This window comes from Petromyzon marinus, chromosome 13 (assembly GCF_048934315.1).
Source record: "Petromyzon marinus isolate PM22_M1 ecotype Great Lakes invasive population chromosome 13, UKy_Petmar_22M1.pri1.0, whole genome shotgun sequence".
NCBI classification, from domain to species: Eukaryota; Metazoa; Chordata; class Hyperoartia; order Petromyzontiformes; family Petromyzontidae; genus Petromyzon; species Petromyzon marinus.
In genome coordinates, this window is record NC_133679.1 from 14,308,213 (window position 1) to 14,452,391 (window position 144,179).

The following is a 144,179-nucleotide window of genomic DNA, read 5'->3' on the forward strand; positions in this document are numbered from 1 at the left end:
AACCCACTCTGTTTTATTACTGCATTTCCCCCCTTGCCTCTGTCCTTTTGCTCCCTCTCTCACCAACTTCTCTCGGCTCTCTACTACGCTCTTTCCCTCAACCCCTTCCTCCCACCCTCTCTCATTTTTTTTACGATCAGAGGAAACAAAAAGATGATCGGTGTAGTCGGCACTTTGCTTTGTTCATCATTTCTGGGTTTTTTTCAATGCTTTGCTTCATGTGCCCCCCCCCACCCCGTTTAAATGAAAGATTTCACAAACGATGTCACGCTCTGCTCTCCTCCTTCTTACCCCTTCCCTCTCTCTCTACTCCCTCTCTCCCTACTCTATGTCTATGTTCCCCCTGTTTTCTATGGAATATTTTTTTATGTTTTTTTTTTACGATAAGTGCTGCTTCTGCACCCAGCCCTCCTCGCAGTCCTACGGCCTCCGATGGGTAGCTCAGATCTGCATGCAGAGCTCTCCGTCATCTGCCACCGAGCACACGGCCTCCTCAAGCGCCCACAGCTCCTTGAAGGCCGGCACGGCGTGGGTCAGCCACGCATGCCGGAACTCCAGCCACACCCTGGCTCCGACCAGAGCACGGAAGGTGCCAAGGCTGCTAGCCGGACGTTTCCGCTCCACGGCCACCTTCCTCTCCCTGTATATGGCGAGCTTGGCATAGCTGATGAGTACGTTGACCAGCCCCTGAAGATGTTGGGATCAATCGCCCTTCGGGTATCCAAAGATGACTATTGGGGAGAAGTGGAGGCTGAACCTTAGGAGGATGTTTCTCAGGACCTTGAACAGCGAGTCCAAGCTCTTGCACTCCACGTATTGGTGCGCCACCTTCTCCACTTTACCGCAGAACCGGCACTCCGGGGACGCGTCGGTGAAGCGCGCCAGGGAGGCGTTGGTGGTGACGGTGCCGTGGGCGATGCTCCAGCTGAGGTCGCCGATGCGGTTGTACGTCGGGCTGGAGTAGAGTTGCCTCCAGCGAGGCCTCTCCGGGGAGACGCAGGGCAGGGCTCTCCTCCAGGCATGGTCCTTGTGGCTCCTCAGGGTGTCCTGTTGGTGGAACCGGACCATGTAGGAGTAGAGCACCTTCCTCTTTACATTTGTGAAGGCCACCTCCGGTAGGTCTTCCAGCCAGCACAGGTTGTGATCCGCCTTCATTTTTCGGCATCGGCGATGCAGTGGCACGACGGAGAGCTCCGGTGAAGGGGGACCGAGAGGGGCCTCGTCATCCCCAAGGCCAATGGGGAGCGCTCTCCCCGCTCTCTCTCCTTTGCTCCACTCCTCTCCCTTCTCCTGTCTCTACTCTCTCTTACTCTCTCCCTCCTCTTTGCCTCTCTCTCATCGTCGTGTTTTATCTCTCCCGCCATTGTTGAACCTCCTCCTCTGCTCGCTCTCTCGACCCAATCCCCCTTTCTCTCCCACTCACTCGCCCTCTCTCATCTATTCCCTCTCTCCTGTTCTCTCTCCCTCTCTCTCTACTGGGTTGTGGGTTGTGCGGCTGTGTGCAAGTGAGTGTGTACGAGTGTGTGTATGTGTGGGTGAGTGTTTGCGTGCGGGTGTGTGTGTGCGAGTGAGTGAGTGTGTGTGTGGAAGCTACCTGGTCTATCACTCCACACGAAGCTTCAGGTCTTCTCGGTCACAGTCATTCCCTCCCTTCTCTACGTTTGCGAAACGTGGACACCCCTAATGGAACATCTTCGCCGGTTAGAAACATTTAGGCTGGCCTGCCTACGATCCATCCTGGGTTTAACCAGGCTGGATTGTGTGAGGAGCTCACAAATTCTTGAAAGATGTAGACAAAGTCCCATCGGTGAGCTCCTCCAGCAGGCAAGGCTGCGTTGGCTGGGTCATGTAGCCCGCATGCCCAGCCACCGCATGCCCAGCCACCGCATGCCTAAAAATCTTTTTTTGGCTGGATCGAGGGGGCTAAATGGGCGCGGCATGGGCTAGAGAAGAGATGGAGTGATGTGGTACAGGAGGACGTGGAGCTGAGTGGACTTGCCGATGACTGGTACCAGCGGTGTCAGGATCAGCCTCTGTGGAGGAGGCTCGTGAAGGCCGCTACTGGGCAGTTGGAGGCAGTCGCCCTCCAACAACAACGGAGGGGTGAGGAGCGACGCTCACAACAACAAGCGGAGTGCTGGGTGGCTAAAGAACAGCAAGTTGGTACAGTAGGGGGAACAGGTGGTGCATCAGCACCACCTGTTCGTCTCAGTCAGTCGACCTGTGGCATCTGGGTCTGCCCCGTGACCTCCTGCCGGCGGGCGTTCGACACTTCACGTGGCTTCAAGGTGCACATAGCTTGGCACAAGCGTCACCGCCACTTAGTGGCGAATGGTGGTTGTTGTGTGTGTGCGAGTTAGTGTGTGTGGTTGAGTGTGTCCGTGCAGTTGTGTGCGTGCGGGTGAGTGTGTGCGTGCAGTTGTGTGCGTGCGGGTGAGTGTGTGCGAGTGAGTTTGTGTGTGCGAGTTCGTGTGTGCGGGTGAGTGTGTGCGTGCAGTTGTGTGCGTGCGGGTGAGTGTGTGCGAGTGAGTTTGTGTGTGCGAGTTCGTGTGTGCGGGTGAGTGTGTGTGTCCGAAAGCGGGGAGCCGTGGCGAAGTGGTTTGCACACTGCACTACGAACCCGGCCACCCAAGTTCGATTCCCCCTCAGCCATAAACGAGCACTTTGCGCGGCGCATGGAGACATCACCACTGGGAGACGAAGGTGGCCGTGCGTGGTGCAGTCCACTCACCAAGCCGCTCGCCTGCCACCGTCTCAGCCTTAATAGCTGCTCGCTAACAGCACCTGAGCCCTACCCAACAGTGTATTAGCGTATACACGGAAACCTGCATTCTTGTGATACGCTCTCTCCTATCTCTCTCGCCTCCACCTCTCTCATCGCTCTCTCTCTCTCTGATGTCTCTCCCTTAATTTTGCCGACCAGACAAAACTTTGGCTGAGTGGTTTTTTTTTTAATTTTGAAACTCCGGCTCGTTTTTTTTTGTTTAACTCGGGTCCGTTCATCATCGCTTTCATTTCTCACTTCCCTGCACCGCGAGACACGCGGAGCGGACCCGTGGCGAGCTTGAGATGCGATCTCTCCCTCGCCCGGCACGCAGGAGCCCCTAGGTTCGATCCCGGACCCCAACGATACGAAACTATTTTTATTTTATTTTATCAGGTAATGACAAAATCACGTCATTAATGACATGCAATATCCTGGAGTTTACAAACTGAGTTGTACCTGCTGCAGCAGTTACATCGAGGAAACAAAACAACATGTCTCGGACCGTGTCCGCGAACACAAGGCAGATCTGAAACACAGCAGAACCAATACCTCTGCCATAGCTGACCATTGTTATAATGCTGTGGGCTCGCATGATAGTTTTTTTTTAGACCAAGGTACTCTGCAAACCTTCGGGCTACTATCAAAGGTTTGTTCATGAAGCCATCCAGACATATATAAAGACATAACGTCAACCGAGAAGATGGATACGAATTTAGCAATCATTGGAAGGATGTTATGAACCAGGTAAAACCCTAACTGCTTTATAGTGGTTGTTGTCTACCATATCTGCTGGGTACTAGTCTATTTTTTCGAGTTAACTCCACCCCCCCCCGCATCCCCAGCTCTCTCGGCCTCCCACTTCCAGCCCCGTCCCCTTCCCCCCCCAGCCTCACTTCCCTCTCCTCGCGTCCACGCAACGCTCCCCCTACCCCCCTCCCTCTCCCCCCTTTCTTACCTATATAACCTCTTACTCTCTCTGCCACTTCAGCAAAAAAATCTCACTGTGGTTTTCCCACCTGATGATTGCTTGTCTTGCAATCGAAACGTCGTGATTTATTTTATTTTATACCTACGTGACTTTACTGAAAGAACCAAAAAACTCAATTTAGTAGCAGCAGCAGCAGCAGGACCCTTCTGAAAAAGAGGCATAAGACTCAGAGTGGTTCTCCTGAAAAAATACATAATTACTATTACTACTACATTATCTCATCTCTCCCTTCTCTCATGCTCAGTCACCAACCCCAATTCTGTGCCGCTCTCCACTCCTCTCTCACACCCCCACCCACCCACATTCTCTGTTGCTCTCCTCTTTCCTGTCCCTCTCTCTCTCATCACGCCCTCCTGTCTACCCCCCCTCCTCTTTCTCTCCGCTCTCCTCCCAACCCCCCCTCTTCTCTTTCCATCCTCCCTGGAGCCGTCCCCCTCTCCGTCGCTCCACCTCTCCTCTCTCTCCCTTGCCCTACCCCTCCCCCCTCTCTCTCTCTCTCATCTCTCCCCCTCTCTCTCTCTCATCTCTCCCTGTCTCCCCCACCCTCTCCTTCCCCCCCCCCCCCTCTCTCTCTCATCTCCTCCTCCTCTCTCCGCCCTCTCTGCCCCTGTATGTGTGTGGTGCCGGGCTCTGTGTGCAAACAGCGTGTGAAGGCGCGTGTGTGTGTGTGTGTGTCAGGGTGTGGGCCTACCCTAGGTCGCCTGAGCCTCAAATGAATAACTGATGCAGTGTGTAAACATCGCCACTGGGGAGACAAAGGCGGCCGGGCGTGGTGCCGGCCAGCCACAGCCTCGTGCGCCGTGCCGGCCTTCATAGGTGCTACTCGCTAACAGCACTTGCCCCAACAGTCTATTAAGGCTACACGGGGGATCTTTGTCTTGTGTGGGCAGCGGTGGTGTAGCGGTTAGCCCACGGCGCTGCGAGCATGGCGACCCGAGATGGATTCCCGCTCACGGTCAACATCAGCGACGAATACCTTGTACCCGATCCTCGGCCTTTAAATGCGGTGTGTAACCATCGCTACCGAGGAGACAAAGACGGCCGGGCCGCAGTGCGTTGGCCACCCACCCCCTCGTGTGCCGTGCCGGTCTTCATAGGCGCTCGCTAGCAGCACTTGCCCCAACATCCTGTTAAGGCTACACGGGGCGTTTTTAGTTATATGAAGAATCTGTGTGTGTGTGTACCGAACTCACATAAATATATAATGTACCTCCCCATTCCGTGTAGGTTGTTTTGACCATACTTCACCACGCTGGTCAATGGGGGGGGGGGCGGTGGAGGAGATGGGGAGCTTCATACAGGGAAAGCTCAGGAGCGTTTCAGATATCAATCGCCACTGATGTTAGCCGTGGCCGCGAATTGACAACCAGTGCATCCCCGGTACAATCCGACTGACACCCACGTGTACAGACAAAGACAAAGGTGTCCCGGATAGGCCACGCGGACTGTCGGTGGGGTGGGGGGGGCGAGCACTTCGATGAGCGACGTCGTGGTCCGTGGCACGACACTTGGAGCGGTGGCACGGACGCGATCCGTGGTGGTGGGGGGTGGGAGAGAATGGAACGGGAAGAGGGAGGAAGATAAATAAATAAATAATGGGAAGAAGAGAAGCAATGGGAAATGGGAGCGAGAGGATGTTCGTGTGTACGTGCGCACACACATACACGTGGAACACGCGTGTGTGTACATGCACACACACACACACATGGAACACGCGTGTGTGTGTACGTGCACACTCACACACGTGGAACACGCGTGTGTGTACATGCACACACACACACACACACGTGGAACACGCGTGTGTGTACGTGCACACTCACACACGTGGAACACGTGTGTGTGTACGTGCGCACACACACACATACACGTGGAACACGCGTGTGTGTACATGCACACACACGCACACACGTGGAACACGCGTGCAAATACAACGGTCCCCCGTATAGCCTTAACAGGCTCTAGGGGAAAGTGCGGCTAGCGGGCACCTATGAAGGCCGGCACAGCACACGAGGGGGTGGGTGGCCAGCACCACGCCCGAACGCCTTTGTCTCCCCAGTGGCGATTTTTGCTCACCGAACCAGGTACTCACTTGAGGCCGAGTCGACCTAAGGAGAAATCCTGGACCGGTTCAGATAATCGTCACCGGCGGTGGCCCGTGGGCGGGAATCGAACTCGGGTTGCCAGGCTCGTAAATGCAGCGCGCTAACCGCTGCGCCACCGCTCCCCGCAAAACGTGAAGGCACCACGCACACCGAGGTCGCAATCTGAATTTTAATCGGCCCTGTTAACGCAGTCGGCGTTAATTGCTTAGCGCGTCACGTGGGACGTGTGTAACAATCATCGGGCGCGTGCAGCGTGGAGCGTGTTCATTTGAATGTGGAGCAGTAAATTGGCAAACGCAAATTTACTGCTCCCCATTCAAATGGAAGCCGGCAGTGGGGCGGTGGAGGGCCACGAGGACTGAGGCGTGGGAAACCCTTGCTTAGGAGTTCATGGACACGTGCTTGTTAGCGAGCACCTATTAAGGCCGGCACGGTGATAACAACGCCCTGCTGCCTTTGTCACCCAAGTGCCGAGCTTCATGAACACCGCACCAGGTACTCCTTTAAGGCTGAGTTGACCTTCGCGAGGCCCGGCTCCAGATGCCAGATATTCGCTGTCACTGATGTTGGCCGCTGATCGGGACTCCAACTCGGGTAGCCGTCGTCTTCGTAGCGCAGTGCGCTAACCACTGCGCCACCGCTCCCCGTGTGACACACAAAGACAAAGATCCCCCGTGTAGCCTTAACAGACTGTTGGGGCAAGTGCTGTCAGTGAATAGCAACGATGAAGGCCGACACGGCACACGAGGGGGGTGGGTGGCCAACACCACAGACACACACACACACACGCAGACGCTGGCACGTGTGCAATGAGTACGCGTGGCTTTGTGGAGCAGTGCAGCTCATTAGGAGGAGGTAGATCACAGACGCGCGCTGGCAGAGAGACCTTGTGTTAAGCTGCGCTCCGCGGATTCACATTTCAACTCGGCTGTGATGAAGCGATTACACCCACAGCACGTGTACACACACAGACACCACGTGTACCAGGTACACACACACCACGTGTTCCAGGCACACACACCACTTGTACACACACCACGTGTTCCAGGCACACACACCACGTGTGCAAACGTGACAAAGACGTGGGTTCTTTTCTCTCCGCATGTGTATATGTTAGGCAAATCGGTAATCGATTTGAAGCGATTTTTTTGTTTCTCATGCGGTTACCGGTTAATGAATAACCACACTTGTAACATCGCCAGTGCTGATGAATGCATGACTTTTACTCCGTTTGCGGATCCAGCAAAGCCTCTCTGAGGCCCAGGACTCTTTTTCAGGAGGGTCTTGCCAGGTGTTTTGCCATTGAGGGGGCGGGATGCATAGGGATCTACGGATTAAATGCGCCTAACAAATGTTAAATATTGGTATTATAGTTACTCGTGCGAGTATGATTACAATGAAACATTATTTATTGTTATTATTATTGCCCGTGTGAGTATGATTCCAATAATATCAATACTCATTGCTATTATTGTTGCTCGTGTGGGTATGATTCCAACTATATAAATAATTATTGTTATTGCAGTGACATCGCAGGATGTCACTGTGCAGTGCCGGCCGTAGAGAGGCACGGCGTGCTGTGTAGCGACATCGCGGTCACCACTAATGGTGTGGGTGTAGTACCGGCCCTACAGGGGCCCGGTGAGCTCTGAGTGATAGCGCTGGGTGGCACCGCGCTCGGCGTGCAGTACCAGCCCCTACAGGACAGGGTGTGTGGGTGCCGGCCGTAGGAATGAGGTTAATAAAGGCCATGGCACTCTGGTTGACCCGAGAGGACACGTGACCAGTTAAGTCGACCAAGGGGCCCCAAGTGGGGGGCTAGGGGTGGTCACGTGGTTGGGACCCACATCCTTCTCGAGGATTCTGGAAGGTGGTCGTGGCCAAGGGCGGAGCCAGCCACGCCGGAAAGAATAAAAGTCGGGTCACGAGAGGGACCAGGGTTGTTGTTGTTGTTCATCCTGAAGAAACCTTCGTCTACGTTCTACATTCAACGAATCCCCAACACGTGGACCAGGACCCGAGCTGTGGTCCCGGTCCGTAGTAGCAGTTACATTGTAACTAGTGTAGCTAGCCTGGTGGTCACCACCTGGCTAACTACACCAGTCATGTGGTAACTAGTGTAGCTAGCCTGGTGATCACCACCTGGCTAACTACACCAGTCACGTGGTAACTGGTGTAGCTAGCCTGGTGGTCACCACCTGGCTAGCTACACCAGTCACGTGGTAACTAGTGTAGCTAGCCTGGTGGTCACCACCTGGCTAACTACACCAGTCACGTGGTAACTAGTGTAGCTAGCCTGGTGGTCACCACCTGGCTAACTACACCAGTCACGTGGTAACTAGTGTAGCTAGCCTGGTGATCACCACCTGGCTAACTACACCAGTCACGTGGTAACTAGTGTAGCTAGCCTGGTGATCACCACCTGGCTAACTACACCAGTCACGTGGTAACTAGTGTAGCTAGCCTGGTGATCACCACCTGGCTAACTACACCAGTCACGTGGTAACTAGTGTAGTTAGCCTGGTGGTCACCACCTGGCTAGCTACACCAGTAACGTGGTAACTAGTGTAGTTAGCCTGGTGGTCACCACCTGGCTAACTACACAGTTACGTGGTAACTAGTCACCACCATAGGTTGTTATTATGTTAAGGGGAAAGTTACCCAGTGTGTTTGAGTTTAATAAATGTGTTGCCTCCAAGTATACGTCTGCGACTCAGTTGAACTACCTATATGATGATTGTTGCTCGTGTGCGTATGATTTCAATTATATAAATAATTATTGTTGCTCGTGTGCGTGCGACATCAATTATATAAATAATTATTGCTATTATTGTTGCTCGTGTGCGTATGATTCCAAATATGTAATTTGCGGTGTACTATTTAGATATTTTATTTGCCAAAGTTGGACTCTGAAGGCCGGCACACTGTGAACAACTCTTGTGAATGACGTCAAAGCATCCAATGCATTATGAGGAATATATTCAAACCGCGATGCAAATCAGACATCTATCTACACGAAGCGTGTGCCATGAAGAAGGGCCATAATCTGAAACGTCGTCTAATATATATGCGTCTCATTGTAAGGCCACATACACACGTGTGTGTGTGTGTTAATTGTTATTGACTCACGTGTTGTTTGTGCTTATACACCACTGCCAACGCAACAGTAGTAGCAGCAGGATCGGCACCGCACAATGCGTTCTGTTGGAATACGTTAAGGGCATCGGCGCTTCTGCTCGAACAGACCACCGTCTGTTTTCACAGGGGGTGGCGATATTGGAGGGGTACAGAGTGGGGGGCATCACACGGAAGTCACTCGCTTTACGGGAGGCTTGAGTCGATATATAAGATATATAAACATATATACAATACATATGTACAGTAGAGGTGCTACGGGAGGGTGACACGCGGTTGTAGGGCGGTGGCCACAAACACGTCCGCTACGGCCACCACCCTGGGGGGCTGTGGGGGATGCTGTGATCACTCCCAGCCCCGCCCCTCAGTGAGGGACAGTATAAAAGGTGGGACCCGGAGAGCTGAGAGGCAGTTCGACTCAAGCAAGATGAAGAGCCAGTGAAGAAAGAAGATCGACTAGCTAGACCCTGGAACTCCTTTGGCCCGCTGTCCTTCTGAGGGCCGGGCAAAGCAAGCCAGGGGTGCGACGCCAGAGCCGCGAGGGCCGATGTCCTTCTGAGAGCCAGACTCGTGTGGCTGGTGATCGGGACCTGCGCCGAAGCTGGGCCAGGTCAGATAGCCTCCTGAGAGAGGACCAGGATAGAGGGAACCAGGGAGCTAGCTTGGGCTAAAGCTCGGGGAACGTTCCCTCTGTGGGGTACGGGTGAAGAGGCCGTTACCTCTTCAAGTAGCAGATTCGCCACTGTAATTGAAGCGTCTGTAATAAATACGTGTTGCCTCAAGTGAACAGTCTCCGACGTCAATAAGGCCACTACAACTGGGGTCAGAAGTGGGTTTTACCTGCACGAGATGGACACGAGGAACACAGTTCGTGTGCACGAACCAGGCCAAGTTGACGACCCTGCAGAGACGGGTCCGCGGGAGTCGGAGACGGAGTCTGGGGCGATGCCGGCGCTTCAACAACCATCGCAGCCGCCGGGCACGCCGCCACAGTCGGGGGGTGGGCTTCGGGATGCTCACTCCCGCCTCGCCGAATTAATGCTCGCCGCCGCCTCCATACTAGAAGAAATTACCCAAACGGGAGGAGCGGGAGCGGGAGAGAGGGGGGAAAATTGGCGCCAAACGACTGTTCCCGCCATTAACACGGTGCCACAAATTGAAATTGCCGCCATTTCCGGGGTGGCGGGAGCCGGGCGCACCACGTGGGAGGTGGCACCCAAACACCGCTCGCCACGTCATCCCCAAGTGACGGGCACAGCCGTAGCCAACCAGAAATCTCCGCGCCAGAAGCGCTGCGACAAAACGGAGGGGGCCGCCATTGCACTGTACTACAGTGCTGTACGGGACCATCATCGGCAAGCGATGGAGCAGACGTTCCAGCAGCGACTGCCCGTTTTAACCGCGTTCACAGCTGAAGGTGGCGACTGGGGAGCTTTCCAACGACGCTTCCTCGCCCACCAAGAGATGTCGGGCTGGTCCGACGATGAGGCGCTGCGCGCCCTCCCGGCGACTATGGACGACGACGCTCTGGCCACCCTGGTGTCAGCCCCGAGATCACGTCGCTCTACACTGCAGGCAGTGCTTCGGTTGATGGCCACTGTCTACTGGCCACCATCTGTGAGTCGCCACCATTTCCACGACCGGCGGAAGGGCGCGAAGGAAATGCCTCTCGCGTACCGCACAGCTCTTCTGGCCCTCGCTAAGGCAGCTTTTCCGCGGATGGACTGCGAAGGCATCGATGCCATGGTGACGGAGAAGCTCCTAGCGTTGGCCCAGGAGCTGGGCATCGTCGTCCTGGTGGCAGACGAGACGGATATATGCGAGTTGCGAGTTGCCACAAACATTCATGCCCACGAGGTCCTGAAGCGGAACCGGCCTCTCATCGCCGCCGCCTCCACCTCGGAGTGCAGCGAGCCCCAAGACGCCCAGCCATCGGAGGAGGTCTTCGCTGCGACTCGTTCGGGGGATTGGAGGTCGGGTGGCCGACCGCCTCAGCATCCGCGCGCAAGCTGGAGCAACCGAGACCATCGTCAGCCCTCGTCACCTGCTACAACTGTGGCCTCCGAGGCCATGTTGAACCAGGGTGCCGGGCTCCACCGCAGCGTGCACCAGGACCTCGGCCGGACGACGCCCAGGCTCTATTAAACTATCTGGGCCAGTCTTGGTTTCATCCTCTCTCGCAGTCCCATGTTTGTTGGGAACGGATTTTTTGGCTAAAATGCCGATTAAGATCCTCTGATCAGGGCTGTATTGAACTTCCTTTGGGCCGCCGCAGAGCGTTTTTGGTTTCCCCCAGCGGTATATGCACAACCGCTGCGACTGTACAAGCAATGGTCACCCAGACGGTACGCGTACCGCCTGGGTCGCAAATGTTGGTCCCCCTCCGGCTGAGAAAACATCTCGGCATAGGGGTAGCACCGCATGGGGTCCTCTTGGGTCCGTCAAACGGAGCATTGAAGGCGCTGGAGTTGTTGGTGGCTCAGACGATAGTGCAAGCAGACGGGGATCCCTTCGTCATGGTTCTAAATGCGGGTTCTCAGACGGCTGTGGTCCCACAGGGGACCGTGCTCACTCACGCAACGTCGGCACCAATGGGAGAGCCGGTGATTGGGCATGTGCATACCGGTCCCGCTCCACATCCAGAACTAAGCCGGGATCAGGGGTGGTTGGATTCACTTTGTTCTGAATCCAGTGACCTGTCCGGTTCGCAACTTGCTGCACTGCGCGCCCTGTTGCTTGAATTTTCCAACGTTTTGAGCAACCACAAATATGATATCGGTTGCACCGACTTGCTACGTCACCATATTGACACGGGTGACGCCGCCCCCATCCGGCAAAATCCTTTCCGGCTAAGCCCCGCCGAGAAGGAGCATGTCAAATCGGCTGTTAATGACATGCTGTCGGCAGACATAATTTCCCCTTCCACCAGTCCATGGGGGGCCCCCATCGTGCTCGTCAAAAAGCACGATGGGTCTCTGAGGTTTTGCTTAGAATTTCGTCGCCTGAATAAGATCTCTGTGGCCGACGCATATCCACTCCCCAGAATGGACGAATCATTGGACGCCTTAGCGGGGGCACAATATTTCTCCACGTTAGACCTGCTATCGAGATTTTGGCAACTTCCCCTGGATGAGGAGTCAAAACCCAAGACCGCTTTTAGAACACCCGTGGGCCTATTCCAGTGTAATCGGTTGCCCATGGTCACTCCACTCAGCTCCCGTGACATTCCAACGCTTAATGGAATTGGTTTTGGCCTGTCTCCAATGGGATACCTGTTCAATTTACCTGGACGATGTCATTGTGTTCAGTCGGACGTTCGAGGAACACCTCGAACGTCTGCGGGCAGTATTCCTGAAAATGCGGTCCGCTAAATTAAAGTTTAAGCCACAGAAGTGCCACCTCCTCCGGGAATCTGTGCGGTATGTGGGGCACAGTGAGTCGTTCAGGTATCTCCACTGATCCCGCTAAAACTCAGTGCGACTACTCCTGGCACACGCCCACTTCGGTCAGTGAGGTCCGTAGCTTCATAGGGTTTGCCTCATACTATCGGCGGTTCGTCGCACAATTTGCCACCATAGCCAAGCCCCTCCACGCTCTGACGGCAAAGGGCGTAGGAGGAGGCCGCCTTCTGCTCCCTCAGGGACACCCTCGTGAGTGCTCCGTGTTACCCTGATTTCACCGCACCCTTTCTGCTCGACACGGATGCCAGTAACACTGGCATTGGCGGAGTGCTCTCGCAGGTCGTTGGAGGAGTCGAACGCGTCGTCGCCTACGGTAGCAGGGTTTTATCGCCGGCAGAACAGCGATATTGTGTTACCCGTCGCAAACTATTGGCTATCGTATTTTTTATCCAACAGTATCGGCCGTATCTCTACGGGCGGCACTTCACTGTCCGTACGGCCCACGCGGCATTACAATACGCACTCCGTGTTGACCAGCCATCGGGACAACTGTCTCGATGGTTGGAAGTCCTGCAGGACTACCAATTCACGACCACTTACCGGAAGGGTGTTCGCCATACAAACGCTGATGCCCTGTCGCGGCTGCCCGTCAGCGGGGATTGTGCATGTTTCCTTGGATCGGGACGTTGCAAACCGAAATGTGTTGTCCCATCCACTGTTTTGGCCGCCGCCGCTAACGCACCAGCTCTGGGTAGCAACACGTAATGACACGTATGCGCACATTTAAAATCCAGAACTTATAACGTGTATATAAATCTAATAAATCATTTTAGGGATCGTCCGGGATTTGAACCCGGGACCTCCCACACCATAGGGGCCATCCATTTAGTAGGTACGCAAAAATCTGTCAAAACTCTACCTCCCCCCCCCCCCCCGAATCCTATAGGAATGGCCGATATTTAATCCACGCAGAAACGATTAAGGATGAATAATATTGTGTTTAAGCAAACAGATAGTCCACCGCCGGACTAACTCATTTTACGGCCAATGTAGATAAATTATTATCGAGGTTTCACCGCCGCCGTTTCCTATGCGTACGTACATTGTCAGTAGACCCCCCCCCCCCCCATACGCAAGCATACGCATTTGGGTTACCCCCCTCCACCGTACGTACGAAATGGATGGCTCCATAAAAGAGAATCATACCCCGAGACCAATGAGTGTGTGGGTGCGTGGGCGCGTGGGCGTGAGTGCGTGGGTGCGTGGGTGCATGGGCATGTGAGTGCGTGGGCACGCGGGCGCGCGGGTGCGTGAGTGAGTGTGTGTGGGTGTGTGAGTGCGCGGGTGTGTGTGTGGGTGAGTGTGTGAGTGTGTGTGTGAGTGTGTGTGTGAGTGCGTGAGTGTGTGGGTGGGAGTGTGTGTGTGAGTGCGTGGGTGCGTGAGTGTGCAGGTGGGTGAGTGTGTGAGTGTGTGGGTGTGTGAGTGCGTGAGTGTGTGGGTGGGTGTGTGAGTGTGTGGGTGTGTGAGTGTGTGGGGAGCGGTAGTGCAGCAGTTAGCGCGTGAACCCGGCCACCCGAGATTGATTCCCGCTCATGGTCAATACCAGTGGCCATTATCTGAACCGTTCTTGGGCCTCCCCTAGATCCACTCAGTCTGAAATGAATACCTGGTGCGGTGTAAAAACATCGCCACTAAGGAGACAAAGCTGGCTATGTTGGTCACCCACTCTATCGTGCGCCGTCCCGGCCTTCATAGGTGCTCGTTAACAGCACGTGCCCCCAACATTCTGTCTTTGCCTTGGAGAAATCCCTCCGAGAGCGTTCCTCCGCCGATTGCTGCTCCTTGGCCTCGGGGCTCCCTTAGTGGCAGCTGTCCCTATGTGGCACAAATGAGATCATCACGGATTAAGGTTCTGCTGCCGTGCGCTCGCTTCACAGTAGCGGGCGATGTTGCTGCTGCTGCTGCTGTGTGATCCAAATTGAGCGATGACCTCCACCAACAATGGAGGGCAGAGGATTGACGCTCACAACAACGAGCAAAGCACCGGGCGGTGAAAACACAGCAAGTTGGCAAAATAGGGGGGGGGGGGGGGGGGCACAGCAGTTTGCATGGGCCAGTCATCTTCGTCAACCCGCGGCACCTGGGTCTGTCCTGTGACTTTCCGTCAGCGGACGTTCGACACTTTGCGTGGCCTTAAAGGGCAAATAGCCTGGCACAAGCGCCGTGGTGACGTTGGCGTTTGCTGCTGCTGCTGCTGTTGGTGTAGCGGCGTGATTCTTCGAATGTGGCCATTTTGGGCCGCGACGCCGGCACAACGATGGCCGACTCGTCTCGTGTGACGTCACGTGACCAGTCCGAGTGAAGCAGGGGACGCACGGTTGGGAGTGGTTGTGCGGTGAATCCTGCACACACCGCCACCGCTGGGAGCAGAATCTTTATTTAGACTGCATGAGGAGGAATCCGATGAGCCGTGAAGCTCTTTTTCACAGATGTCCAGTAAGGGGCGGGTCAGCAAGTAACAACAAACATGTCAAAAACACGGAAGGAGTGCGAGGTTTCAATAATAAATATATAAAGCTGCAAGAATTGCATAAGTGCATACATCCTCACCGATTTTTCATTTTCAACACTAAACGGAAGCTTGGGAAAGGCAGCAAAACACCAACAACAAACCAGTCCCCTGACTATACCAATTGCAAATTAAAATGTTAGCGATCGACTCTACACGGGTATAACCGGGGCGGCCCACCAGACTCGAACCGCGACCTTCACTTCTCTTGCAACCAACGGCGAGTCCACTGCACCGCTGGGCCACCCAACGGCCCCCCACACTGTCCATCTCTATTCATGAGGGAGACAAGGGGGGCAATGTGTGGAACCAGTGCCCTCTGCGCTGGCGAAATCTCAGACATGAAAGCGCTTGTTGTGAGCCTGGGTTTAGTGGTGGCGAGGATTTTTTTTATATATTTGGGAACAAAGACAAAGGATCCTCCCCACCCCACAAAGCGTAGGGGGCAAGTGCTGTTTGCGAGCAGTACCTTATCAAGGCCGGCAAAAGGCACAAGCCCGGACCGCTTTGTCTCTCTCGTCGCGCGGTTGGCTAACGTACGATGCGAAAGAAGTTCAACGTACGTACATGGGGATTTTTTTTTTATCGCACCAGGTACTGAGTTAAGGCTGAGTCGACCTAGCGGAGGGTCAGGACCGCTTCAAATAATTAGAAATTCTATTAGTGGCCGTGAACGGCAAATTAACTCGGGTGGCGGGATTCGTAGTGCAACGCCCTAACCACTACCCCACCGCTCCCCGCTATATGGGAACAGACAGATATGCACGAGAGACAGAGAGACACTGAGACAAATAAAAAAAAAATCTACAGATATGAAATGGATAGAGTGGGAGTGTGAGAGATGTGGTGTGAATGATGGAGTGTGTGTCTGTAAGTGTGTGTGAGCGTGTGCGTGATAATGTGTGCCCACGTGTGTATGTGCGTGATAGAGTGCTCATGTGCGCGCCTGTGTGGAGCGGCGGGAAAGTGGTTAGCGCACTGCGCTGCGAATACAGTAGCGTGCATTCGATTCCTGCCCACGGTGACCATCAGTGGCGAGTCATATCTAAAATCGGTCATAGCCCTCCCTCCCCCTAGGTCGACTCAGCCTTAAATTAGTACAATTCATGGGGCGGTCTTTAAACATCAGCAACTTCTGACCACAACACCACCCCGTATTCCTGGCTCTTCATAGGTGCTCGCCAATAGCACTTGTCCCAACACCCTGCAAAGGCGATACGGGGGGGGGGCTTCGTCTTTGCGTGTTAGAGTGTATATTAAATAGTTAATGTACGTTTATATAGTGTTTGAGAGAGGTGACATGCGTCTGAGTGAGTGGCCTACGATCCATCCTGGGTTTAACCAGGCTGGGTTTGTGTGAGGAGCTCAAAGATCTTTGAAAGATCTGGACACAGTCTCATCGGTGAACTCCTCCCGTCAGGTGAAGCTGCATTGGCTGGGCCATGTCGCCCGCATGCCTAGCATGTCCAAGAAGCTTCTGTTTGGACGGATAGAGGAGTATGAACGGTCGCGGCACGGGCTAGAGAGGAGATGGAGTGATGTAGTACATCTGAGTGGACTCGCGGATGACTGGTACCAGCGCTGTAAAGATTGCTCTCTGCGGAGGAGGCTCGTGAAGGACGCTACTGGGCAGTTGGAGGCAGTCGCCCTCCAACAACAGCGGAGGGCGGAGGAGCGATGCTCACAACAATGATCGGAGCGCCGGGCGGTTAAGATGCAGCGAGTTCGCATAGGGAGAACAGGTGGTGCATCTGCCAATAATCTCAGTCAGTCAACCCATGACACCTGGGTCTGTCCCATGACATCCTGTCAGCAGCGAGCCATTGATACTTTACGTAGCCTCAATGTGCACCTAGCCTGGCACAAGTGCCGTGGCGACATCACCGCCACTAAATGAAAAACGGAGCATGTATGTCTGGGAGCGGTAGTGTAGCGGTTAGCGCGCTGTGCTATGAACCTGGCGACCCGGGTTCGATTCCCGCTCACGGCCAACACCAGTGACGGTTATCTGAACCGGTCCTGGGCCTCCCCTAGGTCGACTCAGCCTCAAATGAGTACCTGGTGCGGTGGATAAAAACATTGCCACTGGGGAGACTAAGGCGGTCGGGCGTGGTGCTGGCCACCCACCCCCTCGTGTACCGTTCTGGCCTTCATAGGTGCTCGCTAACAGCACTTGCCCCTACAGTCTGTTAAGGCTATACGGGGGATCTTTGTCTTTTTTGTATGGGAAGATGCGTGTTTATGAGGGAGTGGGATGGTGTGTGTTCGTGTGATAGAGGGGTGTGTGTGTGTCGGTTTAATTGTGAGAGAGAGATTGTGTGGTTGTTACATTGTGGGAAAATTGTGCGTGTGTCTTTGTGTTTGTGGGGAGCGGTAGTCCAATAGTTCGCGCGCTGCGCTACGAACCCGGCGACCCAAGTCTGATTCCCGGTCACGGCCAGTGACGATCGTCTCAACCGGTCCTGGGCCTCCCCTAGGTCGACTCAGCCTCAAATTATTACGTGGTCTGATGTGTAAACATATCTACTGGGGAGGTTCGGGTCTTCAAAGGTGCTCGCTAACAGCACTTGCCCCAACAGTCTGTTAAGGCTTTACGGGGCATCTTTGTCTTTGTATTTGAGAGAGCTGGGGTGTGTGTGGGAGAGAGACCGCGTGTGTGTGAGAGAGAGATTGCATGTGTACAAGAGAGGGCGTGTGTGTGTGTGTGCATGAGGCAGATGCTGTGAGATGGTTTGTATGTATGAGAGAGATGGTGTGTGAGAGAGATGGTGTGTGAGAGAGAGAGGCGTATGTGAAATAAATTGTGTGTGTATGAGATAGATGGTGTGTGTGTGAGAGAGAGAGATGGTGTGTGAGAGAGATGGTGTGTGAGAGAGATGGTGTGTGAGAGAGATGGTGTGTGTGTGAGAGAGATGGTGTGTGTGTGAGAGAGATGGTGTGTGTGTGAGAGAGATGGTTTGTGAGAGATGGTGTGTGTGAGAGAGATGGTGTGTGAGAGGGATGGTGTGTGAGAGAGAGATGGTTTGTGGGAGAGAGATGGTGTGTGAGAGATGGTGTGTGAGAGAGATGGTGTGTGAGAGATGGTGTGTGTGAGAGAGATGGTGTGTGAGAGAGATGGTGTGTGAGAGAGATGGTGTGTGTGAGAGAGATGGTGTGTGAGAGAGATGGTGTGTGTGAGAGAGATGGTGTGAGTGAGATGGTGTGTGAGTGAGATGGTGTGTGTGTGTGAGTGAGATGGTGTGAGTGAGATGGTGTGTGTGTGTGTGTGTGAGTGAGATGGTGTGTGTGTATAGCCCGCATGCCCAGCCACTGCATGCCGAAACAGCTTTTGTTCGGCCGGATCGAGGGGGCTAAACGGGCGCGGCACGGCTAGAGAAGAGATGGAGTGATGTGGTACAGGAGGATGTGGAGCTGAGTGGACTTGCCGATGACTGGTACCAGCGGTGTCAAGATCGGCCTCTGTGGAGGAGGCTCGTGAAGGACGCTACTGGGCAGTTGGAGGCAGTTGCCCGCCAACAACAACGGAGGACGGAGGAGCGACGCTCACAACAACGAGCGGAGCGCCGGGTGACTAAGGCACAGCAGGTTGGCACAGTAGGGAGGCACAGGTGGTGCATCAGCCAGTCATCTCAGTCAGTCGACCCGTGGCACCTGGGTCTGCCCCGTGACCTCCTGCCAGTGGACGTTCGACACTTCACGTGGCCTCAAGGTGCACATGGCCTGGCAAAAGCGTCGTGGTGACGTCACCACCACTTAGTGGCGAATGGCGGTTGTTGTTGTGCTTGAGTGAGATGGTGTGTGAGTGAGATAGTGTGTGAGAGATGGTGTGTGTGTGAGATGGTGTGTGTGTGAGATGGTGTGTGTGTGAGTGAGATGGTGTGTGTGAGATGGTGTGTGTGTGAGAGATGGTGTGAGTGAGTGAGATAGTGTGTGAGTGAGATGGTGTGTGAGATGGTGTGTGTGTGAGATGGTGTGTGTGAGTGAGATAGTGTGTGAGTGAGATGGTGTGTGTGTGAGATGGTGTGTGTGTGAGTGAGATGGCGTGTGTGGGGAGCGATAAAGTAGCGGTTAGCGCGCTGCGCTATGAACCTGGCGACCCGGGTTCGATTCCCGCTCACGGCCAACACCAGTGACGATTATCTGAACCGGTCCCAGGCCTCCCCTAGGTCGACTCAGCCTCAAATGAGTACCTGGTGCGGTGGATGAAAAACATTGCCACTGGGGAGACTAAGGCGGTCGGGCGTGGTGCTGGCCACCCACCCCCTCGTGTACCGTTCCGGCCTTCATAGGTGCTCGCTAACAGCACTTGCCCCTACAGTCTGTTAAGGCTATACGGGGGATCTTTGTGTGAGTGAGATGGTGTGTGAGTGAGATGGTGTGTGAGTGAGATGGTGTGTGAGATGGTGTGTGAGCGAGATGGTGTGAGTGAGATGGTGTGTGAGTGAGATGGTGTGTGTGTGAGTGAGATGGTGTGTGTGTGAGTGAGATGGTGTGTGAGTGAGATGGTGCGTATGAGTGAGTGAGATGTGTGCGAGTGAGATGGTGTGTGTGAGTGAGATCGTGTGTGTGTGTGTGAGATGGTGTGTGAGTGTGTGAGATGGTGTGTGTGTATGAGTGAGTGAGATGGTGCGCGTGAGTGAGATGGTGTGTGTGTGTGTGTGTGAGATGGTGTGTGAGTGTGTGAGATGGTGTGTGTGAGATGGTGTGAGATGGTGTGTGAGTGAGATGGTGTGTGAGTGAGATGGTGTGTGTGTGTGTGAGTGAGATGGTGTGTGAGTGAGATGGTGTGTGTGTGTGTGAGTGAGATGGTGTGTGAGTGAGATGGTGTTTGTGTGTGAGTGAGATGGTGTGTGTGTGTGAGTGAGATTGTGTGTGAGTGAGATGGTGTGTGTGTGAGATGGTGTGAGTGTGAGTGAGATGGTGTGTGAGTAAGATGGTGTGTGAGTGAGATGGTGTTTGTGTGAGTGAGATGGTGTGTGTGTGAGATGGTGTGAGTGAGATGGTGTGTGTGTGAGTGAGATGGTGTGTGTGTGAGTGAGATGGTGTGTGTGTGAGTGAGATGGTGTGTGTGTGAGTGAGATGGTGTGTGAGTGAGATGGTGTGTATGAGTGAGTGAGATGGTGTGTGAGTGAGATGGTGTGTATGAGTGAGTGAGATGGTGTGTGAGTGAGAAGGTGTGTGAGTGAGATGGTGTATGAGTGAGATGGTGTGTGTGAGTGAGATGGTGTGTGAGTGTGTGAGATGGTGTGAGTGAGATGATGCGTGTGAGTGAGATGGTGTGTGTGTGTGAGATGGTGTGCGAGTGTGTGAGATGGTGTGTGAGTGAGATGGTGTGTGAGTGAGATGGTGTGTGTGAGTGAGATGGTGTTTGTGTGTGTGAGTGAGATGGTGTGTGTGTGTGTGTGAGTGAGATGGTGTGTGTGTGAGATGGTGTGTGAGTGAGATGGTGTATGAGTGATATGGTGTGTGTGTGTGTGAGTGAGATTGTGTGTGAGATGGTGTGAGATGGGGTGTGTGTTTAGTGAGATGGTGTGAGTGAGATGGTGTGAGTGAGATGGTGTGTGAGTGAGATGGTGTGTGTGTGAGTGAGATGGTGTGTGAGTGAGATGGTGTGTGAGCGAGATGGTGTGAGTGAGATGGTGTGTGAGATGGTGTGTGTGTGAGTGAGATGGTGTGTGACTGAGATAGTGTGTGTGTGTGTGAGATGGTGTGTGTGTGAGTGAGATGGTGTGTGAGTGAGATGGTGTGTGAGCGAGATGGTGTGAGATGGTGTGTGAGATGGTGTGTGTGTGAGTGAGATGGTGTGTGTGTGTGTGAGTGAGATGGTGTGTGTGTGTAAGATGGTGTGAGTGAGATGGTGTGAGTGAGATGGTGTGTGTGTGAGATGGTGTATGAGTGAGATGGTGAATGAGTGAGATGGTGTGTGAGTGAGATGGTGTGTGAGTGAGATGGTGTGTGTGTGAGTGAGATGGTGTGAGTGTGTGTGAGTGAGATGGTGTGTGAGTGAGATGGTGTGTGAGTGAGATGGTGTGTGTGTGTGAGTGAGATGGTGTGTGAATGAGATGGTGTGTGAGTGAGATGGTGTGGGGAGCGGTGGCGCAGTGGCTAAGCGCCCTGCGCCACGAACCCAGCGGCCCAAGTTCGATTCCGGCTACCACCAGTGACGATTACCTGAATGGGTGCTGGGCCTCCCCTAGGTCGACTCAGCCTCAAATGAGTACCTGGTGCGATGTATACATGTAGCTACCTGGGATACAAAGGCGGCCGGGCGTGGTGCTGGCCACCCACCATCATCGGTGTTCGCTACCAACACTTGCCCCAACAGGCTATACGGGGGAGCTTTGTCTTGTGTGTCTGAGAGGGAGAGAGAGGGGAGATGGCGTATGAGAGAGAGATTGCGTGTGTGTGAGAAAGAGAGATTGTGTGGTAGGGAGATGGTGTGTGGTAGAGAGAGAGAGATGGTGTGTGGTAGAGAGAGAGAGAGATGGTGTGTGGTAGAGAAAGAGAGATTGTGTGGTAGGGAGATGGTGTGTGGTAGAGAGAGATGGTGTGTGGTAGAGAGAGAGAGAGAGAGATGGTGTGTGGTAGAGAGAGAGAGATGGTGTGTGGTAGAGAGAGAGAGATGGTGTGTGGTAGAGAAAGGGAGATGGTGTGTGGTAGAGATAGAGATGGTGTGTGGTAGAGAGAGAGAGATGGTGTGTGGTAGAGAGAGAGAGATGGTGTGTGGTAGAGAGAGAGAGATGGTGTGTGGTAGGGAAAGGGAGATGGTGTGTGGTAGAGAGAGAGAGAGATGGTGTGTGGTAGAGAGATGGTGTGTGGTAGAGAGAGAGATGGTGTGTGGTAGAGAGAGAGATGGTGTGTGGTAGAGAGAGAGATGGTGTGTGGTAGAGAGATGGTGTGTGGTAGAGAGAGAGAGATGGTGTGTGTGGTAGAGAGAGGGAGATGGTGTGTGGTAGAGAGAGATGGTGTGTGGAAGAGAGAGAGATGGTGTGTGGTAGAGAGAGAGATGGTGTGTGGTAGAGAGAGAGATGGTGTGTGGTAGAGAGAGATGGTGTGTGGAAGAGAGAGAGATGGTGTGTGGTAGAGAGAGAGATGGTGTGTGGTAGAGAGAGAGATGGTGTGTGGTAGAGAGAGAGATGTTGTGTGGTAGAGAGAGAGATGGTGTGTGGAAGAGAGAGAGATGGTGTGTGGTAGAGAGAGAGAGATGGTGTGTGGTAGAGAGAGATGGTGTGTGGTAGAGAGAGAGATGGTGTGTGGTAGAGAGAGAGAGATGTTGTGTGGTAGAGAGAGAGATGGTGTGTGGTAGAGAGAGAGATGGTGAGTGGTAGAGAGAGAGAGATGGTGTGTGGTAGAGAGAGAGAGATGGTGTGTGGTAGAGAGAGAGATGGTGTGTGGAAGAGAGAGAGATGGTGTGTGGTAGAGAGAGAGATGGTGTGTGGTAGAGAGAGAGATGGTGTGTGGTAGAGAGAGATGGTGTGTGGAAGAGAGAGAGATGGTGTGTGGTAGAGAGAGAGATGGTGTGTGGTAGAGAGAGAGATGGTGTGTGGTAGAGAGAGAGATGTTGTGTGGTAGAGAGAGAGATGGTGTGTGGAAGAGAGAGAGATGGTGTGTGGTAGAGAGAGAGAGATGGTGTGTGGTAGAGAGAGATGGTGTGTGGTAGAGAGAGAGATGGTGTGTGGTAGAGAGAGAGAGATGTTGTGTGGTAGAGAGAGAGATGGTGTGTGGTAGAGAGAGAGATGGTGAGTGGTAGAGAGAGAGAGATGGTGTGTGGTAGAGAGAGAGAGATGGTGTGTGGTAGAGAGAGAGATGGTGTGTGGTAGAGAGAGAGAGAGATGGTGTGTGGTAGAGAGAGATGGTGTGTGGTAGAGAGAGATGGTGTGTGGAAGAGAGAGAGATGGTGTGTGGTAGAGAGAGAGATGGTGTGTGGTAGAGAGAGAGATGGTGTGTGGTAGAGAGAGAGATGGTGTGTGGCAGAGAGAGAGAGATGGTGTGTGGTAGAGACATGGTGTGTGGTAGAGAGAGAGAGATGGTGTGTGGTAGAGAGAGATGGTGTGTGGTAGAGAGAGAGAGATGGTGTGTGGTAGAGAGAGAGAGATGGGGTGTGGTAGAGAGAGATGGTGTGTGGTAGAGAGAGATGGTGTGTGGTAGAGAGAGAGAGATGGTGTGTGGTAGAGAGAGAGATGGTGTGTGGTAGAGAGATGGTGTGTGGAAGAGAGAGAGATGGTGTGGTAGAGAGAGAGATGGTGTGTGGTAGAGAGAGATGGTGTGTGGTAGAGAGAGAGAGATGGTGTGTGGTAGAGAGAGAGATGGTGTGTGGTAGAGAGAGATGGTGTGTGGTAGAGAGAGAGAGATGGTGTGTGGCAGAGAGAGAGATGGTGTGTGGCAGAGAGAGAGATGGTGTGTGGCAGAGAGAGATGGTGTGTAGTAGAGAGAGAGATGGTGTGTAGTAGAGAGAGAGATGGTGTGTGGTAGAGAGAGATGGTGTGTGGTAGAGAGAGATGGTGTGTGGTAGAGAGAGATGGTGTGTGGTAGAGAGAGATGGTGTGTGGTAGAGAGAGAGATGGTGTGTGGTAGAGAGAGATGGTGTGTGAGCAAGGGTTTGTGCGAGAGATAAATGGGGCGATTTCAGAGAGAGGTAAGAGATAATAGGAATGAGAGAGAAAGGGTGGGGGAGGGGAGGATAGATGAAGAAATGATGGTGGTTGGGGGCAGGGAGAGGGGGGGGTAACAGAGCAATGATAGAGAATGAGATTTGGAGCGGGTGCGGAGGAGAGGGAGCGTAGAGATATGGAGAGAGATTAGGGTAGAGATAAGGAGTGCTGGGGAGAGGCAAAAAATGTTGAGCAAGGGAGAGAGGGAAGATGGGAGGGAAGTGTTGTAGATGGATACGGGGGAGAGTGGGAGAGGGGGGGGAGAGGGGGGATGAGGGGAACAAGGGGGGGGGAGGAGGATGGAGGGATGGAGGGAGAGAGGGGAAATTTGCATGAACAGAGAGAGAAAAGGGGGTAGGGAACGAGAGAAAACTAGAGGGAGAAGGGAGAGGGAAAGGGAGAGAGAAAAGAAGAGACAAAGGGAGAGGTATGGTAAAAAGAGAGAAGTGAGTGGATGGAGAGAGTAGAGAGGGAGAAATTATAAAGAAAGGGAGAGAGATGGGAGAGGGTAGAGAGTAGAGAGAGAGTAGAAAGTCAAGCAGGAGCCATCCCAGGCCATCCCTGACACTGGGGGAGAGGACGCCGCTGGGCCATGCGCCAGCCCAGCCGCTGCAGCTCTTCCAGCTGAGCCGGATGGCGGGGAGATCGACTCAGATCGGGACGACTGCTTCAGCGTGCGGAGCGAGAGCAGCCAGGGGTCTACACTCCCTGACCCTCAGACTCCCCTGGTCTCCCCGGAAAATCTCAGGCACTTCCTCGATGAGACCAACCTGAAGAAGGAAAGAGCGGACATTGCCTTGGCTCGATGGAAGGACATCAAGGCAATAAAGGCCTCTGTGACTCAAGCCGAGAAACTCCTCGCCAAGCAGGGACTCGAGTCCCGGGGCAAGGAGAGGGCAAGGCTGAGATATTTCCGCAAACAAATTACAAGGTGGGTAGCCACGGAGGCAAGGAACAAGCAATGCCTATGTACACTGGCTCCCAAAACGTGAACGGGAGCATCCTGCGGACATGGAGCTCCTTTGCCTTCAGGAGGCTGAACCAGCCGTGATCGGCCGAGGATCTGGTCTTCGAACCGATCCTCAGGAACCCACAAACAAAGCCACCATCCACCACCGCCACCCCCGGCATGGAGAGGCGCCTCACCAACGCATGGCTCACCAGGTTGGGAGATCTGGTGGAGCCTGGAACACGGGGCCGGTGGCTCGGACCAGCAGACATGGCCGCAAAGACAGGGGGGCTGCAGTCGCTCCGGGTGGCTGCCCGGATTCTAGCCGAAGCCAAGGGGGCCTTCTCAGCGGCAGCGGGGACAACGCCCCCCATCAGAGATGGGGATGACGAGGCCCCTCTCGATCCCCCTCCACCGGAGCTCTCAGTCGTGCCACTGCGTCGCCACTGCCGACAAACGAAGGCAGATCATGACCTGTGCCGGCTGGAAGACCTACCGGAGGTTGCCTTTGCGAACGTCAAGAGGAAGGTGCTCTACTCCTACATGGTCCGGTTCCACCAACAGGACACCCTGAGGAGCCACAAGGACCATGCCTGGAGGAGAGCCCTGCCCTGCATCTCTCCGGGGAGGCCTCGCTGGAGGCAACTCTACTCCAGCCCGACGTACAATCGCATCGGAGACCTCAGCTGGAGCATCGCCCACGGCACCGTCACCACCAACGTCTCCCTGGCGCTCTTCACCGACACATCCCCGGAGTGCCGGTTCTGCGGTAAAGTGGAGACGGTGGCGCACCAATACGTGGAGTGCAAGAGCCTGGACTCGCTGTTCAAGGTCCTGAGAAACATCCTCCTAAGGTTCAGCCTCCACTTCTCCCCGACGGTCCTCATCTTTGGATACCCGAAGGGCGACGGGTCCCAACATCTTCAGGGGCTGGTCAACGTGCTCTTCGGCTACGCCAAGCTCGCCATGTACAGGGCGAGGAAGGTGGCCCTGGAGGGGCAACGTCTGGCCAGCAGCCTTGGCACCTTCCGCGCTCTGGTCAGAGCCAGGGTGTGGCTGGAGTTCCGCCATGCGCGGCTGACCCACGCCGTGCCGGCCTTCAAGGAGCAGTGATTGCTGGAGGAGGCCGTGTGCTCGGTGACAGAAGACGGAGAGCTCTGTGTGGAGATATGAGCTACCCGTCGGAGGCCGTAGGAGTGCGAGAAGGGCTGGGTGCAGATGCAACACTTGTCGTAAAAAAATATATATAAAATACAACTATTACAAATATTACATAGAAAACATAGGGGGAACATAGACATGGAGTAGGGAGAGAGGGGGAAGAGAGAGAGGGGGTAGAGAGAGAGGGTAGAGAAAGAGGGAAGGGGTAAGGAGAGCAGAGCGTGAAATCTATTGTGAGATCTTTCATTTAAAAGGGGGGGGGTTAACATAAAGCAAAGCATTAAAAAAACTAAATGATGGACGAAGCAAAGTGCCGACTGCACCGAGCATCTTCTTGTTTCCTCTGATCGTAAAAAAAGAGGGAGTCAAGGGAGAGAGAAAGGGAGAGAGATGGGGGAGGGAAGGGAGAGAGAGAGAGAGGAGCAGAGCCGGACAGGGTTGGAGATGGAGGAGATTATGGCGGGAGGGAGAGTGGGGGAGGAGGGAGGGAGGGGGAGGGAGAGCGGGAGAGGAGGGAGGGAGAGTGGGGGAGGAGGGAGAGTGGGGGAGGAGGGATGGAGAGTGGGGGAGGAGGGAGGGAGGGAGGGGGAGGAGAGAGAGTGGGAGAGGAGGGATGGAGAGTGGGGGAGGGAGAGTGGGGGAGGAGGGATGGAGAGTGGGGGAGGAGGGAGAGTGGGGGAGGAGGGATGGAGAGTGGGGGAGGAGGGAGAGTGGGGGAGGAGGGAGAGTGGGAGAGGAGGGATGGAGAGTGGGGGAGGAGGGAGAGTGGGGGAGGGAGAGCGGGGGAGGAGGGAGAGCGGGGAAGGAGGGAGAGTGGGAGAGGAGGGAGAGTGGGAGAGGAGTGATGGAGAGTGGGGGAGGAGGGAGAGTGGGGGAGGGAGAGCGGGGGAGGAGGGAGAGTGGGGGAGGAGGGAGGGAGAGTGGGGGAGGAGGGAGGGAGAGTGGGGGAGGAGGGAGAGTGGGGGAGGAGGGAGAGTGGGGGAGGAGGGATGGAGAGTGGGGGTGGAGGGATGGAGAGTGGGGGAGGAGAGTTCAGAGGGAGTGAGAGGAGGAGGCGAAGAGAGAGGCGGTGGGGGGGCAGATAGTAAAAGACATCAGGAGGAAGGTGGGTGCAGGGAGACGAGGTGGTGGTGGTGATAGAATGGTGCTGGGAGTGGGGGAGTCTGGGGGGGGGGGATATTCAGCCCTTTTCTCGGAAAGACAGAACACGCGGAAAAGAGGAGAGGCAGAACACACACACACTATACTGTATAAGGCACACAGTAACCATGGCGACACACACATATCTATATACTACTCGTGCGAGAGTGTGTGCCGAGCACGCGACCGAGGAGATGGAGCGCTCAAATCGGCTCCTACTCCGGACGGGAGCGATGGGCGGTGGGACTGTCGCGGATCCCAGGATCGTGCGTGAGAGATGGCCACGCCTTTCATCCAGCAGTGGATTGATCCTGGCTGATGATGATGATGGTGATGATGATGATGCGAGTGTACACGCACAGCACACGTGCGTGTGTGTGTCCGTATCGGGGAGCGGTGGCGCAGTGGTTAGCGCGCTGCGCCGTGAACTCGCCTACAACCCGAGCTCGATTCCCACTCACGGCCACCAACACGAGTGACGATTATCTGAACCGGTCCTAGGCCTCCCCTAGGTTGACTCAGCCTGAAACGAGTATCTGGCGCGGTGTGTAAACATCGGCCGGGCGTGGTTGCTGGCCACCCACCCCCCTCGTGTGCCGCTCGCTAACAGCACTTGCCCCAACAATTTGTTGAGGCTATACGGGTGGGGGGGGGGCAGATTCTTTGTCTTCCTGTAACAATTGACAACACTTGCAAATAATAGCGGAGTCAAGTTCGCCCACTCGGTTAAAATAACGTCTGCATTGGCATCACGCGGGGTGGCTACGCAGTGCCAATGGTTCCCACACGGAACGACGTTTTATAGAGAATATAACATATATAAAACTTAAATCGGATTCAACCGTAACTCAAATGTATTCCATCTATGGGTCCACCTTGTCTGCGAACAACTATCAACCTCCATTCGCCAGGCCTCGGATTTCTTCACAAGTTTGGCTGCCGCCTGACGATGCTGGTTGTAATTACGAGCGAAACGTCGGACTCGAATTGCAAATGTTGTGAATTTACTCTCCAATCCTGCGCTAGTAAGGATGTTTTGTTTAGGTGACAAACCATGCTAAACAGCTGCGTCGGGTGGTAGTGGGTTTCACGACACATTTATATTTTAGCGATCGAACCCAAAAGAAACTCCTTAAAAAGAAAGTTTATTTTTTTTAAACAACGGTTTTATTAACAACTTCGTTTAACTCACGGTCGAGAAGTACGTCAGTGTTGAGACGCCCGCTTCCACACGAACGCTTACAGTGAATTAATTAATGACTGCACACGGAGCAGGCGATTCGAGAGTTTAGGGACCGCGGCGTTTTTTGGTTACCTACACAAACATATATACATAAATAATAAGGCGTACATACAAAATGTCAATTGCTTTAAAGTAGCCAATTAATTGATCAATTGATGTCGATGTTGACACAGGCATGCATTGTCACGGAATCTGAGTAGGTGTAGCAAAGTTTGTAATTGATTGTACAATAGGAAATAGACTAACTTTTTGATGACAATATTTGACCATGACAAACGTCGGAGTCAAGTTATGTAAAACCGTTGAAAATAAGTAATATTTAAAAATAACTTTAAAAAAACACGCTTTCATTAAATGTACTAGAAATGTAAGAACTCCAGGAATTGGCCCCGAAGCTTCCACAACGTAAGGGACCGTGGTCAATTACAGCCAACGTCAGTTGAGCGTGGACAATTAGACCCAAGACGAAACATAACATAAAAAAATGATTGTTTAAAATATATATTTTTTATTTTTTTATGATAGAATATAGTATTGTCATCAGTATGACATAAGTATACCAAGTTTGCAGTCGATACCACATTGGGAAGTGGGTAAAAATTGAGTTACAGGATTTGAGGATACAACAACAGAGTGAGTTAAACGAAAGCGTGAAAAAAACATCTTATGGACATCAACCTCCTGTTTACTGCCTTCACCGCTCGTTCAACAGTTATGTGATCTTCCTGTTGTGTAGCATCTCCCCCTCCTCCTCCTCCAAACAACAACACCACCCCCCACACCCCTCCCCGCAACCCCCTTCCACTGTCTCGCGTGTTACATCTCGTCTGTATGGTTTGTCTCGTTAGTTAGGTCCCTTTTGTCTCGTTAGTTCCATCCCATCTGTATTGTCTGTCTCGTTAGTTATGTCCAAGCTGTATTGTCTGTCTCGTTAGTTATGTCCAAGCTGTATTGTCGGTCTCGTTCCATCCGGTCTGTATTGTCTGTCTCGTTCTGTCCGGTCTGTATTGTCTGTCTCGTTCTGTCACGTTTGTATTATCTGTCTCGTTAACTCTGTCCCATCTGTATTGTCTGTATCGTTAGTTCTGTCCCGTCTGTATTGTCTATCTCTTTCATTCTGTCCCGTCTGTATTGTCTGTCTCATCAGTTATGTCCAGGTTGTTTTGTCTGTCTCCTTAGTTCTGTCCCGTCTGTATTGTCCGTCTCGTTAGTTTCGTCTTGTCTGTATCGTTAGATCTGTCTCATTTGTATTGTCTGACTCGTTAGTTATGTAGTGGGCTCAATTGAGGTGTACACTTGATCTTATAGGCAACACGTTTTATTTAATAACTCCACTGGTAACTCCTACTTAACAGGATAACGACTAAGGGTGGTGACCACCATGAGTAACTATAAACACTTGGAGGGATGACTATTTACATACTGGATGGGACAACTACTAAATCGGACCAGGACAGGAAACACGCTGCCTGGTCCACGTGCGCGAAGACCGGAGACCGAAGACCCACGAAGACGGAGGATTTCTTCCCACAGATGGACCTCCACGATCCCCACCGGGACTCGGCTTTTATCCGCTGCAGCGTGGCCATGCCCCGCCCTTGGCCACGCCCCTTTTCCAGATCCTTCTCGACGACTCAGGACCCACATCACATGTTCCTCTCACCTCCTGCCTGGTCCATGTTACCACCTCATCCAGTCAAGGTGCCCCCTCGGGTTCACCCAGACTGTCATGACGTCACCCGACCTGTTCCCTGGTCTACTCAGGTCCCAGGGAGAGGCTTCGCATATACATTACCACTCACTCGGTACTGTCGCAACACTATAGTGCCATTATCTATGACACTACATCACCCCCCCCCCCCCCCCTTTGTAAAACACAGCCGTCCCAGCTGTCAACAAACCCGAACGCAAGGGTGTACCTCCTAAACAATAGCATCAATAAATTACCGGAAACCGTGCGATAAATACAATATATACAAAATCTACAGTTACTGAGAAGGGGTAAAGGAGAGATGGAGGAAAGAGAAGGCAAAAACAACACAAAAAAACGTCAGCAATGTACACGACCCCAGTTACCCCCCCCCCCCCACTCCAAAAGCACGTCCCTGCCCTGTGTGTGTGACAGCACCCCTAAGCACGAGAAGGGCCAGGTTCAGCCAATGACCCAACCGTCGAAGGAGTGCGACAACCAGCAAAACGGCGCAGGAAAAGTGCACGGCGGAGGGGAGTCACTTCAACCGGGCAGTTTTAGAGTGAGTCCTTGTAGCCGGGCCCCCAGGTGAGGTGGGCATCAGCTCCCTGGAGGTCCCGGAGGAACTTGAAGATGGCCTAACGGGCGCAGCCCCTCCCGATGATCTGCAATGACGGGCGTAGAATGGATTGGTGATGGTCTTTCCGCCATCCGCCGACTGTCCGGGATCAGCGCAGCCGGCGACGTCAGGGGCGTCATGAGCTTTTATCCTGTGGGCAAAATCGCAGAATTCCTCTGAGGACCCACAGCGGATGCGCGCCCCAGCTCGCCGGGCACACCCGACACTCAGCCCTTATGCAATGGAGATGAGGGGATGTCAGAAGAAGCAACAAAATGCTTAAGGCGCGACAGGTGTACAAACCAACACCTAACCGAATTTTCACACACTGTGGCCTATTGGCCTGAATCACGTCAACCGGCCCTCGCCAAGGTTTGAACAATTTGGGAGACGTACCAATTGGAACTTGAGGGCAGTGCAGCCAAGCCTTGCCACCTGGAGCCCATGTTTTGCCTGATAGACGAAGCTCCCTTTGCTGCTCATTGGCCGACTGCCGTAAGGCCAAATTTTCCCTGGAGGCCTCCCGCGCCTCTGACACATGGGCGCAGGCATGTTACCGCTCACCTTTCTCGGGCCCGTGTTTAGTTAGATATCAATAGGGGGGTACTGCTCCCTCCCATACAAAAAAAAACTGGCGAGTACCCAGTGGAAGCATGAGGGGCCATTCTATAGGCCGAAAAAACCCCAGGGACATGTAAGTCCCAGTCACCTTGGGACTCGCTGACCTAGAGTCCTGTGCAGTCATTCCACCATCCCGTGCATTTGGGGATGATAGGGCGACGTCCGAACTGTTTTTGTGCCGAACAAGTCACACACCTCTTTCAATAATTTAGAGAATATATTTTTGCCCTGATCAGTGAGGAGGTGCTCTAGGGCCCCCTTGTCCAACACGTAACCGTGGATGAACGCCTCGGCGATAACCGCAGCCGACTGATTGGGAAGTGGCCAGGCCATAGGCCAGCGGGAAAAATAATCAACGCCCACCAATAAATATTTATTTCCTCGAGGCGTGGCCGGAAAGGGCCCGAGGACGTCAAGCGCGACAAGTTCATATGTACGGGAAACTCGAATAGATTGCAAGTGCAGACAGCACAATTTAGGCAGAGATTTGTGACGAGCACATTGCACACACCCCTTCAGCACATTGACAAGGTCCCCCGCCATCCCGGGCCAATAAGTCTCGTTTGAGGGTTGCGAGTGTTTTGTGCTCCCCAAGGTGCATCAGCAGCTCATGCACCGCACAGATGATTTTGCCCCTTAGGACAGTGGGCACCACGATGCTGTAGCGGCGCAACCCGCTGTCCCAGTCCATCAACAGACCCTCTTTGAGGATGACAGGGGCCACCCCACGCCAGTTCACCTTATCCCCAGCATCTCTGACATGATGCCGCAGTTTGAACAGAGAGGCGTCCTCCACCTGGAGGCACCCCCACTCTGCGTGGTTAAAACCGAGGGTGGCATCACACGCATCCGGACACGCGGGAACATCAGGGATCGGAACCTCCGCCGACGCCACAACAGAAGAGGGCACTGCCGCGGCAACTGGCTTACAGTGCCCCGAACCAGAAAGACATGCGCCCTCGTCACTCAGTGGTAACCACGACAGTGCATCTGCATTCGTGTGCCGCGCACCCTTTCGGTAAGAAATTTTAAACTAATAGTCCTGGAGGACTTTCAACCATCAGGATAGCTGGCCGGATGGTTGTTAAATGCACAGCCCATACTGGAGGGCGGCATGATCAGTGCACACCTCAAAGCTCCTGCCATAGAGGTACGGCCAAGATTGCTGTACAAAGAAAACAATGGCCAGCAATTCTCGGCGCGTAACGCAGTAGCTCTGCTCGGCCGGGGACAACACTCCACTGCCATATGCCACGACACTTTCTACCTCGTCCACCACCTGGGACAGTACGACGCCAATGGCAGTGTTGCTTGCGTCTGTGTCCACGATGAAGGGCAGTGAAAAACTGGGGTATTGGAGGGGAGGGGCATCCACCAGGCCTTCCCAGAGCGCAACAAACGCGGCCTCCTCCTCCTCCTCCCATCCAGTATGTAAATAGTTATCCCTCCAAGTGTTTATAATTACTAATGGTGGTCACCACCCTTAGTCGTTATCCCGTTAAGTACGAGTTACCTGTGGAGTTAGTTCATAAAACGTGTTGCCTCCAAGATCAAGTGTGCACCTCAATTGAACCCACTACAACTGGTGCCAGAAGTAGGTGAAATGTTCATGCGTTGGAGACAACTTACCAAGATGTCTTCGGATGACGAAGACGACGAGGGGATTATCCCACAGAGAGCCCCGGGGATAGCAGCCCCGGAGAGAGGGAGCGAGGCGGCGCTACCGGCGGAGCAGCGGGACGACCACCTCGCCCCCGCTTCGCCACCATCGGGGAGAGAGCGCCGGTCCTTCCGCGCCCGCCTCGCCGAGCTGCTGGAAGCTACGGTTGTGTGGGTCGCCGAGCTCGACCGGGAGGAGCGGGCGACGGAGGTTGGAGCATCGGAGCCGCAAGGTGTTTCCCGCGTGCGGCATACTCCGGCCACGCAGCCTGCGCATGCAGCCACCATTTTGGTGGTCGGGCGAGAAGATGAGCCCGCCAAATTGGAATCCCCACCTAAACCGCCAGTGTAGATCCCATCACCCATGCGTCGGCTCCTGTTTTGTGAAGAAATGAACAGCTTCAGGAGGAGATTGGGAGGCATTTAGGTGGCGCTTTACTGCAAACTGCGAGTTGGCGGACTGGACAGAGGCTGAGGTGCTGAGGGCGCTTCCCACCGGCTTGGACGATGATGCCAAGGCGGCGTTCTACGCCATCCCGTCGGCTGAGAGGGCCACCCTCCCGCTGGCCTTCGCACAGATGGCGGTGATTTACGATCCACCGTCGAATGTTCATCACAAGTTTTGTCGCGTGGAGGCGGGGTGAGGCCGAGACACCTCTCGCCTTCCACAGCGCACTGTTGTCACTGGCACAAGCAGGATTTCCCAAGATGAAGCAAGCTATTCCACCCGGCACACAAATATTCATTCCCTTGCTGCTGCGGAGCCAGCTAGATAAAAAGCGACCGCCGAAGGGATCCTGCTGACACCCTCGAATAAAGCGGCTCGGGGCCTAATGCTAGTGGGGGCACAAACGCTGGTGTTCAGTGACCGTCAACCCTTCATTCAGGTTCTGAATGTGTCCGTTGTTCAGGCGGGCACTGTGTTAGCCCACGCGTCGGCCGCGGGTTGCGCCAGTGACTTTGTTGGGGAGGTGGGGGTCATGTTGCCCACAGCGCAGGGGTTGAAAGGCGATGTTAAATGGATTGACGCACTCTGCTCGGAGAACCCAGATTTGTCAGACGGCCAGAGGCCTGAGTTGCGCTCGTTTTTAATGGAATTTGCTGACGATTTTAGCAAAAGCAAATCCAATATCGGCCGCACCACTCTTAAGCCACCACATCGACACGGGAAACACTGTTCCCATTCGTCAGACTTATTACAGGTTAAGTCCCACAGACAAGGACCACATGCGTCAGGCAGTCGATGAGATGTTGGCCGCCGATATTATTTCTCACTCTAACAGTCCGTGGGGTGCTCCCATAGTTCTTGATAAAAAGCAGGATGAGAGTCTGCAGTTTTGCATCGACTTCAGCAAACTAAATAAAATCTACGTGGCTGACGCGTACCCCCTCCCGTGAATGGATGACTCGTTGGATGCTTTGGCAGGGCCAAGTTATTTTTCCACTCTTGACCTGCTGTCGGGGTTCTGGCAATTGCCTCTGGATGACAGCTATAAACTCAAAACTGCTTTTCGTACACCACAAGGGTTATTTGAATTTAACCGGCTCCTAATGGGCCTCCACTCGGCTCCAGCGATATTCAAGAGGCTCATGGAGCTGGTTTTGGCGGGCCTCCAGTGGGACTCTTGTTTAATCTATTTGGACGACATGATTGTTTTTAGTCGTATGTTCGAGGAACATTTGGGAGGGTTACACGCGTTTTTTCTTAAAATGCGGGCGGTGAACCTCAAATTCAAGCCGCAGAAATGCCATCTGTTACAAAAGTCGGTTCGATACCTGGGGCACATCGGTTTCAGTTTGGTATTTTAACATCTTAACACCTGTTTTGTTGCCAGAAAAAAGTGGAAAACCTATTATCATATTTTGGTACTGATAAAGGAGGTCCCATGATGTAGCTGCTCAACCCGAGCTCTCTTAAACTCTGAGAGTGCTTATCTTTGTGCTGTACGCCTTTTGGAGTCCTCTGGTCTAACACCGTTTTGAGACTAAGCTCAAAATGCCGACATTATTCCTTGTAAAAGGTTTCAGTTTGGTGTTTTAACATCTTAACACCTGTTTTGTTGCCAGAAAAAGGGGAAAATCTATTCTCATATTTTGGTACTGGCAAAAGGAGGTCACATGATGAGTGCGCATGTCTTTCTGGTTCGGGCCGCTGTAAGCCAGCTGCCGCGGCAGTGCCCCCTTCTGTTGTGGCGTTGGCGGAGGTTCCAACCCCTGATGTTCCCGGGGGTCCGGATGCGTGTGATTCCACCCTCGGTTTGAACCACGCGGAGTGGGGGCACCTCCAGGCGGAGGACGCCTCTCTGTTCAAACTGCGGCATCGTGTCAAGGATGCTGTGGATAGGGCGATTCGGCGTGGGGTGGCCCCTGTCATCCTCAAAGAGGGTCTGTTGATGTCTCGGCCTCGCTGTGCACTGCGTTGCACCACTCTCCGAGTAACTAACCTCGCATTCAGTAAACCTTCAGAGCCAGGGTGAACATCCGACTCTGATGTATTTAATGAATTGAACGAGGTAAACTGATGGAAAAACACAGCACAAAATACAGCATCTGTTAATGCTTGCAATATCTACACAATGAATGAACACAAGGAGCACCATGACATTGTCTTAGATAACATGAAACTCAACAATAGGTCCTGGATGGACCGGGCACCTACATTAGCACTGAATAGCTACACAAGAGAATAATCTACTGTGTTAAATAAGGTCACATCGTGTAATCACCATACTCTTTGGTTCTTTGGGTAAAGTCACGTAGGTGAAAAAAAAATCACGACGTTTCGATTGCAATACAAGCAACCATCATCAGGTGTGACAACCACAGCAAGAAAAATGTTTACTGAAGTGGGAGAGAAGCCAGGGTTAGGGTAGTTAAATAAGTTAGAGAGGGGGAGGGTGGGGGGGAAGGGAGGGGGCGAATGGGGAGAGGAAGGACGAGCTCTGCAGGGACGCTGAGAGCAACGAAGCGTCACGATTGCTGCCAAGATAGATGATGGCGTCCAAAGCAAAATAGCCGTACTGCTAAATGCTGAGGATGCAATTAACTCGGTAAAATAGACTAGTATCCGGTAAATAAGATGGAACAACTATGAACAGTTACGTTTTACTTGGTTAATAACATCTTTCCAATGATTGCTCAATTTGTATCCATCATCTCGGTTGAAGTTACTTCCATGTTTATATATCTGGATGGCTTCATGAACAAATTTTTTATCGTAGCCAGACGGCTTGCAGAGCACCTATGGTCTCGGAGAAAACAATATCATGAGACCCCACAGCATTATAGCAATGATCAGCCATGGCGGAGGAATTAGCTCTGCCGTGTTTCAGATCTGACTTATGCTCGCGGATACGGTCAGAGACATGAATCGCGGATACGGTCAGAGACATGACGTCATGTCTCTGATCAGGAAATTCCTGTGTACGCACACCCCCATACCTGCCGTGAGGCAGAACAGTTCATGTACTGGGACAGCGGGTTGCGCCGCTACAGCATCGTGGTGCCCACTGTCCTAAGGGGCAAAATCATCTAAGCGATGCATGAGCTGCTGATGCACCTTGGGGAGCACAAAACACTCGCAACCCTCAAACTTAACTTTTTTTGGCCCAGGATGGCGGGGGACGTTGTCAATGTGCTGAAGGGGTGTGTGCAACGTGCTCGTCACAACCCCCTGCCTAAATTGTGCTGTCCCCCTTTGCAATCTATTCAAGTTTTCCGTATAAACGAACTTGTCATGCTTGACGTCCTTGGGCCCTTTCTGGCCACGCCTCGAGGAAATAAATATTTATTGGTGGGCGTTGAGTATTTTTCCCGCTGGCCTATGGCCTGGCCACTTCCCAATCAGTCGGCTGCAGTTATCGCTGAGGCGTTTCACTACGGTTACGTGTTGGACAAGGGGGCCCCGGAGTGCCTCCTCACTGAACAGGGCAAAAATGTATCCTCTACATTATTGAAAGAGGTGTGTGACTTGTTCGGCACAAAAACAGTTCGGACGTCGCCCTATCATCCCCAAATGGACAGGATGGTGAAACTACTGCACAGGACTCTAACCTCCATGTTGAGTCAGCAGGTCGGCGAGTCCCAAGACGACTGGGACTTATATGTCCCCGGGGTTCTCACGGCCTACAGAATGGTCCCTCATGCTTCCACTGGGTACTCGCAATTTTTTGTTTATGTATGGGAGGAAGAAGGACCCGCCTATTGATGTCCAACTAAACATGGGCCCGAGAAAGGTGAGCGGTAACATGCCTGCGCCCATGCACCTTACTCTTCAACGGGTGTCAGAGGCGCGGGAGGCGTCCAGAGAAAATTCGGCCTCACGGCAGTCGGCCAATGAGCGGCTAAGGGGGCTTTGTCTATCAGGCAAAACATGGGCTCCAGGTGGCAAGGCTTGGCTGCACTGCCCTCAAGTTCCAATTGGTACGTCCCCCAAATTGTACAAACCTTGGCGAGGGTCGGTCGACGTGTTTCAGGCCAATAGGCCACAGTGTGTGAAAATTTGGTTCGGTCGCGGTGTTGGTTTGTACACCTGTCGCGCCTTAAGCATTTTGTTGCTCATTCTGACATACCCTCATCTCCATTGCACAAGGGCCGAGTGTCGGGTGTGCCGGGCGAGCTGGGGCGCGCGTCCGCTGAGGTGGGTCCTCAGGGGAGTTCTGCGATTACGCCCACAGGATCGAAGCGCTTGACAACCCGACGTCGCCGGCTGCGCTGATCCCAGACAGTCGGCGGAAGGCGGAATGACCATCGCCCATCCATTCTACACCCATTGTTGCAGATCATCGGGAGGGGCCGCACCCGTGAGGCCATCTTCAAGTTCCCCCCGGGACCTCCAGGGAGCTGATGCCCGCCTCACCTGGGGGCCCGGCTACAAGGACTCACTCTAAAACTGCCCGGTTGAAGTGACTCCCCTCCGCCGTGCATTTTTCCTGCGCCGTTTTGCTGCTTGTCACACTCCTTCGACGGTTGGGTCATTGGCTGAACCTGGCCCTTCTTGTGCTTAGGGGTGCTGTCACACATACAGAGCAGGGATGTGCTTTTACGGTGGGGGGGTAACCGGGGTCGTGTACATTGCTGACGTTTTTTTGCGTTGTTGTTGTCCTCTCTTTTCTCCATCTCTCCTTTACCCCTTCTCAGTAACTGTAGATTTTGTATATATTGTATTTATTGCACGGTCACCGGTTATTTATTGATGCTATTGTCTAGGAGGTACACCCTTGCATTCGGGTTTGTTGACAGCTGGGATGGCTGTGTTTTACAAAGGGGGGGGGGGGGTGATGTAGTGTCATGGATTATGGAACTATAGTGTAGCGACAGTACCGAGTGAGTGGTACTGTATGTGCGGAGCCTCTCCCTGGCACCTGAGTAGACCAGGGAACAGGTCGGGTGAGGTCATGACAGTCTGGGTGAACCCAAGGGGGCACCTTGACCGGATGAGGTGGTAACGGGGACCAGGGAGGAGGTGAAAGGAACACGTGATGTGGGTCCTGAGTCATCGAGAAGGATCTGGAAATGGGCGTGGCCAAGGGCGGGGCCTGGCCACGCTGCAGACGATAAAAGCCGAGTCCCGGTGGGGATCGTGGAGGTCCATCTGTGGGAAGAAATCCTCCGTCTTAGTGGGTCTTCAGTCTCCGGTCTTCGCGCACGTGGACCAGGCAGCATGTTGACTGTCTTGGTCCGATTTAGTAGTTGGCCCATCCAGTATGTAAATAGTCATCCCTCCAAGTGTATATAGTTACTCATGGTGGTCACCACCCTTAGTCGTTATCCCGTTAAGTAGGAGTTACCAGTGTATTGTTTGTCTCGTTAGTTTTGTCTCGTCTGTATTGTCTTTCTTGTTAGTTCTGTCCTGTCCGTATTATGTCTGCTTAGTTCTGTCTCGTCTATATTGTCTGTCTCGTTATCTTTGTCCCATCTGTATTGTCTTTCATTAGTTCTGCCCAGGCTGATTTGTCTGTCCCGTTAAGTCCGTCTCATCTGTATGGTCTGTCCAGTAGTTTTGTCTCGTCTGTATCATTAGATCCGTCTCATTTGTAATGTCTGACTCGTTAGTTATTTCCTGATTCTATTGTCTGTCTCGTTAGTTCTGTCATGTTTGTATTATCTATCTCGTTAGTTCCGTCTCGTCTGTATTGTCTGTCTCGTTAGTTATGTCCAGGCTGTTTTGTTTGTCCTGTTAAGTCCGTCTCGTTGTATGGTCTGCATCGTTAGTTCTGTCCCGTCTGTCTCGTTAGTTCTGTCATGTTTGTATTATCTGTCTCATTGACTCTGTCTCGTCTGTCCCGTCTGTCCCCTTAGTTCTGTACCGTCTGTATTGTCTTTCTCGTTAGTTCCGCCCCGTCTGTATCGTCCGTCTTGTTAGTTCTGTCCTGTCTGTATTGTCTATGTCGTTCATTCTGTCCCATCTGTATTGCCTGTCTCGTAAGTTCTGTCCCGTCTCTATTGTCTGTCTGGCTTCTTGCTGGAAACTCGGTTAACGTAACACGATATACTACGACTCGTGGAAACGCGTTTAGTCGAGACATACTCTGAGAGCGAGGGAGGGAGAGAGAAAGGGAGGGGGCAGAGGGGTGGAGAGGAAGGGAGGCAGGGAGGAAAGGAAGGAGGGAAAGGAAAGGGAGTGGGAGGGGTGAGGCAAAGAGGAAGGGGGAGCGAATGGGAGGGAGGGAGAGTGGGAACGAAAAGGGAGGAAGCGAGAGGGGAGGAAGGCGGGAGGAGAAAGAGGTTGGGGGAGGGTAGAGAGCACAGAGGGGGGGGGGGACTGGGATTGGAGAGAGACGGAGGAGACGGGGTGACTGACGGGGGTAGATGGAGCAGATAAGAGCGGTGATGAGAGAAGAAGGGGGAGGAGAGATTAAGAGGCAGGGGAGGGGGAGTGGGGGAGGGGAGGAGGAGGGAGGATGTTGGACTGAAGCCAAGGTGAAGGCGGCTCTGTAATTGATGTACCTCCAAACTCTATATCCACACTGCACAGATAACATACACACTACATGCATACAACATACACACTACATGCATACAACATGCATACTACATACATACAACATATGCACTGCGTGCAACACAGCATGCAACACAATGTGCATACTACACACATGCAACATACACGCTACATACATCACACGTGCTTATTACATAGAACATGCACACTGCATACATATAGCACACAACATGCATACTACATGCGTATAACCTCCACACTAACATACATACAACATGCATACTACATGCACACTACATTCATAGCAAACACAATATACATACTGTACACAACACACACAACATGCATATTACATACACAATGCATACATGTTACAACAAATAACACGCGAACTACATGCACAACACAAACACTACATACACCAAACAGACTACATATAGTAAGTACACACTACATTAATATAACATGCATACACATATATGACATTTTAACATCATACACACCAAGTATATCAATGCAACATACACAGACCATACACAGTATATACATAGGCAGTACACATATACTTTTTTCATACACGAGTATAAAGATCTCCCGCACAAGGTACTAATTTAAGGCTAAGTCGCCATAGAGGACGACCAACACCCGGGTTCAGATATGCGCCATTAGCTGTTGGTAGCCGTGAGCGGGAGTTGAACTGGGGTGGTTGGGTTCGTAGCGCAACGCGCTAACCACTGCGTCACCGCTCCCCACACTCTTGAGGTTGCACGTTTCGACACCCGCAATCCTGGATTTTGGATCCAGAATCCACATTTCAAAAGCAGGATATAGATCCCCACTCCAGAATCCATACTTTTGACGACACGACCGACTACTTCGCCTTCAGACGAATCTGTCTTTGGCGGCTCCAGGATCCGCGCTCTAGTCTCCAGGCTCCACATATCGAAAATCCAGTGTGGGTTTCGCTCGCTGCTTGCATACGGTTGTGGATGAGGAGAGGAGGGAGATGAGAGCGGGGCGGCGGAAGGAGGAGGAGGCCATGCGTGGAGGAAGAGGAGGAGATAAATGATGAGGCTGTCACTCTCACTCCAACTTTCTGCTGTGGCCTCTTGGCAGTTTACAATGAAGATGAGGATTCAGATTCCATTCTGGGCTGTGTTGACATTCATAACAATCTGAACTGTCTGATTGATAATAATTGCGCGGATTAGAGAAGACTCTGGGATATGTTTGGCAGTACGGCATTTAGCTTGGATAACTGATGAACCCCAATGAAGATGAGGACCCATATAATATTACGTCTGCGTGACCAAATCACCTCGAAATGCTTCCGATCTCCAGGTCTCTCGAGAGCTGAGCAGGGTGGAGACCTGGATCGTGTTCGGAAGAGTGACCACCATGCATAACAGGTGCTATAGGCCGCTACATGGCTACGTGGCGGGACAGCAAGAGTGCAGTGCAGCAAAATTAAGTGGTGCTGTACTTGTACTATGCTCCAACGTACATGGTCCTCGTGCTCACCAACCCGCGTTGACCAGCGTGGCGAGGTATGGCTATTTCACCCCCACGGCATTGACAAAAGGGGTTGTCTACTTAATACCGTGAGCACAGCGGGCTGCCGGCCTCGACTCAATGATGATCCCTAATGCAGTAGAACACGTAGCTCTGTTTCACACGCCAAAACCAAGGCTGCTGCGCCCCCCTCTTCAGACGCGGTGGCCAAGGAGATGACAGCAACCGGTCCTCGGCCTCGCCTAGGTCGACTCAGCCTCAAATGAGTACCTGGTGCGGTGTGTAAAAAGATCGCCACTGGTGGTCGGGCGTGGTGCTGGCGACTCACCACCTCGTGTGCCGTGTCGGCCTTCAGCTGCTCGATAACAGCACGTGCCCCAACAGTCTGTTAAGTGCTATGCAGGGGATATTTGTCTTTGTGTGTGTTCGTGGCGTCGGTGGCGTAGTGGTTAGCGCATTGCGCTGCAAACATGTTTACAGACTGTATGGACCAAGCACTGATTATAGACTGTACGGTCCGAGCACTGTTTTTAGTACGGACAGGGTACTGTTTATAGACTCTACGAACCGAGTACTGTTTATAGACTTATGAACCAAGTCACGTTTATTGACTGTACAAACCGAGCACTGTTTATAGACTGTACGGACCGAGTACTGTACTGTCTATACATTGTATGGGTCCATTATTATAAACTCTATGGACCGAGTACTGTTAATAGACTGTAAGGGCTGAGTACTGTTAATAGACTGTAAGGGCTGAGTACTGTTTATAGACTGTAAGGGCTGAGTACTGTTTATAGACTGTAAGGGCTGAGTACCGTTTATAGACTGCATGAACCGAGCGCTATTTATAGACTGACTTTACGGAGGGAGGACTATGCTCTTTTCACTGACAAAGTATAATCTGTATAGATTGAGTACTGTAATTGACGGAGTACTGTTTATATACTGTATTGACTGCATAGGCTGTATGGGTTGAGTACTGTTATCGACTGTATTGACAAAGTAGTTTTATAGATTCGTATTTACTGAGTAGTATTTACTGACCACTGCTTGCACTGAATGTCGCAACCGGTCTAGTTTTACATTAAAACAAATGCAGAATGAACGAATTTGAATTAACAATTGCTGCGGAAATTACGCACTCCGCAGAAGGCCTTGTTTCTGATGGGATGTGTTTAAAAAAATACTTCAATATGTTTTAGTGGGGGGGGGGGCGGATCAAGGACAGGAGGCGGTAAATCGTCAGCTTCGTTACGTTGCCATTTAAAGAGACGCGTGGACGTTGCTAGGCAACCACGCTTCTCTTTAAAAACCCCGTCGTCACTGTGACGTCATCTCCAGCTGGAGCAGTGGAATGGGCGAGTCCATTAGCGCACCCGACGGGAGGGCAAAACCAGAAACACTTTGCCATGATAACATAAATACTGAAATATTTTAAACAGTTTTTTTTTTATATCAGCACTTAATACAACCCTATACGTTAAGAAGAACATATTAATAGTGTAATTAAAGGATTAATTTGAGTAATTTTAAATGAAAGTCAATATTTACCCCCATTTTCTTAACCGAGTGGTACGACTCGGGGCATCGTGGCAACAGGTCCCTCTCGGAGTTCATAGTGACGTCCGCACTTATTTATATTAAAATTTACCTCGATTGACGTCATTGAATGACGTCATCCCCTGATGTGCTTCAATTGCCGCATAGATAAGCAGCCAATCTATCTCCTTCAAACATCTGCCAATCCAAATAAAACAAAAGTAATTTTCGCATATCCCATCAGCCACACCGGATCTTCTGAGTGAATAATAAAAAAAAACAGTATTGGTTTAACACAAGTAAAAAACACTGAAGCGGCTTCGACCATTCAGCACCGCATCATTGAGAGATAAGAAAAAATCACAACACATTCGTCAATAAACAACGCCGGGGGTGTGGTCTTAAAAGGGGATATATAATAGGCAACGTTTAGGGCAATGACCCTCATTCATAGCACATCAGTTGTTTCGATGTTGAGTTATTTTAGTTTAATGTTGTTAGTGCACCAGCACCGCTAACGTTCTGCAGCATAGTCCCATGACACGCCCTGTTGTGACGTCATCCGGAAGCATTCGTTGGCATGACGCAATTTTCACGTAGTGTAACGACACATCAAAGCGTTGACGCGACGTCACCAACTTCAATTCCGTTCGGATTTGCATGGCGTTTTGCGGATTGACATGATGTCTTCCAGCGGTCGACGGCACTACGCCTACACTCTCTGGTTCTTTCGGTATAGTCACGAAAGCTTCAAATCAAGATTGACACTACGCCTTTTAGCACAAAATTCCCATACGTCATTTCCGATCTCTACGGGATTCTGTTCAGGCACGTCGCTGCCGGGGGGTGGGGGGATGACGCAATTCATCTCAGAATTTGCTAGTGACGTATTATATCTGGGGGGGCGGAGCTGGGGGGGGGAGCTTATGTGTGAATGACGAACGTCAACCGACGACACGAGTGACGTCACGTAATAAAATCTGGCATCCGTCCTCTGGCCCATCACTTCGTGTGAGTGAAGAATTGGGAGAGTGAGGCAAGGTGAGCGAGGCGAGTGACGTCATGTAATAAAATCTGGCTTACGTCATACAGAAACAACCGCCTGATACTCTTTGGTTCTATTGGGTAAAGTCACGTAGGTGAAAATAAAATAACAAAAAAATCACGACGTTTCGGCCACAACACAAGCGGCCTTCATCAGGTGAAGGGACGAGCCTGTCTGGAGAACAGCGCTGGAGTGGAAGAAGCCACGCTTAGATCACGACATTTAAGCTGCGTGAGAAGAAGAAGACCACGGGCTTTGACAAAGGAATTAGCATATAATTTAGCATTGAAATGGCTCATTGAAATAGCTAAGTTAAAGTATACACATCCGCAGAGGTGCCCCTTGACAAAGGAATTAGCATCGAATTTAGCATTGAAATAGCTGAGTGATTAGCTTGTAATTGGTCACAGAAATAGCTATGTTAAAGTCAGAGTATATACATTCACCGAGGCACCTAGTACTCATCAAACAGGAGAATTTAGCGAAACACAACCACGCTCAGACATCGGACCTGTGTGCGAGCCTACAAGGTGTTCTGACAAAGAGATTAGCATAAAAATTAGCATTTGATTGGCGGATTTTAGGAAAGAGGTGGTGTACGTGCCGGTGGACTCGCAGTTTGGCGCGGGGGGGGAAGGGGGGAGGGGGATTTTACCTATTGATGGTGTTAAAATGGGAATTTATAAGAGCTGCGAAAGTTTGGGGTACCACTACTCGAAAAACATACTGTACCATTGAAATTAGTTTAATGTTTAGTTCGATTTAGAACATCTTTCCAATGGTTGCTTAATTTGAAACCATCCTCTCGGTTGAAATTGTGTCTGTGTTTGTAGATCTGAATTGCTTCATGAACAAATCTCTGATAAAAGCCCGTGGGTTTGCAAAGAACCTTGGTATCAGAAAAAAATATATCGTGATCCCCCACAGCATTGTAACAGTGATCAGCCATGGCAGAAGAATTCGTTTTGCCGTGTTTCAAATCTGATTTGTGCTCGCGAATTCGGTCAGAGACATGTCGCTTTGTCTCACCGATGTAGCAATCACCGCAGGTACAACTCAATTTGTAAACCCCGGGGTACTGTAAATCAGGAATGACATCCTTCACGGATGGGATCAGATCACGAATTTGTGTACTGTATTGAACCGGACCTGGATCTTGTGTTTGTTTAGAATTTTGGAAATCTTTTTAGTAACGCCTGCTATATATGGAAGTGTGATAGTTTTGACCGGAGTATCAAGTGGTTGTTTCTGTATGGAGGGAGAGACAGCTTGGCGGATGGTACGGTCAGAGTAACCATTCCTTTTGAGGGCCAGGTGTACATGTTTTAATTCACTGGTCAGGTGGTGTTGGTCCGAAATGCAATGAGCCCTATGGTATAAAGTTTTGATGAGAGAATTATTTTGGGCTGGGTGGTGGTGGGAATCAGGTTTCAAGTAGGAATCTGTGTGGGTGGGTTTCCTGTAGACAGAATGCCCCAATGAACCATCAGGTCTCCTCTCAAACAGAACATCTAAGAATGGTAGCTTGCCATCTTTCTCCACTTCCATGGTGAATTTGATGGCGGGATGTCTGGAATTGATGTGGTGTAGGAAAAGGTTCAGAGCTGGGAGGCCATGTGGCCAAATGACGAAAGTGTCATCCACATATCTCTTCCACAGGGAAGGTCTGAGGGTGGAAGTCTGGATGGCGTCTGATTCAAATTTCTCCATGAAAATATTGGCTATCACTGGTGACAAGGGGGAACCCATGGGGGTACCCTCATTTTGTTTGTAGAAGGTCCCATTCCAAGTAAAGTAGGTATTGTTGAGGCAGTGCCTAACGGAACAAAACCATCACACTACCATATATAGCAGGCGTTACTAAAAAGATCTCAAAAATTCTAAACAAACACAAGATCCTGGTCCGGTTCAATACAGTACACGAAATCCGTGACCTGATCTCTTCCGTGAAGGATGTCATTCCTGACTTACAGTACCCCGGAGTTTACAGATTGATCTGCACCTGCGGTGATTGCTATATCGGGGAGACGAAGCGACATGTCTCTGACCGAATTCGCGAGCACAAATCAGATTTGAAACACGGCAGAACGAATTCTTCTGCCGTGGCTGATGACTATTGCAACGTTGTGAGTGATCACGATATAGCCCTCTCCGATACCAAGGTTCAGTTTAAACCCACGGGTTTCTATCAGAGATTTGTTCACGAGGCAATTCAGATTTACAAACACAGACACAATTTCAACCGAGAAGATGGCTTCAAATTAAGCAACCATTGGAAAGATGTTCTAAATCGAACCAAACGCTAAAGGAATTTTTAATGGTACAGTATGTTCATTCAATCAGTGGCATCCCAAACTCTCACGGTGGTGCTAATGTATTTTTGATTCTATTTGCGAGCTTGAACAGCTTTACATTTTATGCTAATTCCTTTGTCAAGGCGTCTTTTCTGTTTACACACCCACAGCTTAAAGGAGGCGACCTGCGCTTGACTTTTTATCACTCCAACGCCGTCCTATGGACAGGTTGGCCCCTTCACCTGCTGAAGGCCACTTGTGTTGTGGCCGAAACGTCGTGATTTTTGTTTATTTTTTCACCTACGTGACTTTACCGAATAGAACCAAAGTGTATGGTTACGTCATCTTCCCAATCACTTGGCGTGGATTGGAGAAAGCCAGAGGGAAGTAGTGAGTGAGCGAGGCGAGTGACGTCATGTAATTCAACGGTGACAACGTCATCTGCTCTCCGTGCGAAGGAGGAGTGGGCGGGGGGGTTGGTGTAGAGGGCAGTGCGAGTGGAGTGGTGAGCGGAGTGGTGAGCGGAGCGGTCGCGTTAGCGCGCGGCTCCGAGGACGATCAGCAAGGAGGGACGAGGGGCGATGGCGGCGCCGCGCAGGACCAAGCAGCAGAGGGACGAGGCGGCGGAGGACGAGTGGACGGCGCGCCACGGGGGGGGTGCCGCGTTGATCCCGGGCCCAGGGGCCCTGCGACCCGTGGGCCCTGGCGCCAGGCGCTCCGTGCTGCTCGTCAAGCTCACGGACTCGGCGCTGAGGGTCTTGGAGGCGGCGCCCGGCCAGCGGGTGAGTGGCGGGGAAGGAGAAGCGACTCGCTTGAAAGTTGTCTACGTGTGTGTTGTTGTTGTGTGTGTGTGAACCTAGCCTGGCACAGGTCACTCTGGTGTCGTCGTGGTTGTTGTGGTTGTTGTTGCCGTGTGGGTACGTGCGTGTGTGTGTGTATTATAAAGGTGCACTTAGCCTGGCACAAATCGCTCTGGTGACGTCGTTGTCGCGGCGGTGAATGGCGGCTGTTGTTGTGGATTGGGGTGTTGAATGTGTCTGTGAGTGAGGGTGTTAGGTGAGTGAGGGTGTTGTATCCGTGTGTACGTGTGTGGATTTGCATTGTCTACGTGTGTGTGTGGCGGAGAGCGATTGTTTGATTGGGGCTACGGAAGCGCACCTAGCCTGGCACAAACGCGTCACCGTCACGTAATGGCGAGTGGCGGGTGCTGTTGTGGATTGGGGATTGAGTGTGTGTGTGTGTCTGGCTGTATGTGTGAATGTCTTTGTAGTCTCGATGTGCCACCTAGCCTGGTACAAACTCCCTAGCGTCTTCATGTCTCGTAGTGAGGAATGGCGGCTGTTGAGTGAGAAGGGTTGGAGTGTCTGTCCGTGTGTCTGTGTGAATGTGTCTGTGTGTGTGTGTCTGTGTGAGTGTGTGTGAGTGTCTGTCCGTGTGTCTGTGTGAGTGTCTGTCTGTCTGTCCGTGTGTCCCTGTGTTAGTGTGTCTGTGTGAGTGTGTCTGTGTGTTCGTGTGTCTGTGTGAGTGTCTGTGTGAGTGTGTCTGTCCGTGTGAGGAGTGTGTGAGTGTGTCTGTGTGAGTGTGTCTGTCCGTGTGTGTCTGTCCGTGTCTGTGTGAGTGTGTGTCTGTGTGTGTCTCTGTGTGAGTGTGTCTGTCCGTGTCTGTGTGAGTGTGTCTGTGTCCGTGTCTCTGTGTGAGTGTGTCTGTGTCCGTGTCTCTGTGTGAGTGTGTCTGTGTCCGTGTCTCTGTGTGAGTGTGTCTGTGTCCGTGTCTCTGTGTGAGTGTGTCTGTGTGTCTGTGTGAGTGTGTCTGTGTGTCTGTGTGAGTGTGTCTGTCCGTGTGTCCGTGTGTCCCTGTGTTAGTGTGTCTGTGTCTGTCCGTGTGTCTGTGTGAGTGTGTCTGTGTGTTTGTGTGTATGTGTGAGTGTGTCTGTCCGTGTGTCCGTGTGAGTGTGTCTGTGTGTGTCCGTGTGTCTGTGTCCGTGTTTCTGTATCCGTGTGTCTGTGCGTGTGTCGGTGAGTGTCTGTGTGTGAGATTGTATCTGTGCTAGCACCTGCCTGGGTATTTTGTACCATCGGACACTCCCTCCACCCCCACAACTCCCAATCGGTGATGGGGCAGTTGTGGAGAGAGTGGAGAGTTTCCCATACCTGGGCAAGTGTGCTTATGACCGGCTCCAGTTTAACAGCAGAGGTCTCACTCCGAATCAGTCGAGCGGCAATATATTTTCATCGGTTGCGTAACACTGTGTGGAAGCTACCTGGTCTGTCGCTCCGCACTAAGCTTCAGGTCTTCTCGGCCACGGTCATTCCCTCCCTTCTCTACGCTTGCGAAACGTGGACCTCCCTAATGGAACATCTTCGCCAGTTAGAAACATTTAGGCTAGCCTGCCTACGATCCATCCTGGGTTTAACCAGGCTGGATTGTGTGAGGAGCTCACAAATCCTTGAAAGATCTGGGCAAGGTCCCATCGGTGAGCTCCTCCGGCAGGCAAGGCTGTGTTGGCTAGGTCATGTAGCCCGCATGCCCAGCCACCGCATGCTGAAACAGCTTTTGTTCGGCCGGATCGAGGGGGCTAAACGGGCGCGGCACGGGCTAGAGAAGAGATGGAGTGATGTGGTACAGGAGGACGTGGAGCTGAGTGGACTTGCCGATGACTGGTACTAGCGGTGTCAAGATCGGCCTCTGTGGATGAGGCTCGTGAAGGACGCTACTGGGCAGTTGGAGGCAGTCGCCCTCCAACAACAACGGAGGGCGGAGGAGCGACGCTCACAACAACGAGCGGAGCGCCGGGTGGCTAAAGCACAGCAGGTTGGCACAGTAGGGGGCACAGGTGGTGCATCAGCCAGTCATCTCAGTCAGTCGACCCGTGGCACCTGGGTCTGCCCCGTGACCTCCTGCCAGCCGGCGTTCGACACTTCACGTGGCCTCAAGGTGCACATGGCCTGGCACCCGCGTCGTGGTGACGTCACCACCACTTAGTGGCAAATGGCAGTTGTTGTTGTTGTGCTAGAGACCTCCCCTTGGTCTACTCGGCCAAGTGCTGTTAGCGAGCACCTATGAAGGACAGTACGACAGTGTCCACAATACTGTACCACACCCGACCGCCTTTGTCTCCCCAGTGCTGTGTAAACATCACCACTGTGTAAACATCACTACTCGGGAGACAAAGGCGGTCGGGTGTGGCCACTGTCGTCTTGCCTTTATAGGTGCTCGCTAACAGCACTTGCCCTGACAGTCTGTTAAGGCTATACGGGGGATGTTTTATTCGTGCTAAACAGTTTTTTGTGTGTACGTACGTGTGAGTATTTGTGGTGTTTGTGTGGGTCAGTGTGTGTGTGTACTCTCTGTGTGTACTCGAAAGGGGAAGCTGCAGTGTTGTAGGGGTTAGGGTGCTGCGCTGACGGCCAACACCAGTGACGATTTTATGAACCGGTCCTGGGCCTCCCCTTGGTCGACTCAGCCTCAAATGAGTACCTAGTGCGCGTGTGTCAACATCCTCACTGGGGAGACAAAAGCGGCCGGGCGTGGTATTGGCCACCCATCCCCTCGTGTGCCGTGCCCGACCTTCATAGGTGCCGCTCGCTAACAGCACTTGCACCTTTGTTCTCTATAAGTGCACCTAGACTGGTACAAGTTCTGTGGTGACGTCACCGTGACTTCGTCGCGAATGGCGGATGTTGTGGATTGGTTTAATGTGTACGGAAGGCTTTGTCTGGGTGAGTTTGTGTTGTATGTATGTCTGCATGTTTGAGTGTCTGTGTATGTGTTGCGTGTATGTCTGCATGCTTGAGTGTCCGAGTTTGTGTTGTATGTATGTCTGCATGTTTGAGTGTCTGTGTTTGTGTGTTCTCTCCCTTACTGTATACTGTCTTTGTGTGTACAGGATCTGTATGTACGCATACATCTGTGTAATAATGCGTCTTGCTGCACTTTTGCCTTACTGCTCACATGTTTATTCTTGCTGTGTATATTTGTCTATTCTGTTTATATTTGTTATTTTTCATTTGTATGACTTTTATAATTGTGTGTCCGTGTGTGCCAATGTGTCCCTTGTCTCCCTGTTACTCTGTGTCTCTCTGGCCTGTCCGCGTGGTTGCGCATCTCTTCTGCCCCGAGATTCAGTCACCCAAATTAGAAGGCGTCTTTTTGTATCTTCAGATGACCTCGACTCGAATAACCATCTGCATGTCCTAATCGGCTCAAGCCTCGCGTAAATCACGTGACCTCTGTGTGTCCCACGCCCAGTCTGAATCCCTCCCCTCTTCTCCACCCACTGTGAAAACAGACGCCGATCTGCATAGCGCCAATTGTGCCGTTTGAGTTATGGTCGAAACGTCGTGAGAATTTTTTATTGTTTTATATATATTTTATTATTTTGTTGTTTCCCTTCAACGTGACTTTACCGAAAAAACTAAGAATATGAATTAGTGCAGTCACGAAAGCTTTAAATCAAAATTTAGCCCTTATGCTGTTGATGCTTGCGTAAGATTTATGTCGTGGATGTATCACATTTTCTTAGGTTTCGTAGAAACGGAAAAAAAAAGACTTTTAACGTCATGATCACTCTGCGCTCAAGTGATGTCACGTGAACGGACGTTTAATTAAAAAAGCATCGGGAGTTGTTTCACGGTGACATCACTGGAGTGCCATCATGACGCCTTCTACCGTAATGGGAAACGTACCGCGTTATTTGTGCATCCCTTTACGAGAAAAAAAACTCAGAACGAAAACCCGCAGAGTTCTCTCCGAGAAGCGCGGAGAGAGATGGGTCTCGACATGGCATAGAGAGACACACATTAGGAACACACGCTGATCATGACATCCAAACGATTGAGAATAGTGTAGCTTGGACAGGACACGGCACGGCAATGGAGGCGGGGGGAGGGGGTGGCGATCACTGGGAATGGACCAATCGATCAGGGCTGACGATGATGATTGGTTTAAAATAGGATGAAACATTCAACACAAGGATACACCATCTGGCCAGACGTATAAAATACAATCCTGCAATGTGGCACCTTTGTACCTGTACACTGTAGCCACGATCGCAGCCGTTGCGTAGTGTGTGTGTGTGATTCTGTCGGGGAGTGGGAGTGTAGTGGTTATCACGCTGCACTACGAACCCGATGGCTCGAGTTGGATTCCCGCACACGGCCAACACCGGTGACGATCATGTGAACTGGTCCTGATCCTCCCCAAGGTCGACTCAGTTTGGTGTGGTGTGTAAACATCACCACTGGGGAGATAAAGGTGGCCGGGCGTGGTGCTGGCCACCCACCCCCTCGTGTGCCACAGTGCCAGCCTTCATAGGTGCTCGCTCACAGCACTTGCCCCAACAGTCTGTTAAAGGCTATTCGGGGGGATCTTTGTCTTTGTGTCCGTCGGTCCGTCGTTAACGCATTAATAGCCGAGGTTGAGCCTCTCTGTGTGTGTGTGTACGGCCGGTCACCTTCCTGCGTACGTGACTGCAGTGGTGAGATAGCTGCCAAAAGCGATCCCTCTGAAAACCCTTCTCTTACATTTCCACATTTCTGCTGATTGTGCGTTTACCACACGCGCGTGTGTACGCACGCGCGCATGTGCGAGCGTGCGCACACGCACGCCTTTGGCGGTGTAACGCAACAAGTGACATCACTCTCGAGCGTTGGGAAAATTCGCAGCCAACCGAACAGAAACCGCAATACTATTTGCATCGCCTTATCTCTCGTCCCCCGCTCGTTTTAGATAATTTTGCAAACCACTTAAATGGCCTTCGAATCGCGGCATTGTTGTAAAAACTGAGGGTCAGATGAACTCACGATAAATAGCTGCTTGCTGTGCTTAATTGCTGCAATTGGTGATGCGGGTGGACACGTCGAATGAGCCATGATCCAGCTCCAATTAAGAAAGGAGACCTGGGTTTAGCGTATGTGTGTGTGTGTGGTTGTAATATTCTGTCTCATCACGGTGACGAGAGGGGTGTTTAAAACTGAAACTGTCGTTTAGGGGGAGAAAGTATGGGTAGGAATACCTCCCACCCCCCACCAACCCATTGGCGCAGTGGTTTAAATTTTATTTTACCAGGTTAGGCCCACCGTGCTGTATAGCTATTTTTCAGAAGCGACCTGGCTATTACCAATTACACAGCTCAACGAAGTGGCTTTTCACGTGGAAATGTATAGCAGCCAAATACTCTGAAATGCATGATGTTGATTCTAAATGTGGAGGGAAAACCAGGGGACTTAGAGAAAAATCCATGCAACCATGGGGAGAGAGAGAGACACCAACTCCAAATGTACAGCAGCAGGCGTCAGGGTGAGGATCGAACCCACGACCTCCTGAATACCAGGCAAGGCAGTTAACATGCAACCCGGTGAGCCAAATTCGATTTCCATTAGTGGCGAATGAGACCTGCAACAGTCTTGGGTGCCCTCCTGCCTTACCAACCCGCTCCAAGCCAGCGAAGTATGGTCAAATGACGGCGGTGGTATGTCTCGCTTTAAACGTTGTTCCTTCTGCCAGCGGTGGCGTGAGCAATACGTTGCATGATCTGCACCTTTATCCTGACTTCTTTTTACTGTTGACGTTTTGAAAGACACTTCATTCTCATCATCATCAGCGGCATCATCCTGATGCTCTTTTATTAGATTCTACTTACCGTCCCGTCCCTAAAGTGTTCAGAAAAGTCAGCGGAGCTTGGGCAGGGCACACGTCACGGCTAGAAGGGACGATGGCAGATGGTCGAGAATACTCTAGGGGAGAGTGGCAGCCAAGGAGACGAAGATGATGATGGTGACCATTCCCCATCCGGAGAATGTCGGTGAATTGTCGCGACGCTTACGTTCCGCGAATTCATCCAAAATTGCACTCTCCAACAGTGGAATCGATCCGCAAATTGAAAAACATTAATTCCTACGCGCGCGACGCCGTGCGTCGTGAAGCTAAGGGGGGTGGGGGGCGGGGGACTGCTTTACTCGTCAAACTAAAATCCCATGCAATTGTGCCCGCCCCCAAGGGGAAAGTTGAGGAATTCGACGAGTCTCTCAGAATAGAATAAAATATCCATCCTGTGTCTGCCTGCAGCTGTTGGGGTGGTAGGGGGGTGGTGCTTTCACAGGATGGCTATAACTGTCAATCTCCGACACAGCAGTACCACCCCCCTCGAGTCTCTGACACAGCAGAACCATCCCCCTCTCGAGTCTCTGACACAGCAGAGCCACACCCTCTAGTCTCTGACACAACATTACCACCGCCTCTAGTATTGCCACCTCTTTATAGTCTGTAACACCTCATTGTCACCTCATCTGTAGGCTCTGACACAACCTTGACACTTTCTCTGTTGTGCCGATGTGAATGAATCAATGCGTTCTTCTGCACCCGTGATGTCTGCAAGGTCTCTTTACAGTCGACCCTTCCACTTCGCATGGGTTAGGGGCGCAGGTCCCCCACGATCTGGAAAAACCACGTCAATTTTTTTCGGTCCCCTTGGCGAGCGAAGCGAGCACCTCCAGTTACTAAACTTTTTAAGTTATCGCTACATTTCCAGCCTTTGCTTTAACTTTTTTCAAAAATTTACTTTAAAATACAATTGCGTATATTTATGGTATTAAAAGATAAAATACATTAATAATATACAGTATTGTACCATATATTTTATGCATTTATGAGTTACTCAACTTTTCGTGTGTCGTCTGCGGCCTTCGCAAAACTCCCAAAATATTCCCATTTAATTTCTTATGCCGACCCTGCGATATATTGAAACTGCGATGCAGAAGGGTCGACTGTATTTGTTTTAGACTGTTGCTGAGCACAGGCCCAAAGGCTCAAAAACATCAAACGGCCACTAGCAAACAGCACTGTCAAAGTTGTAATCGGTAATAATTTGGGGAATTGAGCAAGGTGATTACAATGCCTTGGGTGGGAGGGGGGAAGAGACGATAGGGGGGGGGGGAAGAGGGATTTGCACAGTGGAGGAGCAGTGGCGAGGGACGAAGCAGAAAGAGAGAATTGTTGTGCCCTGTTGTAGTGTGGCTCGTGACTGGGTCGGTGGGCGAGTTGGTGAGTGAGTGAGTGGGTTGGTGACTGAGTTGGTGAGTCAGTGGGTGTATGAGTGCTCGCTAACAACACTTGCCCCTACAGTCTGTGAAGGCTATATGGGGGATCTTTGTCTTTTTTGTACGAGTGAACGAGCGTGCGATTATGCGGGCGAGTGTGTTGCTGTGACATGCAGTAGTGGTGGTTGGACCACAGTGTGGATGTGATAAGCGACTCAGTCAGGAAGATAAAGTCCCTCAACATGAGTGGTGGAATCACCACTGCCCTGTGTACATTTCGGCTGCTCAAACAAAACAGGCCAGGACAAACGAAACACATTACAGGAGAAGTACAGACCCGCACGAGACGACGGAACAACCGTGGCCGGGCATTGCAAACGAGACAAAGGGAGAATCGACTCCTGATTTCAATAATCGCCTGGGCTTCCAATGGGCATAATTTATGGAGTCACGGGGGAGGGGGAGGGTGCATGACTCATTGTGCGGCTAACTTGCTGTCGGTAATGGGTTGACTGGCCAATAATTATATTTTATCTGAGCTTGAGACGCCACCTGTACAGTAATGCTCGTATTCGTCGGCCATTTAGCCCACTGCGTTGTGTATAGAGGCCTAATTACTCGTCACTTAATCAATTAACATCTATAACTAAGCTGCCGCTGCGACGTTAATCGTTAGCAGCGCACTGGACTTGCAATCCAGAGGTCGCAGGTCCGAGACTACCTCCAGGCGCGGCAATTGTCACAACGGGGCAAGTTTCCCAAATCCATTCCCTCCCCCCACAGCACCCTCCGCCTCTGTCCACCCAGCAGCACGAATGAGTGGGTTCACCGCAGTTTGCCTGTGATTGCCCGTGGTGGGCTAAAGTGTGGATACTACCAACTTCTTCCAGCACGTCCGGTCAATGTGGCAGAGTTAACGTAACTATTTTAACTTTTTTTTTTAATTTTTACCAGGTTATGCCCACTGAGCTACATAGCTTTTTTCAGGAGTGACGTGGCCACAAATGATACCTCAACAAAGGGGCTTATCATCCGGACATTTATAGCAGCCAAATACTCTAAACGCGTGATGTTGATTCTTAATGTGGAGGGAAAAACTGGAGGACCCGGAGAAAAATCCACGTGACCACGGGGAGAGAGAGAGACACGCAAACTCCAAATATACAGGCGTCCTGATCTAACCCACGACCTCCTGAATACCAAGCGAGGCATTTAGCATCTCCGAGCCACTGTGAAACCCCAAGTTAAGTCCAAAGCACCCCGAGCGTAGAGGCGCCATCCGGCATCAGCTGACGCGAGCGGTTTCGGGGGCTGCGCCCAGCGCAGCTGCCTCCATCTGCACCCTGTGACGTGGGGCCGTGGACCTTGGCCACGCGGCCTCGGGGAAACACAGACTCGGCGCTTTTTTAGGAGGTAGTAGAGAAAATCTCCCTCCCCGCGCTGTAAAGCTAGCGCGCGTTGCCAGCCACAGGTTCGGCGAGTTTCACTCTGCCCCTCCCCCCCCCCTTCTTCTCTGTGCTCTGAAGTTGGGCTGTTGCCTGAAATGTTGGACCACTTTTTTCCTTTTTCTGAATAACGTTGCAGAGCAAAGGCTCAAAGAGATCGAAGGGCCGTCACTAAATGGCTTTTTACAGTATTATCAAAGTTGTAAGAGATAATAGTTTTGAACACGTGTCTTGCTGAGTTGAGGAAGGTTGATGTTGCGAGGGCTGTGGTGGGGGGAAAGACGACGGTGATTGGAGGAGGGAATTCTACAGTGGAGCAGTGCGAGGGAAGAAGCAGAAAAATAGAAGTGTTGTGACCTGCTCTGTGATGGGTGGGTGAGTGGCTCGGTGAGGGAGTGGGTGAATGAATGGGTGAGTGAGTGAATGAATGGGTGAGTGAGTGAGTGAATGAATGAGTGAGTGATTGAGTGGGTGGGTCAGCATGTTACTGTGCTTGCAGTGTGGTGAGTGGCTTTGTGAGCGAGTGAGTGAGTGCGTAGGTAAGTCGGTGAGTGGGTGGGAGAGTGAGTGCGTGAGTGAGTAGGTAAGTCGTTGAGTAAGTGAGTGGGTGCGTGGGTGAGTGTGTTGTTTTGACCTGCACAGTGTGGTGGTAGTGGTATGAGCGCAGTGTGGACGAGACTAAACATTCTGTCTGCTTGACCGAGTGTGCATGCAACAACCCTTTAATGTCAATTCACTGCTGGATGACGGCCTCCCCATCGCCATGCCATAGCCAGGTCGCTTCTGAACAAGAGCTATACAGCTCAGTGGGCCTTACCTGGTAAAATGAAATATATAGTTTAATAGTAATAGACAAAATGAAGCACGTCCGAGGTTATTTTGGTTGTGGGTGTTAAATCACCCGGCGATTACATTTTTTTTGGACTGTTTATTTTACATTTTCTGCATGAGCACCGTCCATCCAAATGCAGGGGACCACAATAACTGTCGTAAACAAAACAAAAATATACGCAGGGGGAAAAAAAAATCACGTTTTTACATCTAACCTTGGTGTTGTTGTCGTCATTCGGGAAGTACCCCTTGAGAAAATCTTGACACTTTAACGGACTGGGCTCGCCAAAGCGTTGCCACGAAACCCCCCGGCGCTATTATGGAGAAGCCTTTTCAGCCAGGGTGACGACGTCACGCCACCACGTTGATCGCCATCTCGTGGTGCGCCTCCGTGACTCGATCTCCGCCGATTAAATCCGTTCCAGGGACGAGAGACGCACGTCGGTAATCATTTGCACAAAATCCCACCGTGCATATTCATGGGGTTTTCCTCCCAGTGTTTGGTGTGTACTGGCTGACGGAATTGGCTGATGGCATGGGAACAGCGTGCATGTGCAAGCATGTGTGTTTGCGCATCGCGCTCACGGCCACCGCCAGTGAGGATTATCTGAACTGGTCCTGGGCCTCCCCGAGGTCGAATTGGCCTCAGATGAGTACCTGGTGCGATGTGTTAAGCATCGCCATGAGGGAGACAAAGGCGGCCAGGCATGGTTGTTGGCCACCCACCCCCTTCGTGTGCCATGCCGGCCTACATAGGTGTTCGCAAGCAGCACTTGCCCCAACAGTCTGTTAAGGCTAGACGGGGGAGCTTGTTTTTGTTTGCACATCAATCTTGGTGAGGAACGCAGCTGTGGGTCGTTGGGGGGTGGGCAGAGACGTCTGTGATTAATTTGGCCTTCTCAAGTCGAGCGAGTTGACGGTCTCAGCCCCGTATAATCGTGTTAAATTAGGCTTCTTAAATTGTCTTAATTCCACCTCCCGAGAATGAAAAATATCGGTTTGATGTTCGTCACGTGACGAACGTTGCTCTCGGTTGGCAGGGCAAGATGGGAAAGTGCTGCCCTCCGCTCTGTTGGATCAGAGGTCGCTCAGAAATAGCTCTGTAATGTCCACTTCTGCCGGCCATTCTCTTCACAAGAAGGGGAAACGCCCTGCTGTGCGCATTCCTAATGCATTCTTCGTCTTGTGATGCTGATAATCAGGACTCGAAAGACCAAACACAATTATTGAAAGGAATTTAAGTGAAGTTAATTAATCAATGAATAATTAATGTCCAAACACTACCCCCTTCCCCCCCCTGTGTCTGCTCCCTCCAAATCCCTCCTCTCCTCTTTTCCCCACCACAGGGAGCCTCATGCCCACAGCCAAAGATCTGTCTGGGAGGAGACAAGGGGGTAAGGACCTCCATCACCACCTCCATCTCACATGGGCGCCCCACTCAGCCGTTGGTGGCCGCAGAACGTCGCTAAAAATAACAATCACCATAATTAAGAGCGCCTTGTCCATCCACTGCTGGGCAAAGGCCTCCTCCACACTCTGCCTGCCCTGGAGTTTGTTTGACCATACTTCGCCACACTGGTCAGTGTGGGGGGCGGTGGGGGGGGGGGTTGGTCAATGGGAGCGTGGCCAGGAATGTACATATGTACGTATGTTGAACTTCTCTCGCACCGTACGTAGCCAACCGTGCTAATCGCAGGTGTGAGGGAGGTACAGCAAACTAACACAAAAAGCAGTTCTGAAGAAATGATGATTCAGTGTAGTGTATCGTAGTGGAGTGTATAGCGAGTGGTATAGAGTAGTGTAGTTTATAATGGAGTGTATAGTATTATGTATGTATGTTGAACTTATTTTGCACTGTACGTCGCCAACCGTGCTAATCGGAGGTGCGGTGGAAGGACAACAAACTAAACACAACAACAAGCAGTTCTAAGGAAATTAGTTTTCAGTCTAGATTTAAAAAGTGCTTGGCTCCAGTGGCTTCATAATCTTAACTCGTGGCATGGAATAGAGTGTTCCCCCTCGCACAAGGCTTTGGCTTTGGTTTTCTCCGGACGCGCCAGTTTATTTAATGTGGCAGCAGCAGCAGGACCAACCTGATGAAGAGTCCTGTGACTCGGTGTGGCTCTCCTAGATAAATACATAACATTTTAGAATCAACACCTGGGTGTGTGGGGGGTGGCCCGAGGGGTGGTGGTGATGATGATGACTACAACAACAACTAGAGATGCAAAACTATTTTGTCGCCAAACCTGTCTCGCCGGAAACTTCTGCCTGGGCGGACAGCAGGGGAGGATAGACCTTCACTGCCAGCTGATTTGCACGGCATTCCGCCCTATGACCAGGGCTGTTCGGGCCAAAGCTACGATGCTCTCTGGCATCATTCGCGGCCAACTGGTCCATGGTTTTAGTGCCAGCCGTGGTTAGAAATATACTCGGCAGTGTGCTCATTGCTACAGTGAGAGAAAAAAGTATTTGATCCCCTGCTGATTTTGTACGTTTGCCCACTTACAAAGAAATGATCAGTCTATAATTTTAATGGTAGGTTTATTTGAACAGTGAGAGGCAGAATAACAACAAGAAAATCCAGAAAAAACCCATGTCAAAAATGTTATAAATTTATTTGCATTTTAATGAGGGAAACAAGTATTTGACCCCCTCTCAATCAGAAAAATTTCTGGCTCCCAGGTGTCTTTTATACAGGTAGCGATCTGAGATTAGGAGCACACTCTTAAAGGGAGTGCTCCTAATCTCAGCTTGTTACCTGTATAAAAGACACCTGTCCACAGAAGCAATCAATCAGATTCCAAACTCTCCACCATGGCCAAGACCAAAGAGCTCTCCAAGGATGTCAGGGACAAGATTGTAGGCCTACACAAGGCTTGAATGGGCTACAAGGCCATTGCCAAGCAGCTTGGTGAGAAGGTGACAACAGTTGGTGCGATTATTCGCAAATGGAAGAAACACAAAAGAACTGTCAATCTCCCTCGGCCTGGGGCTCCATGCAAGATCTCACCTCGTGGAGTTGCAATGATCATTAGAACGGTGAGGAATCAGCCCAGAACTACACAGGAGGATCTTGTCAATGATCTCAAGGCAGCTGGGACCATAGTTACCAAGAAAACAATTGGTAACACACTACGCCGTGAAGGACTGAAATCCTGCAGTCCTTCACGAAAGCACATATACATGCCTGTCTGAAGTTTGCCAATGAATATCTGAATGATTCAGAGGACAACTGGGTGAAATTGTTGTGGTCAGATGAGACCAAAATGGAGCTCTTTGGCATCAACTCAACTCGCCGTGCTTGTAGGAGGAGGAATGCTGCCTATGACCCCAAAAACACCATCCCCAGCGTCAAATATGGAGGTGGAAACATTATGCTTTGGGGGTGTTTTTCTGCTAAGGGGACAGGACAACTTCACCGCATCAAAGGGACGATGGACGGGGCCATGTACCGCCAAATCTTGGGTGAGAACCTCCTTCCCTCAGCCAGGGCATTGAAAATGGGTCGTGGATGGGTATTCCAGCATGACAATGACCCAAAACACACATGGCCAAGGCAACAAATGAGTGGCTCAAGAAGAAGCACATTAAGGTCCTGGAGTGGCCTAGCCAGTCTCCAGACCTTAATCCCATAGACAATCTGTGGAGGGAGCTGAAGGTTCGAGTTGACAAATGTAAGCCTCGAAACCTTAATGACTTGGAGAAGATCTGCAAAGAGGAGTGGGACAAAATCCCTCCTGAGATGTGTGCAAACCTTGTGGCCAACTACAAGAAACGTCTGACCTCTTATTGCCAACAAGGGTTTTGCCACCAGGTACTAAGTCATGTTTTTCAGAGGGGTTAAATACTTATTTCCCTCGTTAAAATGCAAAATCAATTTATAACATTTTTGATATGCGTTTTTCTGGATTTTTTTTGTTATTCTGTCTCTCACTGTTCAAATAAACCTACCATTAAAATTATAGACTCATTTATTTGTCAGTGGGCAAACGTACAATATCAGCAGGGGATCAAATACTTTTTTCCCCTCACTGTACCTGACCGCTGGGTTGGTGCCAATGGCGTAGCTCCCGAGTGTGCAGGCGGTACAATTGCACCGCGGGCGCCGAGATACGGAGAAGAGGGGAGGTAGGGGGTGGTGGAAGGGGGGGTTAACTTGGACTGGGGACCCCACTTCAAGCCATGCCAACCACACTACACCACCGCCTCAGCAGGCACTGACCTATGTGGTTGGCACCGACTCGATGTCAAAGATGTCACCGGGCCGTGCCGCCTCCCGGTTAAGAGTTTTTCTGCATTTCCCGCAGTACATGAAGATCCCTGTGCCGCTGTCCGAAAGCCCCAGCGGCTTCCGCACCTTCTCCATCTACCGCTCGCGGGACGGGGCTCAGGGCACCTTTGACTGTGTGCACCAGCACGTGGACTGGTGAGTCCCCGCCGGCCGCGCGCACGGAGGGGTGAGCTCGCAACCGAACCGCTCTCGTTCGTAACCGCGGCTCGCCTCTTGGCTCTGCCTTGTGGGAATGTATGTGTATGTATGTTGAACGTCTTTCGCACCATACGTAGCCAACCGTGCTAATTGGAGGTGCGGGGGAAGGGCAACAAACTTAACACAAAACGTAGTATTAAAGAAATGAGTTTTCAAACTAGATGACGTAAAAGTACATTGCTCCAGTGGCTTCCTGAAATCGGAAGGAAGAGCGTTTCAGACGGCTGCAGAAGTGCATCTAAACGTGTGCGATGCGGTGACCATCTTTGACAAACAGCAAAAATCCACTGCGAGGATGCCCGGAGTTTGCGTGATGATGGTTTATGTTCCTCGACGAGATCAGCAGCAAGGCAGTGTGGTTCATTTGTGGCAAGCAATTTGTGGGTAATGAGCGCGACCTTATGACGCATTGCTTCGGCAAACGGAAGCCGATGCAGCGAGGCGAACACTGGACAGACATGAGCGGACCGTGCTCGCCAGCGTTGCTCAGGGTGAGCATTGGCTTTGAGCCAGCAGCTCGCCCTGAGCCAGGCCCAAGGCTGAGACGAGCCCCGACTAAGAATACGGGCCGAACGCTTTCTGCAAACGGAGAGGAATTCAAGGGGTGGCTCAAGAGGTCACAGACGCCGAGTGAGTTCGATTCCAGGATTCATCCCACTGCCTGTAAGTAAACCGCGCTCTAAAGCGTAGCGATTTGACGATGGTCTCGTGTTGCTCACCCACCGATGACTTGAGCAAAAAAAAATAAACACTGTCGCATTCAGTGTAGTTCTGCACTTCCTTCGGCTGAATTTCATCTCCGAGAATTGAAATGTCGGTTTTGACTGTCGTGCGATTCCCGTTGGTCAGAGCGGATGGGAAAGTGCTGCTCCCCCCACGCCACCCCCACCCCTACCCCCCTACTGTGTGTGCACTAGAGGCCACTTGAAGAATATACCTCAGTGGTAGCTCTTCGATGTCCACTTCTGCGGGCCGTTCTCTTGCGATAAGGAGTGGTGCGCGGCTCTGCGAGATTTTTCCGAATGGATTCGCCGTCTCGTAACGTCGCCGATAGCGCGGTCGGGATTAAACGGGGGGGAAAGTGACAAAAAAACGTTTCGCAAAACGGTGGCGAGAAACACAAATTAAATGTAACGGCTGGAAACAAATACGCGTGGTTATAATAATAGTGATGGTGGTGGTGATGATACGAGCAACTTTTTATCGTGAAGTTTGATGTCTTTGCAAAACGTGACCAGAGGATTGTTCCTTCCATTGTGCATTGATATCTGTGAAAAATGACAATGTGCGTGCCTCGATCCCGGCTGCGTTCCTGGGTGAGCGGCCGGGATCTTGCTGTGTGTGGAATTCCCTACCGTTGGAAATTCGTTTATCTCGATAATAAGTCTCATCTAAAAACCACATCTTAAGTCCTTATTCTTATAAGGAGCCTTGAGACATTAGTGGAAGGCGCCTGTGTGCATTAGCGTAATGGTAATGCTGCTGATACTGATGCAACAATTGCGGTATGTGTGATTATACCTGTACATTCCTGCCTGTGCCTATGCATGTATGTGCATGCCTGTGTGTCTTTATGTGTGTTGATACTTGTGCATACATATTTGCATTTGTTTATACCCCTGTTTGCTTGTTAGTACCTGCTCCTATCTTTATAACCTTGTGTGAGTGTACCCATGTGGGCATGTATGTGTTACAGCTTGTGCGTGCGTAGGCATTAGCACCTGTGTATGCGTGTATGTGTATACCTGTGTGTGTTTGGCAAAACAACCCCCTACCTCCTCGCGGTGCCAGATGGGCAACTCTGTCAGTTCAGTTCAGTTTATTTTGGTATAGCCCTGTGAGCCATCCGGCTCTTGAATCGGGTGCAACCACAACAAACAGAAAAACAAAAACACGAACAAGAAAAACATCTTAAAGTGACTATGTGACTGTGCAAACAGAAAATCCATTGAAAAAAAAACAGCAAAAATATTCCTGAAAAAAGCACCGTACACCAATGCTGTGTGCAAAAAATCCCAGTGGGATGCAAGTCAAACAACAACCACAAGAAAACTTAGATTAAGGCCATCAGTCTAACTCCGTACTACAACAAAACAAACATGTCCAAACCAAAAAACTTTTCCAAATCACCAAAAAAAAAAGCCATAATTGCAACGTAACAGTGATCACAAGGACTGTGACTGAATTTTTACAATAAACTACTTAAATAACATGTAACACCAAACCCTAGAGCCATAGCTGGTTGCATGAGTTACTCCACAACAACAGAAGCATCGGTCGGAGTATCAAATTTTTCAATGCACCTTTAAGATCAGCACGCTAAATCAAAATACAGATAATACTTTGCAGCGTCATCCGGAGCAAAACATTTTATTTTACTTTATGCCAATGAATAGCAGTGGCAGCTATAGGGGTGTACAACTCCTCTGGAGCAGTTTTGAGAGAAGATCTCATTGGTAGCTATTCAAGTTGCAGTTTATTGGCAATAGCATTCCAGGTTCTGGGGACATCAATAGCAAAGGCCCTTCCTCCAGTTTTTGTACGGCAATAGGGAATGTGAAGCTGGTAAATGAGCGAAGACCTGAGGTCAAATTTGTTCTTTGAAACAGAGAGGAGATCCAGCAGGTAGTCTGCGGATTTTTTTGTAAGTACATCGTGAATAATAAAGATCTGGTGCACAAGCCGTCGAACATTAAGAGATGTTAAGTTTGACCCAATGTAGAGATCACAGTGCTGAGTCCTATATGGGCAGTTCAATGTAAATCTTAAGGCTGAGTGATAGATGGGATCAAGCTTCTTCAGTACAGTACTTGGGGCTGATTTATACACGATGTCACAGTAGTCAAGTAGAGGCAGTATGGTAGCTTTTATCAATTCCAAATGGAACATTGGGGGGAAGCAGTGCTTGTGTCGATACAGAAAACCAATTTTTATTTTTGTCTTTTTACCAATATAATCAATGTGATCTTCAAAATTCAGTTTTGAATCCAGGATGACCCCAAGATACTTATAGATCTTGACTTGCTCTATTTGACAATTATTTAAGGAATGTAATTGGGGAAAAATATCTTCCTGCTTTAGTCCTGGTGAGAAGCATAGCACCTTGGTTTTGTAGGTATTCAGGACTAGTTTAAGAGCAACTCGCTGATGTTGTAGTTTGTTGAAATCACCCTGTAGCTTAGCAATCACGTCATCTGGAGAGCGGCCAGCAGTAATCAGTATCGTGTCATCTGCAAAAAGATTTACCCTGGAATGATCCAGGTCAGTGCCCAAGTCATTGACATAAAGAGAGAACAAAAGGGGGCCGAGGATGGAACCCTGTGGAACCCCTTTTGTTATCTTAACACTGTTTGACCTCCAACCATCTGTGAATACAGTTTGGGTGCGAGAAAAGAGGTAATTTTGTAACCATTTTACTGCGTTTTTGGAAAAACCGAGGCAACTTAGTTTACTAAGCAGGGTGTTGTGGTCTACTGTATCAAAAGCTTTGGACAGGTCTATAAAAAGACAGGCACAGTCCTGCTTATTATCAAGGCTACTGTAAATGTGATTCAGAGAGTCTAATGCAGCAGATGTGGTGCTGTATTTTTTTCGGAACCCGGATTGTTTTAGATGTAGTAGATTGTTGGTGGACAGGAAACTGCTAATTTGGTAGGTCAATAATTTTTCAAAAATTTTCATCAATGGGGACAAAATTGAGATAGGTCGGTAGTTATTTGGATCATCTTTAGGGCCCCCTTTGTGAAGTGGACGGACATAGGAATGTTTCCATTCTAGAGGAACTGATGCCTCTTTGATAGACAGGTTGAAAATATGGGCAATAGGTTTGTATATTAGGTGACCAACAGTTAGTAGAGCAAAGACAGGAATACTATATGCTCCGGTAGAGGAGGACCCTTTGAGGTAGGACAGTTGTTTCAGAACATTACTTTCGTGGATTGGCTGGAAACTAAATTCGTTTAATGTTTGGACAGGGGTGTAGGAATTTGCATGAGCAGGGGTGACTCCCAATACATTATCAAAAAGATTACCAGCTTCAGAAAAATGAAGGTTAAAATTGTCAACTATTTTTTTGGGATTTGAAAAATATTCCCCATTTTGGTTAAGCTCAATGGGCAGATTGTCTGTTTTGGATGCCTTTTCGATACATTTGATTGTTTTCCAGAAAATCCTGGCATTTCCATGTGATTCCAGGAGAGTGGAGGAAAAATAGGCATTTTTTGCATGCCGTATTTTTTTGACGCATCTATTCCTTAAAATCCTGTATTCTAGCCAGTCATTGACCAAATTACTTTTCTGAGCACGTGCCCAAGCCTTGTCCCTAGTTTTCATGAGCTTTGTAATCAAAGGATCAAACCATGGTGGGCGGTTGCCTTTAGTTTTAAATCTAACCAACGGAGCATGTTTGTTAAGAATTTGGAGAAACGTGTACCTGAAGGTCTCCCAAGCCTTAGTGAGGTTGAGGATATCACAGACCTTGTCAATATCCGAGTGAAGCACATCATTAGTAAATGCCTGAGTGCTGAAGTGTCTCATAGAGTGCTTCTCAACCAATTTAGGGGGGGCTTTGGGTCTGGCTGATGATCTCACACCAAAAATGAAGGCGTGATCACTAAGGTTATTACCCAGAACACCAGTCAGTGTGAAATTGTGAGGGGCATTTGTCAATAGGACGTCAAGCAGAGATGACTGTCTCGGATTTTTTAGGTTGGGTCTTGTGGGGACATTTATTAATTGAAACAGGTTAAATTCATCTGTAAAATTTGTGGCCACGGCTGGTGGGTTTAGCCAATTCCAATTTAGATCACCCACTAAAACTATTTCACCTTTAGGGAGGCCCCCAAAAAGCTCTCTCAGTGCAGATGCAGCTTCAACATCCTTCCCACTAGGTGGTCTATAGCAGCACACTACCAATATCTGTTGATTATTTGGAAGAGTTTTTATGAGAGCCAAACCTTCAAACCAACATTTTTTAAACAAGGAGTGAGCTGGTGAACATGCAATAGTATTACGAACATAGATGGCAATTCCACCTCATTTAGATCCTCGGCAAGTCATTGACGGCAGGAGTGAGAAATGTTTCAGTTAGGCATAAAATGTCCGGGTCAAGATTTGCCACTCCTAGTTTTAGTTGACTTAATTTAATCACAAGCCCTCTGATGTTTACATGTAGAACACCAACACCTTTCCTGCCAGAAAAATCTATAGAATTATACGAGTTCTTTATATTTGGGCCAGGATGAAGCTCAATACCACCCAGAAATAAGAAAAGTAGAATTAATAGTTGCACAAGTATTTTCTGTGAAAGGATGAAGAGCGGTGAACCTTGGACGAATAGCAGCAGCTCGCAGATGGTGTTATTTTTAAGAGCAGAATGAAGTTTGGAAGGAGTGCTGGTGAAGTAATGGGACACAGATAGGGTTTAAAAGGATACAATGATGGAGTGTAGAAGTGTATGAGCTGTTTCATTTGCAGGTGTAGTGGCAAATCGAGCAACAAGTGTGGACGCAAAGTAACGAGGGTAGCCGTTTGTAGAGTTGAGTCTGGCACTAGATATGTCTGGGAACGACAGTAGTATGATACACAGCAGGAGAATTGCCATCTTTAAGATAACAAAGATCCACAACAGTTAAACACACAGCTAGACCCCGGGACCAGCTCAGGCAGACCCGGGGAGCAGCAGCTCAAACATATACTGCGTTATGGGATTTCTATTCGCATGAATGACGCTCTATAAAAAAAATACTGCATGTGATAGCCACAGATATTATGAGCTGTTTATTGAAGAGTCATAATGTCTTGTTTTTTCATTTCCAAGTTGAGTGTAATCATGTTACCTTGTTGGTTTACCCCATGAAGGCCGAGAGCATATTATGTGCTATACACCAACACAGTAGTGATTTGAGGAAGATCTCATCAGGCTTTCGAGAGCTTCCTCTCGTGGCGGCATGAGCTGGCAGTTGCAGGACTGCGCCTTTACCTGTGCAACATTTATGAACAGCTATAACCACAATAACATGGCAGATAATTTATCCCCAAATTACATTTAACATAATTTCTTATAGATTAAGGGGTGACTTATAATCTGCAATTTATGGATCTCGGTAAAAATTGTTAAGTTATGAGTAAACAAATTTTAAGTTTATACATTTAGGCCTACTAATCTGGTACTAGGCGAAGCATGCGGCAAGATAATTGATCCTGAATTTGTTTTTAAAATACTTATAGATTAAGAGGTGACTGATAATTTCCCATCGAAGGACCTCTGTACTGTAAAATTAAGTAATTAAATACCTTAGATGGGGAACTAAATTAAAGTTTAGATCTTTAGGCCTGAGGCCTAATAACCTGTTATTAGACGAAGCTTGCGGTGTGAGAATTAATCCTCGAATGAGTTAAAAATGCACTGACAGATATAGGGGTGACTGAAGATCTGCCATCTAACGATCTCTGTAATTGTTACGTTATTAAACACCTTAGTCGAGTAACCAAATTAAAGTTTAAACCGTTAGGCCTAAGGCTTGAGGCCTACTAATCTGTTTCTAAGCAAAGCCTGAATCCTCAATTACGTTTAATTTACTTATAGATTAAGAATGTTCCATGAGAACATTTATTGATTATTACCTTACACTCTCTCAGACACCCTCACACTCTCAGACACTCACACTCTTAGACAATCACATTCTCAGACACACTCTCAGACCCACACACACTCAGACACCCTCACACTCACACCAGTGGGGGAGGGCCAATTCCGAATGGCTCCTCTCCTCATGGCGTCTGTGTCCACCACAGTGGCTAAACGGGGGCTCTGGACGGGTGCGAGGGGCTGGTAACCCCTCCACCTCCAATTAATTACCACTAAACCACGAGTTAAACTGAAATATGTAACTATAAGCTTGTGCCGGAGGCCCTGGGGGGACAGGCGTCTATAACGTCTCCTGGCCAAACCCCAATTGGCGGAGCCAGGAGATAAAATTTCTACCCTCGGGGCTCCACCAGAAACAACGAAAAGCCACTACGGATGGCCATGTTGAATGTTCGAACACTCACTGCGGAGGAGAGGCTGCCACTCCTCTGTCGGGAGCTGGACCGGTACCGCCTGGATCTCTGTGGCATTCAGGAGGTCTGGTGGACCGGTTCTGGCTCCTGCCACCATGAGGGGTGGACAGTCCTCTACTCAGGGCAGCAGACTGCCAAACAACAGGGTGTGGCTCTTCTTTTGAACAAAATAATGAAGGGGGCGTGGGAGCGTGGCGGTGAGGTGTGGGAAGCTGTAAGCTCCAGGCTACTTTGGGCTCGCCTTCCCATCAACCGGAGGCGAGGAGTGGTGGTCGTGGTTACTTATGCCCCCACCGAAGAGGAACATCCATGGAGGGATGCAGGCAAAGCCGATAAGTCAGATGACTTCTATGACCTGTCACAGGTTCTGGCTAAAGTGGCACCTCGGGATAGAGTCATCATGTTGGGTGACTTCAATGCCCGAGTTGGTCATGATGCTGGCACCTGGTCTGGAGTGATTGGAGGGCATGGGCCAGATCAGCTCAATAACAACGGTAGGAGGCTGCTAAATTTTTGTGCAGCCCATGGGCTTGTAATTACCAACACGCTGTTCCAGCATCGCCGCATCCACACAACATCATGGATGCATGCCGGCTCCAAGCAAGAACATCTGCTGGACTACATAGTGACGGACCAGCGCATGCGAGCCCATGTCCTTGACACCAGGACCTACCGTGGAGCTGATCTGCCCTCTGACCATCGACTAGTCATCTGTAAGATGCGCCTGCCATTCTTCCACTCCGGTGGTGGGTGTACACCCAGGACCCCATTCCAACCTAAAGTGGCCTGGTCTCAGTTATCTGATGAAAGTTGCAAGCGAGAATTTCATCATCGCTTGCGGCTGGGATTGGCATCGTCCCCGACTCCTGATGTCGAGGGTAAATGGGTGAGGTTTAGGACTGTGACTCATGCAGCTGCAATGGCTGCTTTGGGTACGCGGTCCAGACCTCTCCAGAGACCCTGGCTGACAGAGGAGGTGTTCAGGATGGTTGAGAAAAAGCGACAGGCCCACTGTCATCGGCTACAGAATCCCACGTCAGAGAATGAGGAGGTTTACCGCAGCCTTCGCTCGGAGGTTCGGAGAGCCGTGAGGCGCTGCAAGGATGGGTGGTGGTCGCGGGTTGCTGAGGAGATGGAGTCTGCCTCAGTGGCCCGCGATCACAAATCTCTATTTAACTCCATCAAAAAAGTAACATGCAGCGCCACACCTATTACCATCCATTAGGGGAAAAAACGGTGATCCAATCTCCGACCCCCAGGAACTGGTTTGCAGATTTGCTGAGCATTTCTGTGAGGTCCTGGGGGAGGAAAATCCCTCAGCCAGGAATACATTGTGGCACAAAGTGAGGATGACCCTGCTGAGGCTGCGGTGCCTCAAATATTGGAAGAAGTCACCCCTTGTGTGTGACTGGCTGAGGTGCCATCTGTTGAGGAAGTACTGAAGGCGATCCGGAGTCTGAGACCAGGAAAGGCAGCACGCAGAAATGATCTGCCAAGCGAAATGCTGAGGGAGGGTGGCGTTTGTGCACAGACTGCCCTATATGACATCATAACAACAGTCTGGACCACTGGACGGCTTCCACAGGATTGGAAGGATGCCCTGGTGGTCCCCCTCTTTAAGAAGGTCCCCCTCTTTAAGAAGGGGGACCGCACAGACTGTAACTACAGGGGCATCTCACTCCTCAGTGTGCCGGGAAAGGTCCTGGCAAGGATTATTCAACATCGCCTTGCCACGCATGCTGAGGAGAGGCTTGCGGAGCCCCAATGCGGTTTCAGGAAAGGGCAGTCCTGCACAGATGCCATATTTTCTGTCCGTCTACTACAGCAGAGGTGTAGGGAATTCCAGCAAGACCTACATCTCTGCTTTATTGGCCTGGTCAAGGCCTATGATACCATCAGTAGGCCTGGGCTCTGGGTTGGTCTTCGTGCTTTTGGAGTACCTGACCCTCTGCTCACGATCATTAAGGACCTTCATGATGGTGAGCGGGCCCGGGTAAAACTACGTGGCCGGGAGTCAGAGCCATTCCCTGTACACCTTGGGGTGCGACAGGGATGTCCTCTGGCTCCCACATTATTGAACATCTATTTTGACCACGTAGTTCGTGAAGCCTTCAATAGCTGTAACGGGGGAATCTCCATATGGTACAGATATAATGGTAGGCTGATCGATGCCCAGGTGCGGTCAAGGGATGGCTCCCTATTGGTCAACCACGTTATGTATGCCGATGATTTGGTAATAGCCGCTCATTCAGAGGAGGAGTTGGAGACGCTGCTGCTGAGACTGGAGCGTGCCACTAAGAGATGGGGCCTTACCATCAGCCCCACCAAAACTAAGCACCTGCCTGGGTATTTTGTACCATCGGACACGCCACCCCCACAACTCCCAATCGGTGATGGGGCAGTTGTGGAGAGAGTGAAGAGTTTCCATTACCTGGGAAGTGTGCTTATGACCGGCTCCAGTTTAACAGCAGAGGTCTCACTCCGAATCAGTCGAGCGGCAATGTCTTTTCATCGGTTGCATAACGCTGTGTGGAAGCTACCTGCTCTGTCGCTCCGCACTAAGCTTCAGGTCTTCTCGGCCACGGTCATTCCCTCCCTTCTCTACGCTTGCGAAACGTGGACCCCCCTAATGGAACGTCTTCGCCGGTTAGAAACATTTAGGCTAGCCTGCCTACGATCCATCCTGGGTTTAACCAGGCTGGATTGTGTGAGGAGCTCACAAATCCTTGAAAGATCTGGGCATGGTCCCATCGGTGAGCTCCTCCGGCAGGCAAGGCTGCGTTGGCTGGGTCATGTAGCCCGCATGCCCAGCCACCGCATGCCGAAACAGCTTTTGTTCGGCCGGATCGAGGGGACTAAACGGGCGGCACGGGCTAGAGAAGAGATGGAGTGATGTGGTACAGGAGGGCGGAGGAGCGACGCTCACAACAACGAGCGGAGCGCCGGGTGACTAGGGCACAGCAGGTTGGCACAGTAGGGGGCACAGGTGGTGCATCAGCCAGTCATCTCAGTCAGTCGACCCGTGTCACCTGGGTCTGCCCCGTGAACTCCTGCCAGCGGGCGTTCGACACTTCACGTGGCCTCAAGGTGCACATGGCCTGGCACAAGCGTCGTGGTGACGTCACCGCCACTTAGTGGCGAATGGCGGTTGTTGTTGTTGTCACTGTGTGTGTCACTGTGTGTGTCACTGTGTGTGTGTCACTGTGTGTGTGTGTCACTGTGTGTGTGTGTGTCACTGTGTGTGTGTCACTGTGTGTGTGTCACTGTGTAATGTAGTCACGGTCGCGGTTAGCGCTACGCTGCACTATGAACCTGGCGACCCGGGTTCGATTACCGCTCACGGCCAACACCAGTGACGATGATCTGAACCGGTCCTGGGCCTCCCCTACGTCGATGCAGCCTTAAATGCGTAAGCGCATCCCCGCTGCGGTGTGTAAACTTCAGCACTGGGCAGAAAAACAGGCGGCCGGTCGTAGCGGCAGTGCTGACCACCCACCCCCTAGCACACCGTGCCGCCTTTCATATGCGCTGCCGCTCGCTAACGGCACTTGCCCCAACAGTCTGTTAAAGGCTACCTGGGGGGCGGTTTCTTCACCTGTGTGCGCGTGTGCAGGCTGGGCGTGCCGCGGCTGGACTGCGTGGGCACCGTGCAGGAGAAGCTGACGATCTGCGCCACGGACGACTCGTACCAGGCGACGCGCGAGCGCATGACGCAGGCCGAGGAGGAGACGCGCAGCCGCGGCGCCATCGTCATCAAACCCGGCGGCCCCTTCAACGGTGATGCTGCACCACGCAAAGGGCAAAGGTCCCCCGCATAGCCTTCACTGACTGTTAGCGAGGCGCACCGGTGAGTGGGAAGGATGGCCAGCTCCTTGTCTGGCCACCTCTGTCTCCCCAGTGTTGTCAACCTAGACAAACGCAAAGACAAAAATCCCCCGTATAGCCTTAACAGGCTGTTGGGGCAAGTGCACCTATGAAGACTGGCACCGCACACGAGGGGGTGAGTAGCCAGCACCATGCCCAAGTAGGGATGACATCGCCAACAGTGCTTGTGCCGGGCTAGATGCACTTTGAGGCCACGTGAAGTGTCAAAGACTTGCTAGTGGCACGAGGTAATATGGCAGACTCGCGTGCCATGGGTTGACTAACTGAGGTGACTGGCAGATGCACCACCGGTGCTCCCCACTGGCAACTTTCTGGCTGTACTGCCATCTCCAGGCCACCAATTTGCGGCTTGCTACAATAACGCCCTCATAGTGAGGTTTTAATTTTGCAACGTGCAACTTTTATATTTGTATAGTGTCTTGAAATTACTCACACTGACACGGAGTAATAGGTCACCTGCTTACACTTTATTAATCCTACTCTCGCACCCGTTGTAGGCACTCCTGTGACTGCTTTCCACTGTCACCACACACTCTGCTTCTCCTACTACCCGCTCTCATCTACTCCGCATCTCACCGATTCTGCATCTCACCTATTCTGCATCTCACCTACTCTCTCCTATCTTGCCGCTGCCCTCTCCTACGCTGCCCCGTACCCACTCACCCGTCTGTCCCGGGCGGGGGGTTCAGCCAACACCCGCCCGGCAACGGCGTGAGGGGCGAGAGGTCCCGTTGACGGCTCGAGCGGCAGCGGCGAGACGTCTTCGCTCTTGGTCCCCGAACAACTCCCTTTGCTTACGCGCACTCCCGCTTATATACCCCTCCTCATTCCGAGTCCTCACGTGCTCCCCACTTAAGCTGTCGCCTCCACTGTGCCTATCGCACTCATTAATCCCTAATCATCGCCCCCATCTCCCGTTTCCCCGGCGCCAACCTCCTGCCCCAGCGCGCACACCTGCTCGTCCTCAATTGCACCCGCTCAACTGCGCGCACTGCGTACATCTCTACTCGACGTTCGTAAAACACAACGGTGATAATGGGCATAGTTTCAACTTGGAACGCGCCACTGCCGCACAGTACTCGCTCACTATCAGAGAGGACGACTAACCAATACACTTTCACTCTCCACACCACAGACACCACCCACACCACCACGCATGTCTGTAACAAAGACAAAGATTCCACATATAGCCTTAATAGGCTATTGGGGCAACTGCTGTTAGCGAGCACCTATGAAGGCCGGCGCAGCACACGAGGGGGTGTGTGGCTAAGACCATGCCCAATCGCTGTTGTCACCCCAGTGGCGATGTTTACACACCGCACCGGTACTCAATTGAGGCTGAGTCGATCTAGGAGGGCCCAAGACCGGTTGAGATAATTGTCACTGGCGTCGACCGTGAGCGGGAATCGAACCCAGGTTGCTGGGTTCGTAGCGCATCGTGCTAACCGCTACGCCACCACAACGCCAACATGCCACAACTTTACACGCATACCACCACACACCATTACTACCACGCCACCACACACGCTAACGTGCGTGTCACCACGCCCAGCTCTCGTCCGTTGTCTCGCACGAGGGATTAGCGTGAGCGGCAGCGGCGGCGGGCGCCTGTCCGCATCGTTGACGGATCGCCGTCTGCCCTACAAATATATGAGCAATTGCCCGGGAGCGCGACGGGGCACGTTCCCGCAGGCATCTCGCGGCGTTCCCGAGCATCGTCTGACGTGTGACCAATGATTACGCCCCAAATTTAAACCCCCACGACGCGAATTAAGAGAGGGGGGCCAAAGGTCGAGCTCTGGTGGTGTAACGGATCCTCGCTCGTTAACGCTGGCACGCCGCGCCCTCCCTCGGGGAGACAATTATTTGTTCCCAGGCTGCACGTCACTTGGCTGACACCGGCTATCGTGTTCTTTTTTTTACCGCCTTTATTTCACGGCCGCAGAGGATGGCTTCACAGAACTACTCCTAACGACGACGAAAGGGAAATGACCACAGTTGACTTGACGAGTAGGTGGTATTAAGATTCACAATGGATTATATATTTTTTATGTTAGGCCGCGTATTTAATTGACTTGAACACCCCGACGTAGCCAAACAAATTTAATTGTAACGCGGTGCACAAGTGTTTAAAGGCTCGCCATTCACACACACACACACACCCACTCATTCACCCACTCACCCAATCAAGAGCACAATTATTCACACACACTCAACCACCAACTCACTCATTCGCCCACTTATTCACTCGCTCACTGACTCGCCCACTTATTCACTCGTCCACTTATTCACTCACCCACCCACTCACTCGCTCACCCACTCACTCGCTCACTCACCCACTCACTGAGCCTCTCACTCACCCGGAAAGTCGGTGGTGGAGGGCCCTCGCGATTGACGGGCCCTTCACAACAGCCGTGTTTCCCCTACCCCAACCCTATCCTCCACCCATCTCACCGTTACCGCCACCCCTCGCCCTCCTCCCTCCCTGCCGCCGCCGCCACCACCCCAGGCAAGAGAACCGTTCGGAGGTTGCCGCCCGAGTTGATGGACCTCGCTCCAGGGCGCAAGCGGTCGGCCCCGCTCAACCCAGCTAACACCCTGCGCAAGGCCCCGGCCGCCGGCACTACCAGCGCTGCCGCCGCCGCAACCGCCGCTGCGCTCCGTCCGGCTTCCCCTGTGGCCGCCGCTGCCGCCGCCGCCGCCGCCGCCTCGGGCCCTGCGGAGGCCCTGCGGCGCCCCATGCGCGAGCGTGTGGTGCACTTCCTGGCGCTGCGGCCCTGCAAAAAAGCCGAGCTGGTGGCGCGGCTAGAGAGGGACGGTGGTGGCGTTGGTGGTGGTGGGCAGTGTGACCGTTCGCAAGTGTTCGCTATCCTGGAGCAGGTGAGGCGGCCGTTTGAGAAGTTGTTTTTGCCTGTCTCATGCAAGCATCTGGCACGAGAATATTACTACACTCGCTCGTGAGCCAAGAGGAGTCTCCCATTGCCACCGCTGGTGGAGAATGCTACTCGTATCCACCACGGGCAGTGTCGCCCACGGGCAAATATTTTTGCGTACACGCAAGTCTTATAGGCCCACTTCCTATATTTTCTCATGCTCCATACTATTTATCACGTTTCTTTTTTCCCCAAATCCATTTTCTTGGGCAATGGGTTCCAGCTGACCAGGCAATTGTGAGCCAGCCACAGTGGTGGCAAAAAAAAAAACACCTTGGAGGCAGGGGTTGGTGGATGACGTGTAGATTTGTGAAGCTCCCAAAGCCACTGGATTAAATGCGTTGGTGGCAATGAGACTGCGGGAGAGCAGGTGGGTTTTAAACCCCTCCGTCCTGTTTCTAGTTTGTCACTGCTGTGCTTGAACCCCCTCTGCCGGCTCCCCTTGGAGGTGGCGGCACCAAGGGGCCAGGATGGCCGGCACCAACTGAAGGAGGCGGCCTATGCGGAGGTGCGGCAGGACTGGCCGGGTTACTCGCCGGAGGAGCGGCGCGCCGTGCAGGCCCTGCTCTCTCGGTGGGGCCGCCCCTCCAAACCTTGCACCACACGACCCCGCACGCGACCCCAGTCGGAAACGTAATCCTACACATAACCCTAGTCCTGCATAGAAGCCTACACACGCAACCTTAGCCCGACACACAGCCCTAGCCCTACACGCAAGCCTAGTCCTACACACAACCAAAGCACTACACACTACCGTAGTCCCAACGCACAACCCAAGGCCTACACCTAACCCTAGTCCTGCACACATAGTCCGAACCCTGATCCTAACCCTAATCATCACCCAAAACCAAAACATAACCCTAGTCTTAACCCTGACCCAGGCCAAACCCTGATCTCATGACCTGAGGCCTAGCACAAGCAATGAACCGAACGCCGACTTGGATGTCCCAATTAGGATGGAAGGTTTTTCCGTCGCCGTTGCTTCCACCACCGTCAACCCTGCGTCTCCGCTTGCCCTCGTCGTGACCCAGCCTGCCCTGTGTGTCGTGTTGTGTCTGCACAGGAGAGCGACGCAGCAGCATCCCCCCCCCTCAGGCCTATCCCACAATGCACCGCAACCTCGACTTAGTCCTGCCGCGGAGGCTAGCCGACCACCCAACCACACAGCCCAGGTAATCACGGTGGCACCTGTCACTCTGCACAGGTATCACTTCACCTGTCACTCTACACAGGATAGTCACGTCACCTCTCACTCTACACAAGTATCACTTCACCTGTCACTGCTCGGATAGTCACGTCACTTGTCACTCTACCCGGGTGCTTCGTCTGCTGCTGCCGCAGAAACGGCCACATACCTCCACCGAGGAGGACGCGGAGCCGTCGCTGGGGGGGCAGCAGCAGCAGCAGAAAATGTCGCAGAACGGCACCAAGAAGCCACGCGTGTCCCACCTGACGAGCCGCGTTCCCCCCACGCACTGCGATCGCCCGGAACCGCCGCGGCGGGAGAAGGACGAGGGAGTGGCGGCGGCGGCGGCCGCGGCGCCACCGTGCCAGCCCCTGCCCGACACTGCGCGGAGGAAGATGAAGAAGCGCAAGGAGAAGGAGCGGGAGAGGGAAACGCCAGCGGGCAAGGAGATGCCGGGGGGCGCGGCGACGAAGCAAGGAGACGCGGGGATGAAGCAGGGAGACGCGGGGACATCGGAGGATAGGATCGTGCAGAGGGGCAGAGAGAGGCAGATGGACACGGGGATGCAGAGGGACAGGGGCATGCAGAGGGACAGAGAGAGGGAGATGGACATGTGGATGCAGAGAGACAAAGGGACACAGGGACACAGGGATATGCAGAGGGACAAAGAGGTGCAAAGGGACAAGGATGCGCAGAGGGAAAAAGAGATGCAGATGATCAGGGCGACACAGGGAGACAAGGAGCTGCTGAATGACAGAGAGACAAAGAGGGTCACGGAGACACAGAGAGAAAGGGAGACTAGTAAAGACATGGAAACACAGAGAAACGTCGACACAAATAGAGACCAGGAGACACAGAGAGACAGAGATAGACAGAGGGACACGGAGACTCAGAGGGAAACCGTGGCACAGAGGGAAGCGGAAACACAGAAAGATAGAGAGACACAGAGGGAGAGTGATCGGGAAAGAGAACGGAACAGGGAGAGACAGAGAGACAGGGAGCAAGAGAGGCAGCGGCAGAGATATCGCGACTTGGAGAGAGACAAACAGAGGGAGAGGGACCGGGAGAGGGCGAGACAAGAGGAGAGAGACAAACAGCAAGAGAGGGAGAGGCAGGCGGAGAAAGACAAACAGCAAGAGAGGGAGAGGCAGGCGGAGAGAGACAAACAGAGAGAGAGGGATAGGGAGAGGCAGGCGGAGAAAGACAAACAGCAAGAGAGGGAGAGGCAGGAGGAGAAAAACAAACAGCAAGAGAGGGAGAGGCAGGCGGAGATAGACAAACAGCAAGAGAGGGAGAGGCAGGAGGAGAGAGACAAACAGAGAGAGAGGGATAGGGAGAGGCAGGAGGAGAGAGACAAACAGCAAGAGAGGGAGAAGCAGGAGGAGAGAGACAAACAGAGAGAGAGGGAGAGGCAGGAGGAGAGAGACAAACAGAGAGAGAGGGAGAGGCAGGAGATAGAAAAGAGGAGGGAGCAAGAAAACTCAAAAGCCGTGACAAGGCCTGCAGAGGAGATGGAAGTGGATTCGCAAGGAGTGTCTGAGGAAGAGATGCAGTACAAGAAGTTCAAAATGGACTCCAGAGCAGGTGTGTGCACGCAGTGTAGTGTGTGTGTGAGTGTGTGCACGCGGTGTAGTGTGTGTGAGTGTGTGCGTGTATGTATGCACACGGTGTAGTGTGTGTGAGTGTGTGTGCACGCGGTGTAGTGTGTGTGTGCGTGTATGCACACGGTGTAGTGTGTGTGTGCGTGTATGCACGCGGTGTAGTGTGTATGTGTGTACATGTATGCACGCGGTGTAGTGTGTGTGTGTACATGTATGCACGCGGTGTAGTGGGGAGCGATAGTGTAGCGGTTAGCGCGCTGCGCTATGAACCTGGCGACCCGGGTTCGATTTCTGCTCACGGCCAACACCAGTGACGATTATCTGAACCGGTCCCGGGCCTCCCCTAGGTCGACTCAGCCTCAAATGAGTACCTGGTGCGGTGTGTAAACATTGCCACTAGGGAGACAAAGGCGGTCGGGCGTGGTGCTGGCCACCCACCCCCTCGTGTACCGTTCCAGCCTTCATAGGTGCTCGCTAACAGCACTTGCCCCTACAGTCTGTTAAGGCTATATGGGGGATCTTTATCTTTATGCACGTAGTGTGTGTGTGTGCGTGCGTGTATGCACACGGTGTACTGTGTGTCTGTGCACGTGGTGTAGTGTGTGTGTCTGTGCACGTGGTGTAGTGTGTGGGAGAGTGGGCAGCGGTAGCGTGCTACGCTACGAACAAATCCGAGTTTAATTCCCGCTCATGGCCAACACCAGTGACAATTTTTTCAACTGGGCCTCCCCAAGTTTCACTCAGCCGCAAATGAGTACTTGATGCGGTGTGTAATCATCGCCACTTGGCAAACAAAGGCGACCGGGCGTGGTGCTGGCCACCCACCCCACCTCGTGTGCCGTGCCAGCCTTCATAGGTGCTCGCGGACAGCACTTGTCCCAATAGTCCGTTAAGGCTTTCAGAGGGATCTTTGTCTTTGTGTACCCGCGCAAGCCAACAAAGAGAGAACTGCCGGTCGCCAGCGTTGGTTGAATGAAGCCTGATTCTGCTGATGAGACGTTGAATGTCGAACCAGTCCAGCGTCCGTGCGTGCGTTAAACCAATGCTGCTGAAAAAAACGCATTCGTTACCAGCTTTGTGGCTGATGGGGATGCGTAAGGAAAAGAATGCGATTGCGTTTCGGCGTGGAGAGACGGTCATGTGGAGGAGAATGTGTCCTTACCGTCCAAAGTGATTTCATTACCTTTATTCTCCACAGAGACGCCCATGATGATTTTGTGATTAACCCGGGGTACACAAGTGCTGTCCATTAACGGTCTCTGTCTGGTCACCGCCTGGTCACCCAGTGACTGCACAACGCCGCAAATTGGATTCTATGCTTAATTTGCCCAGGATTTCGGCTTTGAATTGTTTAAAATGTCGCTTTTGACCGCCACACACGGACTGACATTGCCCCTCGGTCGCGGAGCGTCGGAGAAAGCGCTGCCTTGCCAACGACCGCGTGTACCCACTTGAAGAAGGCACCTCAGAAGTAGCTCTGTGATATTCGCTTCTACGGGGCCGTTCTCTGACACGGCGGGCGCGGAGGGGTTTCCGAAGGGGAATCGCACTCTCAGCCTGGTGCATCAGAAGCCATTTTGCAACGGTGGGCACACATTACCCTGTGCACCCGTCAACCTGAGTTTGATTCCTGGCCACGGCTTAACGTGAGTGGCACAATGTGTATCTGAACCGGTCAACTCCACCTTAAACAACAAGAGCACATCCGGTGCGGTGTGTGAACCTGGGCACTTGACAAGACAAAGGCGTCCGATGGCGCGGTGTCATTGTCCACACCGCCCCCCCCAAATCGTCGCCGTGCCGGCCTTCGTAGCTGCTCATCAAAAGGCAACATTCCCCCCCCCCCCCGGTGTTCTGTAACCGTAGAGTGGGAGGATCTGCATGTGTTCAGCGCGGGTATGGACGTGCGCGTGTCGGCCGCGTGCACAGTTGAGTAATCGACGCTTGCACAATTGACTGACGGACCGTTGGGAATGGAGCAATTGGCATCGTCGCTCGGAGATTTGGCAATAAGCATTCCTTCTTCCCTCGGGTTCGTTTATCAAGGTTCTCTCGCACTCGCTCCACCCACACACGCGCGCACGTGGTCATGTGGTCGCGTGGTCACGTGGTCGCGTGTGTGTGGGGAGCAGTAGCGCGCTACGAACCTGGTCACCCGAGTTCGATTCCCGCTCACGGCCAACACCAGTGAGGATTTTCTGAACCGGTCCTGGGCCTCCCCTAGGTTGCTTCAAATGAGCACCTGGTGTGGTGTGTGAACATGGCCACGAGGGAGACAAAGGGATCTGGGCGTGGTGCTGGCCACCCACCCTTTCGTGTGCCGTGCCGGCCTTCATATGCGCTCACTAACAGCACTTAGCCCAAAAGTCTGTTTCGGCTATACTGGGGATTTCTGTCTTTAAGAAACATTCCATGGGGGTAGATTTGCGGTGAGGTGGAGTGGTAGTGCAGCTGCGCTCTGAACTTGGCGACCCCGAGTTCCATTCCTGGCAAAGGCTGACATCGTTGGTGAGCAACATCCGAACCTGTTGTGGTCCCTAATACAGGTTTTTAGGGTTAGATCGCCTAAGTATATAAATGTGCCGTTAAACCCGCCGCCACCACCCGACACAGCCAATTAGTAAGGGTTGTCACGTAAACAGAACGTGCCAATTCGTCACAAGTACAGCACCACCCGTTTGTTGGAGAGCCAAGCCACAACATTTACAATCTTGAGTACGACGTTTCGCCAGTAGTTACAGCTAGCTTCATCAGGCGACAGCCAGATTTGTGGAGAAGTCCACCTGTTTCATGCGCATTATGCGAACCTGTTGTGGTCCCGCCACAGTCAGTCACTCACTAATCTGCACTGAGCGGAATGGTAGAGCAATGGTGATCTATGGGGAGGCCTTCATCCAGCAGTGGACTTTGAAGGGGCTGCAGGTTGTAAGTCCGGATCATTATTTATACTGAAGAAATCGGATGAGCTTGAAAGCTCTTTTTCACAGAAGACATGATTAATTACACGGTCATGCTGCCTGCTCATAATTGCACTTTTCTGTCCGTGTCGTCCTTACGGTCCCCCCCCCCTTCCTCCTCCCCGCCGCCCCCACCCCATCGGCCTGCCCCTCCCCTTGTCCCCTGCAACCTCTCCTCACCGCCAGCAGACAAACCGGAGCTGAAACCAGAACATCCCTCGAGCGCGGCGAGCAACCCGGACTACAAACTGTGAGTACTCACCACGAGGGTACTTTCTCTCCAACGAGAGTACTCGCTCGCCACTAGAGCACCACTAGATCACCACGCGTGTACTCGACACGAGAGTACTCACCATGTGTGTACTCCACGAGAGTACTCACCACGCGTGTACTCCGCGAGAGTACTCACCACGCGTGTACTCGACACGAGAGTACTCACCACGCGTGTACTCCACGAGAGTACTCACCACACGTGTACTCCACGAGAGTACTCACCACACGTGTACTCCACGAGAGTACTCACCACACGTGTACTCCACGAGAGTACTCACCACACGTGTACTCCACGAGAGTACTCACCACGTGTGTACTCCACGAGAGTACTCACCACACGTGTACTCCACGAGAGTACTCGCCACGCGTGTACTCCACGAGAGTACTCACCACACGTGTACTCGACGCGAGAGTACTCACCACGCGTGTCCTCCACGAGAGTACTCACCACGCGTGTCCTCCACGAGAGTACTCACCACGTGTGTACTCCACGAGAGTACTCACCACGCGTGTACTCCACGAGAGTACTCACCACGCGTGTACTCCACGAGAGTACTCACCACGCGTGTACTCGACACGAGAGTACTCACCACGTGTGTACTCCACGAGAGTACTCACCACGCGTGTACTCCACGAGAGTACTCACCACACGTGTACTCCACGAGAGTACTCACCACGCGTGTACTCCACGAGAGTACTCACCACGCGTGTACTCGACACGAGAGTACTTACCACGCGTGTACTCGACACGAGAGTACTCACCACGCGTGTACTCGACACGAGAGTACTCACCACGCGTGTACTCCACGAGAGTACTCACCACGCGTGTACTCCACGAGAGTACTCACCACGCGTGTACTCCGCGAGAGTACTCACCACGCGTGTACTCCGCGAGAGTACTCACCACACGTGTACTCGACACGAGAGTACTCACCACGCGTGTACTGGACGCGAGAGTACTCACCACGCGTGTACTCGACACGAGAGTACTCACCACGCGTGTACTGGACGCGAGAGTACTCACCACGCGTGTACTCCACGAGAGTACTCACCACGCGTGTACTCGACACGAGAGTACTCACCACGCGTGTACTCGACACGAGAGTACTCACCACGCGTGTACTCCGCGAGAGTACTCACCACACGTGTACTCGACACGAGAGTACTCACCACGCGTGTACTCCGCGAGAGTACTCACCACGCGTGTACTCGACGCGAGAGTACTCACCACGCATGTACTCGACACGAGAGTAATCACCACGCGTGTACTCCACAAGAGTACTCACCACGCGTGTACTCCACACGAGAGTACTCACCACGCGTGTACTCGACACGAGAGTACTCACCACGCGTGTACTCCACAAGAGTACTCACCACGCGTGTACTCGACACGAGAGTACTCACTACGCGTGTACTCGACACGAGAGTACTCACCACGCGTGTACTCGACACGAGAGTACTCACCACGCGTGTACTCCGCGAGAGTACTCACCACACGTGTACTCGACACGAGAGTACTCACCACGCGTGTACTGGACGCGAGAGTACTCACCACGCGTGTACTCGACGCGAGAGTACTCACCACACGTGTACTCGGCACGAGAGTACTCACCACGTGTGTACTCGACACGAGAGTACTCACCACGTGTGTACTCGACACGAGAGTACTCACCACGCGTGTACTCGACACGAGAGTACTCACCACGCGTGTACTCGACGCGAGAGTACTCACCACGTGTGTACTCGACGCGAGAGTACTCACCACGCGTGTACTCGACGCGAGAGTACTCACCACGCGTGTACTCGACGCGAGAGTACTCACCACGCGTGTACTCCACAAGAGTACTCACCACGTGTGTACTCGACACGAGAGTACTCACCACGCGTGTACTCGACGCGAGAGTACTCACCATGCGTGTACTCGACGCGAGAGTACTCACCACACGTGTACTCCACGAGAGTACTCACCACGCGTGTACTCGACACGAGAGTACTCGCCACGCGTGTACTCGACACGAGAGTACTCACCACGCATGTACTCGACGCGAGAGTACTCACCACGCGTGTACTCGACACGAGAGTACTCACCACGCGTGTACTCGACACGAGAGTACTCACCACGCGTGTACTCGACGCGAGAGTACTCACCACGCGTGTACTCGACACGAGAGTACTTACCACGTGTGTACTCGACACGAGAGTACTCACCACGCGTGTACTCGACACGAGAGTACTCACCACGCGTGTACTCGACACGAGAGTACTCACCACGCGTGTACTCGACACGAGAGTACTCACCACGCGTGTACTCGACGCGAGAGTACTCACCACGCGTGTACTCGACACGAGAGTACTTACCACGTGTGTACTCGACACGAGAGTACTCACCACGCGTGTACTCGACGCGAGAGTACTCACCACGCGTGTACTCGACACGAGAGTACTTACCACGTGTGTACTCGACACGAGAGTACTCACCACGCGTGTACTCGACGCGAGAGTACTCACCACGCGTGTACTCGACGCGAGAGGTACTCGCTCGCGACTGGTGCACGCTCGCTAGCATCGTACTCGCTCGCCGCTCGAGTGCCCGCCACTTTGAGTGCTCGCCGACGATGGCGCTCACCAGCGGCTCGCTCGCTCGCTCGCAGGGATTACGTGCCGATCGTGACGCCGGAGCAGAGGCAGCGCTACGAGGCCGACTTCAGCAGCGAGTTCTCCGAGTACCGGCGGCTGCACCGGCGCATCGACACCGTGAAGCGGCGCTTCGAGCAGCTGCAGCACAAGATGCACGCCCTCGCCCCGGACTCGCGGGAGCAGCAGGTGGGGGGGGGGAGGGGAGAGCGGGGGGAGGGGGAGGGGGAGGAGAAGGGAAGGAGACAGGAGGGACATCGGTGAGGGGAGAGGGGCGGGGGAGAGGGGCGGGGGAGAGGGGCGGGGGAGAGGGGCGGGGGAGAGGGGCGGGGGAGAGGGGCGGGGGAGAGGGGCGGGGGAGAGGGGCGGGGGAGAGGGGCGGGGGTGGGAGAGGGGAGCACTGAGGTATAGAGAGGGGAGAGAACAGGGAGAGCATCAGGTAAGAAAGCGGGGGTCCGAACCCGTCTCTTTCACGAGCTCACTGAGCACTTGCTTCGCCTAAACCGATGACCCTGCAGTGCGTGGGTGACTGGGGAGGAAAAGGGGGTGGAGGGACCCAGCTCCTGCGGCGGTGATGCGATCTTTGCTCTGTCCCCCCCCAGGTCATCCGGAAGCAGGTGGTGCAGGAGTACAGCAAAGTGAAGAAGGTGAGTAGTTGCCCTGGTGGAGGGGGCACCGCTGTGCCTGCGCCCGTCCCACTGTGGGGTTGGCGGATCGCGCAACAGGCGCTGTGAAACGACCTCTCTCTCTCACGAGCGTCCAGGAGGAGCAGTAACCCAGGCTCGCCGGTAGAAGGCGATACAGCCAAAAAAATGTGGACTCCCAGCTGTCGCGTCTGCGTGGGATCAAGTGTTTCCCCCTCGGACGCATGTGTGGGTTTTCTCCAGGAGCTCCTGTTTCACCCACATGTAAGCGCTCTTTAATTGGCCGATAACGCCGTAATATATAGGGGAGAGCAGAGCTTGAGGCAATTTATGGGAGCGCCGGCCTCTCACTGCGTGGCTGCTGCCGCTGCCTTCCCGCTCATCTGTGGTTCCTCCTGCTGGCGCCTCCGAGTCGTCCTCTCTCTCCCTCTGCGAGAGCGAGCAGCGCGTACCGTGCGGCGACGACTAGAGCACACCTGTCAGCCCAAACTGTTTACCCGTATTCTTGTCGAGGGACATTGAGTTTTCAGCTCCACACAGCGGACAGCCGTTTCTAAACGGGCATTTTGTATGTCTATTTGTTTGTGTTTCCCCCTTTGTGATGGGACTTTGTAGGATGAACTTTGAGATTTATAAGGGGCACGGGGTGACCAATAATGCCTGAATTGGTCTGTAATAAGGTAGGCACTGATAAAGGGTTGACAGGGATGGTTTTCCATCCATAGTCATAGCGGGTGGTTTGGGTGCGGGCTTGCGCGTGTTACGTGTGTGTCTGTTTGCGTATGCATTTGCCTTTGTACATGTGCCCGTGTGCATACATGCACACAGGTAGTTGGCACAGTAGAGGGCACAGCTGTTGCATCTGCCAGTCATCTCAGTCAACCCATGGCACCTGCGTCAGCCCCGTGACCTCCTGTCAGCGAGCCTTCGACACGTCACTTAGCATCAGTGCGCCCGACCTCTCACGGGCGCCCTGGTGACGTCATCGTCACTCAGTGGCGAATGGCGGGTGTTGTCATTGTCATACTTGCCCACACGTGTGTTTACGTGTCCACACGTGTGTTTACGTGTCTGTTCGTGTGTATGCGGGGAGACGAATGCGGCCAGACACCGGGTACGGCCACGCCAACTCGTGTACCGCGCAGGCCTTTGTCGAGGCTGCTCGCTAACAACACTTGACTCGACAGTCTGTGTCGGTTACACAGGGGGATCTTTGTCTTGGTATGCGTTTACACCCTCCCTTGCTCTTTCTCACCACAGACCAACCCTGACTACCAGCAGGAGAAGCGACGCTGCGAGTACCTGCACTCCAAGCTGGCGCACATCAAGCAACTCATCACGGACTACGACCAGTCCTCGTAGCCGAGCCACCGCCCGCGGATAGCGTCTCTCTCCTGCTCGTGCCACCAGCAAGTGACTACCGGCCACGCCGCCACCACCACCACCACCACCACCACTTCCTCCTCGCCTACAGCACCACCACTCCCAAAAGGAAGTTATCACCACCAATCAACCCAAATCTGTCAGCCACACGGCCACCACCACAAACACAACCACGTGTCCACCAGCGCCAGCATCAACACCAGCCACTTACCTACATATGTATGTTGAACTTCTTTCGCACTGTACGTAGTGAACCGTGCTAATCGGAGGTGCGGTGGTGGTGTTTGCTCCCATGAGATATCGCGACCTGATGTGCGGATGTCCCTGCAAGTAACGTAGGGCTGAGTGGTGGTGTTTAATTGATTGTATGCGTGTGTGCAAATGCAAGTGTGTAAGTGAGGGAACTCCCACGCTCTCAAACCGACGAGTCTTAAATCTCCGCCGTTCACCGGCAAACCTTAGCCATTCCCGTTAACCGAAAACTCTTGAGCAAGCTTCACAAGCTGTATTTTTGTCCCACTACGCTAAAAGAAAAAACACCTTTACACGTCCCTGTCTCCCCTGTATTGCTGTCAATCGCTCTCGCCAGATGCAGCCGCGTAAATAGGGCCTGCGCCATCGAGCATTATTGCAAACCCCCTTCGCGCGTGCCCCAGGGGCGGCGTTTTTCTTTTCCCGACGCGGTGTCGCCGTTCTGTCTCCGCGCGAACGAGACGGGAAGTTGTAGAACAATCGGAGCGATCGCGGAGTGGCGACGCGGCCGGGCCGGCGACGCGGCCGGGCCGGCGACGCGGCCGGGCCGGCCACTCGGCCCCTTTCACGCGGCGCAAAATCCGCAGCGTGAAAATGAATTAGCGGCTCTCTCCATTTGGGCACGAAGCCCCCGCACGCGCTTGTTGAGCGTTTCGCTCCCTGAAGAAGAAGCTCCCAGCGCCCGGAGGCGAAACGTCGGACATCGTCCCAGCCCACACTGGGGGCACGGCCGATTTGAATCAAACTTGCGCCGTTGCTTTCCGACTGCCACGGCCGCTGGAGGTGGAATCGAACCGGCGACTTCCGGGTTGCGAGTCGCGGCGTTGCTGCCGACCGTTACACCGCCAGCGGCAGCTCCCTTCGTTTCCCTGTTGAAAGTGTCAAAAGTTTTAGGTTCATCCGTCGAGAATATCTCTTGTAGGTTCGACTTAAACCGGTTTATACACTGGGTTGCCTCCCGCGGCTATCGGAAGTATTCGCCGTGCACGCGAGAGCCGGCAGGATGTTTCCGCCGATGCTTGCGGTCAGTTTGGGTGGTCAGTGCCAAGCAGGGTGAGGCTTGAGGGGGAGGAGGAGGAGTGAGTAGAAGGACAGGAAGTGGGGGGGGGGGTGCCGGTACCTCCTCGCTCGCCTCCCCCCCCTACCGACCCCCCTGCTGCTCCCCTCACCCCACAGAGAAGCTCACCGCCACCACCACCATCGCGGCTGGCTCAATCGCGATTAACCAATTGGGCGGCGCCAATTACTTTATTATTTTTGTTTACACGGGAAAGCATCACCGAGTCCCGTGACTCTCTTTCAGGGGGTTCCTGTCCGCGTTGTCACTGTAGGGGCGGGTGGGGTGTTGGCAGCGGTGTGAATTTTGGAAAAATTTTGAGCACCCGGTGCCGTTGCCGGTGGATCCAGAACGAACGCCCGCCGTCATTATTAACGCGACCGCGGTAATAACCAGGGTGGCCCGCTGGAGCCGAACTGCCAACCTCCGCGACAAGCACCGCTCGAACCGTCGGTCCTCCACCACCCCCCACCCCCATTTTGAGGACCTTCACAAAGCGGCACCGACCCGCGTGGTGAAGTACGGTCGCCTTGCACGGTCTGCCATCGCGAGACCGTCGCAAGAGGTGACGGCAGCATGATGGGGGGGGGAGGGTGGGGTTGGTCGCCATACAACCAGCAGTGGATAAACAAAGGGCTTTCAGTTATTATTACGATGACACTGTGTGTTTCGAGCCAACCTGACACTCGTTTAGACGTGTGTACTGTACGAGCCCGGGTCTCTCTTGCGAGAGAGACTTGCGTCACAAGAGGAGCTTCTGCATTTGCCTGATGAAACTACTACCTAGAGCGTGCGTCCTGCTGCCACATGCACGCAAACACATTCACGCTCTTAACACTGCGCGCATGTGTATGTACGTGCAAATGTGCGCACACACTCGCATTGCTGTGTGTGTGTGTGTACATGGGCACATGTGCACACTCGTAACACCGCGCGTGTGTATGTGTGCGCACACGTGCACACACTCGCAGTGTTAAGAGTGTGTGTACATGTGTATACGTACACACAAAACACTGCATGTGCGTGTACATGAGCACATATACAACCACACCTGACACTGCGTGTGCATGTACATGTCCAAAGACAAAAGATTCCCTGTATAGCCTTCAGATGGCAGGCTGCTGGGGCAAGTGCTGTTTGCGAGCGCCTATTTAGGTGTATACACGCGCACACACGTTTGCACACATGCAACATTGCGCATGTACGCACGCACACGCGAACAACTACAGCATACCAAGTACTGTATCCGAGTCTGTGTTACGTCGCCTACGACAGTATATATATGCATAAAGACAGTATATATATTTTATTAACTTTTTTGGACTACAACGAATGGTGCCTTCGCACGGTGCACTTTCCAGCGAGGTGGAACTGAGACCCCCCACGAATTCTGAAACCCCCGTCTCCTCCACCCTGGGGGACCCCGGTCGGATTCTCCGGGCGAGGTGACTCGCCAGAGCCGGTTGCCTATCCTCCGCCTCCTCACTTGGTCCGGGTCGCCCCCCTTCACTCAACCCCCCCCCCAGGAAAGCCGGTCCTTCACCGCTCCGACAGTCAGTGCCACAACAGCCGTCCGGCTCTGTGTGACCCCCCCCCCCCCACTGCATTGCCCCTCACGCGTAGGTCATAGCCCCCCGGCGACGGTCGGAGAAAGTTGCCGATCTGGCGTGTGGAACGTTTGAATGTTTAACCTAAAATTCACTGGGTGCCAATTTCCCCCCATCCCCCCCCCCCTCCCCCACTTCGACTGTGCGATCGGAGCGAGTGTGATTTATTTAAAGAATACGAATGAGAATCGTGAAACGCGACGAGCCTTTTGCCTGGTAGCTGCGCGCGAGCCCTGCGTGTGTCCCCGGGGCGGCGGGGGGGGGGGAGGCGGGGGTGACCAGTCCCTGTCGTCAGCGCATCGCCTTTGTTTCATGAATAATAAACGAGGGACTGAATGTAAAAGAGTTTGTTTTTGTCCCACGGGAAAGGTTGCAATAGGTACAACGGAAAGTCGTGCAGCTGCTTCTAGTAGGGCTTGCTGCAACGCTTTTTGAGTGATAACATGGACAGAGACGGGAGGAAGGCAGGCAACGATCGTTTTTGAGGAAGGATAATGGGCCGGCACGTGGAGAGTTTCATAATTGAAGCATCGCAGCGCTTGCTTGGGCACGGGGGGGAGCTCGAGGTCAATGCGCAGCTACAAGATAAGAGCTGCTCGATGTTGGGATTGTGTGTAACTTTAGTAAGAGATCTAAAGTGTAACAAATATATGCGTGTGTGTGTGTGAGAGTGTCTGCCCCGTGAGCGGTAGTGCAGCGGTTAGCGCGCTGCACTACGAACCCGGCCACCCAAGTTCGATTGCCGCTCACAGCCAACACCAGTGACGATTATTTGAACTGGTCCTGGGCCACCCCGAGGTAGACTCAGCCTCAAATGAGTACCTGGTGCGGTGTGTAAACATTGCCACTAGGGAGACAAAGGCGGTCGGGCGTGGTGCTAGCCACCCACCCCCTCTTGTGCCGTTCTGGCCTTCACAGGTGCTCGCTAACGGCACTTGCCCCTACAGTCTGTTAAGGCTGTGCGGGGGATCTTTGTCTGTCCCATGACCTGTCGGCGAGCCCTCGACACTTTCACGTGGCCTCAAAGTTGCACCTGGCCTGGCAGAGAGGCGCTGTGGTAACGTTACCGTCACTTAGTGGCGGGATGGGGCCAGGGTATTGGTATTGGTGACCTGAAGGTGGAGGAACAATTCTCAGCAGAAGATGCTTAATACATCACCCAGTGTTAGACTTCGCAGGAACACGAAAAGACAACTTTGCTCATTGCTGTACTAGTGGTGTGTGTGTGTGAGCGTGTGCGTGTCTATTTTTTGGGAGGAATTGCGGAAGAAAAAAGCTGTACGAAAACGTTTGGAGGGTGGAGATCGTGATGCTGATGATGCCGGCGATGACGACCGAGATCATTATATTTTTGATTCGGCTCTATCGCCGTGCACGTGAAGAGTGGCGAGTGTACGCGTCGTTTCTCGTCGTCGTCGTCGTGATTGGTGGCAGCGGTGCGGATGTGACATTGCTGATCGTCGTTGTCCTGCCACGCTTCTCTACCGTGGGACGATTGCTGTCGACTCTTCTCGGTGTGACTTCTGAACGAATCGTCCGTTTTTCCCTTATCGATGTGTTTTCCCCTTATCGATGTGTCCTTGCCCGGTGGCGTTTCGTTTGAAATCTGCTCGGTTTGAAGGAGGTCGGGTTTAAGCGGCCCTGCAATCTACTTTCCCCGTGCGTGCCACCGCCGCTTTTGGAAAAGAGACCACCTGACAACAAGAGGCAGTTCCAGAGAGCATCTCTTGTGAGAATGATCTCGGGAGAGGGCAAGAACAATTGGCATCGTTGAGAGGTTCTCGGTTGCACTCTGATTGCATTGCTCAATTAAAACTATTTACTAAGCTATTTTTGTTTTACCAGGTAAGGCCCCCTCACTGAGTTATTTAGCTCTTTTTCAGAAGCGACCTGGCCACAAATGATAGCCCAACGAAGTGGTTTATCGTGTGGACATTTATAGCAGCCAATTACTCTAAACGCGTGGTGATGTTGATTTTAAATGTGGAGGGAAAAACCGGAGGACCCGGAGAAAAATCCACGTGACCACAGGGAGAGAGAGAGACACGCAAACTCCCAAATATACAAGTATCAGGGTCGAGATCAAACCCACGACCTCCTGTATACCAGGCGAAGTAGTTAACATTTCACCATCATGGCGCATCTTAGGAAACTCAAGCTGTCATCTCGGCAGACTTGTAATTAATTTATCTCTAGTTGATGTTCTGTCACTGAAGCGCCTGCCTATCGCTTCTTCTTAATGGGGCCTCCTGGATTGGAGTCTCCTGCGATGGGAGCTGTGATATTTGATATTCACCAGCGAGTCTTCCAACATTGGATTTTCAATTCGACGGATGAGTTTCAACGTCTCCAAATCCACACCGCCACCTCGTAATAATGTCCCTCGGCATCGAGCTTTCGCAATTCGAGGGGTGGATGTTGACTCCTCCATCACTGCAACTTGGTGAAGGTGGAGGAGGCCTTCATCCAGCAGTGGATTGATCCTGGTGGCTGATTGTGGGGCTGCCGCTGATGCTGATGATGATGACGCTTTAATTGTCATCGTGACTGCCGCGTGAATGTTCTGATACATGAAATGTATTTTCTGGGTCTGTCTTCTCAATGGGAGTCGTGAGCTTTGAGCGTCTCGAGGTCTCCTCCCCGCACGGCTGCTCAATGGGATTCTTCTCCCATGGAGTCTTCTGTGAACCCCATGCGTGACGAGCCTTCACCCACGGCATCTCCTCTCCCACCTGTGTCAATCCCCGAGGTGTTATTCTTATTTCCCTCTCTCTTCCTATTTGTCCCAAATTGCCCCATCGTTCCTGGCCCCTTTGTTTTCCATTGTTCTAAGTTGTCCCATTGTTCCTGCTGTTTTTGTTCTTTGTCCCATTGTTCACAGTCGTATTGTTCCTGCTATCTCCATTGTCGTTATCTCCTCTGTCCCCGATTCCCTTGTTACGGTACTGATCTTCTCTTATATTCGTGTGCTTCTACCTCCCCCGTTGTTTTCATGGTGACTCCATTGTCCCGTTATTCTCATTGCGTTCAGTTCCATTGTTACCGCAGTCGTTCCCACCAACTGTTGTCTCGCTTTTGTTTTTCCCTTTGTGCCCATGCGGTGGTGCAGCGGTTAGCGCTACGCTGCGCTACAAACCCGTCGACACGAGTTCGATTCCCGCTCACGGCCAACACCAGTGACGATTATCTGCACCGGTCTTGGGCCTCTCCTAGGTCGACTCAGCCTCAAATGAGTACCTGGTGCGGTGTGCAAACATCGCCACTGGGGAGACAAAGGCGGTGCTCGCTAACAGCACTTGCCCCAAGAGTCTGTTAAGGCTTTACGGGGGATCTTTGTCTTTGCGGGGAGGGGGTGGGGGGACAGCGATGTGCCTGGGTGGACCCTGGAAACTGGTCACCGCGATGATTGTGTTGTTCTGCTGTTGTGTTGTCGTTTTGTTTGATGTTTATGTTAAGTTTTTCGGTGTCGCGTTGCGTGCTGAGATCATTTCCGCCGCGCGTCAAAAGCAAAGAAATAAAAATTATAATTGCACACGTGGGGGAAAAAACACGCACGTGTAAAATGACTCGTCATCACTGTGGTGCCGGATACAACACTGCGGGTAGAGGAGATGGTTCGGGTGGCTCGATGTCAGATCGTTGAGCCGGCGCCGCTGAGGTATTGGCCGCTCTGCGATCCGTGATTGCAAACTAAAACTAAAAACGAAGCTATTTTAGTTTCACCAGGTAAGGTCCACCAGGTAAGGTCCACCAGGTAAGGTCCACCAGGTAAGGTCCACTGCGGTGTGTAGCGCTTTTTCAGACGTGACCTGACCTGACCACAAATGATAGCTCAACCAATTGGCTTTGGTGTGGTATTGCTGTGGTATCGCCTGCCCGTGTGATGTCTGATATTCTGAAGAAAAAAAAACGAGTCCAATATCGCTGTGGTGATGGCCCGGTCTCGCTGCCCATCGATGACATCGTCCGCTTGAGACGCATCCGCCCTGCTGGCAGGTCGCAAGAACGGAGGACGACTCCCGCACACCCCGCACACCCCGCACACCCCGCACACTCCGCACACCCCGTACACCCTGCACACCCCGTACACCCCGTACACCCTGCACACCCCTACACCCTGCACACCCTGTACACCCCGTACACACTGCACACCCCGCACACCCCGCACACTCCGCACACCCCGTACACCCTGCACACTCCGCACACCCCGTACACCCTGCACACCCCTACACCCTGCACACCCTGTACACCCTGCACACCCCGTACACACTGCACACACCGTACACCCTGCACACCCCTACACCCCGTACACCCTGCACACCCCGCACACCCCGTACACCCTGCACACCCCTACACCCTGCACACTCCGCACACCCCGTACACCTTGCACACTCCGCACACCCCGCACACCCCGTACACACTGCACACCCTGCACACACCGTACACCCCGTACACACTACACACACTGCACACCCCGCACACCCTGCACACCCCGCACACCCCGTACACACTGCACACACTGCACACCCTGCACACCCCGCACACACCGTACACCCCGCACACCCCGCACACACCGTACACCCCGCACACCCTGCACACACCGTACACCCCGCACACCCTGCACACACTACACACACCGCACACCCCGCACACCCTGCACACACCGTACACCCTGCACACACTACACACCCTGCACACCCCGTACACCCCGCACACCCCGTACACACTGCACACCCCTGAGGTCACGTGGCTGCCTCGCTCCAGCGCGGCGTTGTCGTTCTGGAGACGCCTGAGCTCGACGGTAGATGTTCGGTCGCCACTTTGGTGGCATTCGTCGTGATGTCATCACTTTAACGACGGAGTGGGGCCGCGTGAAGGCTGCCCATCTGGTTGACGTCACAGGGCCTTGTGAGCCACGTGCCTCTGATGACGATGATCCGACTGGTCATATTCTTTGGTTCTTTCGGTCAAGTCACGTAGGAAAAAAAGTGAATAAAAATAAAAAAACCACTAATGTAGACTGTAGCCTGGTTCTCAATCTGAGTGAGTGTACTTGCAGTCTATAATGTAGACTGTAGCCTGGTTCTTAACCTTAGTGAGCGTACTGGCAGTCTATAATGTAGACTGTAGCCTGGTTCTTAACCTTAGTGAGCGTACTGGCACTCTATAATGTAGACTGTAGCCTGGTTATTAACCTGAGTGAGCGTACTGGCAGTCTATAATGTAGACTGTAGCCTGCATCTTAACCTTGGTGAGTACTGCCAGTCTATAATGTAGCCTGTAGCCTGCATCTTAACCTCGGTGAGCGTACTGGCAGTCTATAATGTAGACTGTAGCCTACATCTTAACCTCGGTGAGCGTACTGACAGTCTATAATGTAGACTGTAGCCTGCATCTTAACCTCGGTCAGCGTACTGGCAGTCTATAATGTAGACTGTAGCCTGTAGCCGGCATCTTAACCTCGGTGAGCGTACTGACAGCCTATAATGTAGACTGTAGCCTGCATCTTAACCTCAGTGAGTGTACTGGCAGTCTATAATGTAGACTGTAGCCTGGATCTTAACCTTGGTGAGTGTACTGACAGTCGATAATGTAGACTGTAGCCTGGTCATGTCGACGAACATTCATCTCGGTAGCAGAGCGCACGGGGAAATGCAGCGGAGCTCGCGTGGATCGGAGGTGGACATCTGAAGGAATTCGGATGTCCACCTCCGCGACTGGTGCAATTCTTTCCGAGATGAGGATGAAATTGGCGTAAATTGCTGAAATGAATGTGGGTAGCGCCACTTTGAGGAATCGGTGGTGATGGGTTTTTTTTCCTGTGGATATATATCCTGATCCACGCCATAATAACGTGGAGTGTCTACCATCGTAGCACATCGGTGGCAACCAAGTTTAACTCGTAATGCTTGAATGGGTTGTTATGCACCTGAGCATGCTTAGAATACGAGGTACATCCACATTAGCATCATTGCCAACAACATGATCGCATCTCTAACGAAACATTCCACTCGCTCCTTGTCATAATCATCGCTTTAATGAGTCATCAGCATCACGACGATCCCCATCATAATCCCACCCTGCTCCGCGACACGTGCAGTTTCTGATGAAACCATCTTCATCCTCACCCTCCATCATCATCGACACCCTCCATCCTCACCCTCCCATCATCCTCCATCCTCACCCTCCATCATCATCCTCACCCTCCATCATCATCCTCACCCTCCATCCTCACCCTCCCATCATCATCATCATCCTCCATCCTCACCCTCCATCATCATCCTCACCCTCCATCATCTTCCTCACCCTCCATCCTCACCCTCCCATCATCATCATCCTCCATCCTCACCCTCCATTATCATCATCGCCCTCCATCATCATCCTCACCCTCCATCATCCTCACCCTCCATCATCATCCGTGATGATAGAATCGCCCTCTTGTCTTCCACCGTGCACCAACACAGCTCGCGCTGGGGACGTCTCGAGTTCGTCAAATTCCTCTCCGATCACAGCGCGCGTTTGCGACTCTCGTGTCGCGCGTGTCCGATGTCCTCGTCGTGGATCGTTGAATCTCTCCGTGTGGAGTTTGAAGTTACCCCTCGTTTACGATTGGCGGGTTTCCCCCAACCCCCACACGAAGCCAAACTCGTGGATTTCTTGGCAGGGTCCTCCTGCACAAAGACGCATTGAGACTCATCGAGGCCATTTCCAGGGCAAGTAAGTCGAGGAGGTTTATTGAATCATGGCTGCTGAGCCACAGCGCCCGAAGACCCGACACGCAGAGCGGCCAGAGACAAGCGTGCAATAGGCACACGGGAGAGATTGTGCTATTATTGTATTAGGCTGAAAATAATCGCAACTCGGTGGCTGCCGAGTGCAGAAGAAGCTGAATCGGCAGAATTCAATTTGCAATCACAGAAAGCGTTCATTGGTGAGGGATTCGAACCTCGGATCGATGGCGAATTAATCGATTATTAGTTCACGGTTCAGAGGTCCACATCCCATGGCGAGCGTGTCAGCCGTCGGTGCGTAACGGAGCGCGCGTGACTCGAATCGATTTCGCGTGCCGCCGGGCGCTGTCGCTTCGACAGCGCAAGGCAACGACGACGCTGCGTCATCATCATTATTCGACCTCCTTTGCCAGTACCAAAATGTAACAATAGGGGTTTTCCCCTTTTTTCTGGCAACAAAACTGAAACCTTTTGACGAGGATTCATGTTGCTGCATTAACCACAATACCTGCAGTCAAAATGCAAACAAAAAAAAACATACTATGATAATATTTGATGCATTGTCCTTGAAACTTCTGGCGTCATCTAGTCGAGCACCAATTGGGTCGAGGCTCAAAAGAAAACCGTCCCTTGGTGTGGACTAATGAGTTTCAAGGACAATGCATATATTATCATAGTAGGTTTTTTGTTTGCATTTTGACTGCAGGTATTGTGGTTAATGCAGACATTAATCCTTGTAAGAAAGGTTTCAGTTTTGTTCCCAGAAAAAAGGGGAAAACCCCTATTATGACGCTGCGTTAGTGTCAAGGTAGGGGCGAAGTTGCTGCCGCTGTTTGTGTGATCCCAATTGGGTTATTTCTGCGGTGTCATTTTTAGAATTCGGACCTTTGACGCCGGCACACAATGGCCTGCGCCTGTCGAGTGACCGCCACAATATCGTTAGCGTCCACTGCGAAGGAGACGGCGCGTCGTCGCAGTAGTAGCAGAAGTTGCATGTTGCCGTTAATACAACCGCAGTGTTAACCAGTGCGGCCAGCCGCTTCGAGCCGCGAACCGCTGCAGGAAGCGGCGAACGCGCTGCCCGCTGGGCCCTATCACCTCGCCCCAAACTATGGCCACCTCCTGCACGTGACTGTTGTGATATTAAGCGACGGTGCAGTAGGTGCACGTGACTACGCATGACCACCTGTAGTTGCACGTGACTACTCGTGACTGAACACCTGTGGCTGTACGTGACTATGCGTTGTAGGTGTAGGTGATTACTTCGCCTCCCACGCAGCGCAGAGCCACCTCGCGGAGTGCAGGGGAGTGGCTTCGGCTCCCGGGAGAGAGCGCGGAGAGGAGGGAGAGCCGAGAGAGCGGGGACAGGAGATAGGGGAGAGCGGAGGACAGGCGGGAGAGTGGGGAGAGCAGATCGGAGGGAGGGGAGGAGATTTTGGGTGGATGGGAAGGGGGAAGATGGGAGACCGAGGAACAGACAGGCAAGGGAGCGCAGGGGAGATGAGAAGGAGAGGAGGCGGGCTGAGGTATTGGAGACGGAACCTGGTGGGGAGAGAAGGACGCCATGTAGGCGAGAGGGGAGGAGAAGCAAGAGAGCGGAAAGGGGATACGCGACAGAGATGCCGACGATGATGGGCAGCGTGAGAGGGGAGAGTAAAGACGGGAGGAGATCGTCGTCGAGAGGCGGGAGAGCGGGGGGGAGAGGTACGAGACGGGGTCGGGCAGGCGGAGACGGAGCGAGTTCGCCCAGGAGGGTGACGACTCGGACAGGGAGAGCGCGTTTGACGGGAGCGGCAGGTCAGAGGTCAGAGGTCGAGCGGCGGAGGCGAGGAGACCGGACGGAGCTGGCAGTCAGTCGCGGGAGGAGCGCATGAGCATGCGCGTCGGGGAGTCGTAGGAGCCCCTCCGGCGCGGGGAGCCCTCGGCCCCCTCCACTCGAGGCCCCCACGGCTGCGGCTGCTGCTGCTGCTGGGACTCGGCAAGGGCCGGGAGCTCGGAGTCGCTGAGGCGGGAGACGCGGGACCTGCGGCGGGCGACGCGAGCTTCGCGGGAGGCGAGGGCGAGGCGGCGCTCGGGGCTCGTGAGCAGCGAGACGATGAAGCGAGGGAGCTGCGGGAGGCACGGGGAGAGGGAGGGGGGGAGGAGACGTGGGGGGGGGGGGTTACAGGGGAGGCACGGGGAGAGGGAGGGGGGGGGAGGAGGAGACGTGGGGGGGAGGCACGGGGACACGAGGAGGGAGCGACAACACACGAGGAGTCACGGGCAGGAGACGGGGATGGAGAGGGGGTGAGCACACACAGACAAAGATCCCCCGTGTAGCCGAAGCAGATTGTTGGGCCAAGTGCCGTTCGCGAGTAGCGCCTATTAAGGCCGGCGCGGCACACGAAGGGGCTGGTGGTGGCGTCAATATCACTTATTATTATAATTATTATTATTAAGTAATTTGATAATTAACTCCCCCACCCCCCACGACAGCCGCACTGAATCGTAGGATTATTTTCCAGGAGGAAGCTGCTGCTACTAAATTGAGGTTTTTATTTGTTTTTATGTTTTCAGTCGATGAACGACAATCAGTCGTGTTTGTTTATTATTCACGTGGGAGGAGGAAACGCCACCGCCTTGGGCGAAGGGGCAACGCTATATCCCCGTCAAGACGGAATAAACAGATGGCGATTTATGTATGTTGAACTTCTTTCGCACCGTATGTAGCCAACCGGGCTGATCGGAGGTGCGTGGAAGGACAACAAACTAATCACTTGCTGGCGAGCCAGATGTGTGGGTCCTCCGCGACGCCCACGACGGAAGGGAGTTTCACAACATTCATGCGGTGATCCACCAACGCTCGCTACTGCCTCGACAGCAGCGCTGGGTTACAGGCAGCCACGAGCAACGGCGTAGCCACCACCACCACCGCTACCCGGCGACATAACAGTCGGTGTGAACGCGTCGGGAGTGAGTGTATTGCAGGTTCGAGTCTGGCTAAGGTGAGGTTCTCAGGTGAGGCTCTCAGGTGAGGCTCTCAGGTGAGGCTTCCAGGTGTGTGGTGATTGATTGACAGAGGAACGACCGAGCGAATCTCTCCGAGTCATCATCACTCATCCATCACCCCGTAAAATTCACTCCGTGGATCCCGAGTGTAACATTCAACTCGGGTTCTTACCCGCTGCACACACTCGGGACCCCCTGTACACACTCGGGACCCCCTGTACACACTTGGGACCCCTGCATACACATGGGACCCCCTGCACACGCACGGGACCCCCTGTACACACACTCGGGACCCCCTGTACACACACTCGGGACCCCCTGTACACACTCGGGACCCCCTGTACACACACTCGGGACCCCCTGTACACACTCGGGACCCCCTGTACACACTCGGGACCCCCTGTACACGCACGGGACCCCCTCGCGGAGTAAGAGAGACAGGTGCGAGAGATCCGGTTTGCAAGCAGGGGGTTTATTCTGACAGAAGGAGTAGCGCCCCCCCCCCCGCCCCGTGCGAACCCACAGCACAGGCATCGCGCGGGCATCACCAGGAGGGGGGGGGGAGGGTCACGTGGCGAGGGGCATCGGCGTTGATTACACGCGGGGGTGGTGATTTTTATTGATTACACAATCCGGTGGTGGGTATGGTGATTTTGATTGATTACACAATCTGGTGGTGAGTATGATAATTTTGATTGATTACACGATCTAGTGGTGGTAGTTATGGTGATTTGGATTGATTACACAATCTGGTGGTAGGTATGGTGATTTGGATTGATTTCACGATATAGTGGTGGTAGGTATGGTGATTTGGATTGATTACACAATCTGGTGGTGGGTATGGTGATTTGGATTGATTACACGATCTGGTGGTGGGTATGGTGATTTGGATTGATTACACGATCTAGTGGTGGGTATGGTGATTTGAATTGATTACACGATCTAGTGGTGGGTATGGTGATTTGGATTGATTACACGATCTGGTAGTGGGTAAGGTGATTTGGATTGATTACACGATCTGGTGGTGGGTATGGTGATTTGAATTGATTACACGATCTGGTGGTGGGTATGGTGATTTGGATTGATCACACAATCTGGTGGTGGGTATGGTGATTTGGATTGATTAAACGATCTGGTGGTGGGTATGGTGATTTGAATTGATTACACGATCTGGTAGTGGATAAAGTGATTTGGATTGATTACACGATCTGGTGGTGGGTATGGTGATTTCAATTGATTACACGATCTGGTGGTGGGTATGGTGATTTGGATTGATTACACGATCTGGTGGTGGTTATGGTGATTTGGATTGATTACACGATCTGGTGGTGGGTATGGTGATTTGGATTGATCACACGATCTGGTGGTGGGTATGGTGATTTGGATTGATTACACGATCTGGTGGTGGGTATGGTGATTTGGATTGATTACACGATCCAGTGGTGGGTATGGTGATTTGGATTGAAAGCCCACTGAGCTTTCTAGCTCTTTCTCAGAAGCGACCTGGCCACAAACGATAGCTCAAATTAAATGGCTTATCACGTGGAAATATATCGCAGCCAAATACTCTGAACGCGTGGTGATGTCGATTCAGGATGTGGAGGGAAAAATCCGGAGTGCCCGGAGAAAAATCGACGCACCCGCGGGGGCAGAGACACACCGCAAACTCCAAATATACAGCAGGCGTCAGGATTGTACACCAGGCAATGCAGTTAGCGTCTCGGCACCAACATCCAGGCTGACGTCCATCCCAACAAGGAAGAACAATCGTGCGTACGCATGGAGCTGATTTCGAGATCGAGACGTGGAGGGACAGCTTCACTCATTTTGTTACAAGTTCACACCGGGTCACCTTGACGACAGTTAGCGCGACGCCGCATCCGCACACCCCCCTCTCCCTCTGCCCGCCCCTCAGTCCCCCCCCCCTCCCCTCCACCACGTCGCCACGGATGGACCGCTAAACTTAAAAACTAAGCTTTTATTTTTAATCAACTAAGGTCCACTCAGATGTTTTTCAGAAGCGACCTGGCCACAAAGTAGCTCATCATCATCATCATCACGTGAACATCATTGCAGTAGCCAAATCCACGCGACCACGGAGAGATATGCGAACTCCAAATATACAACAGGCGTCAGGGTCGGGACCTGGCCCACGACCTCCTGCATACCAGGCGAGATAGTTAACATCTCTTAGCCACCGCTGGCGCCGGGGCACCCTCAGGTCTAGAAGGTGTTCGCCCTGAAACGTCTGCGCATGGCGATGTCTCGCTCCATGGCGCGCTCCCACGAGGCAAGCGCTTGGCTCTCGCCTCCTCCGGGCGCCTCCCCGCGACTCCCCACGGCGTTGCGCAGCCCGAACTGCGGACCTACCAGCCAGCTGAGCGGGGTGTTGTGCACCAGGTGCTCGGGGATGGTGATCGCCAGGCGGCGGGCGACGCGCGCCGCGCCCACGCCTGCGCCCAAGGCGCCCCGCGTCGCGCTCCACGCGAGCCCCGCCCCGCGCAGCCAAACGCGCGCCGCCCGCATCGACACCCTGCGGGCGGGAGAGACGCACGGGGGAGAGACCCACGGGGAGAGACGCACGGGGAGAGACGCACGGGGGAGAGACGCACGGGGAGAGACGCACGGCGAGAGACGCACGGGGAGAGACCCACGGGGGAGAGACGCACGGGGAGAGACGCACGGGGGAGAGACCCACGGGGGAGAGACGCACGGGGAGAGACGCACGGGGAGAGACCCACGGGGGAGAGACGCACGGGGAGAGACGCACGGGGGAGAGACGCACGGGGAGAGACGCACGGGGAGAGACCCACGGGGGAGAGACGCACGGGGGAGAGACGCACGGGGGAGAGACGCACGGGGAGAGCATGAGTGAGATACGCGGGACTAGTTGTTTTGGGGGGGGGGGGTTAGACCGCGTAAATATGAATGTGTCGTTGAACGCGCCACCACCCGGCACAGGCAATTAGTAAAGTTGGCACGTTTTGTATTGTGCTCCCCACCTCCCTTAGTGCCCCAACCCTCTCTAGTGCCCCCCACCCTCCGTAGTGCCCCCCACCCTCTCTAGTGCCCCCCACCCTCCTGAGTGCCCCCCACCCTCCTGAGCGTGCCCCCCACCCCCACTGCTGACTGACCTGACAGTCGCCATCTGAACTCGGAGGGCCATGCGGGGAATCGCCACGGAGATGCCCAGCACCACTTTGGAGGCGTTGAAGGTCTTGACGGTGGCAATCAGCCAGACCCCCGCGGCCCCCTTCGCCACCCCGAGCGCCGCCTGCAGGACCCCCACGGCGCGGCGAGACAGCAGCCACACCCCGCGGTCCGGGTGCTGGGGGTCCCGGGGTGCCAGAGGGTGGAAGAGACAGCCAAGGAGGCTATTAAGAACCACTTCTCACGGCCGATGCCACTGCTGGATTGCACGTGTGGCGAGCCTCTTTCGCGCCGTACGTAGCCGACGGTGCCAATCGGAGGTGCGGGGGAAGGACAACAAACTAAACACGAGAAGCAGTTCTAGAGATATTAAGTGTTCAATCTCGATTATTATTAAAAGTGCATGGCTCCAGTGGCTTCCGAATATTGTGAGGAAGAGCGTTGCCGGTGGTGCACAAGCACAGTTAACAACTCAACACTTCCCGTGACAATAACACAGTGGCCTTAAAAGGAGGCGACGTTTCGGGCAATAGCCCTTCGCAGCGCATTATGAACCAAGCACTGCGGGGTGGTGGTGGTGGTAGTGGGTGCGGTGGTGTGCGCCTGTGATGCAGCGCTTTGGAGGCAAGGGTTGGTGAATCACGCAGCGACATCCACAATGTAGCCGGACCATCTGCGCGTGCACCCGTTCGTATGTATCGTGTGGGGGAGGAACTGGTCATGGGCCTCCCCTAGGACGACTCGGCCTGAAACGAGAAATCCGGTGCGGTGTGTGCCGCACTTGCCCCAGCAGCCTTGTGTGGGCTACACGGGGGACCTTTGTCTTTGTTGCCTACGCATGTAACAAAGACAAAGATCCCCCGTATTGCCTCAACAGACTGTACGAGCAAGTGCTGTTTGCGAGCACCTATGAAGGCCGGCACGGCACACACGAGGGGGTGGGTGAGCAACACCACGCCCGACCGCCTTTGTCTCCCCAGCGGCGATGTTTACTACACACCGCACCAGGTACTCAATTTGAGACTGAGTCAACCTAGGGGAGGCCCGGGACCGTTTCAGACAATCGTCACTGGTTGTTGGTCGTGAGCGGGAATCGAACCCGGGTCGCCAGGTTCGTAGCGCAGCGTAGCGCTCACCGCTTCACGCACGCGCACGCACGCGCACGCACACGCGCGCACGCGCACGTACCAGCCCCAGGGACGTGAGCAGCGCGCGGGGCACGCGCGCGCCCCGCGCGGCGAGCGCGCGCGCGCGCCGCGATCCGCGCCGCGTCACCCGCGTGAGCAGCACGGCGGTGCGCACCCCCAGCCCCGCCTCCTTCCGCGGGGGGGGCGCCGCTCCCCCGCCCTCATCCTGGGCCCCCCCCGAGCCGTCCACAGCGCCCCCGTCCTTCCCTGGGAACGGAATGACGCGCGGCGGGGGGCGGGGGGGGACTCCGATTACGACGGTGATGGACGCATCTCTAGATCTCGCTGAACGCGACAGGTAACCAACCCACATCCCAGGCGCCACGCACACAGATGCATGCTGCCAGCAGTTATGTGATGGTGGTCTAAGCACCGTGACTGGCCGTGCGCGCGGGGAGGGGGGCATGCCCCCCCCTACAAATGGTCGTGATCGATCTGAGTTGGTTGTGATGGACCAACCCCCTCTTCAGCCCCCTCCCTCCACTCTTCTAAACTTGGTCACACCCTCCCTAATCCTCCTCCCTCCCTTCGTCCTCCCCTCCCTGCACCATCGCCCCCTCCATGCACAAACACCTCCTCCTCTACTCTTTGTTTTTTTTCGGTAAAGTCACGTATGAATAAGAAATAATAAAATAACATAATAGCGTACGACGTTTCGGTTGCAACACAAGCAGCCATCATCAGGTATAGAAGAGCTAAATTTACGAGAGAGGGGAAACACATAACCTCAGATTTATATACAGACACCCAAGTAGGGGCAACTAACACAGATACAACAGGGGACACAGAGAGAGAAGCGTACCAGACAAACAGGGTTTAGCAAAATTTTGGAAACCATATAGAGCAACACAGACGGTCGGTCAAAACACAATTAACGCATAGTCCGGTTGATCACGCTATTTCAAAGATTGCTAAATTGCAAGTTAAGTATGAAACTCAAAATACAGACCGCACACACACACACACATAGACATCCAAGTAGAGCGAACCAGCACAGAGACAAGCACACAGTAAAGTCGCCTTAAATAGGCAGAGAAGGTAAGGCTGAGAGACAATGGGACAAATCAGCATGAGGTATGCATGGAGCAAAGTGGCAGCACACACTCGGAAACACCAAGGCCCACACACAGGCAAGAGACAGCACAGAGACACAAATCCAAGCCAAGACACAAAGGCAGATACACAAGCAGAGACAACACCATCACCCCCTCCCTGCACCATCACCCCCTCCCTGCACCATCACCCCCTCCCTGCACCATCACCCCCTCCCTGCACCATCACCCCCTCCCTGCACCATCACCCGCTCCCCTCCCTGCACCATCACCCCCTCCCCTCCCTGCACCATCACCCCCTCCCCTCCCTGCACAATCACCCCCTCCCTGTACCATCCCCCCCTCCCTCCACCATCACCCCTTCCCCTCCCTGCACCATCACCCCTCCCTGCACCATCATCCCCTCCCCTCCCTGCACCATCACCCCCTCCCTGCACCATCACCCCCTCCCTGCACCATCCCCCCCTCCCTGCACCATCACCCGCTCCCCTCCCTGCACCATCACCCCCTCCCCTCCCTGCACCATCACCCCTTCCCCTCCCTGCACCATCACCCCTCCCTGCACCATCATCCCCTCCCCTCCCTGCACCATCACCCCCTCCCTGCACCATCACCCCTCCCTGCACCATCACCCCCTCCCCTCCCTCCATCATCACCCCCTCCCTGCACCATCACCCCTCCCTGCACCATCACCCCCTCCCTGCACCATCACCCCCTCCCTGCACCATCACCCCCTCCCTGCACCATCACCCCCTCCCTGCACCATCCCTCCCTCCTTGCACCATCACCCCCTCCCCTCCCTGCACCATCACCCCCTCCCCTCCCTGCACCATCACCCCCTCCCCTCCCTGCACCATCACCCCCTCCCCTCCCTGCACCATCACCCCCTCCCTGCACCATCACCCCCTCCCTGCACCATCACCCCCTCCCTGCACCATCACCCCCTCCCTGCACCATCACCCGCTCCCCTCCCTGCACCATCACCCCCTCCCCTCCCTGCACCATCACCCCCTCCCCTCCCTGCACAATCACCCCCTCCCTGTACCATCCCCCCCTCCCTCCACCATCACCCCTTCCCCTCCCTGCACCATCACCCCTCCCTGCACCATCATCCCCTCCCTGCACCATCACCCCCTCCCTGCACCATCACCCCCTCCCTGCACCATCCCCCCCTCCCTGCACCATCACCCGCTCCCCTCCCTGCACCATCACCCCCTCCCCTCCCTGCACCATCACCCCTTCCCCTCCCTGCACCATCACCCCTCCCTGCACCATCATCCCCTCCCCTCCCTGCACCATCACCCCCTCCCTGCACCATCACCCCTCCCTGCACCATCACCCCCTCCCCTCCCTCCATCATCACCCCCTCCCTGCACCATCACCCCTCCCTGCACCATCACCCCCTCCCTGCACCATCACCCCCTCCCTGCACCATCACCCCCTCCCTGCACCATCACCCCCTCCCTGCACCATCCCTCCCTCCTTGCACCATCACCCCCTCCCCTCCCTGCACCATCACCCCCTCCCCTCCCTGCACCATCACCCCCTCCCCTCCCTGCACCATCACCCCCTCCCCTCCCTGCACCATCACCCCCTCCCTGCACCATCACCCCCTCCCTGCACCATCACCCCCTCCCTGCACCATCACCCCCTCCCCTCCCTGCACCATCACCCCCTCCCCTATCTGCACCATCACCCCCTCCCTGCACCATCCCCCCCTCCCTGCACCATCACCCCCTCCCCTATCTGCACCATCACCCCCTCCCTGCACCATCCCCCCCTCCCTGCACCATCACCCCTCCCCTCCCTGCACCATCACCCCCTCCCTGTACCATCCCCCCCTCCCTGCACCATCACCCCTTCCCCTCCCTGCACCATCACCCCCTCCCTGCACCATCCCCCCCTCCCTGCACCATCACCCCCTCCCCTCCCTGCACCATCACCCCCTCCCCTATCTGCACCATCACCCCCTCCCTGCACCATCACCCCCTCCCTGCACCATCACCCCCTCCCTGTACCATCCCCCCCTCCCTGCACCATCACCCCTTCCCCTCCCTGCACCATCACCCCCTCCCTCCACCATCACCCCTCCCTGCACCATCATCCCCTCCCTGCACCATCACCCCCTCCCTGCACCATCACCCCTTCCCCTCCCTGCACCATCCCCCCCTCCGTCCCCCCTTCACCTGTCCGCCTCTCGATGGCGCGGCTGCTGCTGCTGCTGCTGGTCGCGTCGTCTTCCTCCTCGTCGCCCGTGTCCGGGAGGTAGCACTCGAGCGCCATCTCCGCGCGGCTCAGCGTGAGGTCCGCGACCGCGTGCGCCACTTCGCCCACCTTGGTGCTCATCAGCGCGCCCAGGCCGGCCGCGGCGAGGCCGCGCGCCGACTCCACGGCCACGGAGCCCGCGTCCAAGGCGCGCGCCATTACCTATGGGAGAGGGGGTGGGGGAGGAGGGACGATGGGGAGATGGGAAGGTAGGTGGAGATGGGACGATGGGAAGGTTGGTGGAGATGGGACGATGGGAAGGTAGGTGGAGATGGGACGATGGGAAGATGGGAAGGTAGGTGGAGATGGGACGATGGGAAGGTATGTGGAGATGGGACGATGGGAAGGTAGGTGGAGATGGGACGATGGGAAGATGGGAAGGTAGGTGGAGATGGGACGATGGGAAGGTAGGTGGAGATGGGGAGATGGGGAGATGAGAAGGTAGGTGGAGATGGGACGATGGGAAGGTAGGTGGACATGGGACGATGGGAAGGTAGGTGGACATGGGACGATGGGAAGGTAGGTGGACATGGGAGGAGATGGGGAGATGGGGAGATGAGAAGGTAGGTGGAGAGGATGAGATGGGAAGGTTGGTGGAGAGGATGAGATGGGAAGGTAGGTGGAGATGGGGAGATGGGGAGATGAGAAGGTAGGTGGAGATGGGACGATGGGAAGGTAGGTGGAGATGGGACGATGGGAAGGTAGGTGGAGATGGGAGGAGATGGGGAGATGAGAAGGTAGGTGGAGATGAGGATATGGGAGGAGATGGAGAGAGGGAAGGTTGGTAGAGAGGAGGAAAGGAGGAGATGGGAGGAGGAGATTGAGAGAGGAGTGAGGGGGAAGTTTGGTGGAGAGGAAGGACATGAGAAATGTCAGCTGAGGACCAGTCGAGGTAGGTCAGTTTAACTCTAGCAGTAGTAGCAGTACTCGTGTGTAACTGGAGTAAGTGGATCACTCAGTGCCTTGATAGAGAACAAACTCATTGGCGATACTGCTGCTACATTGGCAGTGGGGCAGTGGGGCACACAAAACAACAGACCTCAACACATTCCTCACTCAAGGTGGAAACATTAAAAATGCCAAAAATATACAACAGGTGACATTTCGGACAAAGACCCTTCTTAATACCCCTGATGCGCTATGAAGAAGCGCCATTGCCCGAAACGTCGGATATTACATGTTTGTAATTTTCAAGCAAAGATCCCCCGCGTAGCCTTGAACAGACTGTTGGGGAAAGTGCTGTTAGCGAGCACCTAAGAGGGCCGGCGGCACGGCACATGGGGGGCTGGGTTGAGCCAGCACCACACCCGGCCGCCTTTGTCTCCCCAATGATGATGTTTACACACCGCACCAGGTACTCATTTGTGGCCGAGTCGACCGAGCGGAGCCCCAGGACCGTTTTCAGAAAATCGTCACCGGTGTTGGCCGTGGGCGGGAATCGAACTCGGGTCGCTGGGTTTGTAGCGCAGCGTAGCGCTCACCGCTCCAGGCTGTAGCCAGCCCCCAGGCTGTAGCCCAGGCTGTGGCCCAGGCTGTAGCCCAGGCTGTAGCCCAGGCTGTCGCCTGCCCAGGCTGTAGCCCAGGCTGTAGCCCAGGCTGTAGCCCAGGCTGTAGCCCAGGCTGTAGCCCAGGCTGTAGCCCAGGCTGTAGCCCAGGCTGTAGCCTGTGGGGCTGTCGCCTGCCTCGGCTACAGCGCCGTCGCGCAACCATCGGCGGATTGGGGAGGAACGTCGCGTCGACAAGACGCGCGACTTCCCCACCTCAAGGGGATCTATAATAGCGCCTTGGTTAAGGCGCTACGTGCGAATGTCGTTGTGGAGATGAGGTGAATGAAATCAGGTGAGAGGACACATCTGTGAATTCGGTGAAAGCGAAATTGAAGAGAGTAGATCGTGATGATGATGATGGATGAAGAGGCAACAGTAACGGTGGCGGGTTATTAAAGGGGTCGTGGGGTGAGCTAGGGAAGAATCAGTGCGGTTTGAGTGAGGAGCGGGAACTTGTGACTTGGACTTTGCACGGACATGGTCGGACGGGGTCTATGGACGAGACTCGGGACGGAGTGACAGCCAAATTGAGGGGAGCGCGCGTGATGGAACGGCGGCAATGAGATCGCCTCGCTTTGCGGGAGTGGCTAGGAGATGTTAACTACCTCGCCTGGTATACAGGAGGTCTTGGGTTCGATCCCGACCCTGACCACGCCTGCTGCTGCTGTATATTTGGAGTTTGCGGTGTCTCTCTCCCCGTGGTCGCGTGGATTTTTCTCCGGGTCCTCCGGTTTTTCCCCCTCCACGTTTAGAAACACGCGGTTAGATTATTTGGTTGCTATACGTTTCCACACGATAAGCCACTTTCGTGAGCTATCATTTGCGGCCAGGTGGCTTCTGAGAAAAAAGAGCCACATAGCTCAGTGGGGCCTTACCTGGTAAAACATAAAATATGTTTAGCTTACATGTGGATGGTATCAGCGGCGGATGGTGACGGCACGCTGACAGCATTCATCCAGCAGTAGATAGACACTGAGAATGATGAATGGGATCGCCCACGTCACTTGCCCCGCCCCTCCCCTCCCCCCTAGACTCCCTCCCCCCGCCCCCCGCCTCCCATCGCCCTCCCCCCGCCCCTCGTCCCATTCCCCATCACCCTCCCCCCGCCCCTCACCTACCTCCCCCCCCCGCCCCCTTCCCCCCGCTCCTACCCCCTCCCCTCGCCCTTTCCCCCCCCGCCCCTCTCACCTTTTCAGGAGTCTGGTGCAGCATGGGCACGCGCTCCTCGATGGCGTCCAGGCCCAGGCACGCGATGTCATTGGCGAAGGCGACTGCGGCGCGGTGCGTCGTGATTGGCGGGATGAGTCGGGGGGGGTGTTGGGGGAGGGGGCAGCGGTTAGAAAGATCGGAATGTTTATTTATACACTGGAGAAATCCGACGAGCTGTAAAGCTCTTTTTCACCGATGCCCATTAGGTTAAAACGGCCACACTTGCCAAGAGGAGACGCACACGTGCATACAATAACCCAATGCACAAGTGGTTAACATTGTATCGGCATAGAAAGAGGAATAAGATTTAATAATAGGGGTTTTCCCCTTTTTTTCTGCAAACAAAACTGAAACCTTTTTACAAGGATTAATGTTACTGCATTAACCACAATACCTGCAGTCAAAATGCAAACAAAAAACATACTATGATAAAAACATGCATTGTCCTTGAAACTGATTGGTCCACACCAAGGGACGGCTTTCTTTTGAGCCTCGAAACCAGATGACGCCAAAAGGCGTCACACAGCTCAAAGACAATGCCGCTGTCAAAGTAATGAGGGCTCGGGGTTGAACATCTACATCATTAGACCTCCTTGGCCAGTACAAGGATTCATGCAGACATGAATCCTTGTAAAAAGGTTTCAGTTTTGTTGCCAGAAAAAAAGGGGGAAACCCCTATTATTATTACATTTTGGTACTGGCAAAGGAGGCCTCATGAGAGAGGAATAAGATTATGAGTCGACCCCACAACGGGAATTTAAACTTGTGACCTGCAGATTGCGAAACGGGGTTGGCAATCATCAGGCGCGTGCAGCGCGTACCGACTTAAATTACATTTGACTGAACGGGTAATGGAATACTCAAGCGGACAATATGCCTCCCTCGCATATCAGTTCCTACATTATGAACGTAGTGTTTTGTTTCTTGACTCATCTCATCGCCTTCCTTCTCGTAGAGCAACATCTCCGCAGCATTGGTTGAACACGAGCAACACTCTGCACGGGACTTGGCATGCAGTGTCTCATCAGCAGAGCAGGGTCTGCTAGGACCAATAGATTGGTTGGAAGGAACTGGATTTATGTTTTACTTTATATTCAACTATTAAAAAAAAACATTATTTTACCAGGTAAGGCTCACTGATCTGTGTTGCTCTTTGTTTTAGAAGCGACCTGGCTACAAATGATAGCTCAACGAAGTGGCTTATCAAGTGGGCATTTATAGCAGCCAAATACTGGAAACGCGTGATGTTGATTCTAAATGTGGAAGGGAAAAAACGGAGGACCCCGGGGAAAAATCCACGCGACCACGGGGAGAGAGAGATAGATAGAGAGAGAGACACCGCAAACTCCAAATATACAGCAGCAGGCGTCAGGGTCGGGATTGAACCCATGTCCTCCTGTATACAAGGCGAGGTGGTTAACATCTCGCCACCGCGGCTCACATATATATGCATATAATAGACAACGTTTCGGACAATGGCCCTTCTTCACGGCACATAGAGATGGACCAGAGAAGTATGGCGAATAAAGAGAAGGGACATTGACCAAAACGTCTATTTTATATATAGCATGTTGTCTTATGAGGGTGGAGACGAAGGGTAGGATAAGCAACTTGGAGGTAGCGAATATGATGATGATGACGAGGTAGTGATGGGTGGGACACGTGTGAGGGCCACAGGGTGTGGAGGTTGTTTCTGATCCCGACATCTGTACGGGTGTTGTTTATATTCGCATCAACAACACCAACATTGGCGATCAGATACCTCATCCAAAACAAATTCCCCCGCACAGTTCAATCCATGACATCCCTGAACAACACGGCCCCACAGCAAAAGACAAAGATCCCCCGTGTAACCTAAACAGACTGTTGGGGCAAGTGCAATTAGCGAGCGCCTATGAAGGCTGGAACGGTACACGAGAGGGTGGGGTGTCCCCACCACGCCAGGCCTCCTTTGTCTCCCTCGTGGCGATGTTTTACACATCGTGCCAAGTTCTAAATTGAGGCTGAGTCGACCTAGGGGAAGGTCTAGGACCGGTTCAGACAATCGTCACCGGTGTTGGTGGCCTTGAGCAGGAATCGAACTTGGATCGCCGGGTTCGTAGTGCAGCGCGCTAACCGCTGCACCACCGCTCCCGACACTATACGGGCTCACTCGACAACCTAGCTCGCCACCCAGGGGCATGGCTCGCCACCCAGGGGCATGGCTCGCCACCCAGGGGCATGGCTCGCCACCCAGGGGCATGGCTCGCCACCCAGGGGCATGGCTCGCCACCCAGGGGCATGGCTCGCCACCCGGGGGCCTGGCTCGAGACTCGCGCGCCTGGCTCGCCACCCGGGGGCTTTTCTTTCCAGCTCGTCAGCTGCCAGCTCGACACGGGCACCCCCCCCCCCCCCCACAACATTCCACCGCGCGTGGCGTGGTGGAGACGGGGGGGGGGGCGCGTTTATTGAATTAAAAAATAATCACAAACAGCGCCGCCGCCTCACCCCAACGAGACTTTCGCAACCGGGTCAAACGGTGGTCGTGGTGGAGTTGGGGTGGCGGTGGGGGTGGTGGTGGTGGAGTTGGGGTAATGGTGGTGGAGTTGGGGTAGCGGTGGTGGAGTTGGGGTAGCGGTGGGGGTGGTGGTGGAGTTGGGGTGACGGTAGTGGAGTTGGGGTAGCGGTGCAGTTGGGGTGGTGGTGGTGGGGTCGTAGTGGTAGTGCTGGAGTTGGCGTGGTGGTGCAGTTGGCGTCGTGGTGGTGGAGTTGGGGTGGTGGTGGAGTTAGGATGGTGGTGGAGTTGGGGTGATGGTGGAGTTGGTGTGGTGGTGGAGTTGGGGTGATGGTGGAGTTGGGGTGGTGGTGGAGTTGGCGTCGTGGTGGGGGTGATGTTGGTGGTGGGGTTGAGGGTGGGGGTGGCGCGGGATCCCCTTTGTCTCCCTGTGACCCCTGTGTTCCACTTGCGTGCCCCCTTGACTCCCTCTGTGTACCCCCCTGTTGTAGGGGGACACCCTCACCCCCTGTCCCGCCATGTGCCCCTGATGCAGCTGGCGCGTGACGCCGCGAGACCCCCAATACATCCCCCCCCGTGCTGAGACCCCTATACCCCCCCCGTGCTGAGACCCCCTATACCCCCCCCGTGGTGAGACCCCCTATACCCCCCCGTGGTGGGACCCCCGTAACTCATCCCCAGTCGACCCCTCGGTTTACCGTGTGCCCCTTCATCACCAACTTGCCGTGCCGCTAGTTCTCCGGCGAGCATGGCGATCCACCACACTCGGAGACCCCCTCCCCTCTCCCACCCTGCCCCCCACAGTTAGAAAGGAGCCCCCCACCTCTCCCCCCCCCCCTATCCCGCACCACCGAGACGCTGGCCGGTGTCCAATGTGATCCCCACTGCGCCCAAACAAAGAGAAGACCAACCTCCACCGGCCGCCACGGTCACAGAGGACGCCTGATAATCGACTGTCCCCACCCCAACCCCAGCCCCCTACTTCTGCCGAACTCCGCGACTCACTGCGGGTATCCCGGCACTCTGCCTCGACTCGATACACAACCCTGCTGCCAGGAACTGGCATCCCCACGACACTCACACTGGGTTACCCCGGCACTCACACTGGGTTACCCCGGCACTCACACTGGGTTACCCCGGGCACTCACACTGGGTTACCCCGGCACTCACACTGGGTTACCCCGGCACTCACACTGGGTTACCCCGGACACTCACGCTGGGTTACCCCGGCACTCACGTTGGGTTACCCCGGCACTCACGTTGGGTTACCCCGGCACTCACGTTGGGTTACCCCGGCACTCACACTGGGTTACCCCGGCACTCACACTGGGTTACCCCGGACACTCACGCTGGGTTACCCCGGCACTCACACTGGGTTACCCCGGCACTCACGTTGAGTTACCCCGGGCACTCACACTGGGTTACCCCGGACACTCACGTTGGGTTACCCCGGCACTCACGTTGGGTTACCCAGGGCACTCACACTGGGTTCCCCCGGCACTCACACTGGGTTACCCCGGACACTCACGCTGGGTTACCCCGGCACTCACACTGGGTTACCCCGGCACTCACGTTGAGTTACCCCGGGCACTCACACTGGGTTACCCCCGGCACTCACGTTGAGTTACCCCGGCACTCACACTGGGTTACCCCGGCACTCACACTGGGTTACCCCGGGCACTCACGTTGGGTTACCCCGGCACTCACGTTGGGTTACCCCGGCACTCACACTGGGTTACCCCGGCACTCACGTTGGGTTACCCCGGCACTCACACTGGGTTACCCCGGGCACCCACGTTGAGTTATCCCGGCACTCACACTGGGTTACCCCGGCACTCACACTGGGTTACCCTTGCACTCACACTGGGTTACCCCGGCACTCACACTGGGTTACCCAGGCACTCACGTTGAGTTACCCCGGGCACTCACGTTGGGTTACCCCGGCACTCACACTGGGTTACCCCGGCACTCACACTGGGTTACCCCGGCACTCACGTTGAGTTACCCCGGCACTCACACTGGGTTACCCCGGCACTCACACTGGGTTACCCCGGCACTCACACTGGGTTACCCCGGGCACTCACACTGGGTTACCCCGGCACTCACACTGGGTTACCCCGGGCACTCACACTGGGTTACCCCGGCACTCACACTGGGTTACCCCGGGCACTCACACTGGGTTACCCCGGCACTCACACTGGGTTACCCCGGCACTCACACTGGGTTACCCCGGCACTCACGTTGAGTTACCCCGGCACTCACACTGGGTTACCCCGGCACTCACACTGGGTTACCCCGGCACTCACGTTGAGTTACCCCGGCACTCACACTGGGTTACCCCGGCACTCACACTGGGTTACCCCGGCACTCACACTGGGTTACCCCGGGCACTCACACTGGGTTACCCCGGCACTCACACTGGGTTACCCCGGCACTCACACTGGGTTACCCCGGCACTCACACTGGGTTACCCCGGCACTCACGTTGAGTTACCCCGGCACTCACACTGGGTTACCCCGGCACTCACACTAGGTTACCCCGGCACTCACGTTGAGTTACCCCGGCACTCACGTTGAGTTACCCCGGCACTCACGTTGAGTATCGCAGTGCTCTGTGTGGGCTACCCCCGGGTACTCGTGGTGGGGAGACCCCCGGGTACTCGTGGGGAGACTGCCGGGTACTCGTGGTGGGGAGACTGCCGGGTACTCGTGGTGGGGAGACCCCCGGGTACTCGTGGTGGGGAGACCGCCGGGTACTCGTGGTGGGGAGACCACCGGGTACTCGTGGTGGGGAGACCGCCGGTACTCGTGGTGGGGAGACCCCCGGGTACTCGTGGTGGGGAGACCCCCGGGTACTCGTGGTGGGGAGACCCCCGGGTACTCGTGGTGGGGAGACCCCCGGGTACTCGTGGTGGGGAGACCCCCGGGTACTCGTGGTGGGGAGACCCCCGGGTACTCGTGGTGGGGAGACCCCCGGGTACTCGTGGTGGGGAGACCGCCGGGTACTCGTGGTGGGGAGACCGCCGGGTACTCGTGGTGGGGAGACCCCCGGGTACTCGTGGTGGGGAGACCCCCGGGTACTCGTGGTGGGGAGACCCCCGGGTACTCGTGGTGGGGAGACCGCCGGGTACTCGTGGTGGGGAGACCCCCGGGTACTCGTGGTGGGGAGACCGCCGGGTACTCGTGGTGGGGAGACCGCCGGGTACTCGTGGTGGGGAGACCCCCGGGTACTCGTGGTGGGGAGACCGCCGGGTACTCGTGGTGGGGAGACCCCCGGGTACTCGTGGTGGGGAGACCCCCGGGTACTCGTGGTGGGGAGACCCCCGGGTACTCGTGGTGGGGAGACCCCCGGGTACTCGTGGTGGGGAGACCCCCGGGTACTCGTGGTGGGGAGACCCCCGGGTACTCGTGGTGGGGAGACCCCCGGGTACTCACGCTGGGACTCGAGGAGGGACGCGAGCGGCCTCCCGGTGCGCGCCGCGAGGGCCGCGACCCCGCGGAGCCACAGCTCGGCGAGGCCGCAGAGCGCGGAGAGGGCGCGGCTCCTCCGCTTGGCGTCCCCGTACGCGTCCCACGCCACGCGAGAGCCCAGCTCCACCAGGGGCAGCTGGGACACGCGGGTCAGCGCGTCCCCCTACACGCAGAGGGGGTACGCACGGAGGGAGGGGGTACACGTTGAGAGGGGGACAGTTGTCGCGGCGGTCACAGGTAGGCGAAGGGAGTCCCGCGCCACGCGCGACCCCAGCTCCACCAGGGGCGGTCAGGACACGCGGGTCAGCGCGTTCCTCTGCACACAGAGGGGGTACGCGGAGGGTCGTAGAGAGGTCACAGGGGGTCAATGTCATCGTCGTCACCGGTGCTGGCCGATGCACGCGCGGGTGTCCGCAGGGGACTCAGACTCTGTGGTCAGCGGGGAGCTCACGGACGAGGCTGGCGAGGGGACACGTGCCAGGGGGTACCCCGTGGGGTGTACGAAGGGACGGGAGACACGCAGGGTGAACACGGGGACCCGGCAGCGGGGTCGCCAAGGGGGTTAGCCAGGGACATGGGGATCGATTTCATGAACGATAATGATTGATTATGAACGTTCTTGAATTAAAACTATATATTTTTTAAGACAAATTATGTTATGATTGCGATGATGAATATTGAATCGTGATGATGATTTTATGGTGATGACGATTCTTATTTAATGATGACAATTGATAATGGTGAGATTAATGTTGTTGATGATGGTGGTGGTGGAATTAATGTTGGTGATGATGGTGATGTTGGTGGAATTAATGTTGGTGATCTTGGTGATGATGTTGGTGATGTATGTTAGTAATGATGATGATGAGATTAATGTTGTTGATGATGATGGTGGTGGGATTAATGTTGGTGATGATGGTGGTGGTGGAATTAATGTTGGCGACAGTGATGATGATGATGGTGGTGGTGTTGGTGGGATTTACCTTCGGCTTAGAAGCTCCCTCCACCGGCATCACCGCACCTTCCGTGCTCGACTCCATGTACAACTTCTGCGAAGCACGACACAGAGAGAGAGGAGAGACAGAGAGAAAGGAAAGAGAAGGGAGAGAGGAGAGAGAAAGGTGGATGTTTGGAGGGAGCGAGGGGGGTGGGAGTGGGTTGGTAAACAACGAAGTTGAGAGAGTCTGGGATGGGTGAGGAGCCGGTGAGGAGCGGGTGAGGAGCAGGTGAGTGGTGGAGTCGCGTGAGATGTGGTTGCCATGACAACCGCTAAATATAATATGAACTTAATTAATAACCCCGTACAAAATAAACAACACATTTGTCGATAACACTGCGGCTTTAAAATGCAAAAGTACATAACAGACGACGTTTCGGGCAATGGCCCCTCTTCACGGCACACGGAAAGAGGCCACAGTGGTAGAAACATAATAAACTCGTCAACTCTCTACTCGTTCCACTCCTTTCTGTTCTCTCCATGTGCTGTGAAGCAGGACCATTGCTCGAAACGTCGCCTAATATATGTATTTTTTCCTCTAAGAGGCACACACAGACACACTGTTGTTGTTGACGAATGGTCAATATCTGCTGCTGCTGCTGTTGTTTGTGCATGACTGCCGACGCAGCAGCAACAGCAAAGTTGTGTCACGGGGACACTACTGGGAGGCACGGCGGGAGGAGCTGTACCCTGTCGTGTACTCTGGTCGTGTACCCTGGTTGTGTACCCTGACGTGTACTCTGGTCGTGTACCCTGTCGTGTACCCTGTCGTGTACCCTGACGTGTACCCAGTCGTGTACTCTGGACGTGTAGGTCGTGTACTCTGGTCGTGTACCCTGACGTGTACTCTGGTCGTGTACCCTGGACGTGTACTCTGGTCGTGTACCCTGACGTGTACCCTGACGTGTACCCTGTCGTGTACTCTGTCGTGTACCCTGGTCGTGTACCATGGACGTGTACCCTGGACGTGTACCCTGGACGTGTACTCTGTCGTGTACCCTGGACGTGTACCCTGACGTGTACCCTGACGTGTACTCTGGTCATGTACCCTGGACGTGTACCCTGGACGTGTACCCTGACAAATACCCTGTCGCGTACCCTGGACGTGTACCCTGACGTGTACCCTGGACGTGTATCCTGACGTGTACCCTGGACGTGTACCCTGACGTGTACCTACGGACGGTTGTTGAACGCGGACAGGGATCAAAGTGATGGATTCCAGAGGTGGGCGGCAATGCGGTGGTTGCTGGAGCGCTGTTGGAAGGGTGGACTAGACATTGTGTCAAAAACACAAGGGTGGACTAGACATTGTGTCAACAACACAAGGGTGGACTAGACATTGTGTCAACAACACAAGGGTGGACTAGACATTGTGTCAAAAACACAAGGGTGGACTTGACATTGTGTCAAAAACACAAGGGTGGACTAGACATTGTGTCAAAAACACAAGGGTGGACTAGACATTGTGTCAAAAACACAAGGGTGGACTTGACATTGTGTCAACAACACAAGGGTGGACTAGACATTGTGTCAAAAACACAAGGGTGGACTAGACATTGTGTCAACAACACAAGGGTGGACTAGACATTGTGTCAAAAACACAAGGGTGGACTAGACATTGTGTCAAAAACACAAGGGTGGACTTGACATTGTGTCAAAAACACATTGGTGGACTAGACATTGTGTCAAAAACACAAGGGTGGACTAGACATTGTGTCAAAAACACAAGGGTGGACTTGACATTGTGTCAAAAACACAAGGGTGGACTAGACATTGTGTCAAAAACACAAGGGTGGACTAGACATTGTGTAAAAAACACAAGGGTGGACTAGACATTGTGTCAAAAACACAAGGGTGGACTTGACATTGTGTCAAAAACACAAGGGTGGACTAGACATTGTGTAAAAAACACAAGGGTGGACTAGACATTGTTTCAAAAACACAAGGGTGGACTAGACATTGTGTCAAAAACACAAGGGTGGACTTGACATTGTGTCAAAACACAAGGGTGGACTAGACATTGTGTCAAAAACACAAGGGTGGACTAGACATTGTGTAAAAAACACAAGGGTGGACTAGACATTGTGTCAAAAACACAAGGGTGGACTTGACATTGTGTCAAAACACAAGGGTGGACTAGACATTGTGTCAAAAACACAAGGGTGGACTAGACATTGTGTCAAAAACACAAGGGTGGACTTGACATTGTGTCAAAAACACATTGGTGGACTAGACATTGTGTCAAAAACACATTGGTGGACTAGACATTGTGTCAAAAACACATTGGTGGACTTGACATTGTGTCAAAAACACAAGGGTGGACTTGACATTGTGTCAAAAACACAAGGGTGGACTAGACATTGTGTCAAAAACACAAGGGTGGACTAGACATTGTGTAAAAAACACAAGGGTGGACTAGACATTGTGTCAAAAACACAAGGGTGGACTTGACATTGTGTCAAAAACACAAGGGTGGACTAGACATTGTGTAAAAAACACAAGGGTGGACTAGACATTGTTTCAAAAACACAAGGGTGGACTAGACATTGTGTCAAAAACACAAGGGTGGACTTGACATTGTGTCAAAACACAAGGGTGGACTAGACATTGTGTCAAAAACACAAGGGTGGACTAGACATTGTGTAAAAAACACAAGGGTGGACTAGACATTGTGTCAAAAACACAAGGGTGGACTTGACATTGTGTCAAAACACAAGGGTGGACTAGACATTGTGTCAAAAACACAAGGGTGGACTAGACATTGTGTCAAAAACACAAGGGTGGACTTGACATTGTGTCAAAAACACATTGGTGGACTAGACATTGTGTCAAAAACACATTGGTGGACTAGACATTGTGTCAAAAACACATTGGTGGACTTGACATTGTGTCAAAAACACATTGGTGGACTTGACATTGTGTCAAAAACACAAGGGTGGACTAGACATTGTGTCACAAACACAAGGGTGGACTAGACATTGCGTCAAAAACACAAGGGTGGACTAGACATTGTGTAAAAAACACAAGGGTGGACTAGACATTGTGTCAAAAACACAAGGGTGGACTAGACATTGTGTCAAAAACACAAGGGTGGACTAGACATTGTGTCAAAAACACAAGGGTGGACTAGACATTGTGTCAAAAACACAAGGGTGGACTAGACATTGTGTCAAAAACACAAGGGTGGACTTGACATTGTGTCAAAACACAAGGGTGGACTAGACATTGTGTCAAAAACACAAGGGTGGACTAGACATTGTGTCAAAAACACAAGGGTGGACTTGACATTGTGTCAAAAACACATTGGTGGACTAGACATTGTGTCAAAAACACATTGGTGGACTAGACATTGTGTCAAAAACACATTGGTGGACTTGACATTGTGTCAAAAACACAAGGGTGGACTAGACATTGTGTCAAAAACACAAGGGTGGACTTGACATTGTGTCAAAACACAAGGGTGGACTAGACATTGTGTCAAAAACACAAGGGTGGACTAGACATTGTGTCACAAACACAAGGGTGGACTAGACATTGTGTCACAAACACAAGGGTGGACTAGACATTGTGTCAAAAACACAAGGGTGGACTAGACATTGTGTAAAAAACACAAGGGTGGACTAGACATTGTGTCAAAACACAAGGGTGGACTTGACATTGTGTCAAAAACACAAGGGTGGACTAGACATTGTGTCAAAAACACAAGGGTGGACTAGACATTGTGTCAAAAACACAAGGGTGGACTAGACATTGTGTCAAAAACACAAGGGTGGACTTGACATTGTGTCAAACACAAGGGTGGACTAGACATTGTGTCAAAAACACAAGGGTGGACTAGACATTGTGTCAAAAACACAAGGGTGGACTAGACATTGTGTCAAAAACACAAGGGTGGACTTGACATTGTGTCAAAACACAAGGGTGGACTAGACATTGTGTCAAAAACACATTGGTGGACTTGACATTGTGTCAAAAACACAAGGGTGGACTAGACATTGTGTCAAAAACACAAGGGTGGACTTGACATTGTGTCAAAACACAAGGGTGGACTAGACATTGTGTCAAAAACACAAGGGTGGACTAGACATTGTGTCACAAACACAAGGGTGGACTAGACATTGTGTCACAAACACAAGGGTGGACTAGACATTGTGTCAAAAACACAAGGGTGGACTAGACATTGTGTAAAAAACACAAGGGTGGACTAGACATTGTGTCAAAACACAAGGGTGGACTTGACATTGTGTCAAAAACACAAGGGTGGACTAGACATTGTGTCAAAAACACAAGGGTGGACTAGACATTGTGTCAAAAACACAAGGGTGGACTAGACATTGTGTCAAAAACACAAGGGTGGACTTGACATTGTGTCAAACACAAGGGTGGACTAGACATTGTGTCAAAAACACAAGGGTGGACTAGACATTGTGTCAAAAACACAAGGGTGGACTAGACATTGTGTCAAAAACACAAGGGTGGACTTGACATTGTGTCAAAACACAAGGGTGGACTAGACATTGTGTCAAAAACACAAGGGTGGACTTGACATTGTTTCAAAACACAAACACATTGGGATGTGTCCAGAGAATAAAGCGTTGAATCAAAATCAGCGGTTTGTTATCCGAGTAAGTAACCCGTTGAGGATTGGCAGCTCTCTTTCGAGGGTGACTCTGCCAGCGAGTCAACAACCAAGATATAAAATACATATTTGTAAATATACTAGGTAAATACAGCCAAACGATCTCCCAAAACAATCGCTCACAATTCGCATTTGAAATGTGTTTCGACCTCAATCGTGTTTGTCCGTCTTAAGCGAGTTACACAGTGACGGCAGAGAGAGAGGGAGACGCCACCGCAGAGGGAGACGCCACCGCCGACACGCGGTGCTGTCAAAACCTTTGGGGCAGCAGCAACACGCACGGAACGCATTTTGAACCAAGGTCCGTACGGGATCTAGGAATCGTAAACAAACAAGCGGACACGTCGTCGCAAGATTTATCATCTCTCTCTCTCCGTACGTGCAGCGTGTGTGTGTGTTTGTTTGTTTGTTTTGGATTTGAATCGACACCGACCCGATGGCTCGGAGGGTAAGACGCCGATAGGTGACGAAGACGGATCGAATTGTCCGGATTGGTCGCGCGCAGAGAGAAGGAGTGGATGAGACGGACTCGCGCTCGGTTAATTGCGACCGAGAGAGCAGGCGAGAGAGAGAGAGAGAAATCGAGAGAGCGAGAGACGCGCGTGCACGTGGAGAAACCACACGGCGGCGGCAGGGTGTGTGGGGTCAAGACGTCGACCACTCTGACTGCGAGAAGATTTTTGTTGTTGTACGTGGGGGGGGGGGGGGGGCTCGTGAACTGCGGCGTGGGTGGCGGCAGGAGACGCCTCGCTTAGAGGGGACGGTGACGAGCGGCGGGTGAGGCTAACGACGCAGCGGCAGGTACAGCAAAACGAGAATCGATGTTTTTGTTATTTTACCAGGTAAGGCCCCACTGAGCTGGATCGCTCTTTTGCAGAAGCGATCTGGCGATCACAAATTATTGCTCAACGAAGCGGCGTTGTCACCGCGTGAGAATTCACAGCAGCCAAATGCTCTAGACGCGTGGCGTTGATTCCGAATGTGGAGGGAACAAAACCGGAGGACCCGCAGAAAAACCCACGCGACCACCGGGGAGAGACAGGGACACGCCAGGGTCGGGAGAGAACCCGCAACCTCCTGTATACCAGGCGAGGGAGTTAACATCTCACCAGGGTCGGGATAGAACCCACAACCTCCTGTATACCAGGCGAGGGAGTTAACATCTCATCAGGGTCGGGATAGAACCCACAACCTCCTGTATACCAGGCGAGGGAGTTAACATCTCATCAGGGTCGGGATAGGACCCACGACCTCCTGTATACCAGGCGATGGAGTTAACATCTCATCAGGTTCGTGATAGAACCCACAACCTCCTGTATACCAGGCGAGGGAGTTAACATCTCACCAGGGTCGGGATAGAACAAACAACCTCCTGTATACCAGGCGAGGGAGTTAACATCTCACCAGCGTCGGGATAGAACCCACAACCTCCTGTATACCAGGCGAGGGAGTTAACATCTCATCAGGGTCGGGATAGAACCCACAACCTCCTGTATACCAGGCGAGGGAGTTAACATCTCATCAGGATCGGGATAGAACCCACAACCTCCTGTATACCTGGCGAGGGAGTTAACATCTCACCAGGGTCGTAATAGAACCCACAACCTCCTGTATACCAGGCGAGGGAGTTAACATCTCATCAGGGTCGGGATAGGACCCACGACCTCCTGTATACCAGGCGATGGAGTTAACATCTCACCAGGGTCGGGATAGAACCCACAACCCCCTGTATACCAGGCGGGGGAGTTAACATCTCACCAGGGTCGGGATAGAACCCACAACCTCCTGTATACCAGGCGAGGGAGTTAACATCTCACCAGGGTCGGGATAGAACCCACAACCTCCTGTATACCAGGCGAAAGAGTTAACATCTCATCAGGGTCGGGATAGAACCCACAACCTCCTGTATACCAGGCGAGGAAGTTAACATCTCATCAGGATCGGGATAGAACCCACAACCTCCTGTATACCAGGCGAGGGAGTTAAAATCTCACCAGGGTCGTAATAGAACCCACAACCTCCTGTATACCAGGCGAGGGAGTTAACATCTCATCAGGGTCGGGATAGGACCCACGACCTCCTGTATACCAGGCGATGGAGTTAACATCTCATGAGGTTCGGGATAGAACCCACAACCTCCTGTATACCAGGCGAGGGAGTTAACATCTCACCAGGGTCGGGATAGAACCCACAACCTCCTGTATACCAGGCGAGGGAGTTAACATCTCACCAGGGTCGGGATAGAACCCACAACCTCCTGTATACCAGGCGAGGGAGATAACATCTCATCAGGGTCGGGATAGAACCCACAACCTCCTGTATACCAGGCGAGGGAGTTAACATCTCATCGGGGTCGGGATAGAACCCACAACCTCCTGTATACCAGGCGAGGGAGTTAACATCTCACCAGGGTCGGGATAGAACCCACAACCTCCTGTATACCAGGCGATGGAGTTAACATCTCATCAGGATCGGGATAGAACCCACAACCTCCTGTATACCAGGCGAGGGAGTTAACATCTCACCAGGGTCGGGATAGAACCCACGACCTCCTGTATACCAGGCGAGGGAGTTAACATCTCACCAGGGTCGGGATAGAACCCACAACCTCCTGTATACCAGGCGAGGGAGTTAACATCTCACCAGGGTCGTAATAGAACCCACAACCTCCTGTATACCTGGCGAGGGAGTTAACATCTCACCAGGGTCGGGATAGAACCCACAACCTCCTGTATACCAGGCGAGGGAGTTAACATCTCATCAGGGTCGGGATAGAACCCACAACTTCCTGTACACCAGGCGAGGGAGTTAACATCTCATCAGGGTCGAGATAGAACCCACGACCTCCTGTATACCAGGCGAGGGAGTTAACATCTCATCGGGGTCGGGATAGAACCCACAACCTCCTGTATACCAGGCGAGGGAGCTAACATCTCACCAGGGTCGTAATAGAACCCACAACCTCCTGTATACCAGGCGAGGGAGTTAACATCTCACCAGGGTCAGGATAGAACCCACAACCTCCTGTATACCAGGCGAGGGAGTTAACATCTCATCGGGGTCGGGATAGAACCCACAACCTCCTGTATACCAGGCGAGGGAGTTAACATCTCACCAGGGTCGGGATAGAACCCACAACCTCCTGTATACCAGGCGATGAAGTTAACATCTCATCAGGATCGGGATAGAACCCACAACCTCCTGTATACCAGGCGAGGGAGTTAACATCTCACCAGGGTCGGGATAGAACCCACAACCTCCTGTATACCAGGCGAGGGAGTTAACATCTCACCAGGGTCGGGATAGAACCCACAACCTCCTATATACCAGGCGAGGGAATTAACATCTCATCGGGGTCGGGATAGAACCCACAACCTCCTGTATACCAGGCGAAGGAGCTAACATCTCACCAGGGTCGGGATAGAACCCACAACCTCCTGTATACCAGGCGAGGGAGTTAACATCTCACCAGGGTCGGGATAGAACCCACAACCTCCTGTATACTAGGCGAGGGAGTTAACGTCTCATCAGGGTCGGGATAGAACCCACAACCTCCTGTATACCAGGCGAGGGAGTTAACATCTCATCAGGGTCGGGATAGAACCCACAACCTCCTGTATACCAGGCGAGGGAGTTAACATCTCACCAAGGTCGGGATAGAACCCACAACCTCCTGTATACCAGGCGAGGGAGTTAACATCTCACCAGGGTCGGGATAGAACCCACAACCTCCTGTATACCAGGCGAGGGAGTTAACATCTCACCAGGGTCGGGATAGAACCCACAACCTCCTGTATACCAAGCGAGGGAGTTAACATCTCACCAGGGTCGGGATAGAACCCACAACCTCCTGTATACCAGGCGAGGGAGTTAACATCTCATCAGGGTCGGGATAGAACCCACAACCTCCTGTATACCAGGCGAGGGAGTTAACATCTCACCAGGGTCGGGATAGAACCCACAACCTCCTGTATACCAGGCGAGAGAGTTAACATCTCACCAGCGTCGGGATAGAACCCACAACCTCCTGTATACCAGGCGAGGGAGTTAACATCTCATCAGGGTCGGGATAGAACCCACAACCTCCTGTATACCGGGCGAGGGAGTTAACATCTCACCAGGGTCGGGATAGAACCCACAACCTCCTGTATACCAGGCGAGGGAGTTAACATCTCACCAGCGTCGGGATAGAACCCACAACCTCCTGTATACCAGGCGAGGGAGTTAACATCTCATCGGGGTCGGGATAGAACCCACAACCTCCTGTATACCAGGCGAAGGAGCTAACATCTCACCAGGGTCGGGTTAGAACCCACAACCTCCTGTATACCAGGCGAGGGAGTTAACATCTCACCAGGGTCGGGATAGAACCCACAACCTCCTATATACCAGGCGAGGGAGTTAACATCTCATCGGGGTCGGGATAGAACCCACAACCTCCTGTATACCAGGCGAAGGAGCTAACATCTCACCAGGGTCGGGTTAGAACCCACAACCTCCTGTATACCAGGCGAGGGAGTTAACATCTCACCAGGGTCGGGATAGAACCCACAACCTCCTGTATACCAGGCGAGGGAGTTAACATCTCATCAGGGTCGGGATAGAACCCACAACCTCCTGTATACCAGGCGAGGGAGTTAACATCTCATCGGGGTCGGGATAGAACCCACAACCTCCTGTATACCAGGCGAGGGAGGTAACATCTCACCAGGGTCGGGATAGAACCCACAACCTCCTGTATACCAGGCGAGGGAGTTAACATCTCACCAGGGTCGGGATAGAACCCACAACCTCCTGTATACCAGGCGAGGGAGTTAACGTCTCATCAGGGTCGGGATAGAACCCACAACCTCCTGTATACCAGGCGAGGGAGTTCACATCTCATCAGGGTCGGGATAGAACCCACAACCTCCTGTATACCAGGCGAGGGAGTTAACATCTAATCAGGGTCGGGATAGAACCCACAACCTCCTGTATACCAGGCGAGGGAGTTAACATCTCACCAGGGTCGGGATAGAACCCACAACCTCCTGTATACCAGGCGAGGGAGTTAACATCTCACCAGGGTCGGGATAGAACCCACAACCTCCTGTATACCAAGCGAGGGAGTTAACATCTCACCAGGGTCCGGATAGAACCCACAACCTCCTGTATACCAGGCGAGGGAGTTAACATCTCATCAGGGTCGGGATAGAACCCACAACCTCCTGTATACCAGGCGAGGGAGTTAACATCTCACCAGGGTCGGGATAGAACCCACAACCTCCTGTATACCAGGCGAGAGAGTTAACATCTCACCAGCGTCGGGATAGAACCCACAACCTCCTGTATACCAGGCGAGGGAGTTAACATCTCATCAGGGTCGGGATAGAACCCACAACCTCCTGTATACCGGGCGAGGGAGTTAACATCTCACCAGGGTCGGGATAGAACCCACAACCTCCTGTATACCAGGCGAGGGAGTTAACATCTCACCAGGGTCGGGATAGAACCCACAACCTCCTATATACCAGGCGAGGGAGTTAACATCTCATCGGGGTCGGGATAGAACCCACAACCTCCTGTATACCAGGCGAAGGAGCTAACATCTCACCAGGGTCGGGTTAGAACCCACAACCTCCTGTATACCAGGCGAGGGAGTTAACATCTCACCAGGGTCGGGATAGAACCCACAACCTCCTGTATACCAGGCGAGGGAGTTAACGTCTCATCAGGGTCGGGATAGAACCCACAACCTCCTGTATACCAGGCGAGGGAGTTAACATCTCATCAGGGTCGGGATAGAACCCACAACCTCCTGTATACCAGGCGAGGGAGTTAACATCTAATCAGGGTCGGGATAGAACCCACAACCTCCTGTATACCAGGCGAGGGAGGTAACATCTCACCAGGGTCGGGATAGAACCCACAACCTCCTGTATACCAGGCGAGGGAGTTAACATCTCACCAGGGTCGCGATAGAACCCACAACCTCCTGTATACCAGGCGAGGGAGTTAACATCTCATCAGGGTCGGGATAGAACCCACAACCTCCTGTATACCAGGCGAGGGAGTTAACATCTCATCAGGGTCGGGATAGAACCCACAATCTCCTGTATACCATGCGAGGGAGTTAACATCTCACCAGGGTCGGGATAGAACCCACAACCTCCTGTATACCAGGCGAGAGAGTTAACATCTCACCAGCGTCGGGATAGAACCCACAACCTCCTGTATACCAGGCGAGGGAGTTAACATCTCATCAGGGTCGGGATAGAACCCACAACCTCCTGTATACCGGGCGAGGGAGTTAACATCTCACCAGGGTCGGGATAGAACCCACAACCTCCTGTATACCAGGCGAGGGAGTTAACATCTCATCAGGGTCGGAATAGAACCCACAACCTCCTGTATACCGGGCGAGGGAGTTAACATCTCACCAGGGTCGGGATAGAACCCACAACCTCCTGTATACCAGGCGAGGGAGTTAACATCTCACCAGGGTCGGGATAGAACCCACAACCTCCTGTATACCAGGCGAGGGAGTTAACATCTCATCAGGGTCGGGATAGAACCCACAACCTCCTGTATACCAGGCGAGGGAGTTAACATCTCATCAGGGTCGGGATAGAACCCACAACCTCCTGTATACCAGGCGAGGGAGTTAACATCTCATCAGGGTCGGGATAGAACCCACAACCTCCTGTATACCGGGCGAGGGAGTTAACATCTCACCAGGGTCGGGATAGAACCCACAACCTCCTGTATACCAGGCGATGGAGTTAACATCTCATCAGGGTCGGGATAGAACCCACAACCTCATGTATACCGGGCGAGGGAGTTAACATCTCACCAGGGTCGGGATAGAACCCACAACCTCCTGTATACCAGGCGAGGGAGTTAACATCTCACCAGGGTCGGGATAGAACCCACAACCTCCTGTATACCAGGCGAGGGAGTTAACATCTCATCAGGGTCGGGATAGAACCCACAACCTCCTGTATACCAGGCGAGGGAGTTAACATCTCATCAGGGTCGGGATAGAACCCACAACCTCCTGTATACCAGGCGAGGGAGTTAACATCTCATCAGGGTCGGGATAGAACCCACAACCTCCTGTATACCAGGCGAGGGAGTTAACATCTCACCAGGGTCGGGATAGAACCCACAACCTCCTGTATACCAGGCGAGGGAGTTAACATCTCATCAGGGTCGGGATAGAACCCACAACCTCCTGTATACCAGGCGAGGGAGTTAACATCTCATCAGGGTCGGGATAGAACCCACAACCTCCTGTATACCGGGCGAGGGAGCTAACATCTCACCAGGGTCGGGATAGAACCCACAACCTCCTGTATACCAGGCGAGAGAGTTAACATCTCACCAAGGTCGGGATAGAACCCACAACCTCCTGTATACCAGGCGAGGGAGTTAACGTCTCATCAGGGTCGGGATAGAACCCACAACCTCCTGTATACCAGGCGAGGGAGTTAACATCTCATCAGGGTCGGGATAGAACCCACAACCTCCTGTATACCAGGCGAGGGAGTTAACATCTAATCAGGGTCGGGATAGAACCCACAACCTCCTGTATACCAGGCGAGGGAGTTAACATCTCACCAGGGTCGGGATAGAACCCACAACCTCCTGTATACCAGGCGAGGGAGTTAACATCTCACCAGGGTCGGGATAGAACCCACAACCTCCTGTATACCAAGCGAGGGAGTTAACATCTCACCAGGGTCCGGATAGAACCCACAACCTCCTGTATACCAGGCGAGGGAGTTAACATCTCATCAGGGTCGGGATAGAACCCACAACCTCCTGTATACCAGGCGAGGGAGTTAACATCTCACCAGGGTCGGGATAGAACCCACAACCTCCTGTATACCAGGCGAGAGAGTTAACATCTCACCAGCGTCGGGATAGAACCCACAACCTCCTGTATACCAGGCGAGGGAGTTAACATCTCATCAGGGTCGGGATAGAACCCACAACCTCCTGTATACCGGGCGAGGGAGTTAACATCTCACCAGGGTCGGGATAGAACCCACAACCTCCTGTATACCAGGCGAGGGAGTTAACATCTCACCAGGGTCGGGATAGAACCCACAACCTCCTATATACCAGGCGAGGGAGTTAACATCTCATCGGGGTCGGGATAGAACCCACAACCTCCTGTATACCAGGCGAAGGAGCTAACATCTCACCAGGGTCGGGTTAGAACCCACAACCTCCTGTATACCAGGCGAGGGAGTTAACATCTCACCAGGGTCGGGATAGAACCCACAACCTCCTGTATACCAGGCGAGGGAGTTAACGTCTCATCAGGGTCGGGATAGAACCCACAACCTCCTGTATACCAGGCGAGGGAGTTAACATCTCATCAGGGTCGGGATAGAACCCACAACCTCCTGTATACCAGGCGAGGGAGTTATCATCTAATCAGGGTCGGGATAGAACCCACAACCTCCTGTATACCAGGCGAGGGAGGTAACATCTCACCAGGGTCGGGATAGAACCCACAACCTCCTGTATACCAGGCGAGGGAGTTAACATCTCACCAGGGTCGCGATAGAACCCACAACCTCCTGTATACCAGGCGAGGGAGTTAACATCTCATCAGGGTCGGGATAGAACCCACAACCTCCTGTATACCAGGCGAGGGAGTTAACATCTCATCAGGGTCGGGATAGAACCCACAATCTCCTGTATACCATGCGAGGGAGTTAACATCTCACCAGGGTCGGGATAGAACCCACAACCTCCTGTATACCAGGCGAGAGAGTTAACATCTCACCAGCGTCGGGATAGAACCCACAACCTCCTGTATACCAGGCGAGGGAGTTAACATCTCATCAGGGTCGGGATAGAACCCACAACCTCCTGTATACCGGGCGAGGGAGTTAACATCTCACCAGGGTCGGGATAGAACCCACAACCTCCTGTATACCAGGCGAGGGAGTTAACATCTCATCAGGGTCGGAATAGAACCCACAACCTCCTGTATACCGGGCGAGGGAGTTAACATCTCACCAGGGTCGGGATAGAACCCACAACCTCCTGTATACCAGGCGAGGGAGTTAACATCTCACCAGGGTCGGGATAGAACCCACAACCTCCTGTATACCAGGCGAGGGAGTTAACATCTCATCAGGGTCGGGATAGAACCCACAACCTCCTGTATACCAGGCGAGGGAGTTAACATCTCATCAGGGTCGGGATAGAACCCACAACCTCCTGTATACCAGGCGAGGGAGTTAACATCTCATCAGGGTCGGGATAGAACCCACAACCTCCTGTATACCGGGCGAGGGAGTTAACATCTCCGAGCCACCGTGGTGCCGTGATGGAACGGACAGCGTCCGAGAGGACGGACGTCCGCTCCGGCGGAGATGGAGCGACGATCGAATCAGCTCACGGTGCAGGCGGCCGCATGGATCGCGCCGCGGGGAGATGGCGACGGCTTTGCGGGGGGAAAGGAAGAACGTCATCCAGCAGTGGATGGAACATGCCTGGTGGTGATGAAAATGATGTTGATGATGTATGTTGAACCTCCTTCTCTCTCACACCGTACGTAGCCAACCCGTGCTAATCGAAGGTGCGGAGCGGGTGAGGAGCGGGTGAGTGGTGGAGTCGAATGAGATGTGGTTGTTGGTGATGATGGTGATGATGGTGACGGTGGGATTATTTTTGGTGATGATGATGGTGAGATTAATGTTGGTGATGTTGGTGATGATTTTTGGATGAATATTGGTGATGTTGGTGATGATGATGGGATTAATGTTGGTGATGATTGTGATGGTGGTGGTGGGATTAATGTTGGTGATGTTGGTGATGATGGTGACGGTGGGATTATTTTTGGTGATGATGATGGTGAGATTAATGTTGGTGATGTTGGTGATGATTTTTGGATGAATATTGGTGATGTTGGTGATGATGATGGGATTAATGTTGGTGATGATTGTGGTGGTGGTGGTGGTGGGATTAATGTTGGTGATGTTGGTGATGATTTTGGGATGAATGTTGGTGATGATGATGGGATTAATGTTGGTGATGATGATGGGATTAATGTTGATGATGTTGGTGATGATGGTGGAATTAATGTTGGTGATGATGATGGGATTAGTGTGTATAAATACGAACTAACTTAACGGTGAGAGATGGTGCAAGTGTTCGCACCTCTGTTGTGCTCGCCACCTGGAGATGGGCGACTCTCTCTTCGGGACCCCGCGTAACCCGTCGGCCCCTCCTGCGCTTCTTCCTGACCCCGCCGATGGTGGAGTTCAAAGGGGATCCGTGTGGAACCCGCCGCAGGTCCTCAGCGAAACGGGGTCTCCTGTCACAACGGGGGTCTCTATATAGGGGATGGCGTGGTCGGGCGGGGGGAGAGGGGGCGGGGCGCTGAGGATCGCGCGTCGACACACGCAAAAACAAAGATCCCCCGTGTAGCCTGTGACAGACTTGGGGCAAGTGCTGTTGGGGGGTGGCGCCTATGAAGGCTGGCACAGCACACAAGGGGGTGGGTGGCCGCAAACACGCCCGGCCGCCTTTGTCTCTCGAGTGGCGATGTTTACACACCACACCAGGTACTCATTTGTGGCTGGGTCGACCTAAGGGAGGCCCAGGACCGGTGTTGGCCATGAGCGGGAATCTAACTCGAAGAGTTCATAGCGCGGCGCGCTAACTGCTACACTACCGCTCCCCACGCAGACACACGTAGAGACACAGACACACATAGAGACACAGACACACATAGAGACACAGACACACATAGAGACACAGACGCACATAGAGACACAGACACACATAGAGACACACATAGAGACATAGACGTACATAGAAACACAGACACACATAGAGACATAGACACACATAGAGACACACATAGAGACACAGACACACATAGAGACACAGACACACATAGAGACACAGACACACATAGAGACACAGACACACATAGAGACACACATAGGGACACAGACGTACATAGAAACACAGACACACATAGAGACACACATAGAGACATAGACACACATAGAGACACACATAGAGACACAGACACACATAGAGACACAGACACACATAGAGACACAGACACACATAGAGACACAGACACACAGAGAGACACAGACGCACATAGAGACACAGACACACATAGAGACACACATAGAGACACAGACGTACATAGAGACAAAGACACACATAGAGACACACATAGAGACATAGACACACATAGAGACACAGACACACATAGAGACAGACATACATAGAGACACAGACGCACATAGAGACACAGACACACATAGAGACACACATAGAGACACACAGAGACACAGACACACATGGAGACACAGACGCACATAGAGACATACATAGAGACACAGACGCACATAGAGACAGACACACATAGAGACACAGACACACATAGAGACACGGACACACATAGAGACACACATAGAGACACAGACACACATAGAGACACAGATGCACATAGAGACACAGACACACATAGAGACACAGACACGCATAGAGACACAGACACACATAGAGACACACATAGAGACACAGACACACATAGAGACACAGATGCACATAGAGACACAGACACACATAGAGACACAGACACACATAGAGACACACATAGAGACACAGACACACATAGAGACACAGACGCACATAGAGACACAGACAAACATAGAGACACAGACGCACATAGAGACACAGACACACATAGAGACACACATAGAGACACAGACACACATAGACACACAGACGCACATAGAGACACAGACACACATAGAGACACAGACGCACATAGAGACACAGACACACATAGAGACACAGACACACATAGAGACACAGACACACAAAGAAACGCACACACACAGACACACATAGAGACACACATAGAGACACAGACACACATAGAGACACAGACACACATAGAGACACAGACACACATAGAGACACAGACACACATAGAGACACACAGACACACAGACACACATAGAGACACAGACACACATAGTAACGCACACACACATAGAGACACAGACGCACATAGAGACACACACACACAGACACACTGCGACACACGGGGTAACATACGCGAACCGTACCCACAGAAAGACAAACATTCCCCGTATCGGGTTTAACAGACTGTTGGGGGCAGGTGATGTTAGCGAGCACCTATTACAAAGACAGGAAATGGCTCACGATGGCGGTGGAGCTGTTGTGTGGCCAGAACGACATTCCACGCCCAGCCGCCTTTGTCTCCCCCAGTGCTGATATAGAAAAGCATTGGGTCGGGACACCATGAGACATTGCGGGCCGTCCATAAATGACGTCACGCACCTGGGTGGGGGGGTGGGTCAGACATTTGTGACGATGTGTGACGAGGCGGGGGGGGGGGGTTGAGAAATGTGACGTCACATCAAAATGCGCAACTTTAAATAAATATAGACAACACGTTGTACTTAATTAGACTTTTTTTAATGTATCCTACAACATGATAGTGCAGCGCCACATGAAATACGCACTACAATGACAATAGTTTAAAGCGATTTGAAGCATGGTTTTTTTTGGGGGGGGGGGGCAGAGCTTTGTGACGTCATATTTGAGGGGGGGTCTGACTTTTTGTGACGTCGTGTGACGAGGGGGGGGGGCGTCCAAAATCGCGTGACGTCATTTATGGACGCCCCCTTGATGAGGATGGTGAAGAGGGGGCTTTGACCGCTTTGTGATGTGAACCGCCTCACCACACACGTTGCCCATTAACGTGAATTGGTTCGCTGTCCCTCCCCCCCACCCCGCCCCATTCCGATGTATCTGTTGAAAACACATTCCCGAACAATCACAAGCACGTGGCCGTTTACCCTGACGACAACACAACAACAACAACACAACAACAACATTGTGATCCCCATGACAACCTCCACGACCTCCCTCAACTAAGAGTCCACTCTCCGAGATCGCCACCAGTGTCGCGTCCGTTCGTTTGGCAAATGAAATATCTCGGTGCGCTCTGCACGCGCCTGATGATTGCTTAGCAAGGGCCCGAGCGATGGGCGAGAGGAAGACTGAGCGCCGATTTGGTTCGTGAGTGGGCGAGTGATTGGGTTCTTGCTTGAGTGTGTGTGAGTGGCTTGTGTGTGAATGTGTGTGTGTGAGTGGTCTGGCCTAACAACCCCCTACCTCCTCGCGGTGCCGGACGGGCAACGCTGTCGTGGACAGTGCTGTGGGAGGGAGGGCCAATTCCGATTGGCCTTTCCCCTCATGGCATCTGTGACCACCACAGCAGCTAAATGGGGGCTCTGGACAGGTGCGAGGGGCTGGTAACCCCTCCACCTTCAAAAAATTACCACTAAACCACGTCTAAAATATCTAACTAATAAGCTTGTGCCGGAGGCCCCGGGGGGACAGGCGTCAATGACGTCTCCTTGCCAAACCCCATTTGGCGGAGCCAAAAGATTGAATCTTTACCTTCGGGGCTCCTCCAGAAACAACGAAAAGCCACGACGGATGGCCATGTGAATGCTCCAACGCTCACTGCGGAGGAGAGGCTGCCACTCCTCTGTCGGGAGCTGGACCGGTACCGCCTGGATCTCTATGGCATTCAGGAGGTCCAGTGGACTGGCTCTGGCTCGTGCCACCATGAGGGGTGGACAGTCCTCTACTCGGGGCAGGAGACTGCCAAACAACAGGGTGTGGCTCTTCTGCTGAACAAAAGAATGAAGGGGGCGTGGGAGCGTGGCGGTGAGGTGTGGGAAGCTGTAAGCCCCAGGCTACTTTGGGCTCGCCTTCCCATCAACCGGTGGTGAGGAGTGGTGGTCGTGGTTACTTATGCCCCTATCGAAGACGATGCATCATTGATGCATGCCGGGTCCAAGCAAGAACATCTGCTGGACTACATAGTGATGGAATAGCGGATGCGGGCCCATGTCCTTGACACCAGGACCTACCGTGGAGCTGATCTGCCCTCTGACCATCGACTAGTCATCTGTAAGATGCGCCTGCCATTCTTCCACTCCGGTGGTGGGTGTACACCCAGGACCTCATTCCAACCTAAGATGGCCTGGTCTCAGCTGATGAAAGTTGCAAGCGATAATTTCATCATCGCTTGCGGCTGGGGTTGGCATCATTCCCCACTCCTACTGATGTCGAGGGTAAATGGGCGAGGTTTAGGACTGTGACTCATGCAGCTGCAATGGCTGCTTTGGGTACGCGGTCCAGACCTCCCCAGAGACCCTGGCTGACAGAGGAGGTGTTCAGGATGGTTTAAAAATAGTGACAGGCCCACTCTAATCGTCTACAGCATCCCACTTCAGAGAATGAGGAGGCTTACCGCAGCCTTCGCTCCGAGGTTCAGAGAGCCGTGAGGCGCTGCAAGGATGGGTGGTGGTCGCGGGATGCTGAGGAGATGGAGTCTGCCTCAGTGGCCCGCGATCACAAATCCCTATTTAACTCCATCAGAAAAGTAACCTGCAGCACCACACCTATTATCATAATTAGGGGAAAAAACGGTGATCCAATCTCCGATGCCCAGGAACAGGTTTGCAGATTTGCTGAGCATTTCTGTGAGGTCCTGGGGTGGGGAAATCCTTCAGCCAGGAAAACAATGTGGCACAAAGTGGGGATGACCCTGCTGAGGCTGCGGTGCCTCAAATATTGGAAGAAGAAGTCACCCTTTGTGAGTGGCTGGCTGAGGTGCCATCTGTTGAGGAAGTACTGAAGGCGATCCAGAGTCTGAGACCAGGAAAGGCACCGGGCAGAGATGATCTCCCAAGCGAAATGCTGAGGGAGGGTGGCGTTTGTGCACAGACTGCCCTATATGACATCATAACAACAGTCTGGACCACTGGACAGGTTCCGCAGGATTGGAAGGATGCCCTGGTGGTCCCCCTCTTTAAGATGGGGGACCGCACAGACTGTAACAACTACAGGGGCATCTCACTCCTCAGTGTGCCGAGAAAGGTCCTAGCAAGGATTATTCAACATCGCCTTGCTAGGCACGCTGAGGAGAGGCTTGTGGAGCCCCAATGCGGTTACAGGAAAGGGCGGTCCTGCACAGATGCCATATTTTCTGTCCGTCTGCTACAGCAGAGGTGTAGGAAATTCCAACAAAACCTACATCTCTGCTTTATTGACCTGGTCAAGGCCTATGACACCATCAGTAGGCCTGGGCTCTGGGTTGTTCTTCGTGCTTTCAGAGTCCCTGACCCTCTGCTCATGATCATTAAGGACCTTCATGATGGTGAGCGGGCCCGGGTAAAACTACGTGGCCGGGAGTCACAGCCATTCCCTGTGCACCTTGGGGTGCGACAGGGATGTCCTCTGTCCTTTGACTCCCACATTATTTAACATCGATTTTGACCACGTAGTTCGTGAAGCCTTCAATAGCTGTACCGGAGGAATTTCCATTTGGTACAGATACAATGGGAGGTTGATCGATGCCCGGGTGCAGTCAAGAGATGGCTCCCTATTGGTCAACCACGTTATGTATGCCGATGATTTCGTAATTGCTGCTCATTCAGAGGAGGAGTTGGAGACGCTGCTGCTGAAACTGGAGCGTGCCACTAAGAGGTGGGGCCTTACCATCAGCCCCACCAAAACTAAGCACCTGTCTGGGTATTTTGTACCATCGGACACTCCACCCCCACAACTCCCAATTGGTGATGGGGCAGTTGTGGAGAGAGTGGACAGTTTCCCATACCTGGGCAGTGTGATCATGACCGGCTCCGGTTTAACAGCAGAGGTCTCACTCCGAATCAGTTGAGCGGCAATATCTTCTCATCGGTTGTGTAACGCTGTGTGGAAGCTACATGTTCCGTCGCTCCGCACGAAGCTTCAGGTCTTCTCGGCGACGGTCATTCCCTCCCTTCTCTACGCTTGCGAAGCGTGGACCCCCTAATGGAACATCTTCGCCGGTTAGAAACATTTAGGCTGGCCTGCCTACGATCCATCCTGGGTTTAACCAGGCTGGATTGTGTGAGGAGCTCACAAATCCTTGAAAGATCTGGGCAAAGTCCCATCGGTGAGCTCCTCCGGCAGGCAAGGCTGCGTTGGCTGGGTCATGTAGCCCGCATGCCCAGCCACCGCATGCCTAAACAGCTTTTGTTCGGCCGGATAGAGGGACTAAACGGACGCGGCATGGGCTAGAGAAGAGATGGAGTGATGTGGTACAGGAAGACGTGGAGCTGCCTGGGCTTGCCAATGACTGGTACCAGCGGTGTCAAGATCGGCCTCTGTGGAGGCGGCTCGTGAAGGACGCTACTTGGCAGTTGGAGGCAGTCGCCCTCCAACAACAACGGAGGGCGGAGGGGCGACGCTCACAACAACGAGCGGAGCGTCGTGTGGCTAAAGGACAGCAAGTTGGCACAGTAGGGGGCACATGTGGTGCATCAGCCAGTCATCTCAGTCAGTCGACCCGTGGTATCTGGGTCTGCCCCGTGACCTCCTGCCAGCGGGCGTTCGACCCTTCACGTGTCCTCATGGTGCACACGGCCTGGCACAAGCCTCGTGGTAACGTCACCCCCACTTAGTGGCGAATGGCGTTTGTTGTTGTGAATGTGTGAGTGGGTCACTAATTGGGTTCGAGAATAAGTGGGTGAATGGGTGACTGATCGGGTTCGTGAGTGGGTGAGTAGGTGAGTGGGTGAATGAGTGTGTTCCTGAGTGGGTGTGTATGTGCGTGAATGATTAGGGGAGTGAGTGAACTTAGTGAGTGTGTGTGAGTGGGTGAATGATTGCGTTCGTTAGTGTGTGTGTGAGTGTGTGAATGATTGGGTGAGTGGGTGGTGAGTGGGTCAGTGTATGTGTGTGAATGATTGGGTGAGTGGGTCAGTTTGTGTGTGTGAATGATTGGGTGAGTGGGTCAGTGTTTGTGTGTGTGAATGATTGAGCGAGTGAGTGGGTCAGTGTGTGTGAGTGGCGATGCGAGTAAAGTTCACGGGAACAGTCACCATGGTAGTAGCTGATGGATGTGTCTTGCCAGCGGGCTCCCACCTAATGGTTTAAATCAATGCCGTCTGCTGCTCCTGCTGGAGAATGATTGGACCGGATGCCCTGTAGACCGGTTGGCCAACGAGTTACATTTTTATTTGATTCATACGGACCGAGTGGGCGATTGAAACAGACTCCCGCTTGTTCGTTTATAATTGTATCACATCTGCTCGTCTGCCTTCTCGCGGAGGAGCGGTGGCGCAGTGGTTAGCGCACTGCGCTTTGTTTTTCCCACACGGGTATCCTGAACGGCCTCGATTCCGTGCCACGGCTGAAAATGAGCGGCGGGTCGCGTCGGAAGCGGTCCTTGCAGCAACCAACCCGTACTGTCGGGAATGGTGAAGTATGGTCACACAATCCGCAAGGGAGGGGCGTTCCTTCCCTTTGGCCCCGTTCAGAGTATCGACATCGAAAGCACTCGTCATTAATTCACCGATAACACCTTCATGCAAAGAGGACTGCAGAGGTAGGGCCATTGTTGGTGGTGTACGGCTACTCACCCCTTGGCTGCTGCTGCCTTCCTGCTCGTCTGTGATTCCTCCTCCTGGCGCCTCTGAGTCGTCCTCTCTCTCTCGCTATGAGTCGTTTCTCTCTCTCTTTCTCTGAGTCGTCCTCTCTCTCTGAGTCGTCCTCTCTCTCTCTGAGTCGTCCTCTCTCTCTGAGTCGTCCTCTCTCTCAGTCGACCTCTTTCTTTGAGTCGTCCTCTCTCTCCCTGAGTCATCCTCTCTCTCCCTGAGTCGTCCCCTCTCTCTCTTTGAGTCGTCCCCTCTCTCTCTCTGAGTCGTCCTCTCTCTCCCTGAGTCGTCCTCTCTCTGAGTCGTCCTCTCTCTCAGTCGTCCTCTCTCTCACACAGTCGCCCTCTATATCCCTGAGTCGTCCTCTCCCTCTCTGTCGTCCTCTCTCTCTGAATCGTCCTTTCTCTGTCTGAGTCGTCCTCTCTCTCTCAGTCGTCCTCTCTCTCTCTTTCTCTCTGAGTCGTCCTCTCCCTCCCTGAGTCGTTCTCTCTCTCTTTCTAAGTCACTCTTACTCTCTATCTGAGTCTCTCTCTCTGAGTCGTCCTCTCTCCGAGTCGTTCTCTCTCTCTGAGTCGTTCTCTCTCTCAGTCGTCCTCTCTCTCCCTGAGTCATCCTCTCTCTCCCTGAGTCGTCCTCTCTCTCTCTGAGTCGTCCTCTCTCTGAGTCGTCCTCTCTCTCTCAGTCGTCCTCTATCTCTCAGTCGTTCTCTCTCTCCCTGAGCCGTCCTCTCACTCCCTGAGTCATGCTCTCTCTCCCTGAGTCGTCCTCTATCTCTCTCTGAGTCGTCCTCTCTCTCAGTCGTCCTCTCTCTCTGAGTCGTCCTCTTCCTGAGTCGTTCTCTCCCTGAGTCGTCCTCTCTCAGTCGTCCTCTCTCTCTGAGTCGTCCTCTCTGTGAGTTGTTCTCTCTCTCTTTCTGAGTCACTCTTTCTCTCTATCTAAGTCTCTCTCTCTGAGTCGTCCTCTTTCTCCCTGAGTCGACCTATATCTCTCTCCGAGTTGTCCTCTCTCTGAGTCGTTCTCTGTCTCTTTCTGAGTCACTATTTCTCTCTATCTGAGTCGTCCTCTCTCTTTCTGAGTCATCCTCTCTCTCTGAGTTGTCCTCTCTTTCTTTGCATCATCCTAGCTCTCTATCTGAGTCTCTCTCTCTCTAGTCGTCCTCTCTCTCCCTGAGTCGTCCTCTCTCTCTGAGTCGTCCTCTCCATTTGAGTCATATTCTCTCTCTCTATCTGAGTCGTCCTCTCTCTCCCTGAGTCGTCCACTCTCTCCCTGATTCGTCCTCTCTCTCTCTCCCTGAGTCGTTCTATCTCTATGAGTCGTCCTCTCTCTCTCTCTCTGTGCATCATCCTAGCTCTCTATCTGAGTCTCTCTCGAGTCGTCCTCTCTCTATGAGTCGTCCTCTCAATTTGAGTCGTGTTCTCTCTCTCGAGTCGTCCTCTCTGAGTCGCCCTCTCTCTCTGAGTCGTCTTCTCTCTCTGAGTCGTCCTCTCTCTGAGTCGTTCTCTCTCAATCGTCCTCTCTCTCTGAGTCGTCCTCTCTCTGAGTCGTTCTCTCTCTCTTTCTGAGTCACTCTTTCTCTCTATCTAAGTCTTTCTTTGAGTCGTCCTCTCTCTCTGAGTCGTCCTCTCTCTCTGAGTCGTTCTCTCTCTTCCTGAGTCGTTCTCTCTCTCTTTCTGAGTCACTCTTTCTCTCTGAGTCTCTCGCTGAGTCGTCCTCTCTTTTCCTGAGTTCTCGCTCTGTCAGTCGTCCTCTCTCTCTACCTGAGTCGTCCTATCTCTCTCCGAGTTCTCTCTCTGCGTCGTCCTCTCTCTCTCTCTTTCTGAGTCACTATTTCTCTCTCTCTCTGAGTCGTCCTCTCTCTCCCTGAGTCGTCCTCTTTCTTTCTGAGTCATCCTCTCTCTGAGTCGTCCTCTCTCTCTCTCCCTGAGTCGTTCTATCTCTATGAGTCGTCCTCTCTCTCTCTGAGTCGTCCTCTCTCTCCCTGAGTCGTTCTATCTCTCTATCTGAGTCTCTCTCGAGTCGTCCTCTCTCTCTCTCTGAGTCGTCCTCTCTCTTTGAGTCGTGTTCCCTATCTCTCAAGTTGTCCTCTCTGAGTCGTCCTCTCTCTTTGAGTCGTGCTCTCTCTCTCTCGAGTTGTCCTCTCTCTCTCTCTCTGAGTCTCTCTCTCTCCCTGAGTCCTCCTCTCTCTCTTTGAGTCGTCCTCTCTCTCTGAGTCGTCCTCTCTCTCCCTGAGTCGTTCTATCTCTCTATCTGAGTCTCTCTCGAGTCGTCCTCTCTTTCTCTGAGTCGTCCTCTCTCTTTGAGTCGTGTTCTCTCTCTCAAGTCGTCCTCTCTGAGTCGTCCTCTCTCTTTGAGTCGTCCTCTGTCTCTGAGTTGTCCTCTCTCTCTCTCTCTCTGAGTCTCTCTCTCTCCCTGAGTCCTCCTCTCTCTCTCTCTTTGAGTCGTCCTATCTCTATATCTGAGTCTCTCTCTCTATCTTAGTCTCTTTCTCTCTCTGAGTCGTCCTCTTTCTCTCTCTGAGTCTCTCTCTCTATCTGATCCATCCATCAGTGGGTAGATGATCCATCCACTGCTAGATAGATGACTTGCCAGGATCTACCCACTGCTGGATGAAGGCCCGTCTTTCCCAATCTATGCTCGCGTCCTCACATGTTGGTTTTTCCCCGTGACCTCTCGACCCCAAGTGCCACACCGAGCACACGGTGGCGAGATGTTAACTACCTCGCCTGGTATACAGGAGGTCATGAGTTCGATCCATGACCGCCTGCTGTATATTTGGAGTTTGCATGTCTCTCTCGTTTTTTATTTTACGACCAGAGGAAACAAGACGATGCTCGGTGTAGTCGGCACTTTGCTTAGTTCATCATTTCGGTTTTTTTAAAATGATTTGCTTTATGTACCCCCCCCCCCTTTTTAAATGAAAGATTTAACAAAATATTTCTCGCACTGCTCTCCTTACCCCTTCCCTCTCTCTCTACCCCCCTCTCTGCCCCCCGCTCTCTCTCTACCCTCTCTCTTCCTACTCCATGTCGCTCTCTCTCTCTCACTCTCTTTTTTACTACGACAAGTGCTGCATCTGCACGCAGCCCTTGTAACAGTCAAACGGCCTCCGACGGGTAGCTCAGATCTGCTCTCTCTCTCTCACTCTCCGTGGTCGCGTGGATTTTTCTCCGGGTCCTCCGGTTCCACTCCCCCCCTCCACATTTAGAATCAACATCACGCGCTGAGAGTATTTGACTGCTCTACATTTCCACGTGATGATAAGCCACTTCGTTGAGCTGCCATTCGTAATAGCCAGGTCGCTTCTGGAAGATAACAACATTATACAGCGCAGTGGGCCTTACTTGGTAAAACCATTTTTATTTCATATCATATATGTTGTTGTTTTTTTCAGAGCGGCAGAATCGTGGCGCCGTTTAGGACGCTTTCTGCGTCCACAGGCGGAGAGCCGTGGCGCCTACGCGTTACTCTGTCGTGACATCGCCCTTGTGGGTGCCCATGCAGTCACATAGAACCCCCACCACCACCACCCCATTAACACGGGCCACAGTACGACCGTGGTTTATGTATTTGGTTGAACTTCTTTCGTTACCGTACATGGCCAACCGCACTAATCGGAGGTGCGGGGGAAGGACAACCAAATTAAACACAAAACGCATTTCTAAAGCAGCATCATCATCATCACCCCCAGCACTACGTGTTGAGCTGTGCGGAACCTTTTGTCTGCCAAGGGCCAGTAATGACATCATTCGCGGGCCATACAAAAGCGTCAACTTAAAGATTAGCCTGTTATATTTGGTCAAACATTTAATTAACTCACCCCTAATGTGATGGCTGGAACTGACAAATGATTTTGCGAGCCTCATACGGCCCGCGGGCCGGACGTTCCCCACCTAAAGCTTTCGTGACTGCAGGAATTATTTGGTTCTTTTGGTAAAGTCACGTAGATAGAATACCATCATAATACCTTGCGGATCTTGAACCACAATACGGTATCATGGCGATAAGACATGATACACAACACGTAGTGCTGCGGGTGATGATGATGATGATGCTGCTGCGACGGCAAGCACAATGCACAACAACTCAACACATGCGTCAATAACAACACCCGTGCGTGTCTGTGTGTGGCCTCGAAAGAAAAACATACGTGATGGCCGACGTTTCGGGCAATGGTCCTTCTTCATAGCGCATACTCTAAATAATCACGTGTCGAGATTATTTAGATTGTATTTCGTTTGTTTTGCCGCTATATATTTCCACGCGATAAGCCACGTCGCGTTGAGCTATCATTTGTGATAGTCAAATCGCTTCTAAGAAAGAAGATAATAGCTCAGTCGGCTTACCCTGGTCAGTTGAAGGAAAAAATTGTTGAATTTTATTTGTATATGTTTTTTAGTGATTTATTTTACTTTCCCTATACTTTGCACTCCGATCGTGTTTTTGAATCACTTCTTGCTGTCGCGTTCTGACCCCAAGCTGTGTTCCTGCCAAGGCAACATTGCGACGGACCCCAAGCTGTGTTCTTAGAAAACTTCACGGAGATCGTCAAGACGGCCAAGGATCGTGAATGAAGAGTCCCTTGTGTGGGGGGCTTCAGTGTGGCCGTCTGGTCGGGCAGCAGAGACACGAGAGGCCAAGAAACGACATTCCAGTCGTGGGCTGAGCTCAAGGATGGCTAGCTCGAGCACCATCCTGCGGCGGGGAAAGGAGGTGGTGCAAGCGGTTCAGCCGAGCCCACAACAGCCAAACATCTGCTGTCCCTGTCTGGGGGGGGGGGGGCGCTGTTCCACCCTAGCACGTGGGCGAGAAGCCGTGCATGTGTGACGAGTGCGGCAAGACGTTTTCTCACGCTCGGCCTACAAGTATATATTTTTTTTTCTTTTCCGCTTGTGTGTTAATCCGTGTTGACCCCGGATATTTTAGAGATGGCAATTATCCTGCTGTGTATCCGACTGCTGTCCCTCCCGGTCCTATCTAGTGCCACACTCAACTCTACAAACGGCTACCCTCGTTACTTTGCGTCCACTCCTGCCGTCAATGCCTTGCAGATTGCGATTGACAACTACAACCTTTTTCGGCTTGACCGAGGATCTAAAGGAGGTGGAATTGCCATCTATGTTCATAATACTATTGCATGTTCACTAGCTCACTCCTTGTTTAAAAAATGTTGCTTTGAAGGTCTGGCTCTCAAAATAACTCTCCCAAATAATCAAGAGATATTGGTAGTGTGCTGCTATCGACCGCCTAGTGGGAAGGATGTTGAAGCTGCACCTACACTGAGAGAGCTTTTTGGGGGCCTCCCTAAAGGTGAAATAGTTTTAGTGGGTGATCTAAATTGGAATTGTCTAAACCCGCCGGCCGTAGCCACAAATTTTGCAGATGAATTTAATCTGTTTCAATTAATAAATGTCCCCACAAGACCCAACATATTGACAAATGCCCCTCACAATTTCACACTGACTGGTGTTCTTGGTAATAACCTTAGTGATCACTCCTTCATTTTTGGGGTGAGATCATCAGCCAGACCCAAAGCCCCCCCTAAATTGGTTGAGAAGCACTCTATGAGACACTTCAGCACTCAGGCATTTACTAATGATGTGCTTCACTCGGATATTGACGAGGTCTGTGATATCCCCAACCTGACTACGGCTTGGGAGACCTTCAGGTACACGTTTCTCCAAATTCTTAACAAACATGCTCCGTTGGTTAGATTTAAAACTAAAGGCAACCTCCCACCATGGTTTGATCCTTTGATTACAAAGCTCATGAAAACTAGGGACAAGGCTTGGGCATGTGCTCAGAAAAGTAATTTGGCCAATGACTGGCTAGAATACAGGATTTTAAGGAATAGATGCATCAAAAAAATACGGCATGCAAAAAATGCATACTTTCCTCCACTCTCCTGGAATCACATGGAAATGCCAGGATTTTCTGGAAAACAATCAAATGTATCGAAAAGGCATCCAAAACAGACAATCTGCCCACCGAGCTTAACCGAAATGGGGAATATTTTTCAGATCCCAAAAAAATTGTTGACAATTTTAACCTTCATTTTTCTGAAGCTGGTAATATTTTTGATAATGTATTGCGAGTCACCCCTGCTCATGCAAATTCCTACACCCCTGTCCAAACATTAAACGAATTTAGTTTCCAGCCAATCCACGAAAGTAATGTTCTGAAACAACTGTCCTACCTCAAAGGCTCCTCCTCTACCAGAGCAGATAGTATTCCCGTCTTTGCTCTACTAACTGTTGGTCATTTAATATACAAACCTATAGCCCATATTTTCAACCTGTCTATCAAAGAAGCATCAGTTCCTCTAGAATGGAAACATTCCTATGTCCGTCCACTTCACAAAGGGGGCCCTAAAGATGATCCAAATAACTACCGATCTATCTCAATTTTGTCCCCGTTGATGAATATTTTTGAAAAATTATTGACCTACCAAATGAGCAGTTTCCTGTCCACCAACAATCTACTACATCTAAAACAATCTGGGTCCCGAAAAAAATGCAGCACCACATCTGCTGCAGTAGACTCTCTGAATCACATTTACAGTAGCCTTGATAATAAGCAGTACTGTGCCTGTCTTTTTCTAGACCTGTCTAAAGCTTTTGATACAGTAGACCACAACACCTTGCTT

At 52.9% G+C, this 144,179-nt stretch overlaps 2 protein-coding genes and 1 long non-coding RNA gene across 5 annotated transcripts; 1 reads left to right on the forward strand and 2 right to left on the reverse strand.

Moving 5' to 3' along the window:
- Positions 1-5,628: 5,628 nt before the first annotated feature.
- On the reverse strand, positions 5,629-28,541 carry LOC142924439 (uncharacterized). 2 transcript variants are annotated; one of them, XR_012941663.1, is made up of 4 exons: positions 28,056-28,541; positions 14,120-14,268; positions 12,994-13,140; positions 5,629-9,109 (listed from the first exon to the last, which is right to left on the reverse strand). It is a non-coding gene; the product is annotated as an uncharacterized LOC142924439 (long non-coding RNA). The 2 variants fall into 2 exon arrangements; XR_012941662.1 differs by lacking the exon at positions 5,629-9,109 and adding an exon at positions 9,717-10,051.
- Positions 28,542-45,725: 17,184 nt separating this feature from the next.
- Positions 45,726-91,875, forward strand: LOC116942145 (uncharacterized). 2 transcript variants are annotated; one of them, XM_076066892.1, is made up of 12 exons: positions 45,726-46,813; positions 57,690-57,737; positions 60,654-60,772; positions 71,511-71,674; positions 74,292-74,662; positions 75,164-75,288; positions 75,779-75,887; positions 76,057-77,485; positions 80,646-80,709; positions 83,384-83,555; positions 83,969-84,013; positions 85,271-91,875. In XM_076066892.1, the coding sequence occupies exons 1-12, from the start codon at positions 46,613-46,615 to the stop codon at positions 85,370-85,372; spliced, it is 2,949 nt and encodes a 982-aa protein (XP_075923007.1). In that variant the 5' UTR covers positions 45,726-46,612; the 3' UTR covers positions 85,373-91,875. The 2 variants fall into 2 exon arrangements, with proteins under 2 accessions (XP_075923007.1, XP_075923008.1); XM_076066893.1 differs by having other exon boundaries at positions 45,727-46,813; positions 80,649-80,709.
- A 3,152-nt stretch (positions 91,876-95,027) lies between these two features.
- Positions 95,028-130,377, reverse strand: LOC116942077 (uncharacterized). The gene is made up of 9 exons (XM_032953636.2): positions 130,200-130,377; positions 115,386-115,451; positions 114,367-114,565; positions 108,418-108,500; positions 105,604-105,844; positions 102,367-102,572; positions 101,163-101,356; positions 100,399-100,561; positions 95,028-97,149 (listed from the first exon to the last, which is right to left on the reverse strand). The coding sequence occupies exons 2-9, from the start codon at positions 115,440-115,442 to the stop codon at positions 96,892-96,894; spliced, it is 1,401 nt and encodes a 466-aa protein (XP_032809527.1). The 5' UTR covers positions 115,443-115,451; positions 130,200-130,377; the 3' UTR covers positions 95,028-96,891.
- Positions 130,378-144,179: the final 13,802 nt, after the last annotated feature.

Coding starts and splice junctions, on each gene's coding strand:
- LOC116942145 (XM_076066892.1), top strand. CDS start 46,613: ATGGCGGCGCCGCGCAGGACCAAGCAGCAGAGGGACGAGGCGGCGGAG. Junction 46,814..57,689: donor AGGCGGCGCCCGGCCAGCGG/GTGAGTGGCGGG, acceptor TCCCCACCACAG/GGAGCCTCATGCCCACAGCC. Junction 84,014..85,270: donor AGTACAGCAAAGTGAAGAAG/GTGAGTAGTTGC, acceptor TTCTCACCACAG/ACCAACCCTGACTACCAGCA.
- LOC116942077 (XM_032953636.2), bottom strand. CDS start 115,442: ATGGAGTCGAGCACGGAAGGTGCGGTGATGCCGGTGGAGGGAGCTTCT. Junction 100,562..101,162: donor GTTCAGATGGCGACTGTCAG/GTCAGTCAGCAG, acceptor TCCCGCCCGCAG/GGTGTCGATGCGGGCGGCGC. Junction 97,150..100,398: donor ACACCCCGCTCAGCTGGCTG/GTAGGTCCGCAG, acceptor TGCCTCCCGCAG/CTCCCTCGCTTCATCGTCTC.